At 36.5% G+C, this 125,846-nt stretch overlaps 10 protein-coding genes, 1 non-coding gene and 2 pseudogenes across 17 annotated transcripts; 7 read left to right on the forward strand and 6 right to left on the reverse strand.

Annotated features, from left to right (window-relative positions):
- Nucleotides 1-1,733: 1,733 nt before the first annotated feature.
- On the forward strand, nt 1,734-4,809 carry LOC125590619. Its single transcript, XM_048764249.1, has 4 exons — nt 1,734-2,585; nt 2,666-3,340; nt 3,596-3,844; nt 4,123-4,809. Exons 1-4 carry the CDS (start codon nt 1,734-1,736, stop codon nt 4,807-4,809), a joined length of 2,463 nt encoding a protein of 820 aa, XP_048620206.1.
- A 2,498-nt stretch (nt 4,810-7,307) lies between these two features.
- LOC125590620 lies at nt 7,308-8,618 on the reverse strand. The gene has a single exon (XM_048764250.1). The coding sequence runs from the start codon at nt 8,616-8,618 to the stop codon at nt 7,308-7,310; it is 1,311 nt and encodes a 436-aa protein (XP_048620207.1).
- Nucleotides 8,619-15,767: 7,149 nt separating this feature from the next.
- LOC106352393 (inositol polyphosphate multikinase beta) lies at nt 15,768-17,176 on the reverse strand. The gene is made up of 2 exons (XM_013792031.3): nt 17,030-17,176; nt 15,768-16,818 (listed from the first exon to the last, which is right to left on the reverse strand). The coding sequence occupies exon 2, from the start codon at nt 16,802-16,804 to the stop codon at nt 15,959-15,961; it is 846 nt and encodes a 281-aa protein (XP_013647485.3). The 5' UTR covers nt 16,805-16,818; nt 17,030-17,176; the 3' UTR covers nt 15,768-15,958.
- Nucleotides 17,177-24,177: 7,001 nt separating this feature from the next.
- Nucleotides 24,178-36,781, reverse strand: LOC111208224 (protein KINESIN LIGHT CHAIN-RELATED 2). Of its 3 annotated transcripts, none has more exons than XM_048762130.1 (3): nt 36,524-36,781; nt 34,501-36,259; nt 24,178-24,654 (listed from the first exon to the last, which is right to left on the reverse strand). In XM_048762130.1, exons 2-3 carry the CDS (start codon nt 36,255-36,257, stop codon nt 24,555-24,557), a joined length of 1,857 nt encoding a protein of 618 aa, XP_048618087.1. In that variant the 5' UTR covers nt 36,258-36,259; nt 36,524-36,781; the 3' UTR covers nt 24,178-24,554. The 3 variants fall into 3 exon arrangements, with proteins under 3 accessions (XP_048618087.1, XP_022562856.2, XP_022562855.2); XM_022707135.2 differs by lacking the exon at nt 24,178-24,654 and adding an exon at nt 33,971-34,417; XM_022707134.2 differs by lacking the exon at nt 24,178-24,654 and adding an exon at nt 33,971-34,417 and having other exon boundaries at nt 34,501-36,277; nt 36,524-36,776.
- LOC106349221 lies at nt 31,203-33,371 on the reverse strand (annotated as a pseudogene).
- Nucleotides 36,782-48,002: 11,221 nt separating the features above from the next.
- Nucleotides 48,003-50,782, forward strand: LOC106395046 (RNA exonuclease 4-like). Its single transcript, XM_013835577.3, has 6 exons — nt 48,003-48,378; nt 48,580-48,731; nt 48,824-48,954; nt 49,089-49,516; nt 49,676-49,756; nt 50,318-50,782. The coding sequence occupies exons 1-6, from the start codon at nt 48,338-48,340 to the stop codon at nt 50,556-50,558; spliced, it is 1,074 nt and encodes a 357-aa protein (XP_013691031.2). The 5' UTR covers nt 48,003-48,337; the 3' UTR covers nt 50,559-50,782.
- A 2,111-nt stretch (nt 50,783-52,893) lies between these two features.
- On the forward strand, nt 52,894-54,153 carry LOC125590621. The gene has a single exon (XM_048764251.1). The coding sequence runs from the start codon at nt 52,894-52,896 to the stop codon at nt 54,151-54,153; it is 1,260 nt and encodes a 419-aa protein (XP_048620208.1).
- Nucleotides 54,154-59,124: 4,971 nt separating this feature from the next.
- Nucleotides 59,125-62,096, forward strand: LOC106395934 (annotated as a pseudogene).
- Nucleotides 62,097-63,822: 1,726 nt separating this feature from the next.
- On the reverse strand, nt 63,823-65,938 carry LOC125575189 (bidirectional sugar transporter SWEET4). Its single transcript, XM_048762131.1, has 6 exons — nt 65,545-65,938; nt 65,405-65,441; nt 65,061-65,277; nt 64,395-64,556; nt 64,188-64,307; nt 63,823-64,104 (listed from the first exon to the last, which is right to left on the reverse strand). Exons 1-6 carry the CDS (start codon nt 65,747-65,749, stop codon nt 63,937-63,939), a joined length of 909 nt encoding a protein of 302 aa, XP_048618088.1. The 5' UTR covers nt 65,750-65,938; the 3' UTR covers nt 63,823-63,936.
- A 9,339-nt stretch (nt 65,939-75,277) lies between these two features.
- On the reverse strand, nt 75,278-75,384 carry LOC125590907. Its single transcript, XR_007326909.1, has one exon. It is a non-coding gene; the product is annotated as a small nucleolar RNA R71 (small nucleolar RNA).
- A 685-nt stretch (nt 75,385-76,069) lies between these two features.
- Nucleotides 76,070-79,075, forward strand: LOC125590622. The gene is made up of 5 exons (XM_048764252.1): nt 76,070-76,181; nt 76,365-77,845; nt 77,999-78,120; nt 78,223-78,745; nt 78,791-79,075. The coding sequence occupies exons 1-5, from the start codon at nt 76,070-76,072 to the stop codon at nt 79,073-79,075; spliced, it is 2,523 nt and encodes an 840-aa protein (XP_048620209.1).
- Nucleotides 79,076-91,678: 12,603 nt separating this feature from the next.
- Nucleotides 91,679-111,609, forward strand: LOC125575217 (DNA repair protein UVH3-like). 5 transcript variants are annotated; one of them, XM_048762134.1, is made up of 18 exons: nt 91,679-91,917; nt 91,990-92,240; nt 92,339-92,520; nt 92,593-92,650; nt 93,062-93,186; nt 93,268-93,385; nt 93,641-93,718; nt 93,805-93,858; nt 93,956-94,140; nt 94,219-95,746; nt 95,892-96,086; nt 96,374-96,459; nt 96,537-96,771; nt 109,836-109,972; nt 110,280-110,364; nt 110,464-110,665; nt 110,696-110,904; nt 110,986-111,609. In XM_048762134.1, exons 1-18 carry the CDS (start codon nt 91,830-91,832, stop codon nt 111,520-111,522), a joined length of 4,353 nt encoding a protein of 1,450 aa, XP_048618091.1. In that variant the 5' UTR covers nt 91,679-91,829; the 3' UTR covers nt 111,523-111,609. The 5 variants fall into 5 exon arrangements, with proteins under 5 accessions (XP_048618091.1, XP_048618092.1, XP_048618089.1 ...); XM_048762135.1 differs by lacking the exons at nt 109,836-109,972; nt 110,280-110,364; nt 110,464-110,665; nt 110,696-110,904; nt 110,986-111,609 and adding exons at nt 96,871-97,007; nt 97,296-97,380; nt 97,480-97,681; nt 97,712-97,920; nt 98,002-98,683; XM_048762132.1 differs by having other exon boundaries at nt 110,464-110,904.
- A 4,925-nt stretch (nt 111,610-116,534) lies between these two features.
- Nucleotides 116,535-120,055, forward strand: LOC111207811 (probably inactive leucine-rich repeat receptor-like protein kinase At3g28040). The gene is made up of 2 exons (XM_048762137.1): nt 116,535-118,251; nt 118,418-120,055. Exons 1-2 carry the CDS (start codon nt 116,717-116,719, stop codon nt 119,916-119,918), a joined length of 3,036 nt encoding a protein of 1,011 aa, XP_048618094.1. The 5' UTR covers nt 116,535-116,716; the 3' UTR covers nt 119,919-120,055.
- Nucleotides 120,056-125,846: the final 5,791 nt, after the last annotated feature.

The raw sequence follows: 125,846 nt of genomic DNA on the forward strand, positions 1-125,846 counted from the left end.
TAGTATAAATCTATTTTTTTTTTCTTTTTTTTCTCCTTTTTACCATTTTCATATGTTAAAATTAATGAAATAAATAGTTATAAGAATCAAAAAAATTATTAAAAATATAAACAATTAATAAAACACCCATTTACACAAACACATATTTTTTTTTTTGGGTTGAAAAACCTAATAAATAATATTTTTAAATTACGTTCTACTAAAAGTATAATTCTGTTTCTACACAAAAAGGGTGAGTAGAAAGTGAATTCTAGAATGAACACATACATCTACTTGTTTTAGAACGTACAAACTATTTTTTACGATAATTCTAAATATGGGGAATACGAATTCTACTATTTGTAATGATCGCTACTTTTATTCAGAAAGATATTTCAAAAAAAAATGGATTTATATCATAGGGACAACTATGCTGTTTTCTTGTTCTCTTTTGGCAATTTTCCCAAGCTTAATTGATATTAGATTTTTCTTTCCTCGTCTGAGTTTCTCAAGGTTATCTTAGGAGGTTATTGGAGATAAATTAAAGTTGTCAGAATGTATATTTTGTGGATCCAAAATTTTAAAATTTTAATGAAAAGACTTAGAAAGCAAGCTGATATTATTTTTAGGGAAAATTGCCAAAATAGAATAAGAAAACAGCATAGTTGTCCCTATGGTATAAATCCATCATTAAATTGTCCCTTTAGTATAAACTTTTCCAAAATCCCAAAACTAACCTTGAATTAATCTAATTAAACATAATTTAATTGTGTTTGTTTCATGTGCTATAGTAAAAAATTTTTTAAAAAAATGTGTTACAAAGATATATTAAAAAAGTTAAAACAAAAAGGGAACAAAACACGTAACCCTAATTTCTTGTTGGTTTCTCCGCCTCTCTCTCAAGAAAAACAATCGAGACTTTGAAAATGGCGATCCTGTGTAATAACCGGTGAATTCAACGGCAAAATCAGGCTTCTCCGCCTCTCTGCTTCTCACTGCTTCTCTCTGTTTGCCTCCACCTCTGAACTAATTTCGTTTTCGTTTCACCGCCTCTCTCTGAAGGCCAAAAAATCGAGACTTTGAAGATGGCGATCTTGTGGACGAACCGGTGAAATCAACGGCAAAATCGAGCTTATCCGCCTCTCTGCCTCTCCGCTTCTCGCCGTTTCTCTCTGATTCTCTCTGATTCTCTTCACCTCTCCGCTACTCTCCGCCTCTCTGCTTCTCGTCGCTTCTCTCCATTTCTCTCCACCTTTCGGCTTCTCTCCCCGTCTCTGCCTCTCTCATCCGGCTATCTGGTCTCAATTTGTGAACGGTTTGTTTCTTTGATTTGTCTTAGTCTTTGTTTCATTATTAAGTTTGTTACTTTGACTTGGATCAATATTTGTTTGCTTGTCTGAATTGACTTTTTGATTATGTGAACTGATTTTGTTGAACAATGTTAGTGTTTGTGTTTGTCTTTGTGAGTGTTACGATACTGATTTCGCTGAACAAAGTTTGTGTGTATTTGACTGTTAATTGTCTTAGTTTGCTGATTTGATTGCGAGATGGAGATTGACTTGTCTTATTTGATTAATCGATCTACTATGTTTCTAAATTTAAATTTGATTAGACAATGGTGTTTTTCTTTTGATTATTATCTTGTGTTTGGCTCAGTTTCACTCTTACGCTTGTTTCGGACGTTTGCGTGTTTATGATATTGCGGTTATGTCTTTTGGTGTTAACAACCATGTGTTTTATTATCTTTTGTAGATATGGAGCTGGAGCTACCTAAACGATTGTATGCAGAGGGTTCAGAACCTCGGGTTAAGAAGATCAACAACAATTACCGCATGGAACTTATCAGAGATCTGAAGAAAGCTATGTGTGCAAAGTACGATGATGTGAAGAGAGATCCTGTTTTCACACATATCATGGCTATTGCCGAAAATGATCTCAAGTTCTCTGGGAAACTAGTGGATAGCTTCATATGTAGGCAGCTGATTACCTCAAAGCTGCATGAGAACTGGTTTGTTTTTACGAGGACGCCTCTCCGGTTTTCGCTTCAGGAGTACCATGCTGTGACAGGCCTCAAGATTACACGGGAAACTAACAGTGACGTAGTGAAATGGAAAAACGATGGGTTTTTTTGGAGTAACCTACTGCACACAGGTGGTAAGATCACCTTGCAGTCGATCAGAAAGGTTCATCTACAAGAAGTTCACACCTGGACTCGGCTTGATAGGATGAGGTTGATCTACTTCTGTGTAATAGTGGGTGTGGTGATGGGGAGAGATGAGAAAATGTCCATCCCTCATATGTACATCAAGTTGGTGATGGATTTTGACAAGGTTTGGAAGTTCCATTGGGGTCTTCACTCGTGTGATTTCCTGCTGATTTCGATTGAGAAGGCTAGGAAGAAGTTGGGTAAGAAGGAGAGCTACATTTTCGAGGGTTTCTCCTATGCTCTCCAGATTTGGATTATGGAGGCAATTCCTGATTTTGGAGAAATATTAGGCAGAAGAGTCTCAAACAGCTTCAAAGATCCAAGGTGTGGCAATTGGAAAGGAGTTGCAAAAGTTTCTTATGAAGACATCATTGAGCTCGAGGACTCCTTAACTAAGAAGGTAACATTCTCTCTGTTTTTTTCTTTTATATGGTTGTTGTATATATTTTGTTTGGATTTTAATGTTTTAACTGTTTGCAGAATAACTTGTTCTCGGTCATATCAGTGACTGGTAATGGTGATGTGTTTCTAGATGCTGACTATACAAGGAAGGGTGAGATGGAAGATGAACGAGTGGACCTTCTTTTGGAGAGGATCAGGAACAAGTATGATTGGAGCAGCACAGACTGGCCAGTTTTAGACCCTGAAGAAACTAAAATGGAGGAACCCGACTGCCATGATAGAGGGTCAAAAGCTGATAAGAGCGTGGATCATACGGATGTTGTAGCAGACGAGGAGACCTCTTCGGTTAAGGTTGCAGGAAAAGGCAAGAGAAATTTTCTTGATGAAGGAGCAGAGACAAGAAAGAAGAAGGTGCTGTGTAAGCGATCAGCAGAAAAGTATCTGACTTTTGGTCTTGAAACTAAGAGTTTCATTGAGGGTCTTATCCGCACATCTATCACTTCATTGGGAGATGTGCTCAGTATGCAAATGGCGAATATGGAGAGGGTGTTTACAGAGAGGATGGGAAAGATGGAGATTGAGGTTTCACAGCTCAGGGACGCAATCAGTTTGACTGGTGAAGGAAGCTATCCTAGCAAGAAAGAAGCTGAAGAAGCTTCACTAAACAGCAAAGGCGCTCAAGCTCCACCTAAGAGCAAAGGCGCTCAAGCTCCACCTAAGCGCAAAGGCGATCAACCTACTCCAACAAAAAAGGTACTACCTAAGAGAAAGTGTAGAACTTGATGAACTTGGAAGATGCTTGAGTTAGGGTGCTGGAGCTAGGCTTTTGGAACTTCATATTGACTGTGTAATATTATGTAATATGGAATGTGAAACTTTGTGTAATAGGTTTCTAAAGTGTAATATGTTTGAATGTTTGTGTATGAAACTCTATGAATGTAATGCTTTGTTTGTGTTATGAATAAATGGCTTCTTCTTATATGCATTGTTTTAAATTTTAATGAATAGGATGGGAAAAAGATTGCTACAGAAACTAATGATTTTGATTTTGGATTGAGTACACAAGACTTGCGGGACCTGTCCCAAGCTACATTTGTTGAGGGTTTTGATCTGTCTCAAGTGAAAGTTGAGACCTCAAGTAAATCAAAACCGTTGAACATGGCTCCACTGCAGTGGAATGATGAGCAAATAGATCGAACCAAAGAAGACTCGCCAGATGCCGCTTTGGTGTTTTTCCGTGAAGAGGATTGGGAAAAAGTTAGAACTTGGTCAACTTCCTCCACGTAAGTACTCTATTCTCATTCATCTGTCATGTATTGATACATTTTAAATAAAATGTATAATTGTTTTATAATTTTATCATTGTATTTGTTGAAACGTCTACGGATTGGACCTGCCACTTTAGATTTTGAGATTGCTAATCGTCTTATGGATAAATCTGAGTGGGTTAATAGCTTGGTAAACATTAGAGACTATTAGCTTCCATTTGTGTCTTTTAAATACATTGTGTGTGCTAAGATTTTTGAAATATGCAGGAGATTGACGCCGCAATGTACGTATTCCGGGAGAGGACATCTTTGAAACGATGGAGACCTCATCGTGTCGCCTTCATGGCTGTCTTCTTCAGCAATATGATTAAAAAAGAGTATGGTCATTTAGAAGCTCAGGGTAGAAAGAGCTACATGCTTCAAAATTTGCTACTGCAGTACGGTAAAGGGGTCCTTCCACCACATGGCAGGACACATGAGATATGGAATATAGATGTGGATCGGCTGTATGTCCCTGTTCATGTCAGTGAGAATCATTGGATCACCTTGTGCATCAGTTTTGTGACGAGGAGCATTGATGTGTTCGACTGCTCGGGTAGGAAAAGGTACAAGGAGGTGGATAGGTTCGCAAACCTTATTTCGCGTATTGTCAAGGCAGTTCAGCCTATGAGACACCAGAAGAATTTCGCAGTCGGTGCATATACTGTTTCCTATGTCCCCATTGGGAATCTGAACAAAAGTGCATGTGACTGTGGCGTCTATGCAGTGAAGTTCATTGAGTGCCATGCGCTTGGATTGGAGTTGTCGTTGTTGCATGATGGTAACATTATCGAAGCTCGCCACAGGATTTTATGGGATCTTTGGGAAGCAGCTAATGATCCGGAATTGATTGACAGGATGTCAAAGTATCAATCCCCAGAGTGTCTCTCTTCGACTGTAGAGGAGATTCTGTGAGACTGCTTGGTTTCTAGTTCTAATGTAATGAACAAGATTGCTTAATCTGATGTAGAACTTCTAGTGTTTTATTATCATTTTTAGGAACAAGAATGCTTAGTCTATTGTACAACTTCTAGTGTTTTATTATGATTTTTAGGATCGACTCTTCTAATCTAATGTACATCTTGTGGTTTTATTACTAAGAGTTTTTAGCTGAAGAATGCTAGAATTTAACACTGTTTTAAATTATAACCCTAACCAAAACCCTAAACATACCCTAAACGAAACCAAAACCCGGAACAAGACCACAATCAACCCTAACCTAAACCCTAAACATACCCTAAACGAAACCAAAACACGGAACAAGACCACAAGAACAATTATCAAAACTGTTTTACTAGATCATCCCGTAGGAGTAAATAAATCGAATCAAATGTAATACACTTAATTTGGCTTCTTGTAAACCAGACTTTTGATCCAACTCAGCAATCAAACCCGACCAGAACTAGATCCACAATAAACCTAAAACCCGACATATTTAAGACCAACTCAGCAATGAAACCCGACTTTTCACATTTTTTCAGATCTTATTTTCCTTCAATCTCCTTTTTCTCTCTGAATCAGTTTCTCACACCCATGAATACTTCGAGGCGACATTCGTACGGGGTGCCATCTAAGTGCTGGTGCGGGAAAGGGGTTGTGATTTCTATTCGAGAACTGATGACAATCCTTACCGACGGTTCTATAGATGTGAAATAGGGGCACAGGTTCATAGTCTGATTCGATTTTCGATTTGTTATGTTCCTTTTTTGTCTGATTCGATATTCGATTGTGTAGGACAAACATGCTGTTTTTTCATTCCATTTTGTTTCTCCTAACTTGATTTTCGTTTCTATGTAGCGAAAGAAGGAAAATCATTTATTTAAGTGGGTTGATGACGCCCTGCTTGATGAGATTCGAAGGGTAGAGGCTGAGCAAGGGAGAATTGTCGAAGAGATTGAAGATCTAAAAAGTAGTATCACACAGACAATAGAAGAAGAAGTTAGGAAGCAGAAAAATTCACTCAAATTAGGTTGCTTAGGAAGCATTCTATGGCTTTTTGGAAGATTAAGAAGCCAAGAATGAGTGAAATCAGTCTACTGGTTCTAAGTATCTTCTTCTCAGAGTTTTCTTGTCGTCTTTACCAGTCTACTGGTTCTTAGTATTGGCTTCAATTTTTGTTTTGTTGTTACATTGTTTGTGTCGACTTAACCAGTCTAGTGGTTCTTTATATTTTGTGCTCAGTGTTCTGTTCTTACAATCCACCTTCCTTGTTGAAAAATCGGGCAGCAGCTATTGTCAAACAAACTCAAACTCAAACTCAAAAGCATAGCTGAACATAACATAACTAAACAAACAGAGAGATAGAGAAGTGAGGAGAAAATAATGCCAATGTATAACAATGAAACTGAGAAAATAACCATACGAGAATTATCCAAAGTATAACAATCAAAATGAAAACAAAGTTGATTGTTTTTAGAAGAAAAAACCATACGAGACAAGGCAATACTGCACTTTCAAACACCACAACTTGCATACTTGAACAGACCAACCTGTAACAGAAACATCCATACACGAAACAAAATTAAATTGAGATTGAAAAACATATAAACGAACTGGCTATATAAGCTGACCCTTACCATATGTGACTAGCTATATTGGTATTTTACAAGTTGCTCTGTTGTTCCCACTAATACCACATCTACTACACTTGCGAGGCTGCCTCTTTTGTGATGTTTGCGATGACCGAATTTTATCTTCAACAGTTTCATATCTGCGTTTTCTATTCGTTCCAACTGATTTTCTTGACTCTGGTGGTAGCACATTGACCACGACAACATCTTCTGGCATGGACCAAGCATCCTCAAGAACAACAATAGGATTGATGCTTTCATGATAAGCTTCTCGCCAAGCTTCTGTAGTGTAAAATAAATCAGTCAATGTGTGTGGCTGTCTGCCAACATGAAAACAAGCTTTAATTGCGTGCCGACAAGGTATCTTCATCAGGTTGTACTTCCCACATGAGCAAGTACGTCTATCCAAATCAACTAAGCAGTCGATTTATCACCTCTAACAAGCAATCGACCATCGCTGACAGGGTAAACCGCAAATCTTTTGCCTTTCTCGGTTCTCCTTTCAATCTTTTTCTCCACATCTATGGTAGGAGGATGATTATGTTTTGAAACCTTTTTCTTACGGTTATAAAACCACTGAGTCAGCATTTCCCTGATACTGTCCAACAAGGGAATGATTGGATACTCTCTCGGCGAACGCAAAGCAGAGTTGATGGATTCGGCAGGGTTTGTTGTCCTTATGTCTTATCTATATCCAGAGAATTGACATCTTGCCCACTTTTGGACTTCAGCATCACTTAGGTATTTTCCAATTGCCAGACTGATATTACACACATTAGCAAATATCTTTTCAAACTCAGCAACTCTATAAACCTTGGACGCCTTTGCAACCAACCCAACAAGTCATTTCCCATGGTAATATGTTACCACATTATTCAACAAATGATGAATGCAAATACCATGTTTAGCTGTTGGATACACAGTCTCAAGTGCCTTAGCAATGGCTGCATGTCTGTCCGAAATGAAAGCCAAATGATGATCATCAGCAATGACAATATTTAGTTGTCTCATAAACCATTCCCAAGAATTTTCATTCTCTGAGTCAACTACTCCGAATGCAAGAGGATACAAATTAGAATTTCCATCTACAGCAGTTGCAACCAATAGAACTCCTTTGTATTTGTTCTTCAGAAAAGTGCCATCAACCACAATAACCCTCCTTATGACTCTGTTAAATTCTCGTATCGATTGCCCAAATGCAATAAACAGGTACCGAAATCTCCCTTTGCTGTCAATCTCATACGATGAATGTGTACCCGGATTAGCCTCTCTCAGCATGTGCAAGTATTTCGGTATTGTTCCATAACTTCTCTCTGGTATACCTCCAACAGCATTAACCGCATATTCACGAGCATCCCATGCTAAAGATTTCGTGATCTCACAGCCATGATCCATAAGCATAATCTGTATTATATCATTGCATTTCGGCCCTTCCTTAACCCCTTCATACCTATGCATAATCAGACTACCTATAGTTTTGGCCGAAGCAGTCCTACCCGATTTGGTTTTGCTTATCTTTTTGATAATGAAATATGCAGAATCCTTCAAACACTCTGCTCGAACACACCAATTGCATGCATTATCCTCACATCTAACATACCAAAGCTGTCTATCCGTTTTGATAACCTCGTAGTGAAAGTTATGCTTCATTGCACATATCTCGAAAGTCGCTTTCAGCAAAGTTTTGTTCTCAAACAATTGTCCCTTCTTAACAATATTGAGCACAGAAAACTTTGACATCTTATGTATGTCCTCTTTGGCCGAGATCATGGTATCAGCATGATAGGCATCCTCATCAACTTCGACTCTGCTAATCTTTTCTTTGTTTTTCTCGCACTGCCTCTCAACAAACACATGAGTTGGTTCGTTCCCCCTATCAACCGAGTTTCCCTCCTCTTGAGCAGTACTTGAATCAGCTGGCGACTTGTTAAGATCAAAGTCTGGTTCATTCAGATTCTCAACTTTGGCTTTAGATGTTACACACAATCGAGTAGAAAAACACTTTTGAACAAAACCAACAAAATTCTGAAGCTGTCGATCATTTGCAATGATCACAGGTGGACAAGTTGATGTATTGATCAACTCAGTAGGTAGATAACTCAATTCCAAATCGGGTAAGCTATCTTCTTCCATATCAAAATCCTCCAAAACCATTCTTTTAAAAACCTCTAAGGTAGAATTTGATTCCAGTAACAGTAGCCTAGCCCCTTTCTCATCAGCCGAAAAAACCCATCTTGTGGTTGCTCCAAACTCCCAAACACCACATGTTGTATAGATATGCATCATAGAACAAGAGTTTGTGAAAATCACAAAACAAACTATAGCGAAATCATAGGGAAATCATAGATTGGTGAAGAAGAACATTCAAAATCGTTTTTTTTTATTTTTCACGAAGAAAATCAATGAAAACACGTTTTAGGAAGTTAGAATATTTTTAGAATATTTTTAAAACGGCAACTTCCTTAATATTCGAAAATACAGTTTTTTTATCCGTAGAAGGCACCTTCTACACTGTGTAGAACATAACAAAATTCCAGAATGTAATTTCTACACTAAGTGGACGTTCGTGTAAGTTTTAGATTTTGCATTCCTGATAACTTAGAATACTCAATAAAAGTAGAAACGTCTTTCTGAATAAAAGTAGCGATCATTACAAATAGTAGAATTCGTATTCCCCATATTTAGAATTATAGTAAAAAGTAGTTTGTACGTTCTAAAACAAGTAGATGGATGTGTTCACTCTAGAATTCACTTTCTGCTCACCCGTTTTGTGTAGAAACAGAATTCTACTTTTAGTAGAACGTAATTTAAAAACATTATTTATTATGTTTTTCAACCCAAAAAAAATATGTGTTTATGTAAATGGGTGTTTTATTAATTGTTTATATTTTTAATAATTTTTTTGATTTTTATAACTATTTTTTATATTAATTTTAACATATGGAAAGGGTAAAAGAGAGAAAAAATGAAAAAAAAATGGATTTATACCATAGGGACAACTATGTTGTTTTCTTGTTCTCTTTTGGCAATTTTCACACTAAGCTTTACATTGTTACGGGACAAATTAAAAAAATTTAACCTTATTTGACGTGGCATTTGTTCCGCGACCGTGTCGCTCTCCTAGTATGCCACCATTTGAAAACACTTTTCAACATTCCAAACCATTGTATAAATGTGTTCGATAAATTTGGCTTATCTATAAGACATAAACACCCCTAGTAAAGTTCTAGCAGTCGAAACTTTTTTTTGTGGTCCAGCGCCGCTGCTACTTGTCGTCTTCTGATTAGATAGAAAAGGCATACACGCGCTGGTTTTATCACGATTTATTTTTTAAATCTGGATAAGATTTAAATATTGTGTTCTGATTGGCTGTGCAGATTTCTTTTGTTTTTATCTGCACCCACTAATTCAAACACATTTATTATATAATAATTTTTTTAAAAAAATATAAAAATTATATCATAATTCAAGATTTTTTTATTTATAAATAGAGACTACTCTCGTTTCATTTGGATACATAAAAAAGTCATTTTTCATTATAATCAACTATTTTAGTGTTTAATCTTTTTTTTCTTGTTATAATCAACTATTTTAGTGTTTTAATCTTTTCTTTCATTATAAACATTATTTTTCATAATAGTCAACTATTTTAGTGTTTCTTAATTTTAGTTTTTTAAAATTTTTAATAATAATAAGTTTCATATTTTTGAAAATAAAATTTGGTAAATATCTTACTTAAAAAAAATAAATATGTTCTTAATTTTGATTGTTTTATTAATACAGATTTTGGTATTATTTAAAAATTAAGCTAAGTATAATAATTCAAAATAAATATTATTAAAAGTTATGTTATTTTTAGTTTTTAAATTAATTGTAAGAAACAAAAATATGAATTAAGAGTTGTGGGGTAGAGTGTTGAATTTTTTAAAACAAACCATTGTAGAGATGTAAAATGAAGTGAGTATTGAATAAATGAGGTGGAAGAGAGAGAAAATGATATAGAATGTTAAAATGAGAAAAAGAAGGTGTTTAGAATATGTGGAAGGTGTTGAAACCATTATACAAGGTCCTATGAAACAAACCAAATATTACAAACATAATATTTCTTCACATAATTTAACGGAGGGAGAATTGCCAAAAGTGACTCAAAACTTTTTTTTGAATACAAAAGTGTACCCCAAATTCAATCAAATGCAAAAGTAACCAAAAAGCCTAGTGAAATTACAACAGCCCCCTTGTGAACAAACAAAAAACATGTATTCAGTTTTACCATTATAACCCTCCGTTAGAGAAGACTTACAAACTTACAAAGAAGTCTTCTCTATGATGACTTCTTTGTAAGTCTTCTCGTTCAGTAAATCTAAAAAATAATTTTATAATTTTATAAAAAATATTTTGATGGGTAAAAAATTGAAATCATGTAATAATAAACATTTCTCAATGATGTAAATTTAGTTCATCTGAAATTGAATTATTTTCAACATAGATGAGTGAATGTATATTGACTCATGAGTCATTGGTGTAGGGTTTGGTAACATATGTTATAGTATTGTATGTATCTTTAGGGTTAGATTCTGATATCTTACCTTCATTTTTTTTTTCAAATTGACCTATATATGTTTAGTAACTATCTAATAAATTGATTTAAACACTTTCTAAGTTTTTTTTTTAAGTTTAAGACAGTTTTTTTGCATAGTAATTGATTTTAGGGTCTGGAAGACTCAAAGAAGACTTAAAAAGAAGTCTTCAGACACATCCCGCCTAAATTTTAATAGAATTTATGGTTCGCGCCTAAATTTCAAAGTCTTCCATAAGTCTTCCAAGAGTCTTTCATAAGTCTTCCAGGAGTCTTCCATAAGTCTTCCAAAAGTCTTCGAGAGAAAGTCTTCTCATGAATTAGATCTTAAAAATAATTTAAAATTTTTATAAAAAATATTTTCATGGGTTAAAATTTGAAATCATATAATAATAAACATTTTTCAATGATGTAAATTTAGTTTATCTGAAATTGAATTATTTTCAACATAGATGAGTGAATGTCGATTGGTTCATGAGTCATTGGTTTAGGGTTTGGTAACATATGTTATAGTTTTGTTGGTATCTTTAGGGTTAGATTTGAAATTTTATCTTCATTTTTTTCCTTTTTCAAATTGACCTATATATGTTTAGCAACAATCTAATAATTTGATTTAAACACTTTCTAAGTTTTTTTAAGTTTAAAAAGGTTTTTTTGCATAGTTATTTGATTTTAGGGTCTAGAACTCACAGAAAACTTAAAAAGAAGTCTTCCGACACATCCCGCTTAATTTTAAGTAAAATTTAGGGTTCCCGCCTAAATTTTGGAATAATTTAGGTTTTCCACCTAAATCAAAGTCTTCCATAAGTCTTCCATGAGTCTTACATAAGTCTTCCATGAGTCTTCCATAAGTCTTCCAGAAGTCTTCTTGGTCGAAAATATTAAACCTAATTGAAATTTTTGTCTCCATATATAAAAAAAAATTACACATTCTCTTTCTTCCTCTCAAATGACTGCAGCAAAAATATAATGTTTCTCACTCTAAAACTCTCCAACATCTCTCTAATCTCAACTTTATATCCATTTCTCACTTTTTCTTATGTCTTCTCACTAATTTATTTTCTTTTTGCAGATTTTTCATTACATGATTCTCATCTTTCACTCTTTCAAAGGTAGATCTCTAAATTTTGGATATGAATTTATGTGTGTGTTTATATGTTAGATTCTAAAAAGCTATAGATTCAACATAGTGTAACTGTTTTGTTTATTTTGTAAGCATAAAATTTTTATTTTTGAAGTTTTCTCTGTTTTGAAGTTATTTGAATGTTTTTGAATTTGCAGGTTTTTCTAGATCTGAGAGACTTTGAAAGACTTCTCAGAAGACTCTCGGAAGACTTCTCAGAAGCCTTCTTAGAAAATCTTCTAATGCATTTTATGCTAGAAGACTTCCCATGAAGTCTTCAGGAAGTCTTCTGCCTAAAGTGGTATAAATTTTTGATATGTATTTTGTGTGTTTTATATATTAGATTCTAAAAAATTATAGGTCCAACCTAATGTGACTGTTTTGTTTATTATCTAAAATTTTATTTTTGAAGCCTTCTCTATTTTCAAGTCATTTGAATGCTTTTGAATATGCAAATTTTTCAGATCTAAGACATATTTTGGAAGACTTCTGGGTTAATTCTTGAAAGACTCTCGGAAGACTCTCGAAAGATTCTCGGAAGACTTTTTGGGAAATATTTTGTATTTTATGCTAGAAGACTTCCCACGAAGTCTTTAGAAAGTCTTTCAAAGTCTTCTGCCCAAAGTGGTACAAAGAGATGATGTGAAGTGGAGTCCAAGCTTATCTATGTTGAGGAATAATATATAGCTGTGTAATAATTTTGTTTATGGTCTTTTTATGATTTGTATGTGTAATATTTTAGTTGTGAATTATTTTGTAAACTTTAAGAGATGTTAATAAAAAAAATGGTAAATATGTTCATGTTTTGCCAAAAGTACTTGACTTCATTAGAGTTATTGATGCAACATATTAAAAAATATTTAAATCATTCTACCCTCACATAACAAAACACAACAACACAAAAACTTAGTAAAATTTGCTAAAACTAAGACTTCTCAAAAAACCTTAGTCAAATTCACAAAAGATCAAAATTCAATTTTAAGTGAAAGTTGAAATTTTAAATCTCATGGAAGTTAAAAATTGTATCTTATGAGGAAGACAACACAAACACATAACATCAACTTAATAAAACAAAATCATCGGAGAAGACTTCTCCGTTTAGCTAGAAACATTATTAAACATCAATGTTTGTAACTTCATAATTATCACCAATTAAGTTATAAATTCGATTCAGTTGTTCCAATATTGACTAATAAACATGAATTAGCAAGATGATATTAAAAATTAATTTTAATTTTGGATAAATTTGAAGTTTAATAAAGATTTACGTAGAAGACTTCTTTTGAAGTCATCCACCGAAGACTTCAAAAGAAGTCTACTCTGTGTAGACTTCTTGCAGTCTACTCTATGTAGACTTCAAAAGAAGCCTTTTATTTAGGTCATTTTTGCAATTGCAAATTTATGAAGGAAGACTTCTTAAGAAGTCTACTCTACAAAAGACATCTTCGGAAGTCTTCCTTTGTAAATATTGGCTTACTTTTGAAATTGAAATTTTTTCGAAATTCCCAGAGAAGAGAAGTCTTCTCAGATAAACAGGTTACTTTTGAATTTGACCGAAATTAGTCAGAATTTTGACTTTTTGTAGAAGACTTCTAGGGAAGCCTACCTGGAGAATACTTCAAAAGAAGTCTTCTCTAAGTCTTCCGGAAGTCTTCTCAATGTCGCAAGAAGTCTGCTGGATTACTTTTGTAATTGACTATATTTGACTTTTCGAGAAAAGACTTCTTTAGAAGTCTTCCGTCGGATGATTTCTCTACAAGTCTTCTCTCGCGGGCAAAAGTTTGACCAAAACCCAAAATTAAACTCGAGAAGACTTCTAAAGAAACCCACGCAGACATCTTCCGGTATTGAGAAGACTTAGGGAAGACTTTCAGAAAACTTCTTTAGAAGACTTCTGTAGAAGTTTTCTCCAGGAAGACTTCCTTAGAAGTCTTCTACAAAAAGTCAAATTTCTGACCAAGTTCGGTCAAATTTAAAAGTAACATGTTTATCAGAGAAGAAGTCTTCTCTGGGAATTTCGAAATTTTTTGTTTACAAAGGAAAGTTAGAAGACTTCTAGGGAAGTCTTATATTAAAAACACACAAACAGTCAATTGCAAAACTAACCTATGCATTGACCAGAAGTCTTCTCGATGAAAAAGTCTTCTTCGTCGAACAGATCTGAAAAATAAAATGTAGTTCGCGATTTCATACCTTGAATTCGTGAGATGACTTGCGTGGTTTCTCCAATCACCCAGAACTTTACCACAACAGCTACCTACTCGTTAATCACCAAGAATCGTGAGCTTATGAACCTTCCATAATTTGTAATCAAAATCTTCAGTTTTTTTAATGAATTTTGAGAGAAAGTGTAAGATATGTGGTTTGTGTGGATAGGAAATGAGAAAAGATGAGAAAAAATTGAAACTTTAGGGCATTAACACTCTCAATTTGGTAGTTTATGGTGGTTAAGGTATTGATGTCAAAGGCAAAGTTGTAAATATTTGGTAACGATGGGAATGGTAAGGTAAAAACATTATTTTCGAAAAAAAAACAAAGTAATGACATTTTCGTAAATATCTAGAACTTCTAGGGTGAATTGGACAAAACAAAATTTTAAATAAACATAAGTTATTTTTGGGCGTTGACTTGAAATTTTGAGTCATTGGTTATTCACCGTGTGATTATTACTATACAAAATAAATGAAAACCAATATAACGTGATTCGGAGTTCGAAAATAAAATTTATATTTTTTTAAATTATGTTCTGCCTATTAACTGTATAACTAGACTAGGACTTTCGGGTACTCGCTAAAATTCGAATCGGATATTTTAAATTTTGTTCTAATTTGTATTACATACTAAATCCCTTTCTAATAAATTTGTTAACATGGATCCGTCCCTTTCCAGGTCAGTGGGTGAGTGACAGAGAGGCCGAGAATGTTGAGAGCAGGAAACTCTGATGCAGTGAGCACTGCAACGTTCGACTGGAGATAGTTATCTGCGTCTCCAGCTACAGTAAGTTTGGTGGACTTGAAATCCTGAGCGTTTATACGGATTCTTGCAAGGATAGCCATTAAGATGCTTTGTCCTCCCGGAGCCGTTGGACAAGTGTCTTGCATATTGTCTGAATCCGGAGATACATATAAGAAAATTACACAAAACAAGATCATGAAGAAAAATTTAATCAATGTGAATAATTTTTTTTTTTTAGCAACTGTTATCATTGTGAATAATTATGAAGAGCATTTAACTTGTAAATATTCAGATATATAGAAACAGCTAAAAGTGAAGCCAACAATAAAACATACATTCTGTTTCTAGGTGTTATGTTGGCTTAGAGTTGAGTAAACAACTTAGAGCATGATTAACCCAGAGTTTTTAGAAACCGGTTCTTAGCTTTTTTAGTTAAAAGTTAAGAAACAGTTTCTTAACTTCCGCTAAGAACCCACTCTAAGAACCCCGGTTTAATCAATGGTCTTAGTGGCTTTTTGAGTAAGATTATGTTCTAAGATGAAAACTGCTCCTAAGTAATACTTTTCACTAATGTTTCAACTTGCTGACGTTGACATTATTTCTTCTTCAAGTATTTTCTTACCTGAATATACAATGTAGCTTTGCTATGACAGGAAACCAAATAAGCTGCATAGGCTTAGCTAAGTTTCATGGAGATTTGGTTAATCCTCAAGTGAGAAGTACAGTACAATGGTTTGGTTCGGTTGGTATACCAAAAGTATTATACAATTGAAGGGAAAACATGAATGATCCTTAGTTTCCATTTTCAGAACTAGAAGTATCTGTTTCATCGCTGTTGTCCTAGCTCTCAAGTATATCTTGGATGAATTTGATAAAAGAGGAGAGTCCACCCAAGAAATTATGGTCGACGACACCATTTCCATCAAGAACATGCGTAAAATCCACCAGCTTTACTTGTGCCCGCGCACCTTCTCCTCCTTTCATCAAAATCGATTCATTCTCATAAAACATATAAACCGAGCAAGAACTGAAATGGTATAGCGTTTGAGTTTCAAACCAAGCTTTAAGCTCTAATAACTGCGCTAATATCCCACTAGAACTGCCATAAACTTCCGAGGCAAATGCACAGTCTGGTATCGAGTCAGCTAGCGAGTTCGATGACACAAACTTCCTTAGAACTAATCTAGCATCATCGACTTTGTACCCATGAACAACCTTGTACTCGACTATCCAAAACCTCGATTCTTGGTGGTCAAAAATCTTAAAACCAGCATGCCTAAACCCCAAGGAAACGGAGGTGGTCTCTCTATCGTTCTTTAGGCATTGGTTGAAATACTGTTGGGATACACCCGGGTACCATGTCCTAGATCCAATCTTAACATCCATTCCCGAGGGATTTGGGTAACCATAAACAACATCGTCAAGAACTATGTGTGGAAGCTTGCCAGATCCATTAGATGCTTCCACTACTTGAGTGCCGTGATACACGGGGAAATATCCACGGATATGATCCGGAACATTCTTGTTGGACGAGAAGGACTCGTAGAACTTAGCCTCGTTTTCCCCACGACCATTACTCTGAAATGGCTTGAAGAATCGGCCTTCTCCGTCCACGAGCGGACCAAGCCTCCCATCTTTAGCCATGTGACCAGCAACTTGGTGTTCAGGGTCCTTGAGCATCTTCATGCAGCAAACAGTATCTACGATAATAAGAAACAAGATTTCACCAGAAATTTTCTTAGTATCCTTCTTTAAAGACGAGGATCAAAAAGTTTCATCTATTGACTTGAGATATCTAGAAGCGTATTAAAAGTCAACGATCTTTCTATTAAACTAAGTACTGAATCGAACTACTAAGAACCTGGCGCGAAGACGAAGAAACAAAATTAACAACGAGGAAGAAAATATTACCAAGAAAATCTCCAGGGGTGCGAAAACAAAGATCAAAAGACGAATGTGTAGTTGTTTATGTAGTACAGTAGTAGAATAAGAAACGTAGAATAAACAATGCCCAGATAACTTTTACAAAAAGAAAAAACAACGACCAGATAAGCTATCTTGTCGGGAAGATGAATAAATATTGTAATAATGAATAAATATTGTAATAATGAATAAATTCTTTTTAACTATGAAAATCGGTTGAAACATGTTGTCAATTTTTTTTAAGGAAAAAACGACTGAAACATTAAACCGGAGTCGTGATTAGAAAATTGTAAAAACATAATTTGAAATACATAGAAAATGTTATAAACCATTTAGTAATCGACCCATTTATCAGCCCGTGTAGCAAGACGGGTCAAGCCCATCCGCAGGATCATAATGGCGCCTATCTACTCTTGTGTTTATCTACATTATAGTTGATGTTTATCTTACGTATTGCTAGTCATTATCTAGTTAAGGATAAGTACGATCTCATATCGATCCAGTACTTAGACCGTCATTACCATATATATATAAAGACCAGTTGGTCGACCTAATAATACACACAAGTTCCCCTCTTCATTCACAACACGTTATCAGCACGACGTTGCTCTCATAAACTCTAACCCTAAAAAACCAGAAATAAATCCGAGCAGTAAAAACTCTAATTCCTGACGAACTTCAAACAGCTCTATCCCTCAACTCTGGTGGATCCAGACGACGAGCCAGATACCAAATTAAAGCTCTTGACGAGACGAAGCCAACGCCGCTAACCCCGCATCAATCGGAGTTCGGACGCGCCCTCACGCTCAGCTACAATACAGACGGAAAATTTGTTCCAGAAACCAAAATCTCTCTCAACCATACACCAGTCTCCTATTCCAACAAGCAGCAACAAAAACAATAATTCCGAGCAATCCATCAACTAACCAGGAAGATCTCTAACTGATAGACCGATCAACCCATCAAAAGTTTTCAGGTATCATCGAAAACTCATCTAAAACCCATAAAGTATTAAATACCCTCATCCGCAGCCATGTTGCTAAATACATGTAGCTATATTTAGCAACATGTCTCTGCAAATAAAATAAAACCAGAAACCATAAACTCTTTAAAATCTCGAACCTGAACTTGTTTTGAACATGTTCTTAATCTGAAACTGATTTTAAAATTGTTTAAAACTTTTCCTGATGATAGTTTGACATTAGAACTGTTTAGGATTGAAAGTTAAACAATTTTTTTAAAAATTTGACTGCTATATGTTGAAAGAAACCGACTGTTACTTGCTTAAACTTATCATTATTGTCCTGTTTAATGTTCTTATCTGATCTGAATCAACTAGAACTTTTAAGGACTGCATGTTACATAATTTTTTTTGAAAATCTGATCATGGTTTCATAAATTAATCCGAGGTTTTACCTCATGTTCTTGTCTGAGAAATTTGTTTTCCTGATGATTGATAACGACTAGAACTTGATTAGGATTGAAAAAAATATTTTTTTTTTAAATCGAAATATCTGAGATATATCTGAGAAAATATATTTATTTTTAAATCGAAAAGTATATAATAAATTGCTTGAATAAATCAAATCTTCCTGATTTATTTTTTTAAGTCACAATAATTTATGATTTGATTATTTTTTCAAAAAAAAATAATAATAAATATATGGTATATTTTTCGAAAACCCTAACCTGATTTCATGATTGAATTGGTTTATTTGTTATTCATTTATGTTATTGAAATAATAAAAACGATTTTGTTTTTATATATTATCTTGCTTGATCTTGCTTGATGATTCTTGATTAAATAACAAATAAAACCTTAATAAAAGGATAATCAGTCCACTGATAGTTTATTTCATGCATGGTTTAACTTTACCTTGATTGTATAGGTTTAACTTTACCTTCCTGCAATCACATAAAATCAATTGTTGGGTGTAGACTAATGAGTCAGTTCACTGATAGATTGATTTCTCGCATAGATTTAACTTCATCTTGATTGTATAGGTTCAATTTTACCTTCCTACAATCACTTGAAATCAATTAATTGGTACTGACAATGGCAAAAGACACGACATTATTCAGATCCATTGAGTTATAAAGATTTATAACATTCTACATTGATCCAGTGAACAAAGAAAATACGATTCCTTTCAGATTTTTGAAAAATCGCCTAAAAGCATTATGAATGCCTATACCCATATTTTCTACTGATTTATTATATGCTAAGGATCAGTATGAAAGAGACATAAAGCCATGGTAACCAGTATGGTTCACCACGAAATAAACACTTATGGCATGACCATATTAGCCATCTTGATCCAAAACATGATGAAAAATTAATTAAGACACAAAAGTGATCCCATAAAATCTCACAATGTGTTATAAGTACACAAAAGGGAAAATCACTAAAATAATTAAGGCTCCACTGTCCTAAGCACTACGAAATTATGTATGTTCATGAGGGGGAGAGAGGACTAAAACCCACAGTCCATGATCATATCATAAATTCGGATTCCATGGTTTACAACCATAATATACACGGCTGGAAAGCTTCAAAAGCTCTCACTAATGGTACATCACCCACGTCCAGCCTAAAGCTTAATGACATTATGTATATAAATATTGATTTACATCAGGCCATACATGTAAGCATAGACATTCCCACCTCTGAATGATTAAGGGTCATAAACCAGACATATACACAAACCATCTTAAGAAAATACGAATATTCCACCACATATATGTGTGCCATTTAAGATGGAACCTCAGATGAGGATTGGGAATATATATTAGATAAATAAGACTTCCTCCACGAAACTATAATGTATCTTGTGCAAAACATGGATGATTTAATCAAGTGGCCAAGAACACAGATTACAAAAGATAGTAATATGATTATCCAACTTTGAAAGGAGAAAGTTATCAAGCTGATAAAGAGTAAAGAGTAAAAGAGAAATATAATGGTATCAACCATAGTTGTCTTGGCAAGATCCCCAGACCAAAGATTATGATCTAGACGTTCTAAAAGAATATGATCAAAAGATATAAAAGCTAGCAGAAATATATGCCAGACACACTGACCCGAAAAGAAAAAATGACTATGTCATACCAGCTTAAGCACCACGAATTAGATGTCTAAGAGACACAATCAAGTTGCTACAATGTCTATTAGAGATAGAAAAATAAGTTCCAAATAATAAGGAACCTCGGAAAGTAATGAAAGGTGCTCAGAATCGTACAAATCCGAGTTCATAAGAAAAACCAGTTCAGACAGAGAAATAAGGTTGCGCAACCACACATCTAAGGTACCAGACCATGTAGTTTGGGACGCCAAACTGCAAGGTATGAAGGTCTTGGATAATAAGATCTCAAAATCTAATTAGATCATGTCTGGAACAGTATGAAACTAAAGATAAAGAGTGTTAACACCAAAGATGTATTTACATACATAAGAGCTCATAAAAGATTGTAGTACTTGGGATTTGAAGGATATAACCTGAGGATCATGAAACCACGTAGAGTACTTATAAAACCTATATAGGGACGTGGGGTGTTCAAAGAATTCAAAGTAATTATAAGACAGATGGGCGTAGTAACCATGTACATACAGAAAAGCCATCTAAGAAAGAAACCAGTGAATGGATCCTGTGAGATAAGAAATTCCGTGAGATTAAAGGACATGACCACATGGTATAGTGTGTCCATGTTCCTTCTAAATAACGTTCAAGTATAGTTTGATTACATAAGGATACTCACAAGGACCAAGGAACAATTTATAAAGAGATATGCTTCTATATGGTGGATGCTACTACAGAAAATCAAGTTTGATTTTGTCTGGATATTTACTAAAGAAATAATGGTGTAGTAAGCAGCAAATGGATCACTGGATAAAGGTATCAACGTACCATAGAAATATGAGAAAGAAATTCTCATAGAACAAGCTTTGTTCCTAAGTTGTTTATGGATTGTAATATACAGCAGCTGTAAGTAATATGAAAGACTAAGTATTTACTTAGTGCAGTCAGTCCATACAGAAAATATTATAATTCCTTGTGATCATAATAAAGACCAACTGAGAGAAAAAGGTTTAATGGTTCAAAGGTTCAATGATACAAGTTATCGATTGATTAAACAGACTATGTTTTACATATGGAAAGTCTGTAGAAAAATCATAGCCGTGTGTGTGTGTGTATGATTAAGTCAGCACGCCTAAGTGAGAACCATAAACCAGGATAGTGACCAGAAGGATGTCTGGTCGTGGCTTAATGATTATAAGCATTGCTAAAGCAAGAAAAGATCGATAACCATGTACAAAGGACATGAGTGTATGACTGCGAATTCATTGTGTGATGAGTTTCATTGCAGCAAATAATTATTGATGGTATGACCTTAGACACTCATGATTATGAACGAATATAGACAAGGTCTATAGCTCAACATGGATCGACAAAAGAAAATAAAAAATGATTGATTACAATGGATAAAGCCATTGGCACATACGAAGAGATATAAGTCCGAATGAACGAAAGATATGAAGTAAAGTTGTTCGTATGTGTTCTGGGTCTATGACTCAATATATATTGAATGTCCACGTTTTGGGAAAGCCATATAACCAAAGAGAATCCGTGGGACATGAAAAAGGACCTGCAAGTAAAGTTTTATTGCAGATTATAAAGTCCATCCGAGCACCGTTTGAAGCACCATCAGTTCAACCAAGACATGGAGTGATCAGCAGCAAAGATGTACATCCTGACCACATCTTAATGGAGTTCCAAAAGACATACCAACGTCCAAGACTTACAAGTTCATTCAAGGAGAATCCAGCTGATCATCTTCACCAAGTCATAGGCAACTTCAACGTTCAAGAAGACTCGGATACCAGATGGGAATGCGTCTACTACAGTGATGCATTCATCAGGGGGAGTTCATGTGTTGTACTCTTTTTCCTGTCTTGTTTTCCCTTTTACCACATTGGGTTTTGGGTTTGTCAAGAGAGGTTTTAATGAGGCAACATCCAAAGCATGAATGAACCTTGACCGGATGTGTCGATCAAGGGGGAGTGTTATAAACCATTTAGTGATCGACCCATTTATCAGCCCGTGTAGCAAGACGGGCCAAGCCCATCCGCAGGATCATACTGGCGCCTATCTACTCTTGTGTTTATCTACATTATAGTTGGTGTTTATCTTACGTTTTGCTAGTCATTATCTAGTTAAGGATAAGTACGATCTCATGTCGATCCAGTACTTAGACCGTCATTACCATATGTATATAAAGACCAGTTGGTCGACCTAATAATACACACAAGTTCCCCTCTTCATTCACAACAGAAAACAATTTAGTGACCTTCCAGAAAACAATTTTGAAAAATAACGAAATCTGACTCTATTCTGGTTCTGAAATACATAGAGCGAGTTTTTTGGATCACAGTTTTTTTTTTTTTTTTTAATATTTTGTCTCAAATCATTTTATTTATTTCTATAATTCATATAATTTTTCAAAATTCTCTAAACCAAATAAGCTTCCTAGGCTATAATTCACATCCAAGGAAATTTGGTTTTGACTTATGAACAAAAATTATGGATCTTTAATTTGTATTGTATCTTAAAACTCATAAATTAATTATTTATTGTTCAAAATCGGGTTTTATCGGTTCAATTCAGATACATCCGATCTGAAGTAAAATCTATTTTTTTTTAAAAAAAATATAAAAAATAAATACTCATTTATATATAATTGACCAGGACTGGTTGTTGGAGTTGTGGTTGTATGTTTTAGACATTGGAGTATCTTTTGGCTAGCATTGTTGGTGTTAGATGCTAGAATGTAAAGGTCATATTTTTTTGAGAGACACGGTGGTGTCGTCTTTTGTTATGTTGAAAGAAAATATAGTTAACTAGGACGAAGTCTATATTATTCAAACTGAAGTACAAATGAAAATTGTTTGGAGACATTGATAACATTATAAATGAGAATTGTTTGGAAATATGAATAGCAATACATAATAATACTTACCTAATTTTAAGTGATTTTTACAGATTTTCATTCTATTTTTAATCAATTCTAACCTTTTCATTTATTATTTTTACTAAATAAATTGACAGGAATTCAAAAATATTAACAAAATTTTTTCATTTGTTTACATAATCAGTTAGACATGGACATTCGTGTACTTATTCAACTAGGAGTTATTTCTTTTGGGTATCAGTTTTTTCGAGTTTTGAAACTAGGTTTTATTCGGGTATTATAAATTTGCATGTGGGTTTCGAATCGGATCTTTCCAAGTCTAGATGAATTTGCTTTTGATATATAGAAACCTACAAATATCCAAAAACTAATGTATCTGAGGCCGATTCGGATATTTATACCAAAAGTAACAATATTAACCGATTCAGTTCGGGTATTTTGAATTCAAACTAAACTTAACCTAAAAATAACCAAATATTCAAAAGTAACCATATTACCCTATTTAATTTGGATTCGATTATGATGTATATAAATCTAAAAGTATACAAATACTCACACATTTAATTATATTATGACATATATAAAATATATAATACTAATCATGAAAAATAAAATGTCAATTTATTAAAAAAGTAAAAATTAACACGTCAATACCTAGTATATAAGTATAGGTTATACAGTTATCAACACTGACCTGGACTCGCCTTTTCACCAAAGCATAAGGTTATAGGATGTGTCTATCATGCTTTTGGTTTCTAACCACATATGGTAAAGTAGCGCACTCAAAACATAAAGAAAATTCACATTCAATGCACTTCAATACCTTATACTGACTGATGCCACAAGCCCCGCATGTCTTTTGATCTGGTAAAGCGAAAAACAAGGGATGAGGATTGAGGATGACCTTGGTGAACAAATGGTTCAGTGATGAAATCAGTTCTCCTTTTAAAAAGATCTTCAGATTTCAAAATACATATAAGTAACCAAACACTTGTGAAACAAGATTAGTGCTCAAAATCAAAAAAGACTCCTATGTAGAAAATTACACACTTTTATAAAATGGTTACTTTTATCTTCTCTCTGTATTTTTGGTGCTTTTGAATAATAAACCGAAGAAATTCAAAGGTGATCATATCAACTTAATTTCCACGTAATATCTAGTCAGGAAATGATAACGAGAAATGAATTGCTCTTGCTCTTTATTAATAACAAACAAAAAAAAATCAAAAGCCAATAGATACAGATACAAATACAAATGCAACATGAATGTTCGTAGTATTCTGAATCAGAGATTCTAATAAAATCAGAAAACATAAAACCTCTTCTTTCTTTTTCTCTAATAAAATCAGAAAACATAAAACCTTTTCTCTCCTTTTCTCTCGACCATGTAGTTACCGTATATGAACTCGAAGTTTGTATATAACACGGTTCATCAATAAACCGGTCTCTGCCCACAATTCGGTTCAATCTCAGGGTTCTTGTCCAAAAGTGTAAGAAGTGCTCTGTTTTTTTTTGCTCCCTCTTCCAGCTTCTTTCAACAACGCAGCTAGCCTCTGCTCTCGTCCTCAACCTCCGGATTCGCCATCCCAAGCTTCTCCCCTCTTGTCCCAACAACATACTCTAGTATCTCTATCGCATCCTCTAACCTACAAACCAAGAAACACATTGCTTACACCGCAAGATTCAAGAAACCTCAAAAACATAACCTAAAATAAAAAGAACCTGGCGCGAAGACGAAGAAACAAAATTAACAACGAGGAAGAAAATATTACCAAGTAAAATCTCCAGTGGTGCGAAAACAAAGATCAAAAGACGAATGAGTAGTTGTTTATGTAGTAGAATAAGAAACGTCGAATAAACAATGACCAGATAACTTTTACAAAAAGAAAAAAGACCGGATAAGCTATCTTGTCGGGAGATGAATAAATATTGTAATAATGAATAAATCTCGTCCTCCTCTATATCAACTTGAGAAATCACTTAATTAGATTTTTTTAGGGCTATTTGCAAAATTGGCTTAAAACTTAAAGTTAAACACAAAACTAACCTATGATTCTTTTGAAAATTTTGTGTGTCTTATTCACCCCACATATTCAGATTATTCATGAAAATGTAATTATTATTTTTTCTTCCAAAATTGTCTTTTTATCTCATCAATACACCAACTACAATGAACAACTAATTTGAATTTTTTAATGTACTTCAAATCGATTTACACTTATTTTTTTTCAATTCTTATGAACTAAAAACAACATCTTTTTCACTTTCTCTCCATATTCATCCAAAAAAACCCAAGATTTTGATTCTAAAGTTTTTATGGTTCATAGAGCCATTGAAGCTAACGATTTCATGTTGATCCGAATGAATCATCTTTTTCGCGGAGTGAAATCTTTGCCTGTTAGGCAAGATTATAGGATAGCAAGTTACACAAATTCTGTTTCGGTAGGACATGTATTTCTATTACTATGAAATTATTCTTGGTGAGTCACTTTTGTTTGAGATTTTGGGTGCTTGGAGAAGACTTTTGTGTGCTAAACAAATTATCTCAATGGTTGAAACTATGAAATAAGTTTTTTTTTTCCAAATCTGTTCGTCAGAAGACTTACATGGAAGTCGTCTGGTCAATGTAGAGGTTAATTTTGCAATTGACTTTAAATGTGTTTTCAGAGACGACTTATATGGAAGTCGCCCGTTTTTGTTTGTTAAAAAAAATCTCGAAAATACCGGAGACGGCTTCCATGTAAGTCGTCTAGGATAAACAGATTAATTTTGCATTTGACCGGATTGTGTCAGAAATTTGAATTACATGAAACAACTTACATGGAAGTCGTCTGATTATAATAAAAAATTAGTTTTATTTTTCTTTTGGACAACTTACAAGTAAATAGTCTTAGAAAAGTCAAATTTCTGACACAATCCGGTCAATTGAAAAAATGACCTAAATTGACGACTTTCCTAGAAGTCTAAACTTCAATGTTTATAAATTTTCATTTTCTCTAAAACTATGAAATTTTTTTTAATAGTTTCTTGTTAATTCATGTATATTAGTCGATATTTAAGCTCCTGAATGAAATTCATAGCTTAATTGGTTTTAATTATGAGTTTACCAACATTCATGTGTATTAATGTTTCCAGTTAATTCGAGAAGACTTCCATGGAAGTCTTCTATGTTAGTTTTTTGTAATTTTTTTAAGTAACTTTAAGATATGTTTATTTAATTTTCAAAAGTGTTAAGTAACTTCTAGAATATCAAGTAATATGGTTTAATGTGTCTTCTTAGATCATAAGATATACTTTTTAACTTTCAAGAAATTTGAAATTTCAATTTTCACTTAATTTTGAGTTTCCCGCTTAAATTTAATTTTTCCGCTTAAATTTGCCGCTTATATTTCAATTTTCCGCTTTAAATTTAAGTGTTCCGAGAAGACTTTCCAGAAGAGTTCTAATGAAAGTGTTCTATCTTTGAACTTATGTAATGTTTTATCTTTTGTGAATTTGACTAAGTTTTTTTGAGAATTATTCTCCCTTAGTTGTAATAAATTTGATTAATTTTTTTTGTGTTATTATGTTTTGCTATTGAAGTTGTATCAATAACTTCAATTATGTCAAGTAATTTTGGCAAGATAATATTGTGGGAAATGAACATATTTACGAAATTTTTTCATTAATATCTCTTCAAATTTACAAAAAAAAAAATCACAACTAAAAGAGTACACATGCAAATCACAAAACAGACCACAAACAAAATTATTATAGATCATTCATATACAAAGACAAGCTTGGACTCCACTTGATATGGAAGAAGACTCCGTCAGAAGACTTCCAGGAAGTCTTCCAAAGTCTGATCCAGATATGAACAACATGTATATCAAACCAAGATCTGAAAAACATGCATATTAAAAAACATTCAAATGACTTAAAAACATAGAAAATGAGTGGAAGATTAAATATATATATTTTTGTAGAACATACAAAGTACATATCCAAGTGAAAGATGAGAACCATCTGATTAAAAACATGCAACAAAAAATATAGATCAGTAAGAAAGACATGAGACAAAAATGAAAAATTCATATAAATTTAGGTGTTTTCAAGACAAAGATATTAGAGTGGGTTTGGAGAGGTTTAGTTTGAAAAAATGTAAGAACTTTATGCAATATATGTTACCAAATGAAGAAAAATCAGACATAAAAACTTACCAAAACACGCAGATCTGTTATGAAAGGGAGACATATGAGAAGAATTCGTCAGAAAAAAAACTTCCTGGAAGTCTTCTAGTGCATTATATTTTAGAAGACTTCCCAGAAGTCTTCCAAAATCTGATCCAGATCTGAAAAACTTGCATATCCAAATCCAGATATGAAAAACTTGCATATCAAAAAATGTTTAAATGACTTAAAAACAGAGAAAATGAGTGGAAGATTAGATAGATCTACCTTTATAGAACACACAAAAATAAATATCTAAAATTAATAAACCTACCTTTAAAGGAGTGGAAGATGAGAATCATGTGATGAAAAACCTGCAAAAAAAAAGATAAATTAGTGAGAAAGACATTAGACAAAAATAATAAATTAAAAGTATATAATTAATAGTTATATACGCAAGATTATGTTTGGTTTAAGTTGATATCAAATAAGTTTTAAGCAAATAAAATGTGAAGAGTCAATAAATTGAAGTCAAATAAGTTTTAGAATTAAAAAAATTATCAAATAATATAATTACAAAATTAATCATAAGAATTATATAAATGTTATTAAAAGTTCATAAGAAACCTGATTAAAATAATTAAAAACAAGAATGACGGAGCTGGGGCCAATTAGTCTATGTAATGTCGGATATAAAATTATATCGAAGGTATTGTGTCAGCGGCTGAAAATTATGTTTTCCGTCCCTCATCTCAGAAACTCAATCGGCCTTTGTGGCTGGGCGGTTGATAACTGATAACATTCTTATAGCCCAGGAGATGTTTCATGGGTTACGGACTAATAAAGCATGTCAAGGAAAGTATATGGCAATTAAAGCAGATATGACTAAAGCGTATGATCGAGTGGAATGAGATTTTATTAAGGCTTTACTAGAAAAGATGGGCTTTGATCTTCACTGGATTAAGCTAATGATGGGGTGTATATCATCGGTTCAATATCGGGTTCTACTGAATGGCCAACCACGTGGTCTCATTATTCCACAGAGGGGGTTAAGACAAAGAGATCCTTTATCTCCTTATCTATTTATACTGTGTACTGAGGCTTTGATTGCAAATATTAAAAAGGTGGAGAGTGAGAAACATCTGACAGGTATGAAGGTAGCCAGAGCATGCCCATCAATTTCTCATTTGCTTTTTACGGATAATAGTCTCTTCTTTTGTAAAGCCCAAAGAGAAGAATGTCAATATATTCTTAGGATCTTAAAGGAATACGAGATGGTATCAGGTCAACTCATTAATTTTGATAAGTCTTCGATCCAATTTGGGCACAAGATCGAAGAATCAGTTAGACAGGATTGTAGGGATATTTTGGGTATTCAAAATCTTGGAGGAATGAGAACTTATTTAGGATTACCAGAAAATCTTGGGGGCTCAAAGATTCATGTTTTCAGCTTTGTGCAAGATAGACTAAACAAAAGAGTTAACGGATGGACTTTTAAGTTTTTCACAAAAGGTGGAAAAGAAGTGATTATTAAATCAGTAGTTACGGCATTACCAAATCATGTGATGTCTTGCTATCGATTACCTAAGGCAACCGCAAAAAAATTGACAAGCGCGGTAGCACAATTTTGGTGGAGTCCAGGGGGAAGCACAAGAGGAATGCATTGGAAATCATGGGACAAAGTATGTGTTAGCAAGGAGGAAGAAGGATTGGGATTCAAAGACATCACTGATTTTAACACAGAGATGCTTGGTAAACAGTTATGGCGTTTGATTGAGAAGCCTAATACTTTATTCTCTCGTGTTTCAAATGTCGGTATTACAGAAATGCAACCCTGGAACCGATTCGCTCATACTCTCCGTCATATGGCTGGCGGAGTATTACATCTGCTAGATCTCTGGTAAGCAAATGACTAATTAAACGGGTGGGATCAGGATCATCTATATCGGTATGGAATGATCCTTATCTCCCAACCACTCGCCCGAGACCAGCTAATAAAAACCAACACAATCTTTACCCAGATCTCATAGTGGATTCTCTCATTGATCCTACTTCGCGAAATTGGAATTTTCAGGCAATTCAGGCTTTAGTGGACCCACAAGATGTGAAAATTATAGAAAGTATACCTTTGAGCAGAACCCAGATGGTAGATAGAGATGGTTGGCATTTTACAAATAATGGAAAATATACGGGCAAATCAGGATATCAGGTAGAGCGGGTTTACCCAGAAAGGGAAAGATCACCAGTAATGGTTGGACCTTCAGTAGACGCTTTGAAGTCGTTCTGCTGGAAAATATGGTGTCCACCAAAGATAAAACATTTTCAATGGCAATTGGTAACGGGATGTGTAGCAGTCAAGAAAAATTTGCAAGCGCGAGGGATAACTGGTGATATATGTTGTGCAAGAAGCGGAGCTGAGGAGGAATCAATTAACCATGTGTTTTTTGAATGTCCTCCAGCACTACAGGTTTGGGCTCTCTCAAAGATACCATCAAATCCAGCTATCTTCCCAACAAGGTCTCTCTTTACAAACATGGATCATCTTTTGTGGAGAGTTTCTCTGCAATTAGATGATCATCAGTTTGTATGGATTCTATGGTACATCTGGAAAGGAAGGAATAATAAAGTTTTTAGCAAGCTGGATATTGATCCTAGGGATACACTCAAATTGCCAGAAATAGAGTCCACACTTTGGACTGAAGCGCAAATAGCAAAGGAACAGAGGACAATATCACATGAAGAGGTTACGTCATTACCGTTAATCCCAGGTAGATGGTGTTTCACAGATGGTTCTTGGAAAGAGAATGATGGTTTCTCCGGACAGGGTTGGTTCAGTACTTTAGAAGGTTTTGATGGGCTGATGGGGGCGAGGAATGTTCGGGCTAGTCTCTCTCCTCTCCATGCGGAGATGGAAGCACTACTCTAGGCAATGGTATGTATGAGAAACTTACATCAATTTCAGATTACGTTTGCAACAGATTGTTCTCAATTGGTGAAGATGGTTTCGGAACCAGAAGAATGACTAGTTTTTGCAAGTTATTTAGAAGATATTAAAGTCCTGAAAAAAAGTTTTTCACGATTAGAGATCGTCCATGTACAAAGAACGCAAAATACAAAGGCGGACAGCCTAGCACGTAGTATCAGGAAGCAGCCGTCTTTCATCGTTCACATGGATCAACATCTTCCCGTTTGGTTTACAGAGTCTGTATGAGTCTGTTTAAGTTGATGACAAAAAAAAAAAATTAAAAAACAAAATTACATTATATCTTATATATGTAAATAAAAATAATATAATTATATAGCTTGGAGATATACTAAAATAAAAATGTTAAAACACTACCTATAAAAAATGTTAAAACATATTGATTTGTAAATTATATTTTGTTAAAAATATTTTTACGCTTAAGCGTGGATTAAAATATAATTTCTGTTAAATTACGGTCAGGTCGGTCATATTTTAATTGATGAAACGAGATATTTAAACGGTCTCTAACATCTACATCAGTTTTTGGATGAATGAAATTAAACTCATGATATTAATTACATAATAACATTAAGTTGAAGGATGTTGTCATACATAACATATACTTCTTATAGTTATACATCAGTTTAATTTGCATGATTAGCTATGTGATGGCCAATACTTCATAGAGAAAACAGCCAAACCATACTTCAACAGAGCCTCACGGTCCCGATCAATAAATATATTAATGACCCGTGCAAAAACACTATACAAGACCTATTTAGACACTTTTTTTCATTCTTTACCGGGTACAAAGTTTTCGGCTCAGATTTTGGGTAACGGATTTTATGCTTAGACCTAATTAAGTCAACTTTATAAGTGGTTGCATGGGCTGGGAGTCTGCATTGCCGCATGTGAGTGGGACTTGTGGACAGATTCAGTCATGTGTTTGTCTAGTTTAAGTTCAAACAACCATTTAATTTTTCTGGCAGAGGATTTGTTTGTCAAAATACATTTTGGTCACTAAGCTTTACTAGAAGTGAAAGTCGAAAATTAAAAGAAAGCTATATTATACAAAGAGATTAATCAAAAGGCACATAAAATACTTCATTATATATCCTAGAAAATTCAACGTTGGGGAAATTCATACAAACAACTTTTAGAACATGCGTACATATCTTTGTAGTCAGTGCTCAGTAGAAAGGAACCTACGCATAGCTCGTAGCAGGATTCGCAACGTGGCCTGTTGATGCGATTTCCTAGAACCATCTCAAAACCATAGCCAAAGTATGAAAATTTGTTCCCCGGTTTGACGTGTAACAAGCCTTCTAAATGCACACAGTGAACGTGGAGAGTGCTGGCACAATCTTCACATGTGTAGAAATATTTGCTGGGATTCAATCGTGTTTCACATATATCACACCAATATTGACCAGTACTCGCCTTTTCACCAAAGCATAACGTTATAGGATGTCTATCATGCTTTTGGTTTCTAACCACATATGGCAAAGTAGCACACCCAAAACACAAAGGAAAATCACATTCAATACAGTTCAATACCTTATATTGCCAGATGCCACAAGACCGGCATGTCTTTGGATCTGGTAAAGTGAAAAACAAGGGATGAGGATGACCCTGGTGAACAAAGGGCTCAGTGATGGAACCACACCGTACATCTAACTGAATACCACAACCTATGTAGCTGAATCCGCTAGAGAACTCCTTGCAGGCAGAGCACCGAAAAACACCCTTGTATAGCTTGTGATGTGGAATATGTGTCTGGAGTGTAAGTGAAGTGTTATGTAGGACATGTCGTTTCTTTCTAGGAAGATTCGCACATACTTCGTGGAGGATAAAATCACAATCAACACAACTGTAAAACGAATCTAGATCTATAGGAAGGACGCATGCGCGACAACGCATGCGCTCCTCACCACCACCACCTTCCTTGAATCTTAGATTGTGTTCTTCATGAGTAAAATGATTAATGAGATTCTCACCTACCACCTTGAAGGGTTCAACATCTTCCATCTCTTCTTCGGGTTCATATTCTAGTTCTTCCCCATCCCATACATCCTCTCTCGTGGCACATCTTGAATGAACAGCGTACTGAGGACATTTCAGGCAAGAATAAGCCCCGTATTTCCCATCAATCTTCAAACGACAAACTCCGCATACCCAATTTCTAAGCCAAGAAAATAAGTACGAGAAATGCGATGATGGTGACGATTGATGTTTATGACGCGGGGTAAGTAGATACAATCTTTATGGATCATGAAATCACATTGTGGGCATACATAAGGAGACCGATCACCAACCATCCCACAAGCGTTGCAAGTAAAGAAAATAAGCCTAGGCATGAGTGTGAGTACATGCTCATGCCCCTTTAAGTGGTCAACAATAAGCGGTGGGGGCTTCCGGGCGCATACTGGATCCAAGCTGAATTCACATTCGGAACAATGGTAGATGAGTCTCCTAAACTTTCCTCCGCACAAGCGACATGAGTTGATGTGGGAGTCATCTGGTGCTCCCTGCGTGAGAAGTGTGAGGGGGTGGCGCGTGTGGGAAGGATGATTAATCTCCGAAGGGGACTCAGCACATTCTTTGTGCAAGTACATGTCGCAGTCAGAGCAATGGTAGCCTCCGCTATCATTTATTTCGGTGCAGCCACTGCAATAGACCGCACGAGCGAAAAAAAGACATAGGATGGTCGTGACCAGGAAGCTTCACTCTTTTCACCTCGTCTTCACAGAACTGAAAGAAGTATTTACTATCTTCATCCCACTGATAGAAGTTTGCTTTATCTTCATCGGACAGATCCAAGTTTACAAAATCTTCATCGGAGAGATTGTCCAATCGGACCATGGTGGATTGGTGGGTTGTAACGCAAAGTGTATCGTGAACACCTCTAAGGTCTCATTTGTTTCGATGGACATATTTTTTATTCTTTTTAGTTAAGCTTTTGTTTTTGCTTTTCGAATCCAGCCGTTGCTTATTCACTTTCGTCGGTCTAAAGGTATCCGCCCTATGTATTTAATCAATTATTAATTTTTATTCTAGTCATCATTCGCGTACTTTACTTTAATCCGTTTATTTCTCCAAAGTCTTGTGTCTTAGATATTTGATTCAGATTTGGTTATCGTTGCCCTCTAGAGAGTAGTGAATGGCTAACTATTAAAGTTAAGATGATAAGATAAATTATAAAACTTCTGTAATCAACTTTTGTTTATATGAGTATACTATATATACTACTATACTAGAGAGATATACTCCCTCTCAAACACTTATTTGGTGACAGAAAGATTCTTATAAAACCATATTCTTTTGAAATGAAGAGAGTATCACACCGAAAAAAACATGATTTTAAGATAATAAGATGATGATATCAGGAACATTTATCAAGCTCAGTTAAAATTAATGAAGATACATTTGCTTAGAAACAAATTTGTTTTTTTTTTCTTCCTTTTAGTGACAACTTTCGAGACGGTGGAACGTTCTTATGTTCTCATGTTACTCGTAGATAATATGTGTACATTAGGTTGCTGTTTTGTATGAGATTCATCCTGTGAACATGACAGTGCTTCTACGTTCTTTCCTACTTGGTTGCAGACTTTCTTGACTCACACAAATCAGTGGTCCTTTCAAAAAGTTTTTCAGACTTCAAAATATATTTAAGTAACCAAACACTTGTGAAAACAGGATTAGTGCTCAAAATCAAAAGAGACCCATAGGTAGAAGATTACATACTTTCATAAAATGATTACTTTTTTCTTCTTCTGTATTTTTGGTGATTTTGAAGAAGTTCAAGAGGTGGATCGTTCAACTTTCCACGTAATATCTAGTCAGGCATCATAACGAGAATTGCTCTTACTCTTTATTAATAACAAAAAATCAAAGCCAATGGATACAAATACAAATGCAACATGAATATTTGTAGTATTCTGAATCAGAGATTCTAATAAAATAAGAAAACATAAAACCTCTTCTTTCTTTTTCTCTCGACCATGTAGTTACCGTATATGTACTCGTATTTTGTATATATATATATATATACATTTTACACCGGACAATAACACGGTTCATCAATAAACCGGTCTCTGCCCACAATTCGGTTCAATCTCAGGGTTCTTGTCCAAAAGAGTAAGAAGTGCTCTGTTTCTTTTGCTCCTTCCTCTTCCAGCTTCTTTCAACAAAGCAGCTAGCCTCTGCTTCTCGTCCTCAACCTCCGGATTCGCCGTCCCAAGCTTCTCCTCTCTTGTCCCAACAACATACTCTAGTATCTCTATCGCATCCTCCAACCTGTAAACCAAAAAACACATTGCTTACACCGCAAGAAACCTCAAAAACATAACCTAGACTAAAAAGATGTGTTAATAATATACCTGCCCATTGCGTCGTATGTTCCGGCAAGGTTACTATAAACCGCCAACGTGTCGGGATGGTACGGCCCATACTCATTCTCCAGAATCCCTTTCGCCTCTTCAAACAAATCCGCAGCTTCGTTGATCGCGTAACGTTGGACGCACGCAAGCCCCAGTTGGTTCAAAGCGATCCCAAACATAGCCGTCTTCTTCTCTCCGCTGTTTCGAAACTTCGAAACCGCGCTCTTGAAGATGTTGTAAGACTCGGGATAGTTCCCCATCATGTAAGAGATCACACCCATCTGAGCCTCAATACCAGCAACCGTGTTCTGCTGACCCGGAGCATTCACATATATCTTCAACGCGCGTCTCAGCAGCTTAAGAGCTTGGTCAAGCTCGTTCATCGACTGATAAATCGCGGAGATCTCTATAAAACCAGTCGCAACCTCTTCCATCGGAGTCCCCGGAGACGGCTTTAGGTATATCCTAAGCGCGTTTTCGCAGTAGGACTTCGAATCTCGCAGCTTCCCTATCTTGTTGTAGAGATCAGCAAGCCTGACGTAGACCGAAGCAACGGAGGAGTGACTCTCACCTTTGGACTGCTTAAAAACAGCCAAAGCCTTCTGGTACGCGAATATCGACTCGTCAAACCTAGCTAGAGACATGTAGGCGTCGCCGATGCTACAATCTATAGACGCAACGTCTTCTCTATGGTTCTGTGAGGACATAGCCATGCTCGCTAGAACGTAATGCTCGAGGGCGACCTCGTAGTCGCCTTTGGCGTCGCAGATGAGGCCCATTAGTTTTCTATCGGCAGCTTCTTCGATGGAAGCTGTAGCGGTGGAACCGTTCTCTTTGTGTATGTCCAACGCCATTTGACAGAGTCTTGAGGCTTCTTCGAACTGCATCGCTTGGACGTGCGCTTCTGCTAGGTACCGACAAGTTTCGCCGACTCGTGGATCTGTCTCTCCGAGAACTTGTCTTTGAATCTCCAAACCCGCCGTGTAGAGGAGAAGAGAGTTTTCGACTTGGCCCATTAGGCCGTACATGTCGCCGAGCTGCATGCACCCTGCGAATTTAGCTAAGGAGTGGTCCTCGCCGTCTTCGATCATCGGTATCTCGATGGACCGTTCGAGAACGGGAACCGCTTCGTTGTATTTGCCTAAACCGGCGTAGATAGCTGCTAAGATATGTAGAGACATGACCAGATTCAACTCTCCTTCCGCGCGTTTCTCGAAAGCTTTCACCGCACGTAACGCTAAATCAAGAGCTCTGTTTAGGTTTTCGCCAGATGAAACCATCTCTCTCGCTTGCTTTAATAACAACGGCCCTAGCTCAGGACTCTCTTCATCTACAGACACCTTCCTGAGATCCGGAGATTTCCTCGAAGATATCCTCAGTTTCGCATTAGGGCTTGTTTTCGCAAGTTTCTCTGGTTTCTTGCGGCTCAAGCTACCTTCTCTGTTTTTACTACCCTCGTTGCTTTCTTCCTTCTTCTCCAAGACAACGTCTTTCTTTCTCTCTCCAACATCTCCTCCCACGAGATGCCTCAGCTCCAGATCGATTCTCGACTCGGCTCCGTATGAAATGAAACTCGCCCTCGACGGGGATTGATCATCGGAGCTCTCCATTTCGCAGACGTTGTGATAAAGCTGCTCGATGGAAGCGTTCATGGCGCCGTCCATGGCGAGATCTATGGAGCTTAAAGGACTCCTCGGTGACGCTTGAACGGCGGCCGAGTCTTCTTTACCTCTGTCATGGCTCTCTCCTATCTCCATGCCTAAATCAAACCATAAATCTGAATCAAATTAAAATTCAGAACAGGTTTCTAAGAACTAAAATCAGTTAAAACAAGAAGATGGTTAGTTTGACTTTCTGTTAGGACAAGAAGACGAAACATAAGTCCATAATTGGACAAGAACCTTAACGAACTCATCTAGATTCAGTTATTAACAGAGCATAATAGTATTTTAAAACAGAGCATAAACACCAGATCAGAAGAGAAAAACGAAAAATTTGAAGAGATTGGAGATAAAGATCGTACCTATACGTGTCTCTCTGTGACTCTTGAAGAAGGCAAGAAGAAGTTGAATTGTGTGCTTCGTTGGCTTAGCTGGGTGTAGAGATAAAAATCGAAGATGGAGGATTTGGTGTCTTGTACTTTTCAGTTCTTGGTGCTCTTTTTTTTTATATCATCCTTTTCAGTGTCTCATAGCTAATGTATACAAAATATACATTCACACTCCACAAGGTAAGATAATGAGATAGAGAGAGATGAAGCAACCACATTTATGACAAACTCTTTCACTGTCCTATGTATAGTATAGGCAATATGTAAAGAAAAAAGGGGCATGTTTTCTTTTATTTTGTGGGTCTACAAGGTGTAGTTAATTAATTCTCAGTCCACCTTTTAATTCAATTATTGAATAGATTAAAGATAAGGAAGATGATAACCGACTCTTTTTCATGTTATTAATGATATCATTACAAAAAAAAAAAGGAGTTACAAATAAATTAAAGAACCCTAAAAGAATAGAGTTATCATTAGGTTGAAGAAGATTGACTCTTGAAGCAATAAAGAAGATGACTTCTCCCCTACTCGCACCTCTCTCTCTCTCTTTCTAAATAATTTTCTGGAATTTTTTTAGAGTTCCATTCAATGTTGTAATATACATCTTGTCACAAGTTACTATTTGTTTTTAATCTTGAAAGAAATATAGTTTCCTTGAAATGCAAATTTTTGGGGTTTTGAGAGTTGCCCGTTAACAGCCAGCTAATTAAAAGCTGGGGAAAGATCACAAGTCTACGTCAAACTCTTCAGATTCCCAGCTGTATAATCGCTCCGTTGAAATTTCACCACGTGTCATACTTAATCATTCATTTACCTCCTTAATCATCGCATTATCTTTTCATTTATGTAGTTAAGTTAAAAATGAGCCTTTTGATATCATGGATGCACTGTTACTATATAGGCTTTAGGAAACGAATACTGGACCACTAGATTCATTCGCTTGTATATTCGCAAGAATTTATCATAATGACGGTATGACACGTAGATTACAGCTGCACGTTAGACAGCCTGGTTTTTATGAATCAGAAGTGGTCCACCTTTAAGCCCATTACGGCTCCATGGGCCCTTAGTCATCAATGTAGGGCATACCCGTAATGTTTATGTGTAAATATCATACAAAAAATGCCACAAAAATATTTTAAAATGCTTCAATACAAAAATATGCCACTACGAATGTACGCTCCAGTTTGAAGGTTTTTAATAGGAGATAATATTTCAAACCAAAAAAACTTAATATATATACATAGTTAATTGGGCGTTAATTATGACAACTGAATTTCTATAAATAAAAATTATGGTTGATATATTATACTCTCTCTGTACCATTTTAAGTGGTGTTTAAGCATTTTTATTTTGTTTCATAATAAGTGATGTTTCTCACATTTCTAGATAAAATTTAATATCAATTGAAATTTTCAACCAATTACAAAATACTACATGTTTTTCTTATTTGTTAGACTGATTTTATTTAATGTAATTTTATGTAACCAAGATAAATTACATAGAAATTTGTATTTTCTTAATTTTTGTGTAAAAACCTCAAACACCACTTAAAATGGTACAGATTTCAATTGATACTGAGATGAAATTAATTGTACGTCATTAAGATAAAAAATCTCTAAAAAGTGAGTCAAATACGTCAATCCATTCAATTTGTATCGATTCTTCTGTCTGCATCAATTTTTGAGTTGATTACACCTTAGGACACTTTTTGTCTTTTCTTTATAGTGAGAGTCACTTCCCACTCGTGAGACACTTTCTGGTGGGACCTAGGTATGTTTTTGACAATTTTGTCCTCGTGGACGACGAGTTGTGGAAGACAAGTTATGGACAACGAGTTGTAGACGACAAACTAAAGACGACGATGAATTATGGATCAACTTGTGAACGACGAGTAATTTGTGGACGTATGAATCAAAGAAATGCAAATAATATTGTATGATATGGTTTATTTCCATTATTACAAATTTGAAATTTTTTAAAAATTTGATATGATAACCATTATGTACATAAATACACTTAACACCATGTGGACGGTAATTTCAATGAGAGTGATTTGTTATGGACATAAATTATGGATATATACATTTCATGAACACATATGGTTAAGTCATAAATTATGGACATAATAATTGTGGAAGCAGAAATATGGACAAGGTTACAATTTATGAGATTAAAAAAGTTACATGAGAAAAAGATCTACGCTTTATAAAAGATTACTCGAGCTTTCCTTCTACAACTGAAGAGGCGAAAACAGCTACCACAACGATTTTGAGCATGGCCACAACGCCGCAGTGAGAGCATAGAATGACGACACATGAGACGACGTGGATGTTACTTGTCGGTGGCTTAGAGCTTCAATTTGGGCTGCTTCATAGCGGTGAACAGAGGATGGCAACCTGAGTTGCAGACACACTGGGGGGAGCACGAGCAGACGACAACAATATCGCTGATGGCGCTTGTGGTTGTGTTTGTGCACAGTGTTCATCTGATGGTGTCCACGTTTTGGTGTCCACGTCCACATTTAATTGTGTTTACACATTAATATAGAAAATTTTATGTATAATTTATTATGACAATTATTTTTATTTAATATATTTTAGAATTTGAGATAAAAATAAATGAAAACATAAAGCGGAATAAGAAGGGGAGAGAGATTCATGTGATGAGAAGAATAAAGTATAAGGTCATAAAAGTATTTTTGACAAGATAAAGTGTGTCTCAAGCACTAAGTGTCCTATAGTGTAATTGGAATGTGAGAAAGTGTCTTTAGATTTTTTTATATATTCACATAATTTGATATATATATTTTGCTTTTGAGTCTTTGGCTATATCATGGAGTCGTATAGTCCAGTACCAACATATAACATTAGGTTACTTTTGTAATCGCTTTTAAAAGGCGATAAATCGAATTCCTTTTTGGAACGACTAGCTAACCAACATATTTATAGCTAAAATGTCTTCCCTATCCACTAACCAACCCAATAGCTAAATGACTTTGCAATCACATTAGGTTATTATGTGGTTGGTCGGTCATGTATTTGCAATTTTGCATGACATGGACTTTTACAAGAGACAGAAACAACCCACACGTTTGTTCCTGATTTTAAGGCATCACCACTTTATTTCCTTCCGATTTGTATTTTTGTATTGCAGAAAGACACTCTGTAAAATGATATAGATAGAAACACTAGGTCAAAAGTTAAACTCTGCGAGAAAGCGAGAGAAAGCGTACAAGACAGCCATGGCGTCCGGTGGCGCGTCCGAGCGCGTACCGGCGTCGATGGCTCTCTTCCTTGTTATTCCGTTCAAGTCTTCGTGAGTTTATTCCGATCTGTCGATTCTCTCCGACATGCGCGCGGATCTGGGTTAGGGTTTTGTCTCGGAAAGACCGGTTCTCTGCAAATCTTCTTCCTCTGGATTCGCGGCGAGGAGAGAGGAGATAGGATAGTCAGATCTCCATTTCAGCGGCGTTTTGATCCGGGTTGTAGAGGCTTACACAGCTCTTGCATCGCCGATAAAGTTCCCGGGTTGTGGAGGCTTCTTTAGCTCTGTGGCGCCGTTTAAGTTTCCTGAGCGTGGATGCTCTTACAGATCCATGGCTGCCGGCTTCTGCACCCTTAGTTCCCTTCTAGGGTTTAGTTTCTGTAGTTTTTTGTGTTGTTCACTTGTTAAGTTAAGTTGGTTCGGGTTTGTTGGATGAGTTTCTCGTCGGAGGACGATGGAAGCTATCCGGAGTAAAGGTAGTTGCTTGAGCGAAGCCTCCTTCTTGGTCCTCGTATTGAACTATGGCGGATGAGATCTCGGTCACGATTGATCCTCTCCGAGATTAGGCGGTCCTGGGAGGTTTGGCGGTCGCGGTGAAGAAGGTGAGGAGTCTAAGTGCTCCGGTGTGGCGCGGTGAATCGGTGGGTGATTCTCCGGTGGTAATTGAGATGGAGATGATGGTGCGGATCGCGAGAAGGCGGCCGACATCAGTCTTTCTCTCTTGGGCTTACGGGTTGAGGTGTTTGGATTTTGGGCCTTCGAGGCCGTTTAATGTATTTGGGCTTCGGCCTTTTCGTTTGGAGCCCAATGCTTTTTGTGGCTGTTTGTTGTTGGGTACTTGGGCTTTGGGTCCCAATCTTAATATAACAAAACTTGGTGGAAAAAAAAAAAAGACGCTCTGTAACATCTATATTATTAAAAGAGAAGTACCCATTTTTGCTTGTCTTTTTCAGCTGCATTTATGAAATATCCTAAAACGAATAAAACTGCCTAATTTATTACTTGTCTTTTCAGTTACATTAATGAAATATGCTTAAATGAATTTAAACTTCCTATTTTATTGTTTGTCTTTTTCAGTTAACTTAATGAAATATCCTTAAATAAATTTGGACATAAAATCATTTAATCAACCAAAAAAACTCATGAGTTATCCTTACGTGCAATAATTTTAATAATGGAGATTTTTAAAAACGTGCATCATTAAAATGTTACCTAAAACATGCAGCACTAATATATAACATGCATCAATAAAACTAGAATTTGACTCACACAATTGTACGGATATTATTTTCAGTTGATTAAATTAAAAAAATAATTATTTATTCAAAAAATATTTAAGAATGACTATGTTTTTAAAAATTATATGGTATTATTTGCTTATAACTCATTTATCATTTGATAAATTGTTAGAAAGAAAATTTTAGCATAATAGAACTCAGTTGTCATTTGCTAAATTTATGTTTTTATTTATAGTTTTTATTATTTAATTATAATATTATCATTTTATATTTGAAAGATAAATGAATTTTCTTTCAAACAATATTTTTGTAAATGTATTTTTTTTAAAATAATCAATTAAAATTGTTATTATCATTGAATATCATTATTTTTGACATAATTTGAGTTTTCGTTTACATCAAAATTTATCATATTTTAGGATAATTTTAATTTAAAATGTAATTTTCATATTTTTCAAACAAAATTCTAAAAATATTTTTTAAATATTTTTTTATAATTGTTAAAAAAATATTGAGTTGCATTTCAAATAAAAAGGTAAAGATATTAAAAATATTCTAATTAAAATATGTAAAATTTAATATAGTTTTAAGGAAATGATCAAAATAAAATAAATTACACATAAAATAATCATGATTTTTGTTAACTGGGCGGATCATTATTTATATGATATCGCACACGAAAGAAAAATTTCTGTTTTTAAAATTATCTAATTAATTCTATACTCATTTTTTTATATTTTTTATATGATATCACACTTTCGTAAAAAAATAGATAGTTTAAGATGTAAAAAAAAATTTACTTAATGAATATAATATGAACGAATATTACAAATACATCATTTAATAAAATAAATAATTAAAAACTGAAAATTTATAGGGTCTAGTATATTTTATTTTCATGAAAAAGCTCAATTAATTAGCATTAAATAATTAATGTATAGACCGATATCAAATTCTAATCATTGTGGACTGTTGGCCGGTGCTCTTTCTTTAACTCTTTCGGCGCTCGAATCCTTACCAGATCTTATCTATTATTTACTAAATTATTTGGTTTAATCAATCTTACGCGTTTAGATACCGACACTTTCATTTTCATCGACCGCCATTTCCTTTAGACAAGTCTTTTGGTCAACCTTTTTAACCTTTAAAGTTTCAAGTTGGAACTCTCTAAATGTTGTTTCAGCTGACTTGGTAGAAATAGTGGTTAAATTTCTTGAGGGTAAGTTTGTGGAATTCACAAAATACATATTCTTTCTGTTTCATATTAAGTGTCATTTTAGGTTTGTGCATACGGATTAAAGAAACAATTAATTTTGTATATTTTATATATATAAACACAATTACCAATACACCTAACCATATTTCAACCAATAGAAAAATAAATTACTGAATAAAACTAATAAATTTTGCATTGAAAATCGAAAACGACACTTATTTTGTAACGAAAAAAAATCTCTACAACGACACTTATTCAGAAACGGAAGAAGTATCTATTTGTATTATTATCACGGATAACATATATAACCATTATGTTTAATATAGCAACTAAAGGCCGGATTATTGGGTGCAAAGCTCTATTCCTTAGAAATGGGATAGAACTACACAAATTTTTTGTTGGATATATGAGCTATATTCCTTGGAAATAGCAACAAAAGATCAGTTGTCAGTCATTGGGGATGTGCTGAGGCTCTATCCCTTGTTGAGGGGGTGGTAGTTGATGGTTGAATTATCTCGGGAATGGCAATTTTCCGAATTAGTGTTTTCTCCGGCATAGATCCTCCCGTTGACTAGCTTCGAAGCGGGGATGCACATTTCCTCAAATCTGTAAGTTGATGAACTTCCACGGCGACGATGGCAGCTATGGTTTTTGAAAGTCGATGTTCTACAAGAATCCGGCGACTAAGACCGTATGACGACTCCGATGATGGACCTCTTAGAACACACACTGCTAATGGATCTGTTTGCTGGACTTGGACGTCCAAAATGGACAATTGGATAGAAGATCGCCGGTGTCCAAATCATAGAGGTTTTTTTCACAACTCTGTTTTCTTTCTTTACATGCTTATCTTTCTCTATTCTACTATATGCTTATTGGTTTGGGTTATAGTTGATTCCTTGTAACCTAGGAGGCTGTTTCTCCGATTCACCGGAGAGACTGTGAGATAACAAACTAAGTCCCACATGGGAGAATTAGACAAAGAGTGTCTGATATATAAAGAGATGTCCAACTCTAATTAGTACGAGGCCTTTTGGGAAAGAAACCAAAATAAATCCATGCGGACTTGCCAATTAGGCTCAAAGTGGACAATATCGTACTAATAGGATAACAAAGAGTTGGAAATGGGCTTTCGCAATCCCAACAATTGGTAACAGAGCCAGGTTTGATGAGAAATCAACAAGAAGACCGAAAATACCCTTCGAGAGATGAATGGTATCCTATGAGTTAGGAATGAGAAGTGTGTGGCAAAGATCAATTCAAAAGATCCTGGAAGTCAGTTGTGGGATACGAGATGAATGTGATCCTTAGTTTGAGGGGGAGAATGTGAGATAACAAACTAAGTCCCACATTAGAGAATTAGACAAATAGTGTATGATATATAAAAAGATGTCCAACTCTAATTAGTACGAGACCTTTTGGGAAAGAAACCAAAAGTAAATCCATGTGAACTTGCCAATTAGGCTTAAAGTGGATAATAACGTACTAATAGGATAATAAATAGTTGGAAATGGGCATTCGCAATCCCAACAGAGACACTGTAACCAATGTTCTTTTTTTTTTAAAACAGCATTGTAACCAATGTTTCTATTGGGGAAATAATTAATACTCCATCCGTTCCTTAATGATAGACATTTTACAAAAAAAAAAAATTGTTTCAGAAAGATGTATTTTTGTGTTTTCTATGAAAAATTGTAAATTTCAAGAAAATTAATTTGACTATATTGAATCACTATTTGTTAAAAGTTACTAAAAATTGAAAATTACAGAAAATAATATATTTATTATGGTAGTTTAATGTGTTTTATTAATATGTGTGAAAATATTAAAAAGTTTATCTTTGTGGAACCGATGGAGTATATATTATTATTAAAAAAAAGATTCGACTCATATTTGCTTATTGAAAATGAAAACCAAACTACTTTTAACACTTCTGAACACACGAACTCGTAATGATGAAACACCTACCATAGTATAACACTGACAAGTGACAACTGACAACAAATCAAATATCTAGCTCATTTACATTTATATATTTATTAATTATTATAAACATAAGACATGAGAAAATTTTCTGTATTTTTTAGTTTTCATACACGTATTTTTTTTTTTTTTTTTAAAGGGTTAAACCCGGGTCTATTAAAGACACAGACCTAACCCCCGGGTGGGAGGTGCAATCCACGGATGGATCCTCTCCCGGATATTCAAATGGGCCGTAAGCATGGGTCCATATCAGTGTGGCCACATGTGGAGCTAATAATTTCGCATTAGAGAGGAGTCGATCCCTGGCCTGGACCAACAGGGCAACTCCTCCTCTAGTGGAAATCGCTAGGCCACCACGATGTGGTTTTTTCATACACGTATTTGCTGAAAGATATCTAAAACAATATCCCCAATCAATGCCGTCTAAAATTACTTCTTGACCATGTTCAAAAATTATTAACAGTATATATTTAATGATATAATGAAATAATTTAAAAAATTATCAATATATGTTTAACGTTTCTTTTAAAATTATAAGTTTTAAATTTAGTAGTATATCTAAAAAATTAAAGTTTAGAATATAATTTATTTTTCAAAAATTCTTAATTTTTTTAAGATTTGGACCATGTTCAACCACTCTATTTTCATAGCTATTAGAGCATCTCCAATGTAAAACTTTATTTTTTTTAAATGGAGTAAAAGTAAATATAGAATAAAAATGTTTCAATCCAACTTAATTTTCTGCTCCACAATGGAGTGATGAACAAACAAAAAATAGAAATATCATTATGGAATGAGATATGAAGTTGTGTTATAACATTTCTTACTCCATATTCACTTTTACTTTATTTTAGAAAAAAAAAAGAAAGGGGATGGAGATACTGTTAGACGACCATGTACCTAATATATTAATGTAAAAATTATGGTGAATCTTCTATGTAAAACAATTTGCAAAACCAAGAGCAGATGTTCCAAAAACCACTATAATCAAAAGATATATACACATATATGTATATATGTTAAAACCATAAAACTGAACCACACATGTAGGTAAAAATAAAGTCCATGCATGGTCGAAAAAACAAAATGCTTACTGTTTTTTTGGTCAAATAAGCATTTTTCAAGCTTTTAAAGGTTCTGCGAAAGTTAACATTTTTTTACAAAATTAAAATTTCTTTTCCGCTTTTACGTGCAAAAAAACATAAAAAGGAACATTATATTTGCTTTAGATGTACGAATGGCTGTGCAGAAAGTTTGACTGTCCCATAATGTCTTTCATTTCTTTTTTTTTTCTGTTCTTTTTTTGGCTTTCATGTTTTTCCATGCATCTGTTTGTATCTAGATCTCTTTTAGACCATCGTTAACCCCGGTCTCTTAATTAGATTTTTAGCTTCGGGTAATAGATGCTTTTTAGTTTTTTTAGATTTTAACTAAGAAAAGTTAAGAACCGTCTCTTAAACATTAGTTTCGTAATTTGATTTATTTTGTTATTCTTTTCTTTTTGATTAATTAATTTATTTTGTTAGTCTATATATATGAATAGATGTAGTCATGAAATATTACAAAAGAGCATTCAAAATACGGAGAATATACCAACTTTTTCTACCTAAATGCATGTGCACGGACCCAACCATGCCATAATGCCATGCCGCCTCTGTATACGTGGAACAAGAATTTCATGAACAACAGATGTGTACACAAAAATGTGGAAAATGGTAACATAAAATGTAGTCTGTGCTGTTAATTGGCGGGGAAATTTGATACAAATGAAAACAAGGCTCACAGTGCAATCTCTGAGTTTTTTATTTTTGCTAAACTGTAAATTTCATATTAATGAAAAGAGATCTCTGAATTTTGGGACTTGGAAGATTTTTTTATAATATATATATATATATATATATATATATATATATATATATTGGGTTTAAATATTAAAAATAATTAAGATAATAGTTGATGGACTGGATTGTTCCAAACCAAATATTTATGTTTGTATCGACATATTATAACATGATGTTTACAATAAAAAAAATTCTAGCAAACATCATAACTTAACGGAAACTTCATGTTTCATTTGTTTTACTGTGCCTTTAGAATTTGCTAATTAAGGATAATTGACATAAAATATTATATTGTGGTTTCAATAAATAAAAATGCACTTTCTTACAAATGTAAACGCAAAGAGAAAAGAGAAAACAATGAATAGATAACTGAACTCTTAGAATATATATTGTTTTTTTAAACTGAACTCTTAGAAGTTTAAAGTAAACCATTGTAGTACTGGGACATTATTATGGTTGAAATGTGTTGAGGGAATATTTTCAAAAAAGACAGTGAAAGTTTTACGTTGATTTTTTAGGCAAGAAAAGAGATATGTGTGTATATACGTCTGATACCACAGGACCATTATCTTTTTTTGTTCTTTAACACATTTTTTTGCATGAATACTACTTTTTATGAGAATTTGGAATCGTTTTGGATCAGACACTATATATTAGAATCTTAGACTTTGGCCCATTGATCGGTCAAAAGATGGTCTTCTAAGTGTGTGTGTATCCTATAAATTAGCATAGTATTGTTAGCTTAACTATGTATAACAATTTGTCATCATCCAATGTTCGAGTGTTCGAGACATACTATTTTAGTGGCGTTTACATTGCATAGAGAACATTATTATTATTATATTAAATACATGGTTATTTCTATGAATTCATACACATGCACACGCACATAATAAAGAATAGGAATCCATTGTGCAACTATAAAATCCCGGGTCATAAAAAAACTATAAAATCCCCGGAAGATTGAAACACGTAAATTACAGTAGTTGTGTCTTGGCTAATTTCGTACGCCTAAATTATATGAAGCAAATTACTTAATATTTTGATAAATTTATGAATTTATGATTATATATATAACCAATAAATAGTAATAATTATGGAACGCAAACTTACATTATGGGCATAAATGCATCATGCCAACATGCATACGCATTAGCATGATATTGCAGAGGTTAAAGACAATGCTTTTATGGAAAAGTAAACCTTATCTTCAGCCTACTAAGATAAGATAAAGATGAGCTTTAAATTGTTCATGACGGGAAAAAATGAAGGAAAAAAAGCAGATCATAAAATTTACGCAACACTATTATATGAACTTTCTTCTTTATAGATTATCGTTAGATGCAGTTTTTTTGTATCCTTAATATTTTGAACAATCAAGGAGCATAGTAGTAACCAAGTAGTGGTAGCTTACTGTCAATCTTTTGGGGTTTGGTGAGGGGCGGATCCAAGATGGTTTTAAGTATGGGGCACTTGACCATTTCTATAACCTGAAGCTTAATATGTAAGTGTACTTAACTAAATTTAACACTAGATGTCAATGAACAAAAAAAAATTAGGGTGGAGCATATGCCACACCCTCTAATACACTGGGACCGTCCCTGGTTTGGTGTGTACCCACATGAATCCTGAGTTTGATTATCCCTGGGAACTAAATTATCACTACTTGGCCAGTCTGGTTTTGGCCCAAGTGGTTTATATGGTGGGCCATGACAGATGATTGATCTACATTTGGCATTAGTCGGAAGGTATTCCAAACTCAGGTCAGACAGTGTGATACGCTTTCGGGGTAGTCCACTCTGTAGTACTAAGTGCGTTTCTTCCGGGATCGATCAGATGAATCGATAGGGTTTCTTAAAAAAAAAAAAAAAGAGCATAGTACTACAGTTTAGTGTCTTCTCGATAGTATGAAATTGTGCTAGTAGCATCTTCGCTATCGTCCAAAACACAGGAAATATTAAATTGTTATTCTTTTTACCATGAGAAGCGACCCCACTACATTAAGGCATCTGCTTCAACTTGGGTCCGTCTGTTTTTGTAATAATCTTATCAAAACTCTAAAAGGTCATATATGAGAATGGCCAGCTTTTCTTTTCTTTTCCTACTATAAATACCTCCTCACAGTTTCTCCATTCTTCACACACTTAGCATAATACAAAAAAACAAACTCATCAGAAGAATTGTTTAACTTCTCCCCACTCTTAAATTGTTGAGTTCTTTGCTTGCATATTCCATACGTACCATGGATTACAGATCACCTATGGAGTCATCGGAAACCCTAAGGTAACCATTTTCATCCTAAGCGTGTTATATCAAGCGTTTTAATTGGAAAATAAATCCCAAAGAAAAACTCAATGGAGTGGCATGCAATATCATACCCAAATTCTGTAGTCAAGTGATGAAAAACTAAAATTTAAAGTTTTTGCTAAAATATATTTGTATATATATGTAAAAAAATATTTATGTATATATGTACACGTGCAGGAACAAGTGCGCAGCTTGTTATAGGCAATTCAACAAAATGGAACATTTGGTGGAACACATGAAGATCTCTTATCACTCCGGTCATGAGCCTACTTGTGGAGTTTGCAAGAAACATTGCCGATCTTTTGAGTCCCTCCGCGAACATCTCATAGGTAAACAAGAAGCTCTATATAAAGAGTGACATATAGTTTTATATATACGCTATGCATTTGTATGTTAATTTTTAATTGTGTAATGTCAATAGGACCATTGCCAAAACAAGAATGCAAGAATATTTTTAGCCTTCGCGGATGCAGATTCTGCATGATGATCCTCGAAAGCCCTAACGCTCGTAGGATTCATCAAGAGAGATGTCAATTTTCGAGCGTCAATGCTGTACGTAATCGTATTAATGTCCTTATCTCAATACTCCTCTTCTCATATTTGCGTAACTAAACTTGTAAATTGACCGCATGAAAAAAAAATTCTTATATAAATAATATAATATCATATGATTTGTCTTTTTTCAGGGATTGACGACTCGTATGGCAGCCTTAGGCCTAAGAGATAAAGTCATGATCGACTACACGTCATCACGGTCTCCAAAAATGGTTGCACTCTCTTGCAAGATGGTAGGAGGAGGAAGCGACGGGTCGTTGGATGTATGCGCAAGGGTTTGCATAACGGATGAGAACGACAACGTTGTGTTCCATACGTACGTGAAACCGTCAATGGTCGTGACGAACTATAGGTACGAGACGACTGGTATACGTCCAGAGAATCTGAGGGACGCAATGCCGTTGAAACATGCACAAAGAAAGATTCAAGAATTTCTTTGTAATGGAGAACCCATGTGGAAGATTCGTCCAAGAGGTGGGAAAGGGAGGATTCTCGTGGGACATGGGCTGGATCACGATCCTGACCGCCTTCAACTTGAATATCCTTCTTCCATGATGAGGTGACATTTCTATAAAGAAGAAAAGTAAAGAGGACACATATATATAACTAGATTCCTTATAGTGTTACTTGGTTTCTGGCAACATAACCCAGGTTTATGTGAGTTGTTTTATAATTAACGTGAATTTCTAATATCATTTTTATATATTGGTGTATGTAGGGATACTGCAAAATATCCTCCGTTGATGAAAACAAGCAAGCTGAGCAATTCTCTCAAGTACTTAACCCAAGCCTATCTCGGGTAATATATCTACTTTTGTTTCTGTAATACTACTTTCGAATATAACATTAATTTGGAAAATGAATATAGATATATGCATGCTTTACGTGTATTGATACATAAGTGTATCATGTACTATCCATTAATTTTTTGGTGATGTATGGGTATTGATGCTTTGTATGGGCTTAAAGCTAAAAGGAAGGGATTCAAAACGTGAAAAGATTCATATGTTATATAATATATACCATTTTCTAACAAAAACAAAAAGAACTTACATAGTTGGAGATTTTTAATTTACATGAGATGCTTACTAGCGTAATTTTTATCGCCAAGTTGACTACATCAACCTGTTTATTTCATTTGATTTCCTATCAATTACAAACAGTTCAACTAGTATACCATTGTTTTGTATGTAAAACTTTAGGGATGAGTGTGTATGCCTAATAATATCATATGTTCCATATAATCTGTGTTCGTTTCTACACACCGTAGAAGTAATCTCAAACACTTGAGATCAATTAATTATACCCATTATCTAATGTACAACAATATATATTAAGGATGGTATTGATGTGCTTATAGGTATGATATTCATGTTGGGATACAAGACCCATACGAAGATTGTGTAGCGACGATGAGGCTTTACACGAGAATGAGATATCAGAAACATAAGATTGAAGCATATCCTTTACCAGCCGACGTGCAGAACCGTAGCAATCAAGTGGCTTGGAGGCAGAGCGAGGTCGAAAGGATGTCTCCTAATGAAATGCTCTCCATCTCTCGCTCCGACTACTATTGCTGGTGCTTGGACTCCCTCGCTTGATTCCTAAAACTATGGGGTTAATTTGGGAATCTCTCATAATTACTTCATAAACTTTTTCGAGATTTTAATTTAGTAGCGTAAAGTCGAATAAGCATTAATTCTGATTTTCTAATAGTATCTAAATTAATTTTATAGTATGTGTCGTGTGAGATGCGAATGTTGTTCCTGTACTTCTAATAACGCATATTGCTCTTAATTATTAATAATTATAGTTTTTGCTGAAATCTATACTATTATTTGGTAAGTAATTTTTCGCATTCGAGCTATCACGTTAAAAGTTGGAGTAGTTAAAGTCATTGTTACCCTTAATGAATGATTAAATTTATTTTTAGATTATATTATTGATTATAAATTAATATTATAAAAAAATAGCCATATATAAAAACGAATTTTAAATTTATTAAATCAGATAATTTATTACAATTGATACAATAAAAGTTAACTAAACATTAAATGTACTTTAAAAATAAAAATATAATTCTTATATATTTTGTGTTGTTATCCGAAGATAATATATTTTAATATATTTTAAAAATAGATTTAAAAATTCAAAGAGAATTTTAATTTTATTAAATCAGATAATTCATTAAAATTGATATAATAAAAGTTATCTAAACATTAAATTTATTTTAAAAATAAAAATATAAGTCTTTTATATTATTCTATTTTTTTGTCATATCTTATATATTTTTTGTTATCCGAAGATAATATATTTTAATATATTTTAAAAATAGATTGAAAAATTAAAATATTTAAGTTTTAAAATATATTATGTTATCCAAAAAATATTTCACATTATAATATTTTTAAAATAAATATAAATCTCTGTATATATATTTTTATGTATATATGAAGGTTTTCAAGTTTGTTTTAGTAAAAGATATTTTATTAAAGTAAACAAAATATGGTATATAAAATTTTTATTATTTAATTAAATATTAAATATTTCAAAAAGCAAGAAAATAATTGATTTAATGGTTTTTAAATTGATAATATATTTAGTTGCAATTTTTTTGTAAAATTATTAAGCCCGCCAGTGCGGGCAACACACCTAGTTAATTAGTAATCACTTGTTAGCTTTTGTCTATAAATATATCTATATTTTTCTTAGAGTTTTTAACACATATGAAAAAATAATGGAAATTTTCTTTTTTTTTTATAACAAATTTACACAATAATGAGAGGTGTTTCAAAAAAAAAACACAATAAGGAGAGATTTTTGTTGAAATTAATTATCAAATCACATGTTAGCTTTTGTCTATAAATATATCTATATTTGTCTTAGAATTTTGGGAAATTGTACTCTATAACCTTCAAACAAATTATAATTCATTTGATAATTAAAAACTCTAACTTTCATCTACAATATATGTATTTTAAATAATAATGCTATATTACCTTTCAATTCAAACTCTGTAACCTGCTGAAATTATTTATTAAAATAAATATTAAATAAATAATTTCATAAATTGTAGCTACCATTGGTGCACATCTCTTTCTTTTCTTCTTTCTCTTCTACGCCAATCTATGTTTCTTCTTCACACATACGAACACAAACCACTTCATCTCAAGGTGAGAAAAGAGCATGGATTTTAGGTTTGCGGAATTGTGGCTACCATTGGCGCACACACTACAAGAAAGCACGCCTGTTGCAAGGGAAATTTGCGGGGGAAATATTTCCTCGCAAATTCGCAACGGATTCGCAAGGGAATTGCGACAAAAAAATTTTCCTCGCAAAACGCTTGTAAATTTGCGTCAAAATATTTTCCTCGCAAAATTGCAACCAATTTGCGAGACTTTTCCGCAAACTCACGCAAAACCGTCGCAAATTTGCGATAGAATCTGTAGTCGCAAATCCGTTACAAATTTGCAAGGAATTTGCGTGTGAATTGCAATACCATATACGTTCGTTGCAATTCCGTCGCAAAAAAAACAGATAGGTTGGTGATACACGTTTTTAATTTTGTGTAACTAATTTATGAAAGACATTTAATATCCCAAAAAAACGGATAGGTTGGTGATACACGTTTTTTTCTAAGTGTAACTAATATTTGAAAGGGACAAATCTCTCTCGCTAATCCCTTGCAAAGCGGAATGGCATCGCAATTCCATTGCAATTCCGTTGCAATATCCGTCGCAATATCCCTTGCAAGTGTCTTGCAAATATTTTTCATATGTCTATATATAGTAGCTGTGAGAAGTGAGCGACCATTGGAAAAAAAACGAAAGAAAAAAGAAAAAAAATGAAAAAAAATAAAAATAAAATAACAAAAAGTTGAGATAAATATATTGCCGTGAGTTGTGAGTAAGAAAAAAATAGAAAGTTGAGAGAAAAATGGCGTCCGGACATGAAATATACGCGCTACGGGCGTGGATGTACAATCATAAAGATCCAGAGACTGGTGAAGTAACGAAAGAGTATCGTGCTGGACTACGAGGATTCTTACAACAGGCAACCAACCAACCATTCGCAAGGGAACATGGTAAAATCTTTTGTCCCTGTAGAAAATGCAAGAATGAGCCATATTTAAAAATAGATACTGTGAAGAGGCATTTATATAATATAGGATTTAGACCAAACTACTACATATGGTTTTTGCATGGGGAAGGTGCATCAAGTAGTAGTACGGGTCAGGGATTTGAACTGCCAAATTATAATGCGGGTGATGGATATGATCAAAATATGTTTGGAAATAATGCGGGGGATGGGTATGAGCAAAATATGTTTGGAAACAATGCGGGGGATGGGTATGAGCAACAGGGAAATAGGTATCATGATATGGTTACAGATGCATTGCATGAAGCTGCTATTCCTGATAGTAGTAGGGAAGAACCTAACATAGACGCACAACGATTTTATAATATGTTAGACGCTGCCAATGAACCCATCTACGAAGGATGTAGAGAAGGGCTTTCTAGATTATCACTAGCATCTAGGATGATGACCATTAAAAGTGATCATAATCTAAATGAGAAGTGCATGGATTCATGGGCTCAACTCATTAATGAGTATTTACCAGAAGGTAATCTTGCTGCGGATAATTTCTATGAAATTCAGAAGCTAGTTGCCGGTCTTGGTCTACCATCTGAAATGATTGATGTATGCGTTGACAACTGCATGATTTACTGGAAAGATGATGAAAAACTGACGGAGTGTCGATTTTGTCAAAAGCCAAGATATCAAGAAACCACAGGAAGGAATCCTGTGCCGTACAAACGTATGTGGTACTTACCGATCACAGATAGATTGAAGCGTTTATACCACTCAGAAAGGACAGCCGCGTCGATGAGATGGCATGCCCAACATTCGGTGAAAGATGGCGAGATTACACATCCCTCAGATGCAAAGGCATGGAAACATTTTCAAACCTTATATTCCGACTTTACGAGTGAGTTTAGAAACGTTTATCTTGGCTTATGCACGGATGGATTTAGTCCATTTGGTATGTCTGGAAGGCAATACTCTTTATGGCCTGTCATCTTGACGCCATACAATCTCCCTCCGGAGATGTGCATGCAAAGAGAATTTTTGTTCTTGAGTATTCTAGTGTCTGGTCCAAAACATCCAAAGCGAGCACTTGATGTTTTTTTGTAACCTTTGATCCATGAGCTGAAGATGTTGTGGCATTATGGCGTGCAGACATGGGATTACTCGCAGCAACAAAACTTTAATATGCGTGCAGTGCTTATGTGGACCATTAGTGACTTCCCCGCATATGGAATGTTATCGGGTTGGACCACACATGGAAGATTATCATGTCTATATTGTATGGATAGGACATATGCTTTTTAGCTGAAAAATGGGAGGAAGTCATGTTGGTTTGATTGTCACCGTAGGTTTCTTCCGCCGCATCATACATATCGTAAGAACAAGAAATTGTTTAGGAAAAACAAGGTAGTGCATGTTCCTCCCCCAGTAATGCAATCAGGAGCATCTTTGTTAGAGCAGATTGATTATTACGGTGCTAAGGAAACATGTAAAGTTGGAGGAAATTGGCACACTCCACCTAACATGCCAGACGGGTATACGGCATCTCATAATTGGCATAAAAAGAGCATATTTTGGGAACTTCCATATTGGAAGGATCATCTCTTAAGGCACAACCTTGATGTGATGCACATAGAGAAGAATGTTTTTGAGAATATCATGAACACTCTTTTGGATGTGAAGGGAAAGAGTAAAGATAATTTGAAATCGAGGTTAGATTTGCCAGAGTTATGTGCAAGACCAGAGCTGCATGTGACAAGAGAAGGAAAATTACCAGTTCCGAATTTTAGATTGCCTGGGGTGGCGAAGCAAAAGTTGTTTGACTGGGTAAATTCTGATGTAAAGTTTTCAGATGGATATGTGTCAAAATTCTCAAGATGCATCGAGCAAGGAAAAAAATTTTCTGGTATGAAGAGTCACGACTGTCACGTTTTCATGCAGCGGCTCCTACCGTTCGCAATGATAGAGCTATTAGCAAAACATGTCCATAAAGCAATAGCCGGTAATAAATGTGACTTTTAAAATTATATATAAATTTATTGTCTTTGTTAATTGTAATAATATTTTTGTTTGATGATGAATTTGTAGGAGTTGGAGCATTTTTTAGGGATTTATGCACTCGGACATTGACTGAGGATGGGATCGAGTTGTTAGCCAAGAATATTCCGGTTTTGCTTTGCAATCTGGAAAAAGTCTTCCCCCCATCTTTTTTTGACGTAATGGAACATCTCATGATTCATCTACCTCTTGAAGCAGCTCTTGGGGGCCCTGTGCAATTTCGATGGATGTATGTATTTGAGAGATTCATGGGATATCTCAAAAAGTTTGCCAAAAATCTGGCCAAAGTCGAGGGCTCGATAGTTGCAGGAAGTTTGATGGTGGAAACTTCGCACTTTACATCCTACTACTTTAGCCCAACCGTTAGAACGAAGAAGACCGCTCCTAGACGATATGACGACGGAGGAGTTGCGCCTTCATATCTTGTTACAGACGTTCCTGACATATTTTGTCAGATTGGAAGACTTGCTGGCAAAGTGAGAGAAGTTTGGTGGGAAGATCATGCACATGCTCATGCGGCTCACATTTCTATTATGCGAAACATTGACTACTTGCAGGAATTTGAAAGGTACTCATACAAATTGAACATATATAAATTTTATTGATTACTTTGGTTTTATATTTACATATATGCCTAACAAATAACATTTCTTATATGCAACATATTCAACTTACAAATTCGAGAACACTATCCTAATTTAGAAGAAAAGGATTATGAGCAGTTGAACAAACGAGATTATCCTGGGTGGTTAGAATACTATGTACGTACAATCTTTAGACTTTTAAAAATTAAAATGACTTATTTTAATACTTATATATTTTGAGCAGGTGAAAAATGGATGTCATGACAAACCAATTCCGCGATGGTTGTATGAATTTGTTGACAAGCCGGTTGCTAAGATCACTACTGCTCCAATGTACTTCACTCGCGGATACACTTTTCATACGTACACACACGGTTCGAAGAGATCAACCGCAAATTTTGGAATCCAACTCCAAGGTGAAACTGACTTCTACGGTGTATTGCAACAGATCATAGAAGTCACTTACCCGGGAACCATCAACTTAAAATGCGTATTATTTAAGTGTGATTGGTATGATCCAACGAGTGGCCGAGGGGTCCGAAAAAATAACCTTGGGGTCATTGATGTCAATGCAAAATTCGAACCATATTGCCTTGCATCACAAGCAGATCAAGTGTGTTTTCTTCTATATCCAAGGATTAGAGAAAGGCGTGAAAGGTGGTTATCAGTGATTAAAGTGAATCCGCGAGGGCGTATAATCGTCGGAGAAATTACCGATGTCGCTATGCAGGCCGAAAGAGTTGCTGAAATGTCCGTCCCAACCGAATCGACTGAGAATATCGTACACATCGATCCAGATAACCAAGAAGTAGAAGTCATTGTTGATGATTCCACCGAAGGGTCTGTTTCAGAAGAAGACGAGTTTGATGCTGAAAATGACGAAGATGAAATCACAAATGATGAGGCTGAAAATAGAGACAATGAAAATGTATCTGAAAATGAGTCTTATTAGACAAAATTTCACATTTATGCTGTATTGTCTTGTATTTGAATTTTTTTTTAAAAAAAATATAACAAAATGCGATGTAAGCGTTGCTGCATCGGTCCGTCAAATCTTTGAAAGAGATTTCAAAGAACCGCATGCTAATTGGAAGCAAACCCCCGGGGATTTTGTGAGACGTTGGTTTGAATCCTTTGCGGTAATTCATTTAATTTTCTTGAATTTTAAAATTTGTAAAAAATTAATTTTATGTTCATGAATGTCTATTAATTTGCCTTTTTGTTGTGTCAGCAAATGTATCATTGGGATTCCGGTATAACAATCCTCGTTCGCAAATCTTTCGAGGCTAAATTGAAACTCAAGTTGACTCGCCAAGTTAGTCGGTGGAAGAGTAAATGGCGGAAAAAAGGCGATGCAGCTATGCCTTTGTGGTTTGACCCAAATGTTTGGGGTGGTCTTGTTGCTTATTGGTTAGATCCAGAATCTGAAGTCCGGAGTTGTAACAGTCGGGCAGCTCGTTACTCTGACCCTGATGGACATGGACCATCTAAGCATCGTTCAGGCCAGACTTCCTTCAGGGCCCGTGCACGAGTGATTGTAAGTTCTTGTTTTTCTTATCTTAGTTAATTCAAGTTGTGATCTGAAATTGCCTATTTTATCTAAGTTGTGATCTCATTTTTATGGTTTAACTTAATCTTTTAAATTGTAGGCTGAGCAAACTGGTTGTTCTATTCCAGACTTGCTTGTGGTTCTCGAGATCACTAAACGAAACCCGGATGGTTCTTTTGTTGACGGCAAATCTCAGCAGCTCTACAATGATGTGACATCTAAACTTCAGGAGTTATCTCAGGCTGCTAGTAATGATCCCGAGAGCACTGGTTCTAGTGGCCTCTCTCCAGCGGAAAAGAACAAGATCTATTGTGAGGTAAATTATTACGGCTCTCAATCTCAAATTTTTTAAAGTCTTCTTTGATATTGATCCTTTTCTGATTTTTTATGCAGATCGCTCCCCGCAAAAAGGGACGACTGTATGGAGTGGGTTCTCTAAATACATCTTTAGGATCTGTTCCTGCTTCGTTTCCTTCTAGCAGTACTGAAGACCCATCTTTGAAGAAGATCATCTATGACCAAGCTCAAAAGATTGAGAGCCAGGGAATTGAAATTTCGAAGCTGTACAAGATTGTTCGTCATCTCGCTAGCAAAGACCCTACCGTGGCCGACATTCTCCAGTCTGAAGCGTCTTCTGGTTCTGGTGATGATGATGAATCTGATGCTATTTAGTTTGTTTTCTATCTCTTTCAAATGACTTGAAACTTCTATGTATGTGTTTGTGTAATGACTCTTGAATTTCTTTCTATTTCAGTAATATTTTCGTTAACTATTTAATTTTCTTCAGAATTTTATAAATATATAACAATTTATAAAATTTCAAATTCTGCAAGAAAAAACAATTATTCGCAAATGACTTGCAAACTTGCTACGGAACGAGCCTCGCAATTTTGCAACGAAATAACACCCTTGCAAAATTGCGACGGAACTCTTAATTGCAAATTTGCGAGGAAAACAATCCTTGCAAAATTGCGACGAAATAGTTAATTGCAAATTTGCGAGGAACAACTAAACCGTTGCAAATGTTTGCGAGGAAATCAGTTCCGACGCAATTTTGCAAGAAACACATTTCCGTCGCAAATTTGCAAGGAATTTATCTCCGTCGCAAATTTGCGAGCGTTTTGCGAGTGATTTTCATTTGCGACGAGCGATTTGCGAGGGAACGTGGTTTCTCGCAAAACCCTCGCAATAAGCGATTTGCAACGGAATTGCGATGCAATTTTCCCTTGCAACTGACGTGTTTTCTTGTAGTGACATCTCTTCCTCTTCTTCTTTCTCTTCTCCTCCGATCTTTGTTTCTTCTTCACACATACGAACACAAACCACTTCATCTCAAGGTGAGGAAAGAGCATGGATTTTGAATTTGCGGAATTGAGTTTGGAAGAGAAGATGGCACCGTAGAGAACGACGAGGTGACATCACGATTTCTTTTTTGAGTTTCTTTGATGTTGTTGATCTTGATTTATTTCATTGTTATAGTATGTTGCATTGATATGGTATGGTGAAGAATAATCTCTCTGGATCAGTGAATGCGCGTATCGCTATGTCTGCAAAAAGAGGAAGATGTGAAGAAAATGAACTCGCTGACTATACTATATGTAGTGAAAGAAAATTATAGTATAGTACTATTTTTATATTTTTGTACCATACGCAAGTACCAAACTAAATAGTATGGTACAGTTCTTATATTATTGTACAATTAGCAAAAAATGGAATAACACTTGCATCTCTACTTTTCACTGACATTGACAAACATATATACTTCTTGTTACTCTGTACATATCACCAATTTTTTAAATTTTTGGATTCCTTAGAGTATGTTTTTCCCCTTCCTGGCGGTATCAAGATGCCACTATGTCGGGATATCTTATCTGTCTTGTCCGGAAAATGGATATCCCTCGAAAATCATTTTCAGATGTAATTGAAGGAAAAGAGGGAAGATTTCGCGAGACTCTGCTTGGCAAACGGGTCGATTATTCGGGGCGTTCGGTGATTGTCGTTGGACCCTACACATGTACGATCAATATTGCTATCACCATCGATTGTTTGGTAAATTCATTATTTATCAATTTCTAGTTTACACGTCTATGTACTATACTATGTATTTTGTTCCATTCTATTTGGGTTTAGGTTTTAGTGATTAAGATTTAGGGTTTAGTATTTGGAAGGTGGGGTTTGAGGTTAGGGTTTAGTGACCCTATATGTATCGTTCTATTTGACGATTAATAAATAGTGTTCTATTTTGTTCATCAATATATACTATACTATGTATTTCGTTCCATTTTATTTGGGTTCAGGGTTTAGTGATTAGGATTTAGGGTTTAGTATTTGGAAGGTGGCGACTGAGGTTTGAGTTTAGTGATAGCAGTTTAGGGTTTAGTATTTGAAAGGTGGGGGTTGAAGTTTGAATTTAGTGATAGCAGTTATGGTTTAATATTCAAAAGTTATGTCTGAGTTTAGCATTTAGGAGTTGTGTGTTGGGTTAGAGCCCTATACTATTCAAAAATTAGGTCTGAGTTTAGTTTAATATTACATAATATTATATCCTATTTTCAAATTTTGATAATTGAGTTTAGGGTTTATATTTTGGTTTAGGGTTCAATAATTAGGGTTTCGTATTTAGATGGAAGGATGATGTTTCAGTGATATGGTATAAAAAGTTAGATACATATTTATGTGGTAAACGCGATGCATATTTACGTGGTAAACAAATGTGTAGTGTTGGTGACATTACATTGTGTGATAACTAATTGTGGAATGTCAAATTGTAAGATGTCATCAATTTTCTCTCTATTACTGGTAACTTGAACAATAAAGGAGGACTATCGGATAAAACTTGATATAATTGTTATGGATTGAATAATGTCAAAATCAATGCTATGCAATTTTTTTTTTTTTCAAAATTGTCATTTGACAAATTCTCCCTAGAATTTTGATACATATGAAAAATAATTGAAATTTTCTATTTTTTTGTCAAACATGGTAATGCTTAAATATACAGCACGGCTATTAACATGATTAAACTACGTCAATAACATCAAATTACTTCTCGTCACCAAACTCGGCAGGAACGATGACCTCCGTTCCCTCGAGAAGGTGTACGTGTTCCGGAGATAGCTTCTTCGGCAGATATGGTCTCCCGGGTTCCCCTTATTCTCGAAATCATGTCAAAAGGAAACATTCTTGAAGAATGCTATGAGCTTCTGTATTTGGTGTCCTCGGCTTGTGAAGCTGCTGGTGTCATCAACCCTGGAGGCTTGATGAGAGTGATAGCTCACCAAATGTCTGATCTACCTGACGGCTCACATGCTATGTAGGTTGCTATAAAGATTATGCAGTTATTAGTTAGGAAGCTTTCCAGCGAGAGCATGACTATTGAATTGTCTTTGGTGGTTGCTGCCGTTGCGCGGCAGTTTGCGGTCTTGCACAATGCTCTGAAGTTTGAAGCACTCCATCCACTGTCTTCAGTCTTCTGTTCCGATTATTCCGCACTTCTTCGTTAGCCTCTTGGTTCCATGCCGGACAACACCTGGGCAGACTACATGCGCACAGGCGTTGTGTCGATTCTGCAGAACCATGTGGCGCCTTCGGAAAAGCTTCATGCGTTGATTATTGTGGAGAGTTTGATGTCAATTCTGGGTGAGAAGTGGCTTATTGGTAGAGTGAAATTACACAGCGTTGAGGAATATCTTCCAGCTGACAGGTGTCTTCTGCTGGTGTTCGCATACAAGAGCTCGCATACATGAAATACGAAGCTACTAGTCCTAGTTCAGATGTTGAAGAGCATCTCTTGAAGCAGCGCTATCTGGCTATCGCATTTTCTTTGGTTGAAAAGATCATCAAGTATATTTCACCGGTTGGTGAAAATGAAGGGACGACTCTAAATGATGAAACCGTCTTCCTCAAGGTGGTCAAGACGCTAAACGAGACCGTAGGAGTGGTGCTCGAGTATTTAAAAGATGCAAAGGAACATGTAGAGAAGAGAGGAAACAATCTTCTTGCATCCGTGCGAGTGATTGGGAGCTATCTTGCTGAAACTCCTGACGCATGCAAAGATCAGGTCTGAGATCTTCTGGACTATATGCTTTTCGTTGAGGGCGAAGATGAGTCCAGCCTGTTTTTGTCAACTTGCTTCTTGCTCCCAATGCTTTGCCAAATAACATTGAAGGACGAAGGATGTGAACTCTTGGCTGCTTCAAGAGGCTACATAGCTGTCGTGGAATGCCTAGTAAAACTGATTCAGTCCGATGGTCAGAATGGTGAGGAGGACAGTGGAAGCATCTTCTTGGCTTGTGATACAGTCATGAATATTCTTTTGAAGAGGGAGAAAATCAGATTCTCACTGGGGATATCTACATTTTCCAGTCTACTGAACGCTTTGGCGTATTGGGCAGATGGTACTGAGGATCCATCGGTAGTAATGATGGCTGCAAGCATCTGCTCATTGATCTGTGATTTTACATAAGAAGAGGCGCTACTCAAGCAACCTAGTTTCAATGCTAGCTCCTTGGATAGTTTGGCCGGGCTCATTGCAAGAAGCTTATCCTCGTCGGGCCAGGATACGTCGGATACTGCTGATCTTCTTGAACTCATAACAGCAGGTTATTCTTGATGGGAAGATCGGTTCCCCACCATAAAGAAACATAGCCGTTGAGCAATGAATCAGAAGCAATCTTTATCTAGAATGCTTCTTTATTTTCTTCTAGTCTGTGAGTCATGTATGAAATGATGTTCTTACTCATTCTGGTTTCTAGGGGCTAGAACATAGTATTACTACTCATGCTGGTTTCAAGGGGATATAACATCGTATCAACTATTAAGCAAACGTTTTTTTTAAGTCAGTTTCAAATTGTTGTATTATGTACACGGTAGGCGCCAGTGGCAGAGCCAGAATTTTTTTGGACTGGGATTAAAAAAAACATAATTACTAAACTATATAAAAATTTATTTTCTCCGACCTTCATAATTTGAAACTTTGTCATTACAGTTTCATTGACTACATCTTTAAATATATTTGTTTCGATAAAAAATTGAAATCCACTCATTCCAACCAATTACCATATTGATCAAATTAAGAATGATTAAACCATTTTGATGTATTTTTTATGAGTGTTGCGTTAAAGTTATGACCACTAAGTTAACAAAGTTTTCAAGTTAAATATTTGTGTCTTTACTTTATCTCTTTGATTATGGTGATATTACGGTATTTGTTTTTCTCCAGGATCATCTAGATAAATTAGTCCATTATTTATCTAATTAATAAAAATTAGCCTTTTTTTTGTCATCAACTAAACAGATTCATACTGACGCTGAAAACCAAACAGTTGGCTCCATGTCCATGTGAACGACAATAGACAGATGTTTCCTAACACTGCGTGCAAGACTGTCCCCGCGCGCCTTTTTGTTTTGCGTCCTTGGTACATGAATAATCTCTAAGCAAATAAAACTCTCTTTTAGGACCTTGATATCTTCCAAATAACTTACAAAAGCTGGTCATTCTTCCAAAAATTAGTCTATTTCTAATTATGAAACTAGCTGTTAAGAATATTCAGATTATAAACATAAACTCTAATTATTTTTATTGTATTCGAATCAATGATCATAATGATCTTTAGTTTGACAAATAAAGAATCAAAATACCGAAGTATAAGATATAAAAAAAGAACCCAACTTGAAATTAATCCAAAACATGCTTCTAGAACACGAGTTCTCCCTTTGTCAAAGTACATGAGTTTGTTTATTAATTTATCTTTAATGTTTCTGATGTAAATTATTATACTATTTGAGTCTAATATAATTTGGGTTTAAAACTAATACGTAACTAAGTTTAAGATAAAAAACATATTATTTATTTCATGATTTTTTGTAATAGTAAAAATTGAGATAAAAATTAATACAAATCCAAGTTTTAACAAATAAGTAATATAAATGTATTAGTTACATAATTTTATATTTAAATTTTAATGTTTAATTATTTTGTGAGGTTCTATTTTTAGTGGGATCAAATATATTTTTTTATTGGGATCAATACATTTTTATTTAAAAGAAATATAAATATTTTTTTAAAAAAATAGTGGGGTCCTCCTTCATTGTCTCCTCCCCTGGTAGGCGTAGAATATAACTTGTTATGTTTTGTCACATGAGGAATTTTGTAGTTTTTTTAGAGAGAGACTAGAAAAAAGGTTATTGAGAGAGATAGATTTAATAGAAATCCCGTATGCTTCAAATATATTTATTAAGTTCTAACAATGTATGGTTACTACATCCATGATATGCATAGGCCATGTAGAATTTGTTTAAAAAAGTGCTTCTGAGGTAAAAGAATAATTAGTGTGATTTTTAACTTACTTTGCAGTATGAAAAATGTAGCATTGACTTATTTTTTCTTTTCCATCAATTTTCCGCGGGAAGCGAATGGTGTTTCCCCTTTTGTATGGTTTAGAGGCTACTTACTTTTAGTTGTGCATATTAGCTCAGGCACTTTCCTGAATATTCTACATACACACATTTATATTTGTAGCATATAATAGTTAACATATCTTTCTTAGGAGAAAAATGAGTTTAAATTTCACAGATAAAACACGAAATATAATATGTTACTTTATTACTTAGTTAAATCATCTAGAAGTTTTTTATAAAAAAAAAAAGAGAAAAGGAAAGTATAAATTTTATTGAATATTTGACTACTCCTAGATATAATCAAGCTGGAACTCCTTTAGCTTGTCCCTGGTTGCCACTGAGTTGTAGCTGAGAGTTAGCCTTAGAAAGATTATCTTCTTCTTCATCATCTTTTGGTGTTGTCTTGTAATAACAAGCATAAAGTATAAGTTGTACTGCTCCTGATACTGTCCCTAGTCCATTTCCAATCTACAACAACATTAACAAAGTGAAACTAATAAATACTAATAAGTAGATGACGATAGTGCTAAATACATAACTAAAGGACTTACCAAAATGAAAAGGTCGAATTTAATAAGGGCATAAATAACCCAAATGATACCGTTTAGAAAGTTGGCAAGTGAGAGGGAGAATGGCATGTATCTCACACTTTTGGTCTTGATCACCTTACTCTGTTTAATTGATATTATAATATATTATAATAAAGGTAAAAAATATATAAAAAACTTAGGTAAAAAGAGCAAATTAAAATATCGTACCATGATGGTGAGAGGAGCAATATACATGAGGCTAACAAAAATGACACAAATGATTCCAACAAAAGAAGATCTCTTGTTATGCGTGTGGAACAATAGCAATGTGCATGTGGCTACTATTCCTACAAATACCATCTCTCCTACCAGCCATAGCCCCACTTTCACCTGCACCATTGATCAATTCAATAAAACCAATTCAGAATAACACTATATCAACTTTGTTTTGCGTATCACCATCCTGAAACTAGAATCAATCATTGTCGACTATGTTGCTATAGTGTTTTAGCGTTCATTTCAAGCCAAAAAGACAAGAATTAATTCGACTTACACAATACATAACAAAACTCGAAAATGAAATTATGTATCACTCTCGTTTAGATTCTTTCAAAAGCTTATGTATAATTTTACAATATAATCAGATCAACATTTTTTAGAATAATTAGAACAATTAGCCAAGAAGTTTCTCAAACCTAAAACAAATTAGTTGCACTTTGTTACCTTGTACTTATTATATCTCTAGGAAAAAAAATGTTCCAAACTAACTGGAATCGAGATGGAAAACAAAACCAAATCCAATATTTTGATACCGTTAATATATTTTTGGCCCAGCGAATGAGAAAAATGTGTTAGGAAAATTTAGTAGAAAAAGATGTAAGGATAATATTAGACCTTACGTGAGGTGGGAGAAAAGTAGAAGAAGATAGAAAGGTAAAAGAGTTCAATGGCGAGACCAGTGGCATTAATTGTGATCACAAGGAGACTATCTGGATGGACTATTGGTAAGCCATAAAAAACCCATAGTGCGCAGTTAAGTACTGTGGCTAAGTATGGGTCAGCTTTATATTCCTCCACCTTCTTCATCTTGTATATGGTTATGAATGTTGGTCTGCATTATTACAAATATTTTCAAATAAACATAATCATCTAATGTAAAATATGTTATGTACAAGAGAGACCTAAGGTGTAAGACCGAAAGAATAAATTAAAAGAAAGATAGAGAGCTTAACAATTACATGGGAGATAGGAACAAGAACAGTGAGATGACATTGCCTGCAACAAATTAACAAAAAAATTATAAACTATTAGTAAACAAAGGTTCTTCGAAATGTTCACACACAATATAAACCCATGTTTGTATGTATTGTTTGCTTACCAAAAATGCCGGCAATGTTTCTCGCAACGGTCGCGCTAACCATTTTACTCGACAAGTAAGAACAAGAAACAAGAAACAAAGAACACAAGAGAGAGAGAAGAGAGATGCAATTTGATATGTTAAATATATGTGTGTGTGTGTGTGTGTTTTTGCTTATATTTATAGAAACACGAAGAGATGTTGGTATAGATATATAAGTACTCATGTATACATATACAAGTATGTGTATATGTATTGTGATGACGAAGCGAAACTCAAGATGTTTAAGGAATTGAAATGAAAGCGACCTTGCAATTTTCTTACCAGTTCGAGGAAACAATCATGACATTTATCTGACTACCTTGCAACACTATCTTGTTGGCTTATAGCTTATGTGGAACCATGCTTATAACTCTGCCTACCGTATATAGCATACGTGTGTCTAATATATCACATTCATGTGCCCATGTAAGTTATTTTAGTTGTTATAATCTTATTCACGGCCATAGTTAAGTCCCAGAGATCCACGAGAGTCTAAGCGATCAATCTGATAAAATCAAATCACGCAGCATTTATTTTCTTCTCTTTTTACAACCTTTTGAACCACTCTTCTAAAGTTGTGTTATATATATATATTATGATAGAAAAGGTAATCTTCATGGATTTCATACGAGTACCTTTTTCTTCGTTTTTTTCTTTACTTTTTGAGACTTCTAGCTCATATTTTTGAAAAATAATTATCAGTTTCTTCTGAACCAACGTAATGTATATTTAGTTTTTGCACTCTGTAATTTTGTTTGAAGTTATATAATGAGGAATTGTTTGAAATACCATAAGTTGAATATAATTTTTTTAATATATTTTATCAAAAATACTTTAAAATTTGAGTTTAAGGTTTAAGGGGTGTGATTAGGTTTATAAACTTTTATAAGTAATTTTAAATTTCTTATAAATGATTTAAGAGAATTAATTTAATCTTTAATCATCACAAATTTAAAAAAATTATGAAAATGGTCTTGTAAAAGTAAATTTAAAAAGTGGTATACAGTTTGTGGTAAAATTAGAATTTCTCCAAATTATTATAGTTAGTACTAACTAAAAGAAATTTCAAATGATAAATATAATTTCAGGGAAATGCCTTTACAGGTGTTATGAGAAGGTAGACAGCATGCGACTATGTCGATTTCGAATTTGGATTCCGATGTAACCATTCTTCTAACTGATCAGTGGATAATAAAAATCGCAATATATGTGCTTTACATTGGTTATATATGTTCTTAGTGATGTGTAAGGTATACCAACAACTAGATCACTATCGTTTTGGTCAACAAATAAAATTAATTATTACGATTTCATTTAGATAAATGATTATTTACACTCAATTTTACCTTTCCTGAGAATATACATGCTGAAAGGGAGATTTTTTTTTTGGCATAACAAGATAGCTGAAAAGATATTTTTAAATAGTTTACTCTTCTGGTGTTTTATATAATATGTTTTCACTTTTTGATTACATGAGTGTTCTAACAGAAGACTTCATATTTATGGAATAATTTTAGCTTTACCACAAATTTGATACAATTTCTCAAATTTGCCTTTAAATAATTATATTTTCATAATATCCTAAAGTTTTTAATGAAAAATTTAAACTAACCATTCTAAATCATTTATAATGTTTAATAATTATTTATAGAAGTTTATAAACTCAAACCACCGCATAAATACTAAACCCTAAACAACAATCACTAAACCTCAAACCCAAATGTTAGAATATTTTTGAATGAATGTATTTTTGGAAAATAGTATCCAATTTATGGTATTTCAAACAATCTCTCTAGATTTATTACAACCATAAATTAATGAGCATGATAAATTAATAATTTAACTAATTTTGAGATGAACTAATGTAAAATATGACAAAACTTGATAAGAAAAAAATATCATAAATATTTTTAAATATTTATAGATATATATATGGTTTAAACATCATAGATTAAATGGTATGTATAAGGTTTATATAAATATAAATAAAATATTTTTATTATTAATTTTTCTTTACAGTGAAATCTATTGCTATTTTTTCATATTCCAAAATATTTTGATATTATTTTCTTATATTGCACTTAGAGAATATGTTACATTCTAAGATACGTATTTTATATGCAATATAATTTAATAAGAACAAAATGAAAGTTGAATCTATTTAATCCAGTCAGTATCTACATTGTGAAAACTATATTAGCTATACATAAAACATGTTTTGGAAGATATATATATTTTTTTAAACTAATAACTCTATAAATTAAGACAATATTATAATTTTAATATTATTAGTTTATACATTTTTTACTTTATATGTTGGGGAAAACCATATTTTCTCATGAAATATTTGGTGTGGTTGTGTGTTGCAGAGAGAGTATGTTCATCGAAGATGTCGTAAATTTAAAACCGTTTGCCGATTTGAGTGTTACAAAAAAAAAGTACTGTGGAATCATTTTCCGTAAAGTTGTTTATCAATATCACATATATTGCAAGTATTTGATCATTATATATAACAATTATAGATTATACGATGACGTAGTTAACGATTTGATCATAAAAATGAATATGTGCAGTCAACAAACGATTTGATCATAAAAATGAATATGTGCAGTCAACAAACGATTTGATCATAAAAATGAATATGTGCAGTCAACAAGTGTGATTATAAGAGACATTTCAGTGATCAAGTCAGTAAGTTTTGACATGACTAATCAGGAGAGCATTGAGTGGTTAAACTATATGTCAGGATGATCATGTGATCATAACTGATAGTCTGAACTAAAGTGCATAAATCTACGTTATAGTTGATTATTAATGACAAGAAAAGATAATAATAAGATCGCTATATATTAACCCTCGATTTTCGGTTGATTATTTACATGATTTGTAACTTGCAAGCGTACTAATCTGCTACGATATGTCTTTCATATAGTACAGACAAAGGAATAGTAATTGTAAATCATTATTTGTTTCAGGTATTCCAAACTAATTCGTTGAAGCAAATAGTATTGAGTTAAACTGATGAGGACATATCCGAAAGAAGTACCAATGGTGACATCGTGACAGTATTCTCAGAAATGAAAACCGTAATAAATTGAAAGAAAGAGTTTTGTAGTCAGGCTACTGAAAAACATTTGAAATGACATATTCCTGCTTGTGGCGAAGACACCATATTATGTCACTCTAGCTGTTCATTATATCCACTGTCGTCTTCTTAAGACCTGTTGTTATATGACCACTTCTCAACCGGATGAACTGTAATGGACGACGTCCCTTGTTTCACATAGTATTTATTAGTTATGACATGCTGCAATAATTCAAACTTTATGTCTCTATTTAAGAGATGTACTGCAAAGCTTTTGCTTTTCTTTATTTAGACTTTTTTTAGATGGACGGTTTGGAATTGTTCCCTGTTAGGATTCGGTTCCATCGTGTTAGGTAAATACATACAATAACTAAAAGCAGAATATCTTCATCAGAGAGGCCCTCCACGTCGGACTAGAAAATCGACCAATAGGATCGCTGGTTTTCGCCATGTCACCGATGGGATTGGGTATTTTGGGCTTCGATTTTTTAATTTTTTTTGTTCAGTTTTCAAGCCCAGTTAGCCCATCCTCTGGAAACCGTAACAAGCTTTCTCTCCCACGATGCCTTCTCTGTTTCTTCTCTTCGTTCTTGGACGATTCATCTTCTCAACGGAAAGTCGATCAATCGACTCCACTCCATCTATGTGCAATGAATCCATCATTTATGGGTTCTTTTCGCATCTCTCCCTCTGATTTTCTTTATATCTCTATCTTGCTCGAGATAGTCTACACTATCACAATCGAAATTTGCGATGAATTCCAACCGCAATTCCACTGTTTCCGGCGGTTTTATCTCGAAGCAATCAAACGGAACTGACGGAGCCTCCTCCGCTGAGCCGATCAAATGTACCGGCCAATCTGGTGTCTCTTCCGCCGTACCGATCAAACATTATCATCCCCTTCGATGCCAAGCCTGTTTTTTGGTTATCTTTATCTCTCAATCGGTTCAGTCTCCTCTGAGAAACATAAATAGCCCTTTTGGTTTCCATGGAGCAGTGAATCGTGAATCTACTGCTAACTCTACATCTCCCCCATCTTAATCGATTGTCTAGCTCCGCCTCATATGTCTCTTCTGTCTAAATTTGTAGAAGAAACTGTGTAGATGAAGTAAAGAAGAAATTTCCAGGTTATCCAAGAGGCTTATACTCTCTTTTTCTTCATCTTTGTCTTCTAAATTATTTTATCACGGAAACAAATGAGAGTTTATTATTAGATACAGAGGATCTTCTGTTATTTTCTTGATCTGTGTACTTTTTTATTATAAAAGTATTGTTTATGTGTCTGATTAAGGTTTTCTTTTTCTATTTGTTGTGGGAACATAGTTTCGTCTGACTTCAACAAGAGGTTCGTGTATGATGTTGGAGCTTATAATAGTGATGATGGTAAAGCTGACCAAAACGTAAATTCTTTTTTTTTCTTTTTGCTAAAAGATAGTGCAATGTTTCTTGACATGTCTTCTTTATGAACTATGTGGTTATGAATCATTTTTGGTTTACAGGGAATGGGAGATTTCTTGAACGAGCTGGCGACCATGATGAATCTTTGCATAGTGTAAGACTCTGCATAGTGTAAGACTCTGCATTAGTTTTTCCCTTTGTTTTATTATTAGACATGACTGATTGTTTGATATTTGAGATGTTGATTTTGGCATGAGAATAATTCAGGAGACAGTTTTGAACAGGTACAAGATCTGTTTAATGAGATGTTTCAAGGAGACGCCGCAGCATTCCCATCCTCATCATCAACGTCTTGGCTCGTGTCTCCATCTGTTTGTTATGTAATCTAAGGAAGCCGACGGCGGTGGTTCTCTTGAAGAGGGTGGCGACAGAAGTAAAGACGTTAATGGGGGCAGTTCTCATAAGGAGGTTGGTGATACCCATTCCACAACTCGCAAGATAGAAGTCCCGAGTTTAAAGGTTGTTCAGTTTAGTTTTCTCTTTTGACTCTTGTGTGAATGAATCTTACGGGGTTATATATCCACTTATTTATTTTCTCCACATACTTCACAGGTTGGCACGCTTTTTTAATACCATTATATGTGTGCTTTGAGCTAATTCTCAGTCCTAATTCGTGTTTAATTGATATCATTCCAGGTTTGGAGCAGGTGAAAGAGCAAAGAAGAGAGATTCAGGAAATCAGATGTCGTTTTGAAGGATACGAAGCGGAACAGCCATCTAGAACAACCCGAAGGTTGTTCCCGAAGAGAACAAGCGTCTGACTGTTCCCGATCATTAAGGAAACTTCCTATTCCGGAAGTTTGCCCTAAATTCCACTCTCTCTTATCTCTTTACCACCAGCGCCTCCATATAAAAAGACCTATGCTATCATTTCTTTTTCTTACGCTAGTTTTTGCAAGAGACCTAGAACTATTTTCTTTGGATTAAGCAACTTGTAAGGGAGAAGGCTTCATCCTGAACCCTTGTCTTTCTACTTTATTTTTTATGCAGTATTATTCAGAAACCATGTCTGTGTCATCCTGCTTTATGATTGAGTAGTAGGCTAAGCTTGCTTAGGGTTGTAGGGTGTTAGCCGAATGAACTGAACACAAATAAGTGATCTTAACTGTTATTCATTCATATTGTTCTTACTGCTTACATTGAATTGATCAATTAATGTTCGATTTCTGATTTAATCACCTAGCTAACCGCTTAGGAGATAAATTGACATATATTGAATGAGCTTTGTATCCCTAATCAGCGAGAGTAGATATTAGGGTATTAAGTGAACTAATCAGATCTTGTCTCTAAGGCTTGTTATCGCGTCTTGTTCCAAGTGAGAACTTAGGATTCAAGACCGATCTGCAAAGGGAGCAAGACCATGATAGTGGATTGTTCTAGCCGAGTGATCTGAGTTCTAGACTGCACCTCATTGCACTTGAATAGTTGTTTAGGTTTGCATTGACACCCGATTAATAACACTAAGCCGGCTTCATTTAAATTGAATTTGAACCATCTAGGTATTCTAGTTACTTGCGTCACAATTAATTCTCAAAACTCCACTTGTTTCTCAGCTTATTATTGAACTCATAAGAGTAAAGAGAAAACTGGTCCTCTGGATTGAATCTCAAATATTACAATTACCACTGTTAACTAAAAGGAGAATATCCTCATCAGAGAGGCCCTCCACGTCGGACTAGAAAATCGACCAATAGGATCGCTGGTTTTCGCCATGTCACCGATGGGATTGGGTATTTTGGGCTTCGATTTTTTAATTTTTTTTGTTCAGTTTTCAGGCCCAGTTAGCCCATCCTCTGGAAACCGTAACAAGCTTTCTCTCCCACGATGCCTTCTTTGTTTTTTCTCTTCGTTCTTGGACGATTCATCTTCTCAACGGAAAGTCGATCAATCGACTCCACTCCATCTATGTGCAATGAATCCATCATTTATGGGTTCTTTTCGCATCTCTCCCTCTGATTTTCTTTATATCTCTATCTTGCTCGAGATAGTCTACACTATCACAATCGAAATTTGCGATGAATTCCAACCGTAATTCCACTGTTTCCGGTGGTTTTATCTCGAAGCAATCAAACGGAACTGACGGAGCCTTTTCCACTGAGCCGATCAAATGTACCGGCCAATCTGGTGTCTCTTCCGCCGTACCAATCAAACATTATCATCCTCTTCGATGCCAAGCCTGTTTTTTGGTTATCTTTATCTCTCAATCGGTTCAGTCTCCTCTGAGAAACATAAATAGCCCTTTTGGTTTCCATGGAGCAGTGAATCGTGAATCTACTGCTAACTTTACATCTCCCCCAACTTAATCGATTGTCTAGCTCTGCCTCATATGTCTCTTCTGTCTAAATTTGTAGAAGAAACTGTGTAGATGAAGTAAAGAAGAAATTTCCAGGTTATCCAAGAGGCTTATACTCTCTTTTTCTTCATCTTTGTCTTCTAAATTATTTTATCACGGAAACAAATGAGAGTTTATTATTGGATACAGAGGATCTTCTGTTATTTCCTTGATCTGTGTACTTTTTTATTATAAAAGTATTGTTTATGTGTCTGATTAAGGTTTTCTTTTTCTATTTGTTGTGGGAACATAGTTTCGTCTGACTCCAACAAGAGGTTCGTGTATGATGTTGGAGCTTATAATAGTGATGATGGTAAAGCTGACCAAAACGTAAATTCTTTTTTTTTTCTTTTTGCTAAAAGATAATGCAATGTTTCTTGACATGTCTTCTTTATGAACTATGTGGTTATGAATCATTTTTGGTTTACAAGGAACGGGAGATTTCTTGAACGAGATGGCGACCATGATGAATCTCTGCATAGTGTAAGACTCTGCATAGTGTAAGATTCTGCATTAGTTTTTCCCTTTGTTTTATTATTAGACATGACTGATTGTTTGATATTTGAGATGTTGATTTTGGCATGAGAATAATTCAGGAGACAGTTTTGAACAGGTACAAGATCTGTTTAATGAGATGTTCCAAGGAGACGCTGCAGCATTCCCATCCTCATCATCAACGTCTTGGCTCGTGTCTCCATCTGTTTGTTATGTAATCTAAGGAAGCCGACGGCGGTGGTTCTCTTGAAGAGGGTGGCGACAGAAGTAAAGACGTTAATGGGGGCAGTTCTCATAAGGAGGTTGGTGATACCCATTCCACAACTCGCAAGATAAAAGTCCCGAGTTTAAAGGTTGTTCAGTTTAGTTTTCTCTTTTGACTCTTGTGTGAATGAATCTTACGGGGTTATATATCCACTTATTTATTTTCTCCACATACTTCACAGGTTGGCACGCTTATTGATATATGGTGTTTTTAATACCATTATATGTGTGCTTTGAGCTAATTCTCAGTCCTAATTCGTGTTTAATTGATAGCATTCCAGGTTTGGAGCAGGTGAAAGAGCAAAGAAGAGAGATTCAGGAAGTCAGATGTCGTTTTGAAGGATACGAAGCGGAACAGCCATCTAGAACAACCCGAAGGTTTTTCCCGAAGAGAACAAGCGTCTGACTGTTCCCGGTCATTAAGGAAACTTCATATTCCGGAAGTTTGCCCTAGATTCCACTCTCTCTTATCTCTTTACCACCAGCGCCTCCATATAAAAAGACCTATGCTATCATTTCTTTTTCTTACGCTAGTTTTTGCAAGAGACTTAGAACTATTTTCTTTGGATTAAGCAACTTGTAAGGGAGAAGGCTTCATCCTGAACCCTTGTCTTTCTACTTTATTTTATATACAGTATTATTCAGAAACCATGTTTGTGTCATCCTGCTTTATGATTGAGTAGTAGGCTAAGCTTGCTTAGGGTTGTAGGGTGTTAGCCGAATGAACTGAACACAAATAAGTGATCTTAACTGTTCTTCATTCATATTGTTCTTACTGCTTACATTGAATTGATCACTTAATGTTCGATTTCTGATTTAATCACCTAGCTAACCGCTTAGGAGATAAATTGACATATATTGAATGAGCTTTGTATCCCTAATCAGCGAGAGTAGATATTAGGGTATTAAGTGAACTAATCAGATCTTGTCTCTAAGGCTTGTTATCGCGTCTTGTTCCAAGTGAGAACTTAGGATTCAAGACCGATCTGCAAAGGGAGCAAGACAATGATAGTGAATTGTTCTAGCCGAGTGATCTGAGTTCTAGACTGCACCTCATTGCACTTGAATAGTTGTTCAGTTTTGCATTGACACCCGATTAATAACTCTAAGCCGGCTTCATTTAAATCGAATTTGAACCATCTAGGTATTCTAGTTACTTGCGTCACAATTAATTCTCAAAACCCCACTTGTTTCTCAGCTTATTATTGAACTCATAAGAGTAAAGAGAAAACTGGTCCTCTGGATTGAATCTCAAATATTACAATTACCACTGTTAACTTGATAGTAGCAAGGATTCATTTTTAGTGTATCAAGTTTTGGCGCCGTTGCGACGGGGACTAAGCTTTTACCTTTATTTTTGAGTTTAATATTTAGTCTGAGATATCTAACTTGATTTATTTTTTTGTTGGAACAGATGATCCAAGTGCATGACCAGTAGACATACTCGGAGCAACGCACAAGGACCACTACATCAATTGACCAACGACGAACTCGCAAGATTAGAAAGACAGAACAGTCAACAGCCAAGAACAACCGATACCAACATGGGTGATCACGGCAATATGGATGACCTCACTGCTGCATTGGCACTCATTCAACAAAAAATGCAGACTCAGCAACAGCAGATGTTGCAGATGCAGCAGACCATCCAAAATCAGCAACAAGCTGCTCAGGAACAAGCAGCCGTGAACGCCGCGCGAGAAGAGCGTGGTGCTTTTATTGGGGAGCGAAACCTTCCGCGGAACTTTGCTACTAACCGCTCCCCCATCAACCCTCCACCCTATACTCGACAAGATTATGAGATCAAACCTGCACTGATAGGTCTGGAACAGAAGAGCATGTTCAGCGGCCTCACTTCAGACATTCCAATGGACCAGATAGAGGCCTTTGAAAGGATCTGCAATTTCTCTCGCTCTAATGGAGTGCCGCCAGATTATGTCAAATGCACGTTGTTCCCATTCTCTCTTGAAGGGAAAGCTTCTCGCTGGTTGCAATCTCTCCCAACCGGTTCTCTCACCTCATGGGACCAGGTTCGATCATCATTCCTTAGCTACTTCTACACAAAGTCCAAAACCGCGGCTCTACGACACATAATCTCCAACTTCAAGCAGAAGTCTGATGAACCTTTTCATGAAGCTTGGGAAAGGTATAAGGAATACCAGAGAGAGTGCCCACACCATGGGTTTGATGATGATTATATATTGGAGGTGTTCTACGATGGAGTGAGTTATGAGTTCCGAAACACCCTTGACTCTTCTAGTAATGGAAACTTCATGACTCAAACCACACCTGGGGCGTTTGCGTTGATTGAGAACATAGCATCAAGTTCACTGAACAAGAAAAAGGAGCATGACCGCTCGAAGAGTGTGAACAGCATAAATGATCTCGCAGCGAAGGTGGACCAACTGCTTAAGGGAAACCAAAGCCAAGTGTTCATAATGGAAGAAGCAACTCCTGAGAAGAGTGTCGGTGACCTGGCGTTTGAAGCTGAATTATCAGGGGACGATCAGCAAGAGGTGAGCTACGTGAATGGGCAAGGATGGCAGCTCAAAAACTACCACCCAAACCCTAACGTGTGGAACAACCAATAGCTTTTCTGGCCTAAGCAAGATAAACCAACTGATCCTGCACAGAGTAACCAAAGTCAGTATGCCGAGTATCAAAAGAACTACCAACCCCGGGCTTATGTTCTAAGCCAACCGCAGAACACCACACCCCAGATGCAGAAACACCAGAACCCTCAACTAGCTACCTCCGCTCCTATTTTTGCTCCGTAAGATGAGACAAAGGTCATGTTGTAGCAGCTGCTCCAAGGACAACAACTCCAAGGGAAAGCTCTGAACCAGGTTACTACCGAGATCAATACCAGAATGAACCATATGTTCGGAGATTTGAGCACTAAGTACGATAATGACGCGAGCCATATGAGACAGATGGACATTCAGATAGCTCAGACTGCTGAGAGCATCAAGAGGCAGCAAGGTACTCTACCTGGTAAAACAGACAAAAATGCTAAGGAGTGCAATGCAGTTCAACTGAGGAGCGGAAAACAACTTTCTGAGCCGGAGAAGAGGAGGTTCACTACAGCTGAGAAAGGGAAGCAGAAAGAGTCGGAATAACTACCAGCCGATACCCCGACAGTTCAAAGGAATACGGAACCTGCAGTTGGAACAAGTTCGCCAGGGCCAGAACAACCAGCTGAAGTTGTTTGCCCGATCCCAGAGGTTGTTCCTCCTCGCGAATACATTCCTAAAGTCCCTTACCCTGTTCCAGCAAAGGCCACTCGTAAGGACAGAGAGGAGATGAAGTGTAGGAAGATGTTGGAGGACCTAACCGTCCAACTCCCCATGATGGATGCTATCCAGATGATGCCCTCCATGCGCAGTTTTATGAAGGGATTGATCTCAGGAAAAATATCAGAGGAGAGCGAATTCATGACAGTTTCAAAGGAGTGCAGCGCAGTGCTTCAGAACAGGCAGATAAAGAAGCGAGGAGACCCCGGCAAGTTCGTCCTCTCAATCCAGATTGGGAAGACAGTTTTTGCATGCTCCTTGGTTGATCTTGGATCCAGCGTGAACCTCATGCCTTACTCTGTAGCACGACGTCTAGGATACACGCATTTCAAACCAACTAAGATGTCCTTAGTGTTCGCGGATAGATCAGTCAAATCCCCAGTTGGTATTCTAGAGGATCTCCAAGTAAAAGTCGGAAACACCTCTGTTCCAGCAAACTTCGTTGTTCTGGAGCTGGAAGAAGAGTCTAAGGATCCTCTCATCTTAGGAAGACCATTCCTATGTACTGTTGGAGCCATCATTGATGTGCGACAAGGGAAGATTGATCTAAATCTTGGGGACATAGTCATGCAATTCGAGATGGATGAACTACTAAAAAAGCCGATGTTAGATGGGCAGACCTTTGAGGTTAATGAAGGGATTGACCCGCTGCAACCTCGCGAAAGAATGATCGAGGAGATTCTTACAGAAGACCCACTTGAGCTTGCACTAGTAAGAGCTGAGGCCGAGCAGAGTGTCGTAAACATTGATGCAGACGGGTATGCCAAGATGCTTGATTCCGCAAGGAGTATGGAAAGAATGGTAGCGAGTCTAAGTCTAGAGGAGGCAAGCAGCAGGGTCGAAACCACTCCATCTAGAGCGACCCCTACACCTGACTCGCCTGTTCTGTCGAACCAACCAGAGGATCCCTGGAGCGAGCTTAAAGCTCCTAAGGTTGAGCTAAAACCCCTTCCCAAGGGGCTCAGGTATGCTTTCTTAGGTCCGAATTCCACATATCCTGTAATTGTCAATGCTGAGCTAAATATTGTGGAAACTGCATTGCTTTTGTGTGAGCTTAAGAAATATCGTAAGGCATTAGGATATTCACTAGCTGACATACCTGGCATTTCACCTGATTTATGCATGCATAGAATACACCTAGAAGATGAATCAACGACTTCTGTCGAACATCAGAGGAGGTTAAACCCGAATCTAAAAGATGTCGTTAAGAAAGAGATTATGAAACTTCTTGAAGCAGGTGTAATCTATGTCATATCTGATAGTAAATGGGTCAGCCCTGTTCATGTAGTACCTAAGAAAGGTGGGATCACTGTTATCACAAACGAAAAGAATGAATTGATCCCTACTAGGACAGTGACAGGACATCGCATGTGCATTGATTTCAAGAAATTAAATGCAGCAACTATAAATGATCACTTCCCACTCCTTTTTATTGATCAAATGCTTGAGAGATTGGCTAACCACCCATGTTACTGCTTTTTAGATGGTTATTCAGGTTTCTTTCAGATCCCTATCCATCCAGGCGATCAGGAGAAGACGACGTTCACCTGCCCCTACGGAACGTACGCTTACAGGAGAATGCCATTCGGCCTGTGCAATGCGCCAGCAACATTTCAGCGTTGCATGATGTCAATCTTTACTGACCTGATCGAAGACATTATGGAACTTTTCATGGACGATTTCAGCGTCTATGTAAGCTCCTTTAATGTTTGTTTGTCAAACTTATGCAGGGTACTAAAAAGGTGTGAGGAGAAACATCTCGTGCTCAACAGGGAGAAGTGCCACTTCATGGTCACATATGGGATTGTTCTGGGGCACAAGATCTCCGAGAAAGGAATTGAGGTGGATAAGGCAAAGATCAAGGTGATGATGAGTTTGAACCCACCAACAAATGTGAAAGCTATCAGGAGTTTCTTGGGTCACGCTGGGTTTTACAGACGGTTTATCCAGGACTTCTCAAGGATAGCGAGACCACTCACCAGACTACTCTGTAAGGAGATCAAGTTCGATTTCGACAGTGAGTGTTTAGCTGCGTTCCACACCATTAAAAGAGCTCTAGTCAGCGCACATGTTGTGCAACCGCCAGACTGGGATCTCCCCTTCGAAATCATGACTGATGCAAGCGACTTTGCAGTTGGAGCAGTACTTGGGCAGCACAAGGATAACAAACTTCATGTGATCTATTATGCGAGCAAAACTATGGATGAAGCTCAGTGCAGATACACCACAATAGAGAAAGAACTCCTGGCTATTGTTTTTGCATTCGAGAAGTTCAGATCCTAGTTGGTGGGATCTAAGGTGATTGTGCACACAGACTATGCTGCTCTTAAGTATCTTCTCACAAAGAAAGATGTGAAACCGAGGTTGTTAAGGTGGATTCTTCTCCTCCAAGAATTCGATCTTGAGATAAAGGATAAGAGAGGAGTCAAGAATGGGGTTGCAGACCATCTGTCCAGAATGAAGACTGATGACGACACAACTCTTGATGATGAACACCCAGTGGAACACGTCAATGCGATTGGTCTGCTTTTCGCGGAACAACCTTTGCGAATCACATCTGACTGCTCTAGCATCGCAGAATAACCTCTAGGAAGGAGATCCGATTGTTATCACGTCGCAGAACATCCAGTCGCCGTGATCCAAAAGCAGTACTCTCACTTCCCGTGGTTTGCTGAGATTGCGAATTTTCTTGCTGCTGAAAAGCAACCCCTTAAGTTCACTGGAAACGACAAGAGGAAATTTTTAAGGGAGGCGAGGCGTTATGTTTGGGATGAACCATTTTTGTGACATGGCAAGGACGGCTTGTTCAGAAGGTGTGTTCCAGAGAAAGATATTCCAGGAATCCTACATCACTGCCATGGTTCATCTTACGCAGGCCACTTTGCGACATTCAAAACGGTTTCCAAAATCCTTCAAGCAGGTTTCTGGTGGCCACCTATGTTCAGGGATGCTCAAGCCTACATAGCCAGGTGCGATGCATGCCAACGACTTGGGAACATCAGCAAGAGGAATGAGATGCCTCAGAATTACATTCTAGAGGTTGAGGTGTTCGACTGTTGGGGAGTCGATTTCATGGGACCATTCCCTTCGTCCTTCAAGAATGAGTACATCCTCGTCGCCGTTGACTATGTATCTAAGTGAGTAGAAGCGATAGCAAGCCCTACTAATGATGCAAAAGTGGCGACTAAGATGTTCAGCTCCATCATCTTTCCGAGGTTTGGAGTGCCTCGAGTCGTCATTAGCGATGGTGGAACACACTTCAACAACAAGGCATTTCAGGGCCTCTTGAAAAAGAATGGAGTGAAGCACAAGGTGGCAACCGCTTATCATCCGCAGACGAGTGGACAGGTTGAGGTTTCCAATAGGGAGATCAAGAGCATTCTGCAGAAAACTGTCAACACTTCACGAAAGGATTGGTCACTTAAGCTGGACGATGCATTATGGACATACAGAACAGCCTACAAAACGCCGTTGGGAACAACTCCATATCACCTGGTCTACGGTAAAGCATGTAACCTCCCTGTCGAGCTCGAATACAAAGCTGCATGGGCAGTCAAGTTACTGAATTTTGACATCAAGCCAGCAACCGAGCGACGCATGATCCAAATCCATGAGCTGGAAGAGATAAGGCACGAAATGTAGAAACCCGTTAAAAAAAAAAAAAAAAAAAAAAAAAAAAAAAAATGGTCGAGTATGTTTGTGGTGGTCGAGTCGCGGGTGATAAGGATCGATCGAGAAGCTTTAAAGTACGAGGTGGGAGAAGAAGTGATCGTGGGTGAACTATGAGTCGAATAAGTTGCTCGACCATAGTTAGAAGATGTCTTAGATTGACCAGACAGACGTTTTGGAAGCATAACAATTTTGGAAGCACGACGGTTTAGAAGCTCGACGTTTTTGAAGACCGACGTTTCTTCATCACGAAGTTTTCTTGGAAAATCTTCATATAAGTAAAATATTATTCTGGAGACATCATAAGTTGGAAGCAGGACGAGAATTAAGCACGACGGGAAGCAAGCACGATGGGATCGAAGCACGACGGGAAAACCCGAAATTGGGCGAAAACCCTAATTTCGGTATTATGGAATTCTTCGAGGAAGCCGGAGGCTCGGGAAATATTTTTACAGGATATCAGAATTCATCTGGAGTCTATTAAAAATATTTAGAGCATCAGAATGGGAGCGGAAAAATATTCGGGATTGATCACGGGTCAGAAATTTGCCAGAAGGGTAAAAAATCGCGTAAACCGACCGAGAAACTCGAGGTGGCTCGTTGCTTGAGTTCAGAACGTGGTGTCGATCATCTAACAAGCTGAGTGTCTCCAGAAGCTCGAGTTGTCGCCGTGCATGGAAGCTGTACATGCAGCCTGACATGTAGAAGCACGAGGTGGATCGACCAAGCACGAGGTGTCTCCGCGCATGCAACCGAAGCATGTTGATCGACATGTGTGTACTGGTGTGGCTTCTTGCATGCACTCCAGGCATGCATCCTGACATGTGGGAGGAGTGGTGGCGTCCTGCATGTGTCCTGGACATGCAGCCTGACATGTGGAGCACGAGGTGTCGCCGCGCATGCGTCCGGAGCCACGCGAAGCGACACACGGGCTGCCACCAACCTGAAGCTGATTGGCTGGTGTCTCCTATAAATACCCCACGACCCCAGCTCATTTATTCACATCCAGACCTGTCCAAACCAAGTTAAAAACGTGAGAGAGAAGTAGAAAAGGAAAGCAAGTGATTCCGAGCTATTTCGAGAGTTTTAGAGAGTTTTCGAGGTCAGTTCTCTACTGATTTCGAGTCAGCGCCTAGGGACGGTTCTGTCCAACTGATTTCGTCCAGGCCACTCAGTTCCTTTTATGATCAAGTGGAGATGCTCTCCGGAGTTCTTTCAGTTCTACGGGTTCAGATCAGTCGAAGTTCTGCTCGATACTCCGCCGGGAAGTCCGAAGAACTGTCCAAGAAGCTAAAGGAGGTTCTGTCCAAATCAGCCTGTCGAGGCCTATCAGTTTCTTCATGGTGAAGCCGAGGTTCTGTCCAAGTCGAGATCAGTTCAGTCCAGTCCAGTCAAGTCGTCCCTTGGGTTTTGGCCATGTCCTCTCCGATCAACCAGCTACTTCTCGCCTAGAACACTGTGAGTTGGTTTTGTGTGAATTCCATTTGGAATTTAGGGAAGATCGAGTATTCATATAGATTGGAATGATCACTCTATTGAATGGTAAAGTCCTTAGGGTTATTTATTTATGGAACCGGACTCAGTTTAGCACGGGCTAAGCTGAGATGAATGGAATTAAGACTGAGTTGAAAACCTGACTAGGACTAGGGCTAGGATGCATCATGTTTTCTATTCTTGCGTGTTGATATGGTTGAGTGCAGGTTCCTGTTATCTTTAAAGATAGTGTCGTAGCATGAGGCCGAACTATCTGGGAAACGGTTTGATTGAGTAGATTGATTGAGTAGATTTAATTAAATGCTTGTTCTTTAATTAATCTTGTTGATTAAGGTTAGTCATCTCTTGGTAAGGGAGTGACTAACTGGTTGAGTTGTTTAGTGATAATGTTGTTGTTTAGGGATCTTGGCCATATAGGCCGATCTCCTGGTTGTGATGTTGATACTACGGGTCCTATGCCATATAGGCTGGACTACGAGTATTGGTTGATATTTTCGTAGACTCCTATATATTGTTTAGTTTTGGGTTGGAGTCTTGTCCCTTAGGTCTTTCCTCGGGATAATTGTGTCGAGTGTGTGTTATGCCGACAGCAGGTGCGAAACCCGCCCATGCTAGGCATGTTTTGGGGTGGACTAGTGTTTCCTCGCCCTCGTATTCAGCGGGTTCAAGGAAACCCCTTATTCGCTGGATCGGGAAGACTCAGATAGACGGGGTCATGGCCTATGGCTGAGTGATTACACGACGGTGTAATGTGGCAGTGACCCGAAGGACTGTGGGCTGTCGCGCGGTCACCCGAAGGACTGTGGGCCGCGGTCGGTTGAAAGTTCCTTCTTCTGGCCTTTGTGGTAGGGAGATAGGATATTGCCGATAGAGAGGAGGAACAAGAAGTCACCAGGGCCCAGGTTAGAGTGTTGTGTTAGTGTGTCGTAGAGGGTTATGGAAACCTCGAGTTAATGTAGCACCGATATACGGTGTTACGAGTAAGATCGAGTCATTGGTAGTTACAATCTTATTATTGTTGTGGTTGTGGTTGTTGATTGCTTTGTTTGCAGGTTCTGACATTAAGTCCTAAGTCTGGTTTAGGTACCGGATTAGGCTTGGTGTGTATTTTGTTAGTGTAGGCCTGACGTTGGCCTGTATGTGTTTGAGGGATTGCTTGTGAAGGGTGGTGGATATTAAAGCTATGCGGTATCATTGGTTGGCCGATCATGTTCTTGTTTGATTGTTGGTCGACCGGCTCATGATACTTGTATAGTCTAAGTGTCTAACACTACATGAGTACTGAACTCAGGCGTATATATGGTTAACTAGGGATTGGTTGTTGACTTGTTTTAATGCAGGTTCCCGTTACTTGGAAGTTGGATTATGGCAGGAGGCCAAGTATAACTTAGTAACGGTTTGCTTAGCCTTAGCTTATATTGCATGCTAGGGCTAGATTGATTGTTATTTTGGGTTGTCTGGGTTAGAGTTTAGGTTGCGGGTAGAGGCTGCCAGCTCACTGAGTAATACTAGATTACTCATTCAACTCCGTTGTCCTTTTTGCAGGTCGCTTTAGGTAGGGATGATTGGATAGCATGGTGCTGGACGTTAGGACCGCCGGTGTATATTTTCATGCCTTTTGTAAACGGTATTGTGAATTGTGTTATGTTGACTCGATTTGGCATTAGGCCGGGCCCAGTCTTGAATTATTCAATGTATGAATATTTCTTAAATCAATAAAAGTAATTATTTTATATGCGATTCATGAGTACTCTGATATTTGACTAGTCCGGTCTAACACAATGTTAGGTCGTGGTACGGGTTGAAAAGCCTTAGGCCTCGATCTAACGGAAAACACTAACTCTAGGTACAGGTTGCAAAGCCTTGTGCCTTGACGCAGCCGGACGTGTTAGTGGACGAACTGGTCGAGGTCGTGGAGTAAATTTTGTGACCTGGCCGGATCGTCCCTAAACCGTCACGTAGCGCTTCCGGACCATGGTGTTGGGTTGGACGGTCAGTCATGTTCTTGTTTGATTGTTGGCTGGCCGGTTGGCCTTTCATCTCCAGCCCTTGGTGTGGGTCGTCCGTCGGTCATGTTCTTGTTTGATTGTTGGCCGGTGGGTTGACCTATACCTAGGACGGTTCGGGGGTGTTACACCTCGCCTATGAAAGCTCCAAAATTTACAAGGAGAAGACCAAGGCCTACCATGACAAGCGCATCATTGCCAGACATTTCGAACCAAACGATAAGGTCTTGCTTTTCAATTCAAGGTTGAGGTTGTTCCCAGGCAAGCTGAAGTCTAGATGGTCCAGACCCTTCACTGTTAAGGAAGTTCGACCCTACGGAACTGTTGTGTTACTGGACAGAAAAGGAGACGAGTTCGTAGTGAACGGGCAGCGCTTAAAGCATTACTTTGCTGACTCCACTATCGCAGAGGGCGAAGAAATTCCCCTAAGCGATCCCCCATCAGCCTGATCGGCTGATCCAAGTCAAGCTAATGACTTTAACCAAGCGCTTTGTGGGAGGCAACCCACTGGTTAGTGTGTACATTGTTTTCTATAGTCTATTTTATTTCTTTTCAGATTTATTTTGTAGGTCAAAAAAAAAAAAAAATCGGACACGTCAGTCAGAACAACCAAAGGACTGTTCTTCTGGTAGAACAACCCATTGCCTGTTTCAGGTAAGTGTTCCGAACCAAAAAGAAAATATTAAAAAAAAAAGGAAGGTATGTTAGGGTTTTGTCTATTTAAGGCTCCACCCTTCCACTTTCTCCCTTTTCACTGCGCCGTACACTGACCCTTCCCCCTGCGATTTTTAAGCGACCACCAAATCTTTGTCTCTCAACCGTTTTAAGTGGTTTTTGCTTCTCACTTGTTTGGAATTTCGAGTTCTCTCTGTTTTTGCAGTTCACTTCACCAGTTTCTACAGGTAAGAGGCTCGATAATCCTCATCCAAATCGCAATACTCAGTTTGCAAAGTTCATCATTCTAACTGCTTCAATAGATCGATCCTTGTTGTACTACATTGATTTCGATTTTCCCTTTTGCTGTTAGGGTTGATTTAGAAGATGAACTCATGATTCATTTCACATTTGCGATTTGCAATTGATAGGACTGTTTGGATTCGGTTTGTGGATAGTTGAATGGAGTTATTCGGTTGAGTTTCGATTTGTTGGTTGTCGTGTCAAGGCAAATTACGATTTGCATAAGGAGGGATGGAAATTGTTCTATTCCAATTCTTTTGTGCGCATAACAGAACTAAAGCTTTTTTTTGTTTGCTTTGCAGATGGCACACACTAAGCAATCAGCCAAGAGAACGCGAGTGACCTGCACGAGCAGTACGCCACCCCCGCAAGCACAACAACAAACCTCCGCGACCTACCCATGGCCCCGTGAACAAGAGGGTGAACCGATTGATCTCGACATCCCACTGCTCTTGGACTTCAACTGCGAGGGACGGGATAAGGGAACAGCAGCGCGTTACAACGCCCTCCTCCGGGTTGACATGTTACCCCTCGTTTCTGCCACGCGGAGACTCTGACTGATCTTGGGATCGACGAGGACGTGTTCGAGACGCTACACGCCATAGGGATAGCTCCTCTGTGCTATACAACACATGAGCTCTACCCAGACCTTGCTCGCCAAGTGCTCGCCACCGCCATGATCACGTACGAGGATTCCAATGCACCCTCCTACGCCAACTGCTCATTCTCTTTCATGGCCGATGGAGAGTACGGCTCCTTGTCCCTCGACAAGCTCAATGAGATCTATGAGACAGCCACTGAACCGAAAGGAGTAGCGGTCGCGAAAAAGTTCTCTCCTTCTAACGCCTTTTGGGATTGCATTGCGAATGGGAACTTTACACCCGGAAAGGCTTACCAGTCGCAGATCAGGAACCCGGCGATTCGGGTCATTGCAAAGATCATCTCAAACCTCCTGTTTGCTAAAGATCTCACCTCGAAGGTCACCAACGGGGAGCTGCAAACCCTGCACGCTGGTATTGAGGATGAAATCCGAGCTTCTGGGTCCGGCATTCCAATTCAAAAGGTCAAAACGAACCCCGGTTTCAACTTCATGACCATGATCTGCGAGAGGCGGCAGTGTCTTATGCACGGTTCGAATAAGAAGGACATAAGCGGTAGCTTGCTTACACCGCTCTTCAAGAATTTCGGCATTGATCTCGATAAGTACAGTGTCAACAAAGAGGTTCAGTACCTTGACATCAAGTACCTTATGGCATGCGACATCATGCGTGATGAAGAGACCTACAGCTTCTTTGATAAGGCTGGTACCCAGCTGTTCACCAAACTGCCTCACCCCGAGATCTCCAAGTTCAGCGTGTTCGACAACCTACGCTTCCTCCCTCCACCTGAGCTCCTTTGCACTGATCCACGTGCTGCAACACCTGACGCGGACATGGAAGATGTTGAGGACATCACCCCAGAAGCTGAACCGTCATACGACCTCGGAGAGCTGGCTGATGTGACCGATGATCAGGCTTACCGACGCTGGATGGTTGACTCGCAGCGGAAGAACAACAGCCTCATGCGGAGGATCCTCCATCTCATCACTGGAGGCTGCATTGGCGGAAGTAACCAGCGACAGCCTCCAGCAGAGCAAACTCCACGATCGCACCGACCAGGAAAGGCGCCTATGGGAACATGCATTTCGACCGAGGAGGTTCATCGCTCGCGCAACAGACGTTCGTTTGATCCAGCCGAGAGCGGCGAGGACTATTCTCTATCCATTGTTCTATCCATCTGAACTCTTTATTTTTATGCCTTGTGTTGATTTTAGGCTGACCTCAGATTCATTTCACACGAGGGATGATGTAAATTAAGTCTGGGGGAAGCACTGTGTGCTGAAACTTTATTTCTTTGTTTTTGAGTCAGTCCTTATGTCATTTGGATGTTTTATTGAGTCAGTTTAGAATCGAGTCAGCTAAAACTCTTGTGGGAATTAGGACCTTGTGATATATTCTCTTAACCACCTCGTGCTCTAACATTCTTATCCAGTGACCTTAGCAGTGATGAAAGACCCACACTTGGACCTGGAACACCCTCTGACTTATCTCATTTGATTCTCCAGAAGCTCTCATCCGATCAGGTTACACTGGGTAGACTCAACTCCACCTAACTTGAACCTAATCCTGATTGAAATTCTTCTTGTTATGGGCACTAGATTAGGGAAACGAGACCCACGCTCAGGGCTTCTTATTCTTTTTACCAATCTTGCTGATCCTGAGTGGCTAGCTCATCTTTAGCTAGTTCCAACCTTGTACCTAAGCCTTTATTTTCACCCTCATGCACTCTGTTTTTCAATGTCATATGTGCAAATATGTGCAAAAAGGTCGGAGAGGATAGGATTGACGCAGCCCCTTACTCGTTAATGCCTTGCATTCAGAAAAGAGAGAGCAAGCATAATGAGAACAGTTGACAAGATCAAGCCCTAATAAGAAGAACATTCAAGGGTGCATGATCTGACCAGAGGAACAATGACGACCCATGAGAAACAAAAGGATAGACCACCAGTGGCTGAAAAACATTAACCCCGATACCTTTTCCTCGAAACCCCATCACTGTTATTCAAAAAAAAAAACATTATTTATATACAGTATGTTTTTATTTATTTTATGATGGAGATGGGAAAGGTAACTTCAGAAGATACACGCCACTGGGAAGGGTTGAGCAAGGAGTTGGTACCGATTTTTGAGGAATAAGAAAAGAAGTCAAGAGCTGGAGAACAATCATATGATTGACCCGAAGTGGAGAACAACCAAATCCGTGAAGCAGAAACGAGTAAAGGGTGTGGACATCAATAGATTCGTCCTCTCTTGCTATTTTGCACGATATCCTGCATACACTCAAATACAGTAGCCCCTAAACACTCTCAGCTCCACCATAAAACAGCATGTTCCTTATCAACCCGTCTACCCTGAATAGTGCCTGTAAAGAGAAGCTCACGCTGTTCTTAATTGATGTTTAAGGAGTTTTGTCTCGATAGTGCAACCTTTTCAGGTACGAGATAGAGAGTACGGAGCTGATTCTCGAACAGCGATCGTGGGTGTTCTGGTAAGGGTGTGCGGTCTAAGTCTACAGCTTGTATGGTTCAGAGATGTGTGGTAAGAGCATGGTTATTCAGGAAAAGCGAGTTCCCACTCTTTCAAACCTTTTTCCCTGTTCTTGAGGCTTGGCCTTGTTTGAGGACAAACAAGGATCTAAGTCTGGGAGAATTGATATATGGTGTTTTTAATACCATTATATGTGTGCTTTGAGCTAATTCTCAGTCCTAATTCGTGTTTAATTGATATTATTCCAGGTTTGGAGCAGGTGAAAGAGCAAAGAAGAGAGATTCAGGAATTCAGATGTCGTTTTGAGGGATACGATGTGGAACAGCCATCTAGAACAACCTGAAAGTTGTTCCCGAAGAGAACAAGCGTCTGACTGTTCCCGATCATTAAGGAAACTTCCTATTCCAGAAGTTTGCCCTAGATTCCACTCTCTCTTATCTCTTTACCACCAGCGCCTCCATATAAAAAGGCCTATGCTATCATTTCTTTTTCTTACGCTAGTTTTTGCAAGAGACCTAGAACTATTTTCTTTGGATTAAGCAACTTGTAAGGGAGAAGGCTTCATCCTCACGAGAAGATCATCCTGAACCCTTGTCTTTCTACTTTATTTTATATGCAGTATTATTCAGAAACCATGTCTGTGTCATCCTGCTTTATGATTGATTAGTAGGCTAAGCTTGCTTAGGGTTGTAGGGTGTTAGCCGCATGAACTGAACACAAATAAGTGATCTTAACTGTTCTTCATTCATATTGTTTTTACTGCTTACATTGAATTGATCACTTAATGTTCGATTTCTGATTTAATCACCTAGCTAACCGCTTATGAGATAAATTGACATATATTGAATGAGCTTTGTATCCCTAATCAGCGAGAGTAGATATTAGGGTATTATGTGAACTAATCATATCTTGTCTCTAAGGCTTGTTATCGCGTCTTGTTCCAAGTGAGAACTTAGGATTCAAGACCGATCTGCAAAGGGAGCAAGACCACGATAGTGGATTGTTCTAGCCGAGTAATCTGAGTTCTAGACTGCACCTCATTGCACTTGAATAGTTGTTCAGTTTTGCATTGACACCCGATTAATAACCCTAAGCCGACTTCATTTAAATCGAATTTGAACCATCTAGGTATTCTAGTTACTTGCGTCACAATTAATTCTGAAAACCCCACTTGTTTCTCAGCTTATTATTGAAATCATAAGAGTAAAGAGTAAACTGGTCATCTGGATTGAGTCTCAAATATTACAATTACCACTGTTAACTTGACAGTAGCAAAGATTCATTTTTAGTGTATCACTTATTGGTAAAGGTGGGGAGATAGTAAGGAATCTTCAGCTCAGTTCTGGTGTCAAAATCTAAATTTGGAGGGATGCAGAGGCTGATCTAAATTCAGCACTAAGACCGGTGGAGATAATTGGGAATCTTGCTTCTATTGAGAAAGCAGAAAAGCTTATCAATGAAGTTATAGCTCAGGTTATAAATTATCTTTGTTTCTATTTAATTGACAACTTTTGTTTTTACTGTCTGACGTAACATTTTTTTTCCTGCTGCAATATTGGTCTGAAGGAGAAGGTATACCTGCCATTTTTGTAAAAGGGGCCCCAAAACAAATATAGATCAAAGTTCCAAATGATGGTATTCCCTGGTAATTGTTCTGCCTGGCCATTTTTAAGTGATATCTAATCCATCTTCGGCAGGTTGGTGTGATCATTGGCCGGGGAAACTATCAAGAACATGCAGACAAAGTCGAGAGCACGGATTCAGGTTGTCCTTTCTATTTATGACCTCAAGTAGTCTAGCATCTTGGTTTAGATTTATATTGTGTTGTTTAGGTTAGTTTTTGCCTGGAACATGACTCCAACCTACTACTTGATAGTTGATCAGTTCATTGTTGGGATTTGTTTTTATGATTTGTTGAAACTGTCTATTTATTGTTTCCACGACATGGACGTAAATGTGTACTTATTTTGTGGTATGAGACTGCATCAACCTTTAGGGGCCTCTTGAAATCAGGGGATAAAATTCACTCTGTGATGTTGGTGACCACAATTAATCCTAAACTGTTTGGAGATTGATCTAACTAACTGTGGTTCTGCGGAAGAATTTGAGAATGATTCTTCTATGCTTTGTTCTCTTTCATTCCTATGCCAAGTTGGTTTTTTTTTTTTTTGGTAACTGACGTTGTTGCTTGTCTTTGTGGTGGTTACAGACAGACTATGCCGATGGTTGATGGGGCTGCAGTAGTGATTTTAAAACTGTTTTTGTGTTATTAGTTAATTTCAAATTGTAATAATGTATCTTTTAGAAGTTACAAAAAAAAATAATGTTCTTTTTTATTATACTAGCATTATATATATATATTATATATACACAAATAAATATAATATAACAATATAAGCTTGTTTTCTCCGATTCATATGAAAACTTTTTAAATTATCCACCAAAGCAAATTAACTAAATCAATCAAATTGTTAGAATACAGCAAATTAATATATAATTTTATTTTAAATTAAATTATTTAAAAAAAATGTATTTTCATTAAAAAATAATAATAAATAAGTAAAACTAATTTGATGGTAATTTTTATGACATATATATCTATATATATTCATATATATCTATATATATTCATATATATCTATATATATATATTCTGTAAAAGAAATAGAAGCTTAATATGAAAAAATCTTAAATACAAAAAACTCTAAAAATTAACAAAAAAAAATAAAAATTAAACTATGATATCACTTGAAAGCTTCTTAGACAATATTAATAAAATATTTAAACGATAATTAGAAAATTTTGATTTTTTTTTGCCAGCCAAAAGTTTATTATTAATTAGAATCAGTTATTTCAAAATGTTTAAGAAATGATGGACAAAAAAATAGGATGTACATAAATGATATATGAACTATGAGTAGTACTTTATAAAGATGAATTAGATAACACATTTGTACATCCATTTAGTAAGTAATTTCATTATTTTATATAATAAATATATATTATTTACTGATAATAAAAATAAAGTTATTCATCTATCACAAATATCTATGCAAATATGTGAATCAAGTACAACAATCAAACAACATAATGATATCCACAAATAAAATTTTAAAAATATATTTATGTTATGTAATTTTATTTTATATTCTTTAAATAATGTAATACAATATTATACATAATTTTTTAGAATTGAAAAATACATATAATATGGTTAAAAAATCTAGTAATATTTAAAGTGGCAAGTATATTGACCTACAATAATATACAAAAACTGTCCTACGATTAATGAATCGCAACCGATTGTTGAATAATTATTAGGGGTCTTTTCATATCAATATTTGAAACTTGAACATGTTAAAAAATAAGTTTGAGTTCATTTTTTCAGCGATAGCATACATTTTTACCGAAATTGAAATACAATAATGATATCAACGGATGAACTTTGGCCTTTTCCTTTTGCTTTATCGTGTTCTTGCTTTTTTCTATTTTGGTCGGCCATTTTACCTTGTTTTTGTCTTCGTGTTGGTAGGATCATTAGTGACCACCTGCGAAACATCACATACGTGATACGTATTCAAGTAACACAACATACATGTTCGACTGGCCAGGTTTCGTTTGTGCTTTTATAAAAATATCAGAAATAAAACGAGTGGAAAATGGGGAATTAATAAGAAAAGAAAGTACGTATATAGTGGCTCAAAAAGGAAGAAAAAAAAAAGAGAGGTAGAACAGAAGCCACTTCAAAAGCATTAATCTTCAATATGATATTCTTCATGCATTTAATTACTCTATTTCTGACTTGATTAACTAGTAAACTCAGTTAGACTTTTGTACTAGGACTTCTAAAATATATATTCACTGAACATCAAAAACTTTAAAAGGCCGATTGCTGACTAAAGATTTCGATACAGTCAGACATGGGCCTTATATCTGGGCCCATAGTCAAAAACAACGATTTGTATAGAGGCCTTGGTAAAACCTTTGAAGTGAGTCGGAATACAAAAACGACGCCGTATCACTTTGGATCGGCCGTTCAATTGTAAACACTTGCTTATAAAAGATCCCTTGGCGGCAGCGTTTACCGGCAAAGTCGTTGCTCAGGTGCGGTGAAGAGAAGAAAACATGGGAGTGCAAGGGCTTTGGGAGCTACTCGCTCCCGTTGGTCGCCGCGTATCCGTCGAAACCCTAGCCGGGAAACGATTGGCTATCGGTAAACACGATTAAGCAACCTTCAATGTCTTCTTTGTTCACTTTTACGAATCGACGAATGTTTGAATTGCAGATGCGAGTATATGGATGGTTCAGTTTATAAAGGCGATGCGTGACGAGAAGGGCGATATGGTTCAGAACGCTCACTTGATCGGGTTTTTCCGGAGGATTTGCAAACTTTTGTTCTTAAGGACTAAGCCGGTTTTCGTCTTTGACGGTGGTACTCCGGCGTTGAAACGCCGCACTGTCATTGCGCGTCGTCGTCAGCGTGAGAACGCTCAGACGAAAATTCGGAAAACCGCTGAGAAGTTGCTGCTTAATCGAGTCAGTGACTGCTTTTGTTAATTTTATTATATGAGGAAGTTAGAATGTTTTCGAGATTTATCAAGTTTGAGTGTGTTTTGGTGTATGATTTGTTATAGCTCAAGGAGATGAGGGTTAAGGAACAAGCCAATGATCTTAAGAAGCAGAGACTACAGCAGAGTAAGAGTGCTGGAGATAAGAAGCGTGTATCTTCCGAATCTGTGAAAGTTCCTTTGCGAGACTCTGCAGATGAAGATGGTGCGCGGGGCAGTTGTTTTCGGGAGGAAAAGATAGATGAGATGTAAGCAACAAATCTGGGTTATTTAAACCATTATGTTGTTAGAATTACTTTTAATGATCTTAATTGTTGTAGATCTTCAGCATCTATGGTCGGAGAAAATGTTACTGATGATGCTATGAAAGTGTCTTCGGTAAGTGAATACTAAACATGGAACTGAAAAGATAGTGTATTGTTGTTAGAATTTGTTGGTATGGCCTATAACATCAAGATGTTCATTGCCCTTGAAACTTACTTGAAGTTAATCGTGATTTTCTTAGAATGGCGGAGTCTAGTTTATATATTCCTGTTTTTCTATGCCATCAATCATGCATCTTGCGGCAATTAATAACTAGAACCTGGGACTTGTGTTTTCGCTGTGTTGTGATGTGTTTCCAGTTAATGTTATTTTTTGTTTTCACTTGCCCTTAGTCTTGCATCTTTCGTAGTTTCATGATAATAGAAATTTGAAATATGTTTATTCGACTTAAGACTTGCTAACACGTTGTGTTGATTTGTAAATTGAATCTATGCTCAATCCCTAGTCTTTGTGGGTGAATTGCAGAAGTATGATCCCAAGGGAAAGGGAGTTTTGTTGGATGAGGATGACCTGGATAACAGAATGAAGTGTAACCCTGAACAGGGTTCCTCAGCAGGGACGAAAGATTATCAGGAAAAGTTGGATGAGATGTAAGCAGTAGCTGAGATATTGGTTGAAGATGTTTACTTGCTTGTACTCATTTTATGTTTTCTTGTCGTGGTTTAATATAGGTTGGCGGCATCCCTTGCAGCCGAAGAAGACAGGAATTTTACTAATAAAGCCTCGTCTTCAGCTGCCGAAGTCCCCTCCGAGGAAGAGGGTAGCGAAGAAGATGAGCAAATTCTTTTGGTAATGGTCACTATTATTCAAGGGATATAAATCGGTTAAGTTGAAGATTTTCTTAGTTAAGCGATTAGAACCAGTTGTTAAGTTGGCTGGACCTTTTTCTGATAGGGGAAAAATCCTTTCGTCTGGGTGTAATCTACATTACTTTTGTAAATAATCATGATATTGTCTTTGATGTTTAGTTTTCCTTTTCTATTAAAGAGTAATCTGAAGCTTTTCCGTCTTCGTCTGCTAATACCGTTTTGTGTACTTTTCTAGCCAGCAATGAATGGGAATGTCGACCCAGCTGTTTTGGCTTCTCTTCCTCCATCCATGCAACTTGATCTCCTTGTTCAGGTAACTAACGATATTGACAGCATTTCTTCGCACCATGTTGAGCTACACTGACGTTTCAGTTTATTTGATAATTTCGTTACTCGTAGATGAGAGAAAAATTGATGTCAGAAAACCGGCAAAAGTACCAAAAGGTCAAGAAGGTGAGTCACTTAAATCACCGACACATTCTTCCTTCATTATGCATGAAGAGATACGGAATGACAGTAGAAGTTGTTATGTTGTTTTGTGACTGTATAGGCCCCTGAAAAGTTTTCTGAATTGCAAATAGAAGCATATCTCAAAACTGTAGCCTTCCGTCGAGAAATAAATGAAGTTCAGAGAAGTGCTGGTGGGAGGGCTGTCGGTGGAGTTCAAACTTCTAGGATAGCTTCTGAAGCGAACAAAGAGTTTATCTTCTCATCTTCTTTTTCTGGCGATAAAGAGTGAGTTGCAGTTTGTAGTCTAATAGAGAATAAGGTACTGTGGTATTAGAAAATGACTGATTTCTGAATGTGTTCCAGAGTACTTGCGTCTGCCAGAGAAGGAAGAAATGATGGAAAACAGAACAATACGCCACAACAGTCTTTGCCGGTCCCTGTTAAGAATATTTCTTCGGTGAATAAATCAGATGCTACTGCCAAGTTGGAGAAAAATGAACCCGCGAATCCTGATGAAAATATTGAAGTTTATATAGATGAAAGGGGGCGTCTAAGAATCAGGAACAGACACATGGGGATCCAAATGACTCGTGATATCCAGAGAAACTTACATTTGATGAAAGAAAAGGAGAAAACAGCTTTTGGTTCTACGTCGAACGATGATGATGAAACGTCCAACGCCTGGGAGAATTTTCCTTCTGAGGACCAGTTTCTTGAAAATTTACCTGTTAATAAAAATGATGTTATGAATCTAGATAATCCGAATGATGAATCCATGCTGCGAAATCAGTCTGCAATAGAGATATCATTTGAACATGATGGTGGTGGGAAAGATCTGGATGATGAAGATGATATGTTTCTTCAGTTGGCAGCGGGAGGACCAGTGACTATTAGTTCTGCAGAAAATGATCCCAAAGAAGACTCTTTGTCGTGGGCATCTGACAGTGATTGGGAAGAAGTGCCTGTTGGACAGAGTAGTGTTATCTCTAAGCTTGAAGTGAATTCAAGCAATCAGCATGTTCCCGAGGATATTAGTTCCGATGAAGAGGCAGCAAGGGAGGACAGTACTTGTGAAAATGCCAGTAACTCCATGGAGAACGATACAGTAACAAAGTTCTCAAAAGGTTATTTGGAAGAAGAAGCTGATTTGCAAGAGGCTATCCAGAAAAGTCTTCTTGACTTGCATGATAAGGAATCCGAGGATGTCCTTGAAGAAAATCAAACGGTGGGGGTAAACCTAGTTGATGACAAGCCAACTCAGGATAGTCTGTGTTCTAGTGAAACCGTTGGTAAAGCTGAGGCAGAGGGAACTCTGGACGGGATACCAATCTTGAAAGCTAGTGGTGCTATAAATGAGCAGTCCAACACTTCGGTAATGGAAGATGGTCACATAGATATAACAAAACAAATTGGTACTCACCCTTCTTCCAGTTCTGACAATGTCAGACGTGCAGTGGGAAACGAAATGCCACAAGTAAAGTCAGGTATCTCACCCGAGAAATCATTTACTATTGCTAGTGAGAGCAGCATGGTGTCCACCATGGCTAAGCACAATAATGAAGATGGTTCTGAAAGTTTTGGTGGTGAATTTATCAAAGTGTCTCCTATGCCCATAGCTGATGAGGAGAGAATCAGTTCGCACATAGAGATACTCTACGACACAGATTCACAGCAAGAAACAAGGGAGGAAAATAAATTGGACGACCGGACTTTTAATATTGAGAGTTCGATAGATTTAGAAGAGAAAACCGTGCCTGTTGAACTTTCAGAAGCAATTTTGGAGGAGGAAATGCGAGTTCTTGATCAAGAATATGTAAATTTGGGTGATGAACAGAGGAAACTTGAGAGGAATGCTGAATCTGTTAGCAGTGAGATGTTTGCGGAAATCCAGGTTTGCCTATTGTCTTTTAATATACTTATGACCCATTGTCTTTTAATAAACTTTATATGATCTTCTAGCAAACTTTTTAAAGTTTCTGTTTTGTTCGAGATGACAACAAACTTATAATTTTTTTGTTGTTTTTGTATTTCCTTAGGAGCTACTCCAAATATTTGGCTTACCATACATCATAGCTCCCATGGAAGCAGAGGCACAGTGTGCATTTATGGAACAATCAAACCTTATTGATGGCATTGTCACTGACGATTCTGATGTATTCTTGTTCGGAGCAAGGAGTGTGTACAAAAATATATTTGATGATCGCAAATATGTGGAGACATACTTTATGAAGGTCTGTGTGCATATCCGTCCTCAAACTCTCTCCTCACTTGTGGTTTTTAGAAATCATTTTTTTTTGCTGTGATGAGTTTATATCCCTCTTCAGTCTCTAATGAGCTTCCTTGTCGTCTTCTGTTATAACTTCTTAGCCCTTGTGTTTTTTCACTAGTAGGTTGATTTATTTTCCTAGTCGGTAGCTAATTTTTTGATCGATCTGTTCCTAGTTACTAGATCTCTAAACGTTAGCATTCAGTTTTCAAAGGTCTGATGATTATACCTCTAAACTCGTCTGATTTTCAGGACATTGAGAAGGAGCTTGGCTTGAGCAGAGATAAAATAATTCGAATGGCAATGCTGTTAGGAAGTGATTACACAGAAGGAATCAGGTTAGCAGAATTTTTAACTGAATAGGTCAAATTCCCGTGCTCTGTGTACTTGATATCGCAATTGTTTTGACATGCAGTGGAATTGGTATTGTCAATGCTATTGAAGTTGTGACTGCATTTCCCGAGGATGATGGGCTTCAAAAATTTCGTGAATGGGTTGAATCACCTGATCCAACCATTTTAGGAAAGACTGATGTAAAAGCAGGTTCCGGTGTAAAGAAGCGCGGATATGGCTCCGCAGATAATGAAAGTACCTCAGGTGTTTCGGCTGATGACACAGAAGAAATCAAGCAAATCTTCATGGATAAGCATGTATTGCTATTTTTCCTTGAACTTCAATATTTATTATTACAAACTCATCAGAGTGTGACACAACCGTTCTACTAATTGATTTTCCATTTAATATTACAGAGGAAGGTAAGCAAGAACTGGCACATTCCAGCTACTTTCCCTAGCGAAGCTGTTATTTCTGCCTATTTAGATCCACAAGTGGACCGGTCGACTGAGATTTTCTCATGGGGCAAGCCTGATCTCTTAGTTCTTAGAAAGTAAGTTGTTTCTTGACTTTACATTCACATATGTATACGACCATCCTTGCTCTGTACCAAGTTTGCAAACTAATACCAAGGAACGTCTCCCTTCTAGCTTCCTTCAGACAATGTAGCATAGTAGCCAGTAGCCACCTAGGGTATGATAATGATTTTAACGGATCTTAAATGGAAACACGAAAAAGTTACATGAGGGACTAGGTTTCTGTATTAAACTACTTGCAGTTCATGAAACAGCTTCCTGAGTTCTGATTCTGTAGTAATGTTTTCTTTTGTCTTTGAGTGAAGGCTATGCTGGGAAAAGTTTGGTTGGAACGGTAAGAAGACAGATGATCTGCTACTTCCTGTCTTGAAGGAGTACGAAAAACGCGAGGTCATCATCTTGATTTGATCTTTTATTTGACGTATCGATATGACTAATATGGGATTATATATGAAAATTTTGTTTCCTTTTCCCTTTGTTTCTATGAAGACGCAACTTCGTATGGAAGCTTTTTATTCCTTCAGTGAAAGATTTGCAAAGATTCGAAGTAAAAGGATTAAAAAGGCTGTCAAAGGAATTGGCGGAGGTCTATCGTCAGAAGTTGTTGATCATACTCTCCAGGAAGGTCCAGGAATTGGAAACAAGAAAAGACTCTCTCCCGATGAATCCGAAGATAAAACTTCAGAGAAAGATTTAAGTAAAACCGATGAGAAGGCGACAAACAAAAGGAAACGCTCTGAAAAACCATCTAGTAGTAGAGGCAGAGGCAGCGCCCAAAAAAGAGGACGCGGAAGAGGAAGGGGACGAAAAAACCTCCTCCCTGAGCTATCTGACGGTAGTTCTGATGGTGAGGGTGATGACAATGATAATGTTGTTGGGTTGCAGGCACCTAATGAAGCAAAACCTGGCAATCCTCAAAAAGTGCGAAGGGTAAGTCTCTATATAGTCTTCGTATTGTGTATTTTGATTGATTTTGTGGTGTGTCTCACTTTGTTAATCGTTTGTTTCCAGTCAACACGATCTCGGAATCCCGTGAAGTACAGTGAGAAAGAAGATGATCAGTTGGACGAGTCAAGAGGCAATGGAGAATCCCTTAGTGAGAATTTGGACGATGATGATGATGATTTCCTCAAAAACTTAGGCAAATTAGGGAATGTCTCTGAAGAGAGAGCACAGAATGAACCAACAACCATGGATGCATCGAATAACGATTGTCCTTCTGAAGACTATATTCAAATGGGAGGTGGTGGGTTCTGCGTAGATGAAGCCGAGACTGGAGGAGATGCTCATGTGGAGGATAAAGCTAGTGATGATTACAGAGTGATGGGTGGTGGATTCTGTGTTGATGAAGATGAAACAGGTGAGGAAGATGATGCGATGGATGAAGAGGTGTTAGAAACTGAGGATGTAAACAGCCAAAATAAAGCTAAACGTCAAAACGAGGATGCATCATTGGAGGAGTATGGTGGTGGCATTGAAATTGGGAATTCTTCAGCTGGAGGATTAAGTGCCCTTTCCTGAAGAGAAAGAAGAGGAAGAACTGATTAAAATAAAGTAGAAGTAAAAAAAACATTGTATGATTTTGAGATGTTTCCTTTAATTGGTTCACTAACAAATAATTATATGATGTGAATAGAATCTTGAAGATATAACTTCTTTGTTCAAAAAGAAAAAAGGACATAACTCTGCAAAAGGAAGATATTATCAAAACTTTAAGTGGTTGTGTGGAAAACAATAAAGGTAAAGGGCAGAAAGAATTTGTCAAGAGATCGAGAATCAAAACTTCAAAACATTTATATTCGTTGACTCGAAGAGTTTTGGGTAGGATGCTGCTTAATTTTCTCATCGAAATAAATTTGAAATAATCGATTATAGAAACCATCAAATATTCAGCCGTACAACTATCCTAATTAATTATGGAAAGTCCCTCGTATGTGGAAAGATTTAAGGATGCCTTACAATTTAAGTTTTAGGGTTTTCTTCTTCTTCTTCTCTTCTTTTCACCAAGCTTCTCTTCAATGGCCAACACAAACCAACCCGTCCGGGTACACACTTCTTCTTGTCTCTCAATCACTCTGCGCCAATTTTTTCGGTTGCTTATGGCTCTCTGTGTAACTTTTTTAGCAGGCTTGCGTAATAAAAGTCGATTTAAAGTGTTGTTCCAGTTGCCTAAACAGAGTAAAGACAAAGCTACAGAGTCTCCCCGGTAATAAAAGAAAATGGATATAACATTTCAAACATAAGATGTTCTGTTTTTAAAACACTTTTTGTTTCCTACTGGATGGAACAGGTGTGACCGCAGCGGAGTATAACGTAAAAAAACGGCTCATGACAGTCACAGGCGATGTCGATCCTATGACTCTCGTTTATAAACTTACAAAACCGAACAGAAAAACAGAGCTTGTGTCTGTAAATTACATGCATGATGAAGATGAAGATGAAGATGAAGATGAAGATGAAGATGAAGACGAAGATGACACTTCTTCTTCTGATGACACTACTTCAAATCCTGATCCTAGAGCCATGGAACGTGCACCCCAAGTAAATACGAGGCCCACTATAAAGAAGAAGGAAGGGATGGTAAGAAAGTATCTTTTGTTAGGGTGTTTACGCAGCAAACCAAAGGTTGTTCAGCCTTTCCCATTGGCAAAGCGAATGTTCGGCTCAACAAGGTTTGGGAATGGTGGTTCTGATCATGGCGGCGGCGGCGGCTATGGCAATGGTTTAGTCAATGCTAGGCGACCTCCACCTCCGTTTGATGGACCAATGAATCTACAACAACAATATCATATGATGATGCAACCACGACTACTTCCACCACAATTTCAGATGAATGGAGCACCGCCAATGCATATGATCCAGCAGCAGTCAGGTCCACCACAAAATATACCATATCATTGGCAAATAGATCCACAATACAAAGCTATGTTTCCACAGCCACAGCCACAGCCACTGAAACCTGATCCGAAAATGTTGGTCAACAATGGTATACATTATTCCAACAAGTGACTTATAACCCACCAATGGCTGCTACTACTTGTTCGGTTGATTGTGTACTTAGAAGTTATTATTATACTAAGCAAACGAATGTGTTTTTTTAGTGGACCTGTTGTTCTTTTTTTTTTTTGCCGATTGCAGGCACGGAACATTGCCCAAAAGTCTTAGGCCAAACCTTGTAGCAAAAAGAATTTTTAATATTCAAGAATCTGTCAGATTCATAACCATCAACAAAATTCTGTATGTGTCTTTTTATTGCTAGTAGACTCTATAGCTCTAGTTTAGTTCCTCTCGGAGGATACTTTTGTTTGTAGTGCATAATTTTATTCCCCCTCATCCCCTTTGGTGGCTATTTTTTTTAAAAAAACCCGAAATGGAAGAATCTGCTTGAGAAGCTCTCTGCCTTAATCGTGGTCTGCAGCACGCGCCTCACGGCGTGCCTCGGCATCTGCGTGCTCAGGGCGTCGGCCTGTGGGCTCCCCATTCGACCCGTCTCGGCCGCTCCGCCCGGGCTCGCGCCCTAGGTTTTGCAGCGACCGCCGCGCCCTCCTACTCATCGAGGCCTCCACACCCATCATCCCGAGGTGGGAACCCGCTTACACAGTCATCATCAAGCTGTGGGGATTTCTCCTTTGTTGGTGTTCAATTGAAGCAAAAGGATTTATTACAGAGTTTAGTTCTTATCAAAGCTACAAACTAGAATAGAAACGGCGGTACTCGGCAGGACCAGTCGGTTTTCTGTTGAAATGTCACAGGATTTCCAAGCATATTCCTGTAATAATTATATATTTAACTAAAATGCAAACAATAAGTGTTGTTGAAATGTAAAAGATGAATCCAAAAGTAGAAGTAGTAGATAACACCATTACGGAAAAATAAGGAGGGAATAGGTACACCAATGGCTGTGCACTGCACAATGAGAGAAGAAAAGCAAAACACCTTTAAGAAGAGAGAGGTTCGTATATCGCACCTGAAGCGAACAAGAAGAAACAACAAATCAAACAAACTAACCGAGAAGGTTTCTCCAAGTCGATGCTTACTGCGGCACCATCGCAACCGGCATTGGTTGGTGTGACCTCATCGGTGATAGAAGAGTGTGTAAGAACTGGACAAGTAGTAGTGGTGGGCTATAAGTCAAACTTGTTGGAGTAATGTATCATTGTTAGATACCAATTCAAGCCGTGGAAGCTGAGATGAAGCGAGACCTGGACAATAGGCGACACGAGGAGGAGGTGGAGAAAGAGAGCTGAGGGAGAAGGAGAGAGAAAGAGATCGCGATCAGCCTCCGCTGAATATCTCCGGCGAGGAAGCGTGGAAGAGACGCGCCGCCATGAGTGGTGGCAGGAAGCAAAGATCCTCCTCTCCTCCGCCGGAAGCAAGGACAAGGGCTTGGGAAATCAGAGCAAGGGATCACCACCACGCCCTTGATGGCTAAGAAGACTGACCGTAGAGCTGGCGTGATTGTGAATGCTAGTGAGAAGAACATATCTTCCAGGTCAAAGAGTGTTAATCTCAGTGGAGAACCAGTTTTAGATCAATCACTAGAATTTCAAAAACCGTATCGAACAAAAAAAGCTCTCTAGGGCGAACTCAAGTGAAGACGCCGTCGCTAGAATCCTCGACGCCGGTGAGGCTTTTTGCCGCCGGCGTCGGATCCTCTGCTCCGTCAGCCACTCCTTATCGATCTCTGTTTCTTACATTGTTGTCTTCAGTCCTTGTGTCAGTGTTCTCGTCGTCTCCACCATCACCATCTCGCCGAACCTTCTCATCGCTACCGTCTTCCTTGTTACTCTCTTGGTCGCAACCGCCTCTCCGTCTCATATCCTCATCACCGCCCAACCTCTCAAGGCAAACAGAAGCACCAGATCTACTCACTTCGTGTGTGGTCTCGTTGGGTCGGCTCATATGCTCGTACTCACTGAGTCTCCACTCGATACACGGCCTAAACCTCCTCTGTTTCGCCCCTTTCCCTCGCCGGTCATAGTAAAGGTCGCAAGACAAGTCCCCTCTCCGCCGAAACACCTCGTCTCTCCACCAACTCCAAATATCAAACCTTTGGACGAGAATCTTCACCGAGGGTTTCAATTCGACAGATCTTTTGATAGGAACAATCATATTGTTGTTGTGGGAGTACTCAGCTTAGGGTTTGTTGAGATCTACGAGTTCCGCTACGGTAATAGTGGAACACAGTTTCTCAGCCTGTTCCCAGCTCTCGTCCCATCTTGGAATAGCGTCAAGAGCATCTATTCACCTCCGCCATGCCATCTCTCCCCTCCTACGCCTCACCTCTGTTTTGCATTCCCCTTCAACTACCTCAGTTCCTCCACCGTCATATTCACTCCTCCATTGCGCTCATCATCGCCGTATCAACTTTTGGTCCCTAACCCCCACAAATCTCTTGATATGAGTTTTCAAAGTGTTGCAATGGAATAGCGGTTTAGCTCAAGTCTCGATGAGAGCCGTGGATCCCGAAACGGTAATATCGGAGTTCACCTTCTCAGCTGGATCTCAGTGCGCAGTCCCTCATGTTTGATCGTCAAGAGCATCGCCTCACATCAGCCGCGTCGCCTTGCCACTCCTATCCCCTCCGAGAGCCGCTGGTACACAACCGACACATGCTTTGGCTTGAACCAAAACCATTTAAGGAGCTTAAACGTGCTGGTTATTATATACTTGAGCCATCAATCCTCCTCCGAAGCATCATGTCTGTCCATGGTCCGCCGTCGCACCTCAGTGCAAAGGGTTCACCTAGCACAAAGCCGTGATGTCGAACTAAAATCGCCATTATTCGTACATTCATCACAGGTCAGTAGAGTTAGCTTTAGCTCTGAATTTGTCACTGACGCTATTCGGGTTCAAGGTCCAGCCTATTTGTTTGTTAGCTCCAAATCCAGGAGCTTGTTACTCTTCGTTTCTGATGAGATTCACGTAGTCTCTTCGGGGAACATCGAGGTCGGAGTTAGAGCTGTTCATTCTCGTTCCACCTCCTTCCAAACTTGGCAGTTTGGTCTAATCAATGTCGCGTGCGACTATTTTATGCTCGTGGCAGTAGCCTATTCAGGGACACATCCGTTGCTTCCCACGGTTCTCCATTTATCGAGCAAGACTCTCCTGTTAGCTTTGTTATCCCTTGGTTTAGTGTTTGTGTTTATGTTGTTCTTCAGACCGTCGAGGACCCCTCCGGTTGTTATCTTGTTACCGTTGAGCATAGCTCCGGATGTAATCGTTTAAACTCGTTTTAGATTTAATATAATCGTTTGTGTGACAAAAAAAAAAATCAGTGGAGAACCAAGCAGAGTCTTGCTTCTTAGAAACATGGTTTGTCTTTTCAATGCATCTCTCTTTAACATACTCTCACTACAAGAAAACAGCGGAATACTGAGGAAAAAAAATCGTCGGTATATCGTCAGAATAAGGCTATTCCGACGACATACCGACGAAAAAAGTCGTCGGAAATTCATTTTTCCTCGGAAATCCCTCGGAAATTTCCGACGGAATTCTGAGGAACTGAATTTCCGAGGAAACTCCGAGGACCACTAGATCGTCGGAAAGTTCCTCGGAATATACCGAGGGAGAACTTCCTCGGTATATTCCGAGGAAATTTTCGATGGTCCAATCCTCGGAAGTTCCGACGAAATCTTTCTCAGAATTTGCATCGGGAATTTCTGAGGAACGTGGTTGTAGTCCCTCGGAAAATTCCGAGGAACATTCCCTCGGATTTTTTTTTAAAATTCCGACGACTTATTCCGAGGAAAAGGTCGTCGGAACTTTCCGAGGGTGCTTTTCCTCGGAATTTCGAAAAAATTAATTTTTTTTAAAAAATTATTTTTTTAAAAAAAATTAAAATTTGTGAAATTTAAATTCGAAAATATAAAATTAAAATTAAAACTGAAAACATATTAGATAATTCAAAGTTCTACAAATAAAAATAAAACATTCCGAGTTTTTGGTAAAAAAAAAAAAAAACTACGGGTCTTGAATGTTCGGGAACACCTCGTTCGGGTACATCCTCTTCATCATCTCCATCATCTGCTCGTTCAGCCTCTTCTGTGTCTCATAGCCCGCCTGTAGAGCTACCATCTGGGTCTCCAACGCAGATATCCGATCATCCTTGTCCTTCAGCTGAGCCGTAAGAACTTCTGGATCAACATATGGCGGTGGTGCAGAAGAAGGAGCAGCCGACCGGGAGCGACGACCCAAACCGACCAAACGTCCATTCTTCTTTGGAACCGACTGAAATATAAATAGCCAAATTTAAATAATATAAATTGATGATAAAAATAAAAATCAAGAAATAAATAAATTGAACTTTAAAAAAAAGAACTTACCGATTCAACGATTTCGTTGATTCGAAACCGGGACAAGTTGGTCGAAGCCGTCGAAGCGTCATCCTCGGTTTGAAGCTGAGACACTTCGTCTACCACCTGAGTTTGGACCAGGTCGACCACGTCCCTCACAAGACCGTCATCAATCTGGCCGGTCTTCTTGTTGGTATACGCCCTCCTCATTAGGGCGAGATCATCAACCGACTCGCCATCATTTTCTTCCGCCTTGAAAAAAAACATAAATTAAAGAAACATTAGAAATTAGAAGAAATGCACAATAAATTAAAATTCTGAAACTCAAATAATTGAAGAAAAAGCGGTTGAACTTACCATGCGATCTCCCAGAGTGGCAATAGATTGAGCACCCAAGTTATGCTTGTAGATGCCCTTCCCTTTACGGTCGCTCCTGCGGTTGGTGGAGTTGGTGGAAGAAGTTTCTTTCGTCTCTTCCTTATCCCAATGCGCACACAACTCCTTCCAGACCGTGTCGTTCATCGACTTTGGGACCTTTAAATAAAAAAAAAGAAAATAGTTTAATAAATTAAAAAATAGTTTAATAAATTAAAAAATTGTTTAATAAATTAATCGAACCTTATTGATTTTCCACTTCTTCTTCCACTCGTGGATCTGCTTCCTATAGTTGTCCATAACTTTATGGACGAAGTGGTGATAGATAAAGAGCGTCTCATCGGAATTCTAGTTGAACTCTTGCTGAAAAAAAAACACAATTAGTAGAAAATTTATATTAAAGATTAAAAATATAAGTAAAAAATTAGAATACTTACCGCAAACTGACGAAACCACAGATGCTGCTTGTCGGTAGGGAAGTGAGTGAAAGTCGGATGTCCCCTGTCGAGGGCCGAGTACATCATATGGTTGATCCATGCGCTGATCCCGTTCCCGGATCGGTTGAACCTAATAAAAAGAACAAACGGTTAATAATGAATGTTTAATTACCATGTTTGACCCCGTCCATGTGAATACGGAGTGAGATAGGGAAGATGGTCACGACCGGGCTGTTGAACCAACTCCTCAACACTCATCACTCCCGGAGGACCCGGAGGAGCAGGAACGGATGCAGCAGCGGGAGCGAGAGGAGCAGGAGCGGGTGCAGCAGAGGGAGATGTATGGTAGGAGCTGTGGGGCGAAGGGGAATCCTGAAAATGGTTGGAATCCCGAGACTGGCTCCCCGTACCACCATGACCACGACGCTGTCGAGGCCGGGTCTAATCATCATGAGACCTGTAAATTTAAAAAAATATATTTAATAAATATAGAAATATATAATTAATTTTTTAAAAAAAAATCCCAAATAATAGTTTTTAATCACAAAAAAGATTTATAGATATTAAAAATGTTTAATAAATATATAAAAATAGTTCTAATAAACAAAAAATAGTTTTAATAAATAAAAAATATTTTAATAATTACAAAAAATAGTTTTAATAATATTAAAAATGTTTAATAAATATATATATTTTTAAAACTATTTTAAATCCCAAATAATAGTTTTTAATCACAAAAAAAGTTTTATAGATATTAAAAATGTTTTGTAAAATCCAAAAAATCGAATTTATATATAAAAAACATTTTGTAAAATCCAAAAAATCGAATTTATATACAAAAATCGTTTTGTAAAATACAAAAATCGTTTTGTAAAATACAAAAATCGATTTTATATACAAAAATCGATTTTATAAATACAAAAAAAAATAAAAAAAATTATAAAAAAATTCTAAATCAATTCAACAAAACAAATTATTCAACCAAATCACAATTCTAAACCTATTATACAACCAAATCACAATCGTAACCAATCACCCTAACAAAAATCTATGAAAACTACACAAAAACCTAACAAATAGAACCTAAGAGAGTGGGATAGGGTCCTTACATGATTTGTGTAAGAGAAGGGGGAGATCGCCGGAGATATGGTCGGATTTCAGTGGGAAATCGCCGGAGGAGTCGCGCAGAGGAAGAAGAGAGATATGGGGAAGAAGAAGCGGCTCGTGGTTATAAAACCTAGGGTCCGACGGATACTATCCGTCGGAATTCCGTCGGAATTCTAATTTTAATTTTCGCGAAATATTTGCCCGGTTAAATGAAAATATTCCGAGGAAATTCCGACGGATAGTAAAATATCCGTCGGAATTCCGTCGGAATATTTCGAGGAAATACCGAGGAACTAGTGTTTGGGGTTTCAAAACATCAATTTTTTTTGCCGCATTTCATTTCTTATACAATTGTAATGCATACCATTGAGGATTCTTTGTATAGATGAGCATAAACCATGAAATAACAAATTTCAAAACGAATTGAAAGTATTCCCTTTACCGTTCATTAAAGTGTATATGTGTTTCTCTTATGTTGTGGGGATTTCGTTCATACAATCGGAAAAGTGTTTATTATAGGGTAAGGAACAAATTTTTGACTTCATAATCAGTCTAAGACACTAAATAAGGATTATATAAGTGTTATTCAAACCGCAAAACGTTGTTTTTGGTTTAAAACCCCTATTTCCTCGGAATTTCCTCGGAATATTCCGAGGGAATTCCGAGGAAACCCTTATCTTCCTCGGAATTCCGTCGGAATATTCTGAGAAAATACCGAGGAACTAGTGTTTGGGGTTTCAAAACATCAATTTTTTTTGCCGTATTTCATTTCTTATACAATTGTAATGCATACCATTGAGGATTCTTTGTATAGATGAGCATAAACCATGAAATCCAATCAAAGAACGCATCTTTTCCCTCTGCATCAAGTCGGTATATGGGAAAAGGAGCCCTACCATTCTCATCAACATGAAGTTCTGAACGAGCAAATATATCGACTAAATCCAGTCTTGACTTCAAATTATCCTTTGTTTTACCTTGAACATTAAGGATCGTGTTCATGAGATTGTCAAAAAAGTTCTTCTCAATATGCATGACATCTAAATTATGCCTTAGCAGATGATCCTCCCAGTATGGCAGATCCCAGAAAATAATTTTTTGTGCCAGTTATGTAGTTCTCCAACAGCATCTACCGGAAAACGCTCATGTCCACCGACGTCTGGCGTCCTTTCTGCACCAAAATCTCTTAGTTGTATCTTCAAATCTTTCCCACAAATTTTCGGAGGTGGACTGTCAAACACCCTCTTGTTCTTCATAAACAAATTCCTACTCCTACGATATGGATGATCAGGTGGTAGGAATCTCCTGTGACAGTCAAACCAACACGTTTTCCTTCCGTGTTTTAGTTGGAAAGCATCAGTGTTATCTTGACAATATGGACATGATAGCCTTCCATGCGTTGTCCATCCAGACAACATACCATATGCTGGAAAATTACTTATTGTCCACATTAGTACTGCCCGCATTTGAAAGTTTTCTTTACACGAAACATCGTATGTTTCAGCACCTTGAGCCCATAGTTGTTGTAACTCATATATTAGTGGCTGAAGAAACACATCAAGTGATCTCTTAGGATGCTCTGGTCCGGGAACGAGAATCGAGAGAAACAAAAACTCTCGTCGCAAGCACAAGTTTGGGGGTAGGTTGTATGGTGTAAGAATGACGGGCCATAGAGAATACTGTCTTCCACTCTTGCCAAACGGACTGAAACCATCAGTACATAATCCAAGGTAGACATTTCTTCTCTCATACGCAAAGTCGGGATACTTTGATTGGAAATGCTTCCACGCTTTTGCATCTGAAGGATGTCTGATCTCACCATCTGTTGAGTGCTCCGCATGCCATCTCATTGGTTGCGCTGTGCGTTCAGACAGATACAACCTCTGCAACCTTTCCGTCAAAGGCAAATACCACATCCTTTTATATGGCACTGGAACTCTTCCACTAGTATCTTTATAACGAGGCTTTCCATAAAATTTGCATGTAACCCGCTGTTCATCCGCCCTCCAATAAATCATGCAGTTGTCGCTGCATACATCTATTACCTGATACGATAAACCAAGACCAGCTACGAGTTTCTGAACCTCGTAGTATGAACCAGAAGCTACATTATCCTCGGGTAGAATACCTTTTACAAAATCAACAATCGCATCCACACAGTCTTCAGCCAAATTATAATCTGTTTTAATGCCCATCAATCTTGTAGCAGATGATAAAGCTGAATGACCATCTCTGCAACCTTCGTACAATGGTTGCTTTCCAGCATCCAACATATCATAAAATCTCCTAGCTTGTGCATTGGGTAAATCTTCCCCTCTAAAATGATCATTTACCATCTACTCAGTACCTACACCATAATCTACATCCGTTCTAATTGGTTCTTCTAATCTAACCGCTGGCTGAGGTTCGCTAGTACTACCATGTTCATAATCAGTTTCCCCATGATGATACCAAATTTTGTAACTTCGTGTAAACCCACTCAAACATAGATGAGTCCAAACATCCCACTCTTTAATAACCTTTCTATTTTTACAATTAGAGCAAGGACATCTTAACATATCTGTTTTTGCTTCCGGTTGTCGGTGAACTAACCCCATGAATTCGGTTATACCTCGTTGGTATTCTTCCGTAAGCAATCTCGTGTTCGGATCCAAATGAGGTCGATCGATCCAAGAACGAAAATAATTTGAAGAAGACATGTTTTTTATGAATCAAATTCATGTGTAAAGAGAGTAAGAGGGAGGATGAAGATATGGAGTGAATGAAGAGGAAGAGGGGTGCTTGTATTTATAGTTGAAATCCTGCCGACAGACCGAGAAAATTCCGATGGAATTCCGACGGAAACGGCTAGTTCGTCGGAATTTCCTCGGAATTTTTAAAATCCCCCAACGGCTCTCTAACGGCTATAATATATCCTCGGAATTCATCGGTTTTTTCCGAGGAATACGTTTTTCCTCGGTATTCCATAAGAATATTCCGACGGATTTGTATTTCCTCGGAATATATTTCCTCGGAATTCCGTCGGTATATTCCGAGTAAATTCCGAGGAAACACAAATTTTGTGTTTCCTCAGAATTGCCTCGGAAATTCCTCGGGATATTCCGAGGATTTCATTTTCCGTCAGAATGTCCGTCAGAATACCGCTGTTTTCTTGTAGTGTCTATATGCATTCTTCGGAGTTTAAGAGTTGATTCTTGATTGTGACACTTGTTCTTGTGTTATGACACACTTTCCTACAATGATTTAGAACGGCCTGTTAGAATTTTAGGCTGTTAGCATTTGATGTGGTTTTTTATTAAACACCGTTACTTCAATACAATTTGTTGGAGACCAAACCTTTGCTTGATTCTGGAAAACTGTTTAGTGAAAAGGGAACTGATTAATGGCTGCTTTGGTTATACTTTGATTCTTTTAAACTACGTTGAGATGAAAAAAGCTAACAAGATGTTTTGCTGGAGCTTGTAGCTCCTAGTTTACTTATGTCAATGTTTAGCCTAGTGAACTTATGGGTTGGTATAGAGTAAATTGCATTTGCTATTTTTCCTTGAACTTCAATATTTATTATGATCAAACTCATCAGAGTGTGACACAACCGTTCTACTAATTTTGATTTTCCATTTTACATTTACAGAGGAAGGTAAGCAAGAACTGGCACATTCCAGCTACTTTCCCTAGTGAAGCTGTTATTTCTGCCTACTTAAATCCACAAGTGGACCGGTCGACTGAGATTTTCTCATGGGGCAAGCCTGATCTCTTAGTTCTTAGAAAGTAAGTCGTTTCTCGACTTTGCAATTACATATGTATACGACCATCCTTGCTCTGTACCAGGTTTGAAACTAATACCAAGGAATTAAACACTCTTACTCCGTCTACCTTCTAGCTTCCTTCAAACAGTGTAGCATAGTTTGACAGTAGCTAGTAGCCACCTAGGGCATGATAAGGATGTTAACGAATCCTAAATGGAAACACGAAATAAGTTGCATGATTTGGCCCCCTTTATAAAACAACTTGCACTTCATGAAACAGCGTCATGCGTTCTGTAGTAATGTTTTCTTCTTTTTTTCTTTGGGTGAAGGCTATGCTGGGAAAAGTTTGGTTGGAACGGTAAGAAGACAGATGATCTGCTACTTCCTGTCTTGAAGGAGTACGAAAAACGCGAGGTCATCATCTTGATTTGATCTTTTATTTGACGTATCGATATGACTAATATGGGATTATATATGAAAATTTTGTTTCCTTTTCCCTTTGTTTCTATGAAGACGCAACTTCGTATGGAAGCTTTTTATTCCTTCAGTGAAAGATTTGCAAAGATTCGAAGTAAAAGGATTAAAAAGGCCGTCAAAGGAATTGGCGGAGGTCTATCGTCAGAAGTTGTTGATCATACTCTCCAGGAAGGTCCAGGAATTGGAAACAAGAAAAGACTCTCTCCCGATGAATCCGAAGATAAAACTTCAGAGAAAGATTTAAGTAAAACCGATGAGAAGGCGACAAACAAAAGGAAACGCTCTGAAAAACCATCTAGTAGTAGAGGCAGAGGCAGCGCCCAAAAAAGAGGACGCGGAAGAGGAAGGGGACGAAAAAACCTCCTCCCTGAGCTATCTGACGGTAGTTCTGATGGTGAGGGTGATGACAATGATAATGTTGTTGGGTTGCAGGCACCTAATGAAGCAAAACCTGGCAATCCTCAAAAAGTGCGAAGGGTAAGTCTCTATATAGTCTTCGTATTGTGTATTTTGATTGATTTTGTGGTGTGTCTCACTTTGTTAATCGTTTGTTTCCAGTCAACACGATCTCGGAATCCCGTGAAGTACAGTGAGAAAGAAGATGATCAGTTGGACGAGTCAAGAGGCAATGGAGAATCCCTTAGTGAGAATTTGGACGATGATGATGATGATTTCCTCAAAAACTTAGGCAAATTAGGGAATGTCTCTGAAGAGAGAGCACAGAATGAACCAACAACCATGGATGCATCGAATAACGATTGTCCTTCTGAAGACTATATTCAAATGGGAGGTGGTGGGTTCTGCGTAGATGAAGCCGAGACTGGAGGAGATGCTCATGTGGAGGATAAAGCTAGTGATGATTACAGAGTGATGGGTGGTGGATTCTGTGTTGATGAAGATGAAACAGGTGAGGAAGATGATGCGATGGATGAAGAGGTGTTAGAAACTGAGGATGTAAACAGCCAAAACAAAGCTAAACGTCAAAACGAGGATCCATCATTGGAGGAGTATGGTGGTGGCATTGAAATTGGGATTTCTTCAGCTGGAGGATTAAGTGCTATGCCTTTCTTGAAGAGAAAGAAGAGGAAGAACTGATTAAAAAATATTGTATGATTTTGAGATTTTTTTTTAATTGGTTCACTAACAAATAATTATTATGTGAATAGAATCTTGAAGATATAACTTCTTTGTTCAAAAAAAAAAAAGATATAACTTCTGCAAAAGGAAGAAAGTATCAAAACTTAAATGGTTTTGTTGAAAACAATAAAGGTAAAGGGCAGAAAGAATTTGTGAAGAGAACGAGAATCAAAACTTCAAACATTTTTATTCGTGGACTCAGAGAGTTTTTCTTTCAACATTATAAATGTTTTAAATGTATTGATGTCGACGCCAGAGCATCAATCCTCGTTAAGGGTTCACTCCCCAATCTCTCACATTTTCCAAAAAAAAAAAAAAAATTTAATATTTGTGGATTCTACTGATTTTATGAACCTGTCTTGCAGAAGTATTTCCTTGTGAACCTGTTTCATCACTGTTTCGCGAGCTCCACGTCACGTGGCCGCCCGCGATTGGCTCGGTTATTTTTTTTGTTTTTGATTTAAAAAAATAAAATCAAACGAAAAAAAAATAAAAATAATAATAATCAATTATGTTACTTTGGGAATCGACCCTTCCCCACTAACCCCAAAGTTTCACTAATGGAATGCTCTAATACGTTTGTTTCCTTGACACTCATTACATTTTATTCCCTCTATATTTGACCGTCAAACTTCAAATTTTTTCAAGCGTTTAGATTATTATTGGAGAGAAGATCCCACATCGGAAATATGAAAGGGACTTGAGTAATATAAGGGACTTGGGCCAATCCACTAATTGCCAATTGGTTTTAAGTTGGAAGCCTAGGAAACTTATCATGGTATCAGAGCCGGCCCAATACCCTGACCCATTAATCCGGCCCGAACAGTGGCTCGATCATCCCATTAACTGATGGTCCATCGAAGGCTCAGTTCCGCCGAGATCGCTAGAAAATAAAGCATGATTTCGGAGGGGGTATGATGGATTCTGCGAGATTAATGGTTATACGCACCATTATCTCGAGGGAGGGTATTGGAGAGAAGATCTCACATCGAAAATATGAAAGGGACTTGAGTAATATATAAGGGACTTGAGCCAATCCACTAATTGCCAATTGGTTTTAAGTTGGAAGCCCAGAAAACTTATCAATTATACCCATATAACACCAATATATGTATAGATTCTATTGTTGAAAAGTATCATCCATTCTTGGATATAATAAGTTGATACAAAGAGCTATGTTTGATGCCAATACAAACATTAGCAGCATGTACTCGAATTATTTAAATTTTCGGTTTCTGTTATACTATTTCATTACTAACTTTATGCATTTGTCCTATGCCAGTGTTTGAAACTTTTGTTTACATTGATTAGTAAAACCTATTTTAAAATCTGCAAAAAACTTCATACAGCTTGGTCACAACCCTAGCTAAGATATATGAAAATATTTGATTTGACTGAATATATATATCCAAGTTGCACTTTATTAGGAGACTTTTCCTGAAAAAGCATTACATTTTATATGTCTTTACCTTTTATGGCTACATGCATGCAGTTCGAAGTTCGGACTATTAAAAGTATTTTAGCATGTTCTGCTAGATGTATAGGATGGTCAACCGATACATTGTATTAGTTTTTCAAAGATATGAAACAACTACTGGACGGATGGACGAAAAAAATCTGTGAATCGTAAATAGGTTAAGAAGTCTGAAGCACCACAAATAATGAAACGTTATAAATGTATCCACATGACCGGATCCCATTTAGTTAAAAACTAATATAACTACAATTCCAGCGTAATTTGAAGTTCAAATTTTATTGTTTGGAAAGAAGATTTATACTTTGTAACAAAACTGTATTTTGCGGGAAGAATATCTCGAAAGAGGTGAGAGCTATAATTATTGAAAAACGACCAAGATTTGAGAACATGCTCCGTTCCCAAGCATCAGACACCATGCATCTTCAATCCTCAATATCTTATCGTCGCTGTTTGCTATTATTATTATGCAACGATGGAATCGTGAAAATATATAATAAAATGGAATGTATGTAACTACAAAATAGTAAATACATAAAATATTAAGGAGCAAAATTACAAAAGAAATATGTATGTATTTCGAAGTTTTGTACATATTATCCTGATTTTCATTAACATATATTTACACATAAATATGATTGTCAAACCATTTCATTCTTACAATGATTTCCCTACGTATTACTGAGTTATTCTTGGGTTCACCAACCAATAGGATTTCATTATTTCAAATTCGATATTTTTTAAAAAAAGAAACAAAATATTGTCAAGTTATATTATGTTTTTAAAATAAAAAGATAAAAAAAATAGTAGTTACAAAAAAAAGAATTTTTTTAAAAAATATTTTTAACGTCTTAAACAAAACACTAAACCCTAAATCCTAATCCCTAAACCCTAAATCCGAAACCCTAAACCCTTGGGTAAACCCTAAACCCTTGGATAAGTCATAAACTCTAAATCAAAAACACTAAACACTAAAACACTCAAGGGTTTAGGATTTTAGTATTTAGTGTTTTTGATTTAGAGTTTATGACTTATCCAAGGGTTTAGGGTTTACCCAAGGGTTTAAGGTTTCGGATTTAGGGTTTAGAGATTAGGATTTAGGGTTTAGTTTTTTCCTGACGACGTTAAAATATTTTTTTTTGTAATTACTACTATTTTTTATTTTTTATTTTATTATCTTTTTATTTCAAAAACATAATACAACTTTACAATATTTTGTTTCCTTTTATAAAAGATATCAAATTTGAAATAACGTAATCCTATTGGTCGGTGAACCTAGAAGTTCATTCTAGGGGGTGAACCCAAGAATAAATCATATATTACTATTTTGTTTTGTAGCTTCTCCCTATTTAATTACTAAATATTGTAAATTTGTTGTCTAATGAAAAGAACAATACTTAGGTTCACCCCTATTTAATTACTAAATAGTTCACCACATTCTTCGTAACCAACCAAAATGTCATGTATGAATAGTTTAAAAAGGCAATAAAAATAAAAAATTAAATAGCTGGAAAAAAACAACACCGACATTAATTAGCGCTATCTGCAAAATTCTAAATTCTAAAAACCTAAACTCTAAAACCATAAACGCTAAATCCAAAACACTAAACCATAAACCCCAATCCTAAAATCTAAACCCTAAATCTTAAACGCTAAACCCAAACTCTACACAATAAACCCTAAATCCTAAAATCTAAACCCTAAAGCCTAAATCCAAAACTCTAAACCCTAAATCATAAAATCTAAATCCTAAAATCTAAACCCTAAATCCTAAACCCTAAACTTTAAATCTTAAACCCAAACCCTAAATCATAAACCCTAAATCCTAAACCCTAAACCCTAAACCCTAAACCCTAAACCCTAAACTTTAAATCTTAAACCCAAACCCTAAATCATAAACCCTAAACTCAAACCTCTAAACCGTAAACCTTAATCTTATTAACTAGGATATGAGTTTACGGTTTAGAAGTTTAAGTTTAGGATTTAGAGTTTAGGGTTTAGGATTTGAAGTTTTGGGTTTAGAGTTTAGGATTTGAGTTTAGGGTTTAGGATTTAGGATTTAGGGTTTAGATTTTAGGATTTATGGTTTGAGTTTTGGGTTTAGGGCTTAGATTTTAAGATTTAAGGTTTATTGTTTAGAGTGTGGATTTAAGGTTTAAGATTTAGAGTTTAGATTTTAGGATTGGGATTTATGGTTTAGTGTTTCAGATTTAGGATTTATGGTTTAGAGTTTAAGTTTTTAGACGGCATTAATTAATGTCGGTGTTGTTTTTTTTCAGCTATTTTTTTATTTTTATTGTCTTTTTTAACTACTTTTACATGGCACTTTGATTTGTTACGAAGAGTTTGGTGAATTTGACCATTCACCACAGGGGGTGAACCTAAGTATTGTTCGAAAAGAAAACAATAGGTAACCGATAACAAATTATAGTCAATTTGTGTGTTTCAAAAATAAATATCTCTAACCAAGAAACAAATCAATCTTAGGGTTTAATCTTTAAAAACTTAGTTTATTAGTTTGTAATTTGAATCTAACTTGGAGAGACAGAGATGAGAGTGTGTCGTGACAAAAAGACAGATAAGCTAATTGTGCGGTGGACTTTACACATAATTTTGTCAGTCACGAGTCTTTCTTGTTCTAATGGCACCAAACCCTACTCTTGTTCTTTTCTTCTTCCCCTTTTTATTTTATTTTATTTGGATTCTAAAATGCATAGGTCTCTTTCTCGACCATACCATTTTATGATTTTTATCTCATCTCAAGCTTTTCTCGTGATATATCTTTCTACTCTATGATTACGTGCAAATCAGGGCAATGATATATAAAGAGATGATGGTTGCATGCCCAATGATTTTATTGTAATGATCATGAGTAGATATCTATTGGATACAAACTTGACAACTATAATATTCAATTGACCGGTTGTAAACATCAAATTAGTTTATATTCCAGTCTGCAAATCATTGTTAACTAAAGAATGTTTTGCACTACATATGCAAGTAAACAAATAGATAAAACAGCTTTCGGGACATGTGTATCTTTATGATTTTAAACATTTCCCGACCCGTGTCTTGTTTTTATAAGATGATACTATTTTCTAAATGTGGACATCTAAAGAACTTATATTTCTTCTCATATTAACTTGCGACTATTGTTTAGTAGTTCTAAATTTCTCACCTAACGCGTTAATTACTATCGTACGTATAATGTAGAAATATTATTCATCTTTGTTCCAATGATTGTGATTTATATCAGTTTAGGCGTTTAAAACAACTACCAACTTAAACCTCGTAACGTGCTATTATTTAGAATGGTCTGAGCTATCTACATTTTACTATGTACACGTGAAGACACATCCATTCAGAGAAAATCGAATAAACCGGAAAGTTTTGGTTAGACCGGAGCAAATCATGTGGTCCATTTTGGCAGGGATCATTTGTAACTCGATCTAGTTCTTGTCTTCTAGCTGACTTCAGAATCTTACAGTCACAAACACTTCGAGTTTCTTACCCATTGACAACTCTTCTCTTCTCTCTCTCTCTCTCTCTCTCTCTTCTCTCTCTCTCTCTCATCTATCTATCATCAAGATGCCATAACTCTCTCTCTCTCTCTTTCCCTATCAAATTAGCTCAATCTCTCAACACATCAAGAGAGAGAGATTCCCACAATCCACCATAATGGGCGAACACAGAAGAAAAGTGATCTCATTTACTCTCTTTCTCGCAGTGACATTGGTATCACTCATCAACGGTGATCTTGACTCAACCCAACTAAACGACGACGTGTTGGGTCTCATCGTCTTCAAATCAGACCTTCACGACCCATCTTCACACCTATCGTCTTGGAACGAAGACGATATCTCTCCTTGCTCGTGGACCTACGTCAAATGCAACCCCAAAACATCTCGTGTCACCGAGCTTTCCCTCTCCGGTTTATCCCTAACCGGAAAAATCGGTCGCGGGATCCAAAAGCTTCAGCATCTGAAAGTACTCTCACTCTCCAACAACAACTTAACCGGAAACATCGCCGCCCTCTCGAACAACAACCATCTTCAGAAGCTTGATCTTAGCCACAACAGCCTCTCCGGTCAAATCTCATCTTCTCTCACCTCCTTGAGATACCTCGACTTAACCGGAAACTCCTTCTCCGGTACACTCTCTGACGATGTCTTCACCAACTGTTCATCCCTCAGGCATCTCTCGCTCTCTCACAACCGTTTCGAAGGTCAAATCCCAAGTGCTCTGTTTCGATGCTCTGTTTTGAACAGTCTCAACCTCTCAAGCAACCGTTTCTCCGGAAGCCCTAGCTTCGCGTCTGGATTCTTGAAACTCGAGAGGCTAAGAACGTTAGATCTATCGTTCAACGCTCTCTCTGGATCGATACCGTTGGGGATACTCTATGTTCATAACTTGAAAGTGTTGCACTTACAAGGGAACCAGTTCTCAGGATCATTGCCTTCAGACATTGGACTCTGTCCTCATTTAAACAGAGTCGATGTGAGTTTCAACCGTTTCTCCGGGGAGATTCCGACAACTCTTCAGAGGCTGAGGTATTTAAATCATTTAGATTTATCCAAGAACATGCTCTCCGGTGGTTTCCCGGTTTGGATCGGTGACATGACCGGTTTAGTACATTTGGATGTTTCCAGCAATGTGTTAACCGGAAAGCTACCTTCTTCAATAAGTAACTTGAGGTCTCTAAAGGCTCTAATCTTGTCTGAGAACAAACTCTCCGGCGAGGTTCCTGAATCTTTGGAAGCCTGCAAAGAGCTTACGGTTGTTCAGCTCAAAGGCAATGGCTTCACCGGTAGCATTCCTGATGGTTTATTTGATCTTGGTTTGCAAGAAATGGATTTTTCAGGTAATGGTTTAACCGGTTCGATCCCAAGAGGGTCAAGCAGGCTATTTGAGTCACTTGTAACGCTAGATCTTTCGCGTAATAGTCTCACTGGAAACATACCTGGTGAAGTAGGGCTATTCAGCAACTTGAGATACCTCAACTTGTCATGGAACCATTTCAACACAAGAGTTCCTCCAGAAATAGAGTTTCTACAGAACCTAACAGTTTTGGATCTAAGGAACAGTGCGTTGATCGGTTCGGTTCCAGCTGATATATGTGAGGCACAGAGTCTACAGATACTCCAACTGGATGGTAACTCACTAACCGGTTCTATACCTGAAGGAATTGGAAACTGCTCTTATCTTAAATTGTTGTAAGTCTCTACTAATTCATGTTTCATCTTTTTTAACAACGGTTCATTATACTATCACAAACATCACAAACTACTAGTAATATTACATAGACATTATGCACAATTATACTTATTTTATTTATTATAAATGTTTTCTACTTAACAATTATAATTTTTCTATTTGTAGGAGTTTGTCACATAACAATCTTACCGGTCCAATCCCCAAGTCCCTTTCAAACTTAGAAGAGCTGAAGATTCTAAAGCTAGAAGCCAATAAGTTTAGCGGCGAAATACCAAAAGAGCTAGGGAAGTTGCAGAATCTGTTATTGGTTAACATATCGTTTAACAGACTCATCGGAAGGTTACCCTCAGGAGGTGTGTTCCAGAGCTTAGACCAGAGTGCTCTTCAAGGAAACTTAGGCATTTGTTCACCGTTGTTGAGAGGACCTTGCACACTGAATGTTCCAAAGCCTCTTGTCATTGATCCCAACTCCTACAGGAACGGTAATAATAACCAGGAAGTATCCGGAAACCGAGCAAGCAAGTTCCACGGTGGAATGTTCCTTAGTGTTTCAGTGATTGTAGCTATATCAGCAGCTATACTCATCGTCTCAGGAATCATAATCATAACTCTGCTTAACGCATCGGTGAGAAGAAGACTTGCCTTTGTTGACACCGCGTTGGAGAGCATTTTCTCAGGGTCTTCAAGATCAGGAAGAAGCTTAGAGGCCGGGAAGCTTGTTCTGTTAAACTCAAGAACGTCGCGGTCCTCGTCTTCGTCTCAAGAGTTTTCTAGAAACCCTGAGTCTGTTCTCAATAAAGCTTCGAGAATAGGTGAAGGAGTCTTTGGAACAGTCTACAAGGCACCGTTAGGAGAACATGGGAGAAACGTGGCGGTCAAGAAACTTGTTCCCTCCCCGATTATCGAAAACCTAGAAGATTTTGATCGGGAGGTCCGGATCTTGGCGAAAGCAAAGCACCCGAATCTAGTCTCCATGAAAGGGTATTACTGGACACCCGAGATGCAGCTTCTCGTGTCAGAATACATCCCTAACGGTAACTTGCAGTCCAAGTTACACAAAAGGGAACCCTCGACACCGCCACTTCCTTGGGACGCAAGATACAGAATCATCCTTGGTACAGCCAAAGGACTCGCTTATCTCCACCACACGTTCCGTCCAGCAACCGTCCACTTCAATCTGAAACCGACCAACATCCTCCTCGACGAAAAATACAACCCTAAAATCTCTGACTTCGGACTAGCTCGTCTTCTAACAACACAAGACGGAAACACGATGAACACCAACAGGTTTCAGAACGCTTTAGGTTACGTGGCGCCTGAGTTAGAGTGTCAGAACTTAAGGGTCAACGAGAAATGTGATGTTTACGGGTTTGGGGTTCTGATACTCGAACTCGTGACTGGTCGGAGACCCGTGGAGTACGGTGAAGACAGCTTTGTGATACTTAGTGATCATGTTCGAGTTCTGTTGGAACAAGGGAATGTGTTGGAGTGTATTGATCCTACCATGGAGGGAGAATACTCTGAGGATGAGGTTTTGCCTGTTCTAAAACTTGCTCTTGTCTGCACTTCTCAGATTCCTTCAAATAGGCCTACAATGGCGGAGATTGTTCAGATCTTGCAGGTCATCAGTTCTCCTGTTCCTCACCGGATGCTGGATAGTTTCTGAAAAAAGTTTGTGTTAATTGAATTTTTCATTATGCAATATTTTCTTTCTTATTTTGACTTTTTGTAGAGATTGTTTTCTTTCACAATGGTACGTTTTCTCTTTTCTCGCTATGTCATCATGAATCATATTGACGATCATTGACCATTGTTATCATAATAGGGGTTTTCCTGGAAAAAATTCATGTGTTTGTTAGTTAGCAAATAGTACAAACGTACAATAATTACTGACACTGAAAAACTTTGTTTTTACTAGACACAATAATGTGGTATATTCATTTTGTATGAAATGTTGTTTTTTCTATTGGCCTTTTGTTTTCGACGTCGTCTTCCATTATCTAATAAAAAAAATCGTATTCTTATTTTACTTGTGGGGCGAAAACTCTTAGGGATCACAAAATGATGTTTTAAGCCATAGTTTTCTATAAAGTTGATTTACACAAACACAAGCGCATCACGACTACTACTATATTGTTTAAGCCATAGTTTTCTATAAAGTTGATTTACACAAACACAAGCGCATCACGACTACTAGTATATTGTTTCTTTGAGGGTCAGACTGGTAACCAATAAGGAACATTAGGAATGAATAGGAAAAAAAATGAATAGGAATAAAATTTTGGGAACGATGAGGAATGAATGTTCCTTATCAAAATTAACAAGGAACAAATTTGGATTATAATTCTCTACAAAAAAAAGAGAATGAAAATGAATGAAAAGAAAAAAATATTATTCATCAATAGTAACATTTTTGAGGAACATTAATTAATGTAGTATTCCTCTTCGTTCCCTTGGTTACCATTCTAGATGTTATTTTCCTATATGGCTGACGTAAAAGTCATACCCGAGATGTTCTTGTTTATAGTTTAGTCAGAATATTTAAAAGTCAAATCATTTTTAAGTTTTTGTCACAAAAATATTATTCAAAAAAGAAAATGACCAAAATAGCTTTTTTATTTTGAAATTTTTAATATTTTTTTTTAATTTAAAACATTATCCTCAAAACCCACCCCTTAACTCTAAATCCTAAGTATATATTAGTTAATCCTAGGGTAAAATGTATTTTTACCTTTTAATAAAACTTATTTTAGTCATTTTCTTCATTGAGTGTTATTTTTGTGACAAAAACTTAAAAAAAGCTATCCTAGGAAATCTATATATATAAAGAAATGTTTGTCTCTCTCCTGTGATACCACATCACTAATTAGTCTCTTTAGGTGATGACACGTGTCGAGACTTCATTTTACTCTTTCAATGATGTTATTGTTGGGTTTTCATATTAAGAATTGATTTGGGCTTAAGAGGATATGTCTATATATATAAAGAAATGTTTGTTTCTCTCCTGTGATGCCACGTCACTAATTAGTCTCTTTAGGTGATGACACGTGTCGAGACTTCATTTTACTCTTTCAATGATGTTATTGTTGGGTTTTCATATTAAGAATTGATTTGGGCTTAAGAGGATAGGTCGTGGGCTTCTAATACAAAGTCATATATTTGGGCTATAGAGCATTGGTTAAGTAGGTGTAGCGGTTCAGACAACTATCTCCTACGCTTTCTCAAAGAAACGCCGTCTAGGGCTCCTCTTAACCAACTGACTATGAAGGATCCGGGTGGGTTACGGGAGTAAGAAATCCGGGCAATCTATGGTGGAAACCGTCGTCGGTGTAAGTTCGCGTAGCTACTTACTTGCCTTAGAAAACCTGGAACGTTACAGATCTCATATGCATTCAATCACTCTCATTAACTTCCCAATTAACTCCATCTCCCCCACTCCTTCCATGTTTTCACATTCATTGCATCCTCTTTTTCTTCCAGTCGGTGAATTTGCAATTATAAATAGGTTAGATTGTATCCGTAAATGCAATTTCATTCTTCACAATCATAATAACACAAAAACTTTCCACACAATTGAATCCGATGTTGGTCAATTTGGAACTTAGAGATCAATTGAGGAAACATCATCATCTCTGCAAGTCATGCCATCTTAGGAGACCAGTCTTGGGGTAGATTCTTTTCAGAAAAAACGTTTTTAAAGCTTATAAGATGATATATTCCTTTGTACAAAGACTTTGATGGTGAAGTTTAAAGTGAAAAGAAAAGAAGGATAAGAAGAAAATAGTTGTTACAGAGAGAGAAAGACATAATCTTCATTGTTTTTTTAGTGAGAGATGTGGAAATTTAAGATTTTAGTTCTACCATTAAAGAGGAAAGAGGAATCAGAAGTTCTAAGAGATGCAGAAAATCGAGAGCTATCAACAGAAGCCTATGAAGATGGAAAAGTATTTATTAAATGGCAACAAAAATATAAGTTACAAGCTGGCACGGGCTTGCCATGTTATTTTTTTTTTTGTTCAAAGGCTTGCCATGTTATAATTCTTCTGATTTTTGTTGTTACAATCAAAAATTAACTTTAATTTCGATAAGAGATACAAACAAATAATTCTCTTAAGTATTGTATCTGTTACAAATAAAAGTTAATTAATGCAAGGTATTTGTCAAAACAGGAAAAATGTTTAATACGTGAGATTAGGGACAGGGAATATGATCAAATCTTTCACAAGATCATATTACCCTTATTAATCCCATCATAAATTGATTTAAATTACTTAGCTTGGTTCAAAGTTAAGAAAAAACAAGTCTAATATAATTTTTGATTTGGTGTTGGTTTCAAGTTTTCAATATAAAATTATAAATACAAATTTTCAGTTAAAATATTTTTTTTCTTTTTAGACAAAATATATAATAACAAATTAAACATACTGAAATATTTTTAAATCCAAAATAAAATCACATCATATAGACATTAATAATGTGATTTCAACAACCAAATAAACGAATATTAGATTCACATGAGAATGAAATTGTATTTTTATTAAATAAAAAACTATAACAAAAATGATAAAATTAAATTATACAATGACCTTAAACATATTTGAAAAAAAAATTAAAAAAGATCAAGACGCATTAAAAATAAACAGATCTGTTATTAATGTTTGAGAAGAATAATTTGAGAAGATATTGTCTTCGAGTCTGTCAACCAACACAAGATTAATACTTTAAATGTTTAAGTAAATATGTAAAAAAAAATTAAAGCTTGAATATTCTTGAAGTAAATTATATATTATTACATATTCTGAATTATTTTTGTTAATTTTGTATTCTCTAACATGAAGAATAATGAAGGCTGCTGTCATTTTAATTCAAACCAGAAATATTTATTAAAAATAACAATATGATCTCAATTTTTTCTAGTATTTATAATATCGTTTTCAATCTATAATGAATTAAAATATTTCATAAAATTAATATAAATTCATACAAAATAGTTTTTATTATAACTTCCCGCCCGTAGGGCGGGCCGACCCTAGTTTCTCATATTTAAATGTTCTTTCAGTTTGGAAAATCATTATAAAAATTATAAGGAGTCCTTATAATTTCCAGTATATAAATATAGTACATAAAATCTCTAAAACAAAACATATTCCTTAAAAGAAGTCCTAACAAAACATCTATATTGTTAAAAGAGAAGTACTCATTTGAAAATGTTCTTATTTCATTAATTAAACTCTTTTTTTTTCCTTGTCTTTTTCAGTTGCATTTATGAAATATCCTAAAACGAATAAAACAGCCTAATTTATTACTTGTTTTTTTCAGTTACCTTAATGAAATATCCTTAAATAAATTTGGACATAATGTCATTTAATCAACCAAAAAAACTTATGAGTTATCCTTACGTGCATAATTTTAATAATTGAGATTTTTAAAAACATGCATCATTAAAATGTTACCTAAAATATGCAACACTAATATATAACATGCATCAATAAAACTAGAATTTGACTCACACAATTGTACGAATATTATTTTCAGTTGATTAAATTTAAAAATAATTATTTATTCAAAAAATATTTAAGAATGGCTATGTTTTTAAAAATTATATGATATTATTTGCTCATAACTCATTTGTCATTTGATAAATTGTTGGCAAGAAAATTTTAGCATAATATAACTCAGTTGTCATTTGCTAAATTTATTGTTTTTATTTATATTTTTTATTATTTAATTATAAAATTTTCATTTTATATTTGAAAGATAAATGAATTTTCTTTCAAACAATATTTTTTTTAATGTATTTTTAAAAAATAATCAATTAAAATTGTTATTATCATTGAATATCATTATTTTTGACATAATTTGAGTTTTCGTTTACATCAAAACTTATCATATTTTAGGATAATTTTAATTTAAAATGTAATTTTCATATTTTTCAAAAAATTCTAAAAATATTTTTTTAATATTTTGTTATAATTGTTAAAAAAATATTGAGTTGCATTTCAAATAAAAAGGTAAAGATATTAAAAATATTCTAATTAAAATATGTAAAATTTAATATAGTTTTAAGGAAATAGTCAAAATAAAAAATATTACACATAAAATAATCATGATTTTTGTTAACTGGGCGGATCATTATTTATATTATATCGCACAAGAAAAAAAAATTTCTGTTTTTAAAATTATCTAATTAATTCTATGCTCATTTTTTTTATTTTTTATATGATATCACACAATTCGTAAAAAAATAGATAGTTTAAGATGCAAAAAAAATATTTACTTAATGAATAGAATATGAACGAATATTACAAATATATCATTTAATAAAATAAATAATTAAAAACTGAAAATTCATTAAAAGAAAAGTATCCATTTGAAAATGTTCTTACTTCATTAATTAAACTCCATTTTTATTTTTTGTCTTTTTCAGTTGCATTTATGAAATATCATAAAACGAATAAAACTGTCTAATTTATTACTTGTCTTTTCAGTTACATTAATGAAATATGCTTAAATGAATTTAAACTTCTTATTTTATTATTTGTCTTTTTCAGTTACCTTAATAAAATATCTTTAAATAAATTTGGACATAATGTCAGTATGTTATGGTCAATAGAGAAAGAGACCTATGCATTTTAGAATCCAAATAAAATAAAATAAAAAGGGGAAGAAGAAAAGAACAAGAGTAGGGTTTGGTGCCATTAGAACAAGAAAGACTCGTGACTGACAAAATTATGTGTAAAGTCCACCGCACAATTAGCTTATCTGTCTTTTTGTCACGACACACTCTCATCTCTGTCTCTCCAAGTTAGATTCAAATTACAAACTAATAAACTAAGTTTTTAAAGATTAAACCCTAAGATTGATTTGTTTCTTGGTTAGAGATATTTATTTTTGAAACACACAAATTGACTATAATTTGTTATCAGTTACCTATTGTTTTCTTTTCGAACAATACTTAGGTTCACTCCCTGTGGTGAATGGTTAAATTCACCAAACTCTTCATAACAAATCAAAGTGCCATGTAAAAGTAGTTAAAAAAGACAATAAAAATAAAAAAATGGCTGAAAAAAAACAACACCGACATTAATTTATGCCGTCTAAAAACCTAAACTCTAAAACCATAAATCCTAAATCTGAAACACTAAACCATAAATCCCAATCCTAAAATCTAAACTCTAAATCTTAAACCGTAAATCCACACTCTAAACAATAAACCTTAAATCTTAAAATCTAAACCCTAAACCCAAAACTCAAACCATAAACCCTAAAATCTAAACCCTAAATCCTAAATCCTAAACCCTAAACTCAAATCCTAAACTCAAACATCTAAACCGTAAACTCATCTCCTAGTTAATAAGATTAAGGTTTACGGTTTAGAGGTTTGAGTTTAGGGTTTATGATTTAGGGTTTGGGTTTAAGATTTAAAGTTTTGGGTTTAGGGTTTAGGATTTAGGGTTTATGATTTAGGGTTTGGGTTTAAGATTTAAAGTTTTGGGTTTAGGATTTAAAGTTTTGGGATTAGATTTTAGGATTTAGGGTTTAGAGTTTTGGGTTTAGGCTTTAGGGTTTAGATTTTAGGATTTAGGGTTTATTG

This window comes from Brassica napus, chromosome C7, assembly GCF_020379485.1.
Source record: "Brassica napus cultivar Da-Ae chromosome C7, Da-Ae, whole genome shotgun sequence".
NCBI classification, from domain to species: domain Eukaryota; kingdom Viridiplantae; phylum Streptophyta; class Magnoliopsida; order Brassicales; family Brassicaceae; genus Brassica; species Brassica napus.

Coding starts and splice junctions, on each gene's coding strand:
- LOC125590619 (XM_048764249.1), top strand. CDS start 1,734: ATGGAGCTGGAGCTACCTAAACGATTGTATGCAGAGGGTTCAGAACCT. Junction 3,341..3,595: donor AACCTACTCCAACAAAAAAG/GTACTACCTAAG, acceptor TTTAATGAATAG/GATGGGAAAAAGATTGCTAC. Junction 3,845..4,122: donor GTGAAGAGGATTGGGAAAAA/GTTAGAACTTGG, acceptor TGAAATATGCAG/GAGATTGACGCCGCAATGTA.
- LOC125590620 (XM_048764250.1), bottom strand. CDS start 8,618: ATGGTTTTGGAGGATTTTGATATGGAAGAAGATAGCTTACCCGATTTG.
- LOC106352393 (XM_013792031.3), bottom strand. CDS start 16,804: ATGAAGATGCTCAAGGACCCTGAACACCAAGTTGCTGGTCACATGGCT.
- LOC111208224 (XM_022707135.2), bottom strand. CDS start 36,257: ATGGAGATAGGAGAGAGCCATGACAGAGGTAAAGAAGACTCGGCCGCC. Junction 34,418..34,500: donor ACATACGACGCAATGGGCAG/GTATATTATTAA, acceptor TTTGGTTTACAG/GTTGGAGGATGCGATAGAGA.
- LOC106395046 (XM_013835577.3), top strand. CDS start 48,338: ATGGATTACAGATCACCTATGGAGTCATCGGAAACCCTAAG. Junction 48,732..48,823: donor CCTCCGCGAACATCTCATAG/GTAAACAAGAAG, acceptor TAATGTCAATAG/GACCATTGCCAAAACAAGAA. Junction 49,757..50,317: donor TTAACCCAAGCCTATCTCGG/GTAATATATCTA, acceptor ATGTGCTTATAG/GTATGATATTCATGTTGGGA.
- LOC125590621 (XM_048764251.1), top strand. CDS start 52,894: ATGGCGTCCGGACATGAAATATACGCGCTACGGGCGTGGATGTACAAT.
- LOC125575189 (XM_048762131.1), bottom strand. CDS start 65,749: ATGAGTACTTATATATCTATACCAACATCTCTTCGTGTTTCTATAAAT. Junction 65,278..65,404: donor TTCTTGTTCCTATCTCCCAT/GTAATTGTTAAG, acceptor GTAATAATGCAG/ACCAACATTCATAACCATAT. Junction 64,105..64,187: donor AATTCGACCTTTTCATTTTG/GTAAGTCCTTTA, acceptor ATGTTGTTGTAG/ATTGGAAATGGACTAGGGAC.
- LOC125590622 (XM_048764252.1), top strand. CDS start 76,070: ATGAACCATATGTTCGGAGATTTGAGCACTAAGTACGATAATGACGCG. Junction 77,846..77,998: donor AATTGATCCCTACTAGGACA/GTGACAGGACAT, acceptor GGTTTCTTTCAG/ATCCCTATCCATCCAGGCGA. Junction 78,746..78,790: donor AGAAAGAACTCCTGGCTATT/GTTTTTGCATTC, acceptor GTGGGATCTAAG/GTGATTGTGCACACAGACTA.
- LOC125575217 (XM_048762132.1), top strand. CDS start 91,830: ATGGGAGTGCAAGGGCTTTGGGAGCTACTCGCTCCCGTTGGTCGCCGC. Junction 93,719..93,804: donor AACTTGATCTCCTTGTTCAG/GTAACTAACGAT, acceptor CGTTACTCGTAG/ATGAGAGAAAAATTGATGTC. Junction 94,141..94,218: donor TCTTTTTCTGGCGATAAAGA/GTGAGTTGCAGT, acceptor AATGTGTTCCAG/AGTACTTGCGTCTGCCAGAG.
- LOC111207811 (XM_048762137.1), top strand. CDS start 116,717: ATGGGCGAACACAGAAGAAAAGTGATCTCATTTACTCTCTTTCTCGCA. Junction 118,252..118,417: donor TGCTCTTATCTTAAATTGTT/GTAAGTCTCTAC, acceptor TTCTATTTGTAG/GAGTTTGTCACATAACAATC.